The 121,077-nt window shown below is 41.4% G+C and overlaps 1 protein-coding gene and 1 non-coding gene across 2 annotated transcripts; both read left to right on the forward strand.

The window, feature by feature from the left end:
* The first annotated feature begins 49,106 nt into the window (after positions 1 to 49,106).
* Positions 49,107 to 87,242, forward strand: LOC149287182 (rho GTPase-activating protein 12-like). The gene is made up of 17 exons (XM_089493177.1): positions 49,107 to 49,748; positions 68,713 to 68,970; positions 71,912 to 72,052; positions 72,932 to 73,012; positions 73,938 to 74,063; positions 76,426 to 76,500; positions 77,289 to 77,354; positions 77,466 to 77,534; positions 81,106 to 81,210; positions 81,585 to 81,683; positions 82,534 to 82,651; positions 83,206 to 83,325; positions 84,611 to 84,709; positions 84,969 to 85,046; positions 85,326 to 85,460; positions 86,167 to 86,269; positions 87,056 to 87,242. The coding sequence occupies exons 1-17, from the start codon at positions 49,107 to 49,109 to the stop codon at positions 87,240 to 87,242; spliced, it is 2,502 nt and encodes an 833-aa protein (XP_089349303.1).
* LOC149287183 (small nucleolar RNA U109) lies at positions 64,203 to 64,344 on the forward strand. The gene has a single exon (XR_016277513.1). It is a non-coding gene; the product is annotated as a small nucleolar RNA U109 (small nucleolar RNA).
* Positions 87,243 to 121,077: the final 33,835 nt, after the last annotated feature.

Below are 121,077 nucleotides of genomic sequence, written 5' to 3' on the forward strand. Positions count from 1 at the left end.
TTGTCCTCTTTCAGCAGGATAATGTGCCCTGCCAAAAAATGATTCAGGAATGGTTTGATGAACAGCGAGTTCAAGGTGTTGACTTGGCCTCCAAATTCCCCACATCTCAACCTAATCGAGCATCTGTGAGGTGTGTTGGACAAACAAGTCCGATCTGCGGAGCCTCCACCTCGCAACTTAAAGGATCTGCTGCTAACGTCTCGGTGCAGATACCACAGCACCCAGGTCTAATCCATACCTTGACAGGTCAGGGCTGTTTTGGTGGCAAAAGGAGGGGCCTACATGATATTAGGCAGGTGGTCATAATGTTGTGGCTGATCATTGTAATGGTTTAGCCAAATCGACTGGTGTCTTGGGTTATTTGAGTTGTGTGCATGTGTAGAAATTAGACTTCAAGAAAAGAAGGAAGCAGACAATCCCAGGGTAATATCGAGTATCTACGAACCATGTATACTAGTGTCTGTGTCTCTTTGTACACACACCTACACTTTCACACAGTGCCAATGAGGTGTGGTTGCAATGGGCTATAATGTTGCTTGCCAGTTTGAATACAATCTGTGTTTCCATGCATATCATTCCAGGAACATGCTCGTTAACAGTAAAACAATGCACCTCAAGTAAGATCAATACAAAGGATCACCTAAATGGGGTGTAAATATTTGATGTCCGCAACATATATAATTATACGCACAAGGAAAACCTAAATAGTTGACATTGGGCTTTCCTTGCTCCAAGTCCTTTATGAGAAAGCAGGTAATGGAAGGCATCATCAACGATGACATTAAAGGCTGTGGTTTAAAGATGACACCAAACACCCAATCAAAAGATATTCATTATGCATAGATCTTCCACGTGATTTTTAGCCCTTCGTCGTTGGGCATGTAAGAAAACGCTCGCTGTGTTAATCTTCTCTATTGTGTACTGGAGAAGTGTAGCCCCGCTGTGTGACCCAACACCATGTAATCACCGTCTGCTTTCGGCTCAAAAACACCCCCCAAAAAATCAAAAACATTTTTTACATACTGTGTGCTGAATTCATGTTCTTAGAGGAAAAAGTATTACTTGAAGAAGAAAAAAAAAATGGGTTGCAACTGTGAACATTTAATGTTAAGCATAAGACCAGGAGGCCTCCTTTCACACTGACTTACCTGCTATTATGTTATATGCTACTTATGTCCAGTCTACCCATGGTACAGCGCTATGGAATATGATGGTGCTATATAAAACAATAAATAACTTTCCAGTTCTTTCATTCTAATTATATTCTGTCACTGCTCTAGAACACACACCGCGATGAGAATGATGCGTTTTGTTGGAGGGCTATCTGTGTTCACATTTAATCATATTGTTGAAACTTAGGTTATACCTTTTTTATTTTTCTTCTTCTGCTCTTCGAGTGATGTTCGCTGTGACATCCTAAAGATCTGCATCGATGGGAAATATGATTGCTGTATTCATGAAACACATTTTCTTTCTTCTCTCAAACGGTTCTTCCAAAAGACGAGGACGGTATTTTAGTCGCTTTCTGTAAGTGACGGTATTCTGTCCTACCTGTTTGAGCTCGGAGGGCAGTATTTGCCCACAGGAGCGGAGTTATTGCCCACTTGCCCCGAGAGGTCTCTGTGTGCTCTATGATGCTGGTAAATGGCTTTTGTGTGGCTTTAGAGCATTTAGGTTAAACTAGGCTTTTTAGGGTTATGGCAACTGATTCCCAGTGGTTTGAGAATGAAGGACTGCACTGAACCTGAGCGCCATATGAAAAGAGGTTCTGCTGGTGAAGAGAACCCATTCTCCATATTTACAAATCACGTAAGTGCCAAAGATTTTAGTTTGTATACAATGGGCCAGTATATAGTGAAGACTTTTGTGTGACATTACTCTTATAGGGTACAAGCCTTGTATGGTTTTCGTGTAAAGGTTATGAAGTCTATTATCTCTCTTGATAAGAACAAAGTAAAACTGTCAATATATTGATTTCTATTTCTCACATTATAACCTTTACACACAGCTAAAAACATTATCACTGGGGAAAAGGATTTTATTTATTGTAAAAAAATAAAGTGCCAGTTATATCACTTCCAGTCCCTGCCAAAAGGCTTTAAATGAATATAATTTCTTGAAGAATTTCACAAAATTAGTTATTTTCATGTACCCTTTTGGTTGATCTTTTATAAAATACTCAAGTTCTTCACGTATTTAGCCAGCAGGCGGCAGCATTCTGCAGTGATTGAAATTGCCCTTAATGGATTGTTCCATAACTTCTAAAGGGCATAGACAAGGAAATGTTGGCTTATATGGCATTCTACAGCAAAAACACCTGTAGTTGCGTGCCTTAAAAAGTTGAATATTATAATTTTATATATATATTTATATATATAATATATATAAATATAAATAACCACACACACTTGCAAATGTATTGCTATGCAAATGTTTTAATAGAATAATCCACTACCGGCCAGTGTTACCATTATTACCACTAGGGGGCAATAAAGAACTATATGAATAGGGCAGAGCTTAGGGTCTGGGTTGTGGCAATTGCAATAAATAAGATACACATCCCTCTAGTTTTACTGTTAGCAATGTTTTTGCTCTAGTCCTCTGTCTCTTGCGCTTTCTTTCTTCGGGTTTATTTTGTTTTCTTCGACAATCGTTTTATCTTCTCTATCTGTCTGAAGAAGAGACCTCTGAGGTCCTTAAAGTTTATGTAACATTATGTATTTTTCTATGTTTGTCCAATAACTTAAGCACAAAGATAAGCTCACTTGTTCCTGGTGATTGTTTCTGCGAATGCATGTAACTTATGTAAGGGCAGAACGTGGACGCCATTTAAGAAAATGTGAGGGTTACAGTAACCAAAATACTGTTACATTTAAAGAAAATTTAAATTTCTGACTACGCTTTTCTAACTAAACGCAGCACTACAAATAATATTCTCAATACTACTGAATATCATACATTTCCAAAAATAATTCTTGCCTCATCTGTATTTTCTGCCAGGAGCACTTAATTGCCATGTGACACTAAAGCATGCACTGATAGGTTGTTGCCATAGAATATACCGTATTTGCTCAATTATAAGACAAGGATATTTTCAGAGTAAGTGCTCTGAAAAATAACCATTGTCTTATATTCGAGGTCATCTTCTAATCAGACCTCAAATAGATTGTAAGCTCCTTTGAGCAGGGCCCTCCTAACCAATTGTTTCTGTAAGTCAAATTGTTATGTTACAGCGCCACGGAATTTGATGGCGTTATATAAATCAATAAATAAATAACAGAGGTCTGACTACAAGACTAAGATCCAGATCCTCCGCAGCGCTGCAGGGGACCTGGATCCTCCTCTCCGGCAGCCGGTGGAGGTCTGTGAAATGCGCGCAGACAACCTCTCCTGCTGCCGGCACTTCCTCTGGGGCTTCTATGACTTAGCGCCGGCGTGACATCACCTTCCGGTGCTCCACCATAGGAGCTCCGGCGAAAGGTGCCCCCCTGGTCCCTATGCCTATGGGGTCATCTTATAAGCAGGGTCCTCTTATAATTGAGCAAATATGGTAATTGTTTTCATGCAGGAAAGAATAAAATGACAGATATACCAAGAATAGCCTGCTTACCATAGTAGAGAAGTACAATTACGGCTTTGCCAACCTTTAAAAATGGAATCTGTGGACAGACATCTCGGTGGACTCTGTCTCTTGAAAACGGCGACACCTAATCCCCCCCACTTTAGAATCCCAGTCCCGAGTAAGACACAGGGCATGACGCCAGTGCTTGTTTGCTCCATATAGGCTTCATGTATGATTCTGTTATCGCTTGTGAACACGAGTGCTCAGCGTGCCGTGAAGAGAGAAACAAGGTTAATGTGGCAAGTGGAAGAAGCGGCCTTAATTCTGCTTATAATTGGGTCACTAAGGATAATCATTTTAAATGAAACGGAAAGAAACAGGAGGCATTAGAACAGAAGTTACTCTCCCATGTGACATTATATATATATATATATATATATATAAATTGACTCCTTTTGGATAGAATGCAGTTTATTAACACCTCTTTATTAAATCAAGACCTGCCTAATAACTGTTGGCCTTAAAGATTTTGGAGGAAACATGACGATTAGGCCAGGATGTTTTGTAAGGAGTCTTAATGTGATGATAGCCACGTTGAACAATGTTGCCTTATACATTCGGGATCTGTGGTGTAGACAATAAAAGTTCTCATCGCCATTATCTGGGTTCTGCCTGTAACTGATGGTGTTTTTTAACGCATCTCTGAATGTTTAATGTGCTTTTTTTTCCGCGAGAAGCCAGCTGCACTGCGAAGGGAGCTCCGCGGAGAATTCGGACGTCTCCTGCTTGGCAAACGCGCAAAACGAAATCCTCCAGGAACGGCACAAATCTGTTAAACAGAAAAAGGATTCCACACAGATCACTTCTTCTCCTCCAAAATAATCGTTAAAGGGACCATCCATGCCGTGATTTTTTTTTAATAAAGAATCATTCTTCGTGTTTAACCCCTTAATGACAAAGCCTGTACATGTACGTGCTCAAAATGCATTGTTTTCAATGGGTTTAGGGACCGCCCATTGTCCTTAAGGGGTTAATTAGCAAAATGTAGAAATAATTGAAAAAAAATAAATAATTAAGCGCTGACGTTGGGATGCTGATGAAAAGAAATCAAGTTACTACGGCTATTTGTGTCGGGTGGGTTGACATTCGTGTCACATCGACCATTGGTGAGGACAAGACACAAGATGTTAAATGAAACTTTATGTATGCTGGAATATAAACGGGTAGAAGCAGGCAGTTTCCATCCATTTGATTCCCGCGGAAGTACAGTTTTACTATACTGAGAGAGTGGTAGATAAATTGAACAACTTCCCATCAGAGGTGGTAGAGACTAATACTGTGAGGGACACTAAACATGTATGAAGCTATCCTTGAGCCTGATTGCCTCTTTCTCCTAATGTAAAGACTCGCACTGCAGACTATCAAATTCTATGTTTCTATGAGTTTTTGATGAAGGGGACCTGTCTTCCCGCTGGTTCTAATGACGAACCGATCGTGCCAGGAGTCTGCATTTGACCCAACAATACTCTTTGTGGGGCAAATACGTGATCATGATATGGATGATTTCTGTTTGCTACGTGCCACTTTTGCCTGATGTTGGGTCCCACGCAGGTGTTTGTGACATTCATATGCCTCGCTTTGCTCTAGATGGGAAACATATGTGTTCTAGAACTCTTCCAGCACCGACCGGGGGGGTGGGGGGGGGGTGGTAGATGCATCAGATTTCGTTCTTACTCTTATCGCAAGTTGTTAAGTGACTCCTGTTTCCTGCAGCTGTCGAATAACCTCTCCATACTTTGAAAGTTATGTCATAGTCTGATTCTTACACAGGAAGCATTACTAATAAAGAGAATATTCAAATTTGTGCTTCAGTCTGCTTAATCTCACCGGATACTGTATGTACTGATCTGTATTCTCTATGGGTGTATAAATATATATCACTATACAATAAATATATCTATCTTACATCAATGAGTGTTAATGGTGGGAGGTGAAGAACTTCTGGGGGTAAAAAACACTATTTTTAGTAGATCTCTTAACCGTGTAACAGTTGAATGTTACTATCCTGTGCCCACAGTGCCCAGGGTGCCACTAGTAAGCAGGCAGTGGGCCAATCTGAGGGCTTCTTCCAACTGGGCAGACCAGATGGGCCGAAGGGTTCTTATCTGCCATCAAATTCTGTGTTTCTGCTTTTTTAGCAGCACAAACCTCCATGGTGGGACTGCTTTACGCTTCCCACTGACATCATACCTGTGACATCATACCTTCTGTTTTCAGTCTGCCTCCTGTTCATAAAGGTAAGCAGAAGGACCTCAAATGTACTTTTCATATATATATGATATGAGGAGGCTGCATGCATCTAGGTGCCACCTCTGCACTTCATTCTTCTAGTTCCTTCCAGAAAAATTCAAACAGCTCAACTACACTTGTAGTGCTGGGAGATGTTATAATGTTATGATGTTACTTGTCTTTTCAACTGGGACCGTTGTGTATTATAAATCCACGACCACTTTTGCATCTTTGGCTCACAGTGGCTCTTCATAAATGACCCACAAAGATTACATCTGAGCAGTAACAGGGCTTTGATAAGGTGATCTGCTCCTCCTGAACCATCGAAGTCCCGTAGGCTCTCTAATCCCAGGTAATCTCTTGATGTCGCTAAACTAACAAAATGATCCTGTAAGGCAGTTGTTATCCAGAAGGTTTATGCTCAGGTACCGCTGTCCTCTACATTTAAATAACAGATACGGGATTCCAGTGATGTCAATGCGGCCCTGTCCTACCTGAACTCGCGGTGAGCTTCCACGATACAATCTCTCTTGTTAAGCTATGTGGGGAGATGTGTTTCAGAGGCAGGTTTGGTTAACACCATTTGTGCCGGTCCGGTGATCTGTGAATAAAGTTTCTGGGACCTATCTCAGAACGTTTGCCTCTTTATGATAGATCTGCCTCAGCCTCGCTCTGCCGTTGGTAAAGCTGCTGTGAGTTCTGAGACCCTACTTGGTCTTCTGCCTTTTATCTTGTTCAGAATAGCCTCATGTCAATGCTGTGCGTATTTAAATCTCCTCACTGTATAAGCCCATGCTGCTTACGCTGGAAGGCTCTTCTACTCCTCTACCTCTCTCAGCGAAGGCATTGGGCTCCTTAGCGTGCATAAAGAAGAAAAATTCTCTCTAGTCGTAGGTGTTTATTGTAAACACCATGAGATTCCTCCAATTTTCGTGGTAAAGGTTATAGACCGTCATAGTAGAAGAGGTAGCTGAACTCGCTGGTGCTCAACCCAAGTCAACCCGGGACTAGCTTTGGACTCGAGCGTTATAGAGTCCTCACAAACACTTAGAGGAGACAACGAGTTTGAGTGGACCTGGTTTTATCTATTTTGAAACTTAATCAGTTTCAATGAAATGGGAAAGGCCCAAATTTGTCCATGAAAAGGAACAGAAGTTAGATAGTACGGTAATAATAATTATTTAATGCAACTTCACTCAAAATAAAATAAGAGTTTTTTCCCCCTCAAATTCTTATATTTTATTCAGAACTCTGGAGAATATTTAATATTAATTACGCACCCATGTGAGCATTAGAGTTATGTTGAATTCAAAGGAAATTGTTGCTCCGGGGCACAGGCATGATGTCATCTCACCGCAGCACAAGGAATAATTAAGGAGAATGAAACAAGACCTGGGGGCTATTGTTTTCTCTCAATGCAAATTATGGCCTAGTAAAAATCTCATTAGTTGTGCTTTGAAAAATGTATTCACCCCTCCCCCACCAAAAAAAAAAATGAAATTAAAGAACATGGTCTTCAAAGATAAATTATATTTTATGCTTGGCAGAAAACACACTTAGGACCGAGTTATTAATGAGCAAAATAATTCAAACGCTTTCATCTTTCAAGAAAAAAAAGAAAAGAAAAATGTTTTTCTTCACTAATGCAAAACACAATTTTTTACCATTTCACTTTTTTTCCTATATAGTGCTGAAGGTTATGAAACTTTCAGAACTATATAAAAATAATTGGGAATAATAGCAAATTAAGTAAAACAGGGGGAAAAAATTATATATATATATATATATATATATATATATATATATATATATATATAATGTATTGTATCTGTTTTGGGGTTAAACAATAAAATGGCTTAGTGTAAATAACCCAGCCTGACGCTTTGAGTAATGCCTTCATTAGCATTGCCATCAGTGGCGTAATTACATGGGTCGCAGCTCCAATGGAACCTGGGCGACCCCTGCGACCACTTGTTCCCTTCTTCTCATGCTGTTTCAAAATTGCTCAGAAAGAGCCCCTCTGACCTGGAAGGGAGTATGTATCTTTGTATGTACAGTCGTGCGAGAATCTGTTAAGGGCCCCCCCAACCCAATCTACCCTCCTCTCACACCATCTACCCCCTCTCCCCCCTTCTCAGGCTACATTTTTGGTTTTTGTTTTTATTTCCTTTTATTTGCCAACCTGCCCCCCCCCCCAGCTATGCACATCTGCCCCAGGCTTGCCACTCTGCCCCCTGATATGCCTTTTAACCCCCTATATGCCCCTCTGCCTCCAGAAAGGCCTTATACCCCTATACACCACTCTGGCATATAGGGGGTTAAAAGGCATTTCTGGAGACAGAGTGGCATAAAGGGGGTTAAAAGGCATATCATGGGGCACTCTGCCTCCTGAATGGGGACAGAGGTGACACTGGGGAGCTGAATGGGGACAGGGGTGACACTGGGGAGCTGAATGGGGACAAGGGTGACACTGGGAGGGGCTCATTGGGGACAGAGATTACATGGGGGGCTGAAAGGGGACAGAGGTGGCACTGGGGAGCTGAACTTGTGAACACATACAGACACAGAGAATTTTTTTTTGTTTAATCATTAAAAATAATAATTTAAAAAAGCATTGTGTTGTTTGTCCCCCACGAACACACTTACACACACATACTGATTGTTTTTGTTTTTAAAAAATACAAAAAATATTATACAGTTTGTTCAAACAATAAATTAGTTTACTGACCTTCTACTTCTTCCACTTTGGGGCTTTTTCATCTTGTCCTCCGTCCTCTGGTAGCTGCACACTGCTCTCTCTGCTGACAGGATGTCAGTGACCCAACATCCGGTGCTCCAGCAGTCTGAGTGCGAGGGGGCGGAGCTTTCACCCCTCACGCTGCTCTCAGTCTCATCATCACTAGGCGGCCATCAGATTGCTGGAAATGTAAATCTAAACGGCCGATGCGTGCTGATGCCGCCGGCCAGAACTACTTTAATTCTTTTTTTATTTATTTAATATGCCGGATAGGCTTGCCATATTAAAAATAAATAAAGTACTCCAGGGCCCGGTCGCAGTCGGGACCCCTGCGACCCCGGTAGGTCCGCCACTGCCCCTATTTGAATTGTATGGTTTTGCATATCAGGACATAATAACAATCATCTGTTCCTTAGCAGGTGTAAAAATTAGGCAAATACAACCTGAGATGAACAATAACATATTACCCCTTGTCATGATTTATTCAACAAAAATAAAGCCAAAATGGAAAAGCCATGTATGAAAACTAAGTACACCTTATGATTCAATAGCTTGTAGAACCACTTTTAGCAGCAATAACTCGAAGTAATAATATAATACATGATATAAGTAAATATCACATGGCTGACAACAATAGCAGCCTCCAGGTCCAAGGTTTTTTCAATGCTGGCCTATATTTTTGTATACTGTGGTTCATGCTCAAGGAGAAAATACAAAATACTTTTCCTGTTTTAATGAAAGTTTGTTTCAAAAGTGATACCGCAATTTATACCATACTTTTTTTCTTCACAAAGCATCCATTATCTCTGTTGGGCATTATCAGGAATTATCAGTTTTCAGGAACATATCAAGGTCACAAAATGAGAAGGAGTAACTTCCCCTTCACATAAAAGAACAAACGAATAAAAACACATTATATACCAATGAGAACTTTTTATGTGTAGACTACATGAGTTCAGGTGATTTAAATAACCTAAAGTATAGGTATTATTCCGTAGTAGTTTGGCATGAACATAGTTGGACTGGGGTACTATTGGGTAGATATAAAGCCCCCGGACATTTGTTGGCATTTCTTATACCAGTAGCAATATGGTGCATCAGGGACTATGCTATTCTCTCTACCCAGTTCAATGGAAAGTTAACACACCATAAAAAGTATTCTGCTTTTAACTTGGCTAATACCGTATTTGCTCGATTATAAGACGAGGTTTTTTTCAGAGCAAATGCTCTAAAAAATACCCCTCGTCTTATAATCGGGGTCGTCTTATAATCAGACCTCAAATAGGTCTGACTATGAGACGACTAAGCAGAGCTGCACGGGACCTGGATCCTCCTGCCCCCCCGCCCCACTTACCGGTGCTTCTGAGTCCCCGGTGTGTAGCAGGGGCAGCGTGTAGATCGCGTAGACAATTTACGCTGCAGCCGGAAGGAATCGCATAGACCCTGCCCCGGCTACATGACAGGGGACTCAGAACCGGTAAGTTTGGGGGGGGGGGCGGAGTGTTAAATGGGGGGCATAAGGCATTTCTGGAGGCAGAGTGCTCTATGAAATTCCTTTTAACCCCCTTAATGCCACTTTGCCTCCAGAAATGCCTTTTTAACTCTCTATACGCCACTCTGCCTCCTGAAATGCCTTAAACCTCCCTATATGCCACTCTGCCCATAATATGCCTTTTAACCCCCTTAATGCCAGAGTGGCATATAGGGGTATAAGGCATTTCTGGAGGCAGAGTGGCACATAGGGGGTCAAAAGGCATATCATGGAGCACAGTGGCATATAGGGTTAAAAGGCATATAGGGGGTATAAGGCATTTCTGGGGCAGATGTGCATAACTGGGGGGGCAGGTTGCAAAATAGAAGGAAATAAAACCAAAATATTTTTCTCAATCATAGCTTTTATTAAAAAAATAATTTACATGAATTAACATTTACTGGTAAAACTTTTTTCCTATAGGGTCGTCTTATATTCAGGCTTTTTCTTTTTTTCCTAAATTAATATTCAGATTTGGGGGGTCGTCTTATAATCAGGGTCATCTTATAATCGAGAAAATACGGTAGTTCATGTATTTTAATGTATTTATGTATGTATATACGGTATATATATATATATATATATATATATATATATATATATATGTATATGCAAAGCCCCGAGGTTCAGGTGCTCAGCTTTGAAGAAAAAGAGAAAAATGCCAAAAATAGGGCCACATTGGACAACAGAGCCTCTTCTTCTTTTATTCTGGGGCAGCACTCACCAAAGGGATATGCAACGCCTTCTTTCCGTTCGCAGCCAATAGGACTGCAGGAGGGCCGGATCTACCTACTTGGTCCTTCCCCACAGGGGCCACGCAAATCTCCCTCACCAGAACAAAACGGGAGTTTAGGGGACCCGGTACCACTGTGCCATATTGTGTGACACACAAAAGACAATACTCTGTTTCCCATGCTCTGTATTTCTGATAAAAGAAAAAACACGTACACTGCGCAAAAAACTGTGCAGTCGTGAAAACACTATATACAAAAAAGTGCTACATAATGAAGCCCCCGACATTAATGTTATCCTACAAAGACTTTTACTTTTACTTTTAGGCAGTTTTTAGCCCAACGAGAGCAGAAGGGGCTTTAATGCTGGCATCTGTGTTCTGCGTATCATCCGTGTCCTATCTTCAGCTACAAGTTTTACAGCAGAACCGACTTTAATAAACTGATGGTAGGAGTAGATGTGGGAGTTGAAATGCTTAGGGATCTCAGCCAGACAGCAAAATAAGTAGTTTATTCATCAAAATAATTGGTTTAACTCTTTGCAGCCTGCTTCTTGTACTGTTGCTTCACAGCATAAGGTGCGGTTACTTAGCAACCTTGTTTTATATAGAAATCTTAATGCAAAGCACTTTGTACTCCGGATCATATCAAGGAAAATATACTCAGTTCTTTGTGGTTGGCAACATTGTGAGGATATAACCTGCAGATATTAGTCATTTAATATCAGGGAGCCAGTATGTGGCCTACCTGTGCAGGACCCAGATAACCAAGTAACATACCTTGGGCTTATAAATTAGGGTAAACAGGTCACCCCCTTTGGGGCTTTTTCACCAACAGGAGCATTGTGGTTTAACACTGTACATAACTCCAACCCCGGTGAGCTTCTACTGCAGGACGAGCTTAGCTGGCCCTGTATAATGTGTAGATAAATCAGCAAGTTCTCCTCAGAGTCTCTTCAACCATGGAATTGTTATGTTACATACTACTTGTTGTGTCCTGTCCACCCATTGTACGGCGCTACGGAATTTGATGGTGCTATATAAAACAATAAATAATAATAATAATAATGTGTCCCCAGTTAAATGAGGCCAAAGAGTTGGCCTACTATATATGAAGTTGGGTGCAGGTCCCTTCTGAAGCCTTGTTGGTTCTTTGGCTCTGCTTTTACTAGTATGTGAATGAAATTTGTGCATTTGTGTCCTATCTTCATTCTGTCCGGTTCTATGGCTCCGTATCCTGGCCTGTTTCAGAAGCTATTTCCCATGAATAGTAAGGAAATTATTAGCCTTGCTGTATCTGCTGTTTCCGGTACCGAGTGCTGAAACAGAGTCCACAAGTCCATATTCTGCTACTGAACTTTATTTGGTTCAGACTATGGACCGCCTGCCTTGGCTCTTTGGCTTTTTCAACCTGCTGTCCCCAGCCTAACTTTGAGTTGTCCTTGCTGAAAAATAGGATATCTTCCCCAGTCCTGCTGCTCCACCTCCTTTTTGATACGTAGAGAATCATAGAGATACAATTCAGTTCTACCACCGAGAAACCACCATGAGAGCGTAGAGAGACTTCTTTACTCGGCTTCCTCTAAAAGCAAAGTTGAAGATTTACTTCCTCTGATCATTTCTTCAACAGATGATGTTACTAATTGATCTCTTTAGGAGATATTTCATATATATATATATATATATATATATATCCACTGGATTTATTTAGGAAAAAAACCCAGAATAACACACTTGGCCAACAGCGTGGTAGCCCTCAGGAGATCAGGGATCTTTGCAGCATTGTGACCTGCAGGTTGGTGACCGGTTCAAGGTGCACATGGTGAAAAAATGCAAATCTTCCTCAAAGTAAATCCATAGGAACGCTTCCAAATTCCAATAAGTACCATATATACCGCAGAATTTCATTCACAATCACGTCATTGACAAAAAGCATATACAGGTCAATACGCCGTGTAACTTTAATAGTGAATAACTTTTAATCTACACGTTTGCAGGCAAATTGGAGAACATACAGTGATTTTCTTGCTCTATAAGGTAATGTTTACTGTCATAATACATTTCTGGATGTCTGCGTTTCCCAGCATTTGTGCTTTAATACCCTTATTTCTGCACATATAGACAATACGTGTTTTCTTTCAATAACTAAGGCTTTCCCTCCTACCTACTTTCTTTTGCCAGCATTGCAGATTTTAAGCAGACCTCTCCTCCCTGTTGGGTACATGGACTTTAACAAGTTAAACACCAGCGTTTGTTTTCTTCCATGTACAATAAGTCACGTATATTTATCCTGCTGCCCAAGCCCTCATGGAACAAAACAGTTATAAGCAACTCTTTGTTAGCCCAAGAGATACAATCGCTTCTTTCTGCTGTACCGAGACAGAAAAAATCACATCCTGCATAGTGATATCTGTTTTATTAAAGAAAGGGATGATTCTGTAGACAAAAGAAAGAAAGAAAGAAACAAACAAACAAAAATCTCAATGTAATGACCCAGATTAGAAACAATATCAAAAACAATATATATATTAAAAACAGAATATCTGTAAAAAAAACCCAACATCTCCCGCTCTAATGTAATAGATTCCAGTGCTATATCCTTATGAACAAATATATGAAAGGTATTGTTACCATTTCTAACAAATATTCTTTCTATGTTTCTTTGATTTAGTAGCTTGAAACATTCTGAAACTGATTTAGATAATTCAAGAATGATTATTCTAAATAATAAACACAAAATATAAGTGAGACAGAGAGAAAATTAGATTAAGCTGGCCCTTAATGATTAATGGTTAAATAGGTGAGATACAAGGCAACATTAGACCTTCTCGCAGGAGAATTTTGAACCATCAACTCACAATTTAGCAGTAATTGCCCCTTACATCCTCACATCTTATACCTTACACCAATTGTATGTTTAGTATGTTTTAGGCATTAACTTCTGGTGCTGAGTACAGGCGAGTTTGAAGAACCTTGATGGTTACCCACTGATAAACCTCAATGCTATGTCTCTGCTCTAATGAACAAAATTATCATTACCAAATGTTGCCATTAAATCCGGGAACCTATGTTGCATAAAATAACATAAAATGCTAATCCGGTTGGGAATGTGATCTCCGGCTTCAAAATTGGTTTGCCAAGACGAGTGTTAGATAATTAATTCGGGAACGTTTCTGAAGGCAGAGACCAACCAAGGAATGTCATTCATCATGTAGACAGTACTGCTGTAGCGTTGAATTTCAAGCAGTCTAGTAGGAACCAAAGATTCACTTTTTGGAGAAATATATTGAATTACAGCGTTCCCAAGTAAAAAAAAAACAGCGTAGGAAGAGGTAAAACTAAACGTATGAGGCAAAGGAGTAGTCTGCAATCAGGACAGCAATATATTGAAAAAAGTAATGTTTTTTTGGTGAATTTAATAAGATTTAATTAAAAAAATTCTGTTATTTGCCATTCTTCCGATTTAAATATTTGAATGAAATTCATGTTTTAGAGACTTTAAAAAGGGGGAAATTCTTAGATGGGTTTGCCAAATTAATTAAACAGCTGTGTTTGGTCTGGTTGGCGCGTGGGAGATTTTTTTTCTGTCTTTTTTAACAGCATTACGAGGCGAATCTTATGAATAAAAACTTCTACATGAAAGTAATTTGTTGAATTAAAAGAAAGAAAGGAGGGGAACAATATCTTGTATATTGAATTTGTGTCTGATTTGTCTTATAACATCTGTGGTGGGATGATGGTGAATGGGCATTCTGTGGGCATCTTACCCCATGTATAGGGTGCCGGAGCAGGTGCCCCAGGGGACCTAAGATACTGGATCTAAGGGGTAGATGGCAATACTGGGGAACATGGAGAGGAGCTTACTCTTTAATGAGCAGGCATTGGTTGGGGTCAGTGTTGGTGAGGGTGCAGATGGGTTGGAGGAGGTATTTAGGGCACAGATATGGGCTCGCTCACCCCAATATGCTGGGGAGATCAGTTCAGAACTAGAACAGGCTGATTCACCCAGCAGCCAGGTGAGTAGGCCCTCCAGTACAGAGGAGGGGCCAAGAGGGTAATTCAGTGATGTATTTCGGCCTAGGCTGAGATCTCTGATCTCCCAAAAGGCCCATTTACGCCATGGCACAGCCTCCATATACAGTTTTAAAAGCCACGGAGTCAGGTCATATACCTGCCACGGAGGAAGGCGGCTGAGGGTGCCTAAATATCGACCGGTTTGTTGTCTCCCGGGTGCTACAAAACAGGTAGCCGGTTGACATATAGGATATCCAGATATATGTGAGTATTAGAAATGACAAGCTTAATGATTTAATTACAAAAGTGTTGAATTCATCTGAATAGGTGAAACATCACCTCAAATGTAAGATGTAAACTTTGATTTGGGCACCTACGGAAAAGAAATAATAAATCCATCTGTTTGGAAGCTTGCCCTGTGAATGCAGAGTACAGCGGAGGAGCGTGGGTGCTTCTGGGAGGCCTCCAACATTATAGAGCCGAACACAGAAGCACCGAAAACCGTATAATAATACACACAAGCACGTTTATTTTGTATGATGGGTCTCACACTTGGTTTACTGTTCCGAAAGGAGTAACAATGGTAATAACAGAGGGTACTGCTGCTGTCCGTCCCATGTCTAGAAGCCTGGATCCACCACATTCTATGTAATAACTATGGACAAAAGTTCAGCATGAGCCATGTCAATGTCCAAAGCTCCCTACGTCTCTATTCCAAACTGCAGACTGGTCTTCCCTATACATTCAGCTCCCTATAGTGGAAGGTGAGTGTTGTGAGGGGATAACTTGTGAAAGTTGTCAAGGCAAGTCATGTGCCCATCAATGTACTCCACTGACTTAAAGCCACGGGAACAAAACATGTGTATAAAATGTATATTGTATAAAATGTATATTGTATAAAATGTATAAAAAAGTGCATATATAACTTTGCAGTCTGAAAGCATGAAATTGGATGTTATAACTATGACTACACTTTGAGATTACCAATTACTTTGAGATTAATGGCTATGACTCCTCACTCTATTCAGCATGCAGCTGCACTTAGTATTAGGACAAAATATTATTTTGTCAACCAAAAAAAGCGCAATCTTCATCAACAGGATGCTGGCTGAGGGTGTTAGGAGGAAAGGTTGTATGTTTCTTGAAAATGGTGGGTTTTCAGAGAGCTTTTGAAATTTGCATGCAAGCGACAAAGTCTGATGGAACGAGGAAGGGAATTCCAGAGAAGGGGAGCAGCACTGAATCTTGAGTACGGGAGTGGGAAGAGGGATGCTGGTAGTGAGAGAAACGAATCGGGCAGTTAGGTGTGTATTTGGATAGGATGGTAGAGATTGTTCGGGGCTCTGTAGGTCAGGATGAGAAGTTTGAACTGGATTCTGCAGGGTATGAGGAGCCAATGGAGCGGCTGGCACAGTGGAGCAGCGGATGAGGAACGGTGACAGAGTCTAGTATTAAGGTATTATCCTTCAAAAAATGATTTGTGACTGCAGAATTAACAAGGTAATTTTTTAAAGTTCCATTGCTGACCTTATTGGGCTTTTGGACATATGGTTTAGGATAACTATATATAATCTCCTAGAGAAACTACTTAGAGGATCATCTCTGCCTTCTCCTTCAGCTCTAAAGTTCAGCTCACCGTTGAAAAACTGGACTTTCTAACTACCGTATATCCAATTTATGCAATAGATGGTATAATTTGTATCATCTCTTTTTTTGACATTACAGATTACAGAAAATGTTATCAGTTAATCCTTTGGGAGTTGCTGACAACTCCATTACCCAATGTGGTTTTATATAATTTCTATCTTGTAGTTTAAAATGTGGTGTTAGCTGTCTCCAAGATACAACATACAGTATATCATTGTAGGAAGAAAGGTACTAGGAAACCTTAACATTTTTATTTATTTATTTATTTATTTATTTTCGATCACTCTATTCTGCCTTTTGGGTCAGTAGCACCATGTTTAGATCATCTGGGTTTCTTTCCATGTGTAGTTACCATGTTTGCAGACTTTTCAACCCGGAATTCTCAGCCATGAAGGATCATTTTCTAAAAAAAGAAGATATAGGTCATATTTGTTGCTTAAATGTAATCCATCATTACTTAGACTCCTTCAATTATATAACACTTGGATGGTATCACGGCCAACACCCGAATCATTCCACAGCTGGGGTCAATAAGCAATGACATTACAATTCCTATTTGAAGTTTGCAAAACAAATATTTTTGTGTGTTAAACAACTAAAAAAGGCTAAAACTGCACAAATGGAATGCAACATGCATAGCTGTCCAAGTGAAGATCATAAACTATATTTGTGCCCTACTTGCAAAAACACAGCATTTGTTCTTTTTACAAAAGCATTTCACTGTGTTCTAAAACAACGCAATTTATCTTGTCCAAATCTAGAAGAAAAATGTGCAAAAACCAATGTGAATGAAAGTGCCAAGAGCAGGGAGTAGTGGAACGCAGTGTAATTCCAACTCACATCTGGAATGATGGGTTTAAATCAATCGCATCATGTTAGCAGAATACAGACAATCTTAAATGAAGAAGGATTTATAAATAGCTATCATTTCCACTCCGTAATCTTGTTTTCTGAGCCATTAATGTGATTCAGTTATCAGTGGTATTTTTTTTAAGCCCCAATGTGTAATATGGTAACACTTTATTTATTTCAGATTTCTATAAAAAGGCAATTCTATAGTATAATGTGCCATTGATTCATTTCCATTGATTATTTCTGTATTGTGCAGCAAAAACTCCTGGAAACACTTGAACTCGAAACATTATTAATACTCTACTGGTGATTTTGTAAATAAATAAATATATATATATATATATATATATATATATATATATATACTCCAGATTTGGTTTATTCTACCAGGTCCAGTCTTTCTCAGCTGCTGTAATACAAATAAATTGGACATTAAACCAACCAGCACACACTCAGCATATTCAGGTATGCACTAAAATTATGTTTTATTCTATTACCATTTGTATGATCAAAATGTTGGACGTCTTACTATATTTAATTGAGAAGCAGCAGCAGACTTTGCGATGGACACTCAACTGGATGTTCCATAAACGCCATGTTCCAGAAGCCTCGTCATGCACACTGGGGTTTTTATATTAACACTACCAGGTTAACGGCTTATAAGGAGACACTAGCTTACAGCAATAGAAAACACAGCGGTAAAGATCAAGTTTAAGGGCAATAACTTTTTCCTTACTCGTGCCTCAAAATAAGGAAAACTGGTTTATGCAGTGCTCACATTTGGCAAGTAACCTGTAAACCTCCTGATGTAAAGCAGGCATCTCGCTGGAAGCATGTAGACTGACTCTGTTCAAGCCACGCGCCATTTCTGGTAACAATGACATTTGAAATAAAAAAGTACATATTCATAATACCAAATAATGGCTTGTACGCCTTACTCTCGTAGTTAGTAGTGACACTAGTTTATACCCCAGGTTAAAACCAGTTTTTATTATGTCGATACTCTTTGGGTCATGGTAAGTAGTTTAGTGCATCTGTGAAGCTGAATATTAATGTCCGGGGAGCTGCTCAGAAACCCTGTGTGACACATTTTACTAATTAATTACCACCAATGTGCCACGGAATTAAACATGCCTTGCCAAGGACTCTTTTCTTTGTGTAAATAGAAGCTTTATTCTTCTTATAGTCGGCAAGGCTTTAGAATGTTGCAAAGTATCAAGATACCAAGAGGAAATGTGACATGAGCGTTCCAAATATTTTTCAAGTTGTTATTTTGTATTATTGTCCAGAAATTTACTGCTGTGAATTTCAGATTCTCACACATCTGTTTTTGCACATATTTGGCACATAAGTGATTTTCGATGGGTGCCAAATGCTCATTGGAAAATATCTAGTATTTAATCCAGTCTGGCGTGGTTATCTTTTCAGCCTAAAACCATAAAAAGCCTTCGCTGCTGGCCCTATCGCTGTGTTCAATAAATGCGATGTATCAGTTTGACAACATAATTGCATTCAGGTGCTTTATATCAAATATTCTATACAGGCAAATATTTTTATGGCCAAAATTTTACAAAAGCCTATATTTATCTGGGAAAGAGGGGGTGTTAATTCATAATTGGTTTTAGACTGATGAGTCAATCGTGGTATTAAAGACTTAAAGTCCTTTTGCTATGTTGCCCATAATTGACTTTTCAATGACTATTTGGGTTGAATTATTTAGTTACGCTTAAAGCTTTGACAGGCATAGCCCTTCTTTAAAAGATCAGTGTCCCCATAATGGCAAATTAAAAAATATTTGATTTGAATTTGTTTTTTTTATCTAGAGTTCCACTAAGAGAGATCATTGGTAGGGAAGAAAGAGAGTAGAGTAGAAATCCAGAGGAAAGTGAAAGAGATAGAGTATGGAAAAGGATTAACTGTTACCATATGAAAGAGATTGAGCACTAGCCGTGTGCAAATAGGCCAGAAATGATTAGGAAAATTTTTTGTCAGGGAACAAATTCCATTTCCTGCCCATTCATTTTGGACAAAAATAGTGGGCTTTTTAAATTCGGAAAATGAAATTCCAGTGATGTCCTCTACTGTAATCTACTGAGAAGTTTTTCCCGGAAGTGCTGCCATTTTACCCGAATATAACCTCCTGTGAACTTCTGCAAAGATGGCAGCGCTTCCCATGATGTCCTCTCCCAGATTGGAGGAGCGGGTGTCACTGGAAGCTCGGTCATTTTTGCAGACGTTCACAGGGAAGTCATGTTTGCAGAGATGAGGATGCAGAAAGGAGACAGAAGTGAGAAGAACAAAAAGATGAAGAACAAGTATATATGCTAGAGAAAAAGCAGAGCTGTGAGACACGGAAGTGGAAGCGGTCTGCGGAGAAGGTAGGAAGACATTCAGAGAGCATGAGAGTGAGTGAACATAGATGAGAGTGTGAGTGAGCCCACAAATGTCGGATGAAAATGTGTAGCTTTTTGCATCGTTGGTTTTGTGGGTTCTTGTTTTTGGAGATTCGTACAAATTGACAAAATATGCAAATTTCGTGAAATTTGCAATTTATATGACTCCAAATGCAAAAGTCTATTGAACACTACTGATTGGAGGCATAGTCTGCTCAAGGAAAACAAAGCCATGTCCTCATGGACACAGGAACAAGTCTAGTTGCCTATAAGGTGCTTTAAACCCCATTTTTAGATCATCTGTAAAGGTTGCTGTTAGCTCCCCCATTGTTAGGAACTCAAGAGGAGCTCCTAAAAACAAATACAGGTGGAGACCGGAAAGCAGGAAGCAGGCTGAGGAACAGGAGCCGGGTCTGGTATACGAGGGGATCTCATACGAAGCCGGGTCTGGTACACAAAGGGTCAATCTCATACGAAGCCGGGTCTGGTACACAAAGGGTCAATCTCCTACAAGCCAGGTCTGGTACACAAAGGGTCAATCTCATACAAGCCGGGTCTGGTACACAAAGAGTCAATCTCCTACAAGCCGAGTCTGGTGCACAAAGGGTCAATACAGGAACGAAGGGCGAGAACACACGAACTGCACAGCACAATAACTGAGCACTGAATGAGTCTCAGTGCTCAGTTTTTGAATTACCCGCTCGTGAACGCCACGCCTACGTGCGTGACGTCACTCAGGCGCGTTCCCCGCCGTCCGCGGCAGGGAACGCATAAAGTTTTGTTGTGACGCGCGCGCGTCTAGTAGCTGGCGTGGAGGAGGCGCCGCGAACGGCGCGAGACCTGCCGGATTGGACGGGCGGGCGTTCCGGTAGGTGCCGAACCCCGGGACCCTTACAGTTCCCCCCATAAAGGGAGGCCTCTGGACTCTTGAAGGACCTGGACGACCAGGGTGGTGTAAATGAAAGGCAGAAATTAAAGTGGAAGCATGAACCTTGGCAGCGGGTTCCCAGGAGTCTTCGTCAGAGTCATATCCCTTCCACCGTATGAGATATTGTAATCGTTTACGATAATATCGAGAGTCTAAAATATCCTCAACTTCATATTCGGGGTTATCATTAATAATGATGGGGGGAGGAGGAACAGGGTGACGGCCCGGGAACGGGTTGTTCCTCCATGGTTTCACCAGTGATACATGAAAAACCGGATGGACGGTTAAGGTGCTTGGTAATTTCAATTCTACCGCCAATGGGGAAACCACACGAGTAATAGAGAAAGGACCTATGAACCTAGGACCTAACTTCCTAGAGGGACAAGATAACCTCAGGTGTTTGGTAGAGAGCCATACTTTGTCGCCCATCTGATAGGAAGGCGCAGAACGTCGATGACGGTCTGCGAAGAACTTATAATGACGTTTCGCAGTACTCAGGGTATTATGTAGTAATTTGTATGTTTGAGTAAGGTTGGTGACATGTTCTGAAACTGAAGGTACTGTACTTAGAATTGGAGATCCAGGCAGTATGGATGGATGGTACCCGTAATTGGCGAAAAAAGGTGACATACGGATGGATCGGTGAACGTGGTTATTATAAGCAAATTCGGCCAACGGTAGATAGGAACTCCAGTCATCTTGAAGATATGTCGTAAAGCAACGGAGATACTGCTCCAAAGTTTGATTAGTTCGTTCGGTTTGGCCATTGCTTTGCGGGTGGAAAGCTGTAGATAAGGAGCGGTGGACGTGGATTTGGTCGCAAAAAGCATTCCAGAAGCGAGAGGTGAATTGAGATCCTCGGTCGGAGATGATATTGTCAGGTAGGCCATGGAGACGGAAGATGTGTGTGATGAACAGACATGCTGTCTCCACCGCGGATGGAAGATGCTCGAAAGGGATAAAATGGGCCATCTTAGTAAATCGATCCACTACCACCAGTAAGGTGGTCAGGTGTGAAGATGGAGGTAGGTCGGTAACGAAGTCCATGGATATGCTTGCCCATGGTCTAGATGGAGTTGAAAGGGGTTGGAGGAGACCAGCGGGTTTATGGTGGGAGTCTTTGGAACGAGCACAGACAGAGCAGGAGGACACAAATGTTTTTACTTCTTCTTTTAGTTTAGGCCACCAAAAGGAGCGTTGGATTAAATCTTGGGTTTGTTTCACGCCACCATGTCCTGCTAGAGGTGTGTCATGGAAGGTCTGTAACACTTGGAGACGGATCTCCTGAGGCACATAGATATGATCTTTATGGTAAAACAGTCCTTGACGAAATTGTAATCCTGGTATGTTTGGGGGGTTAGACTGGTGAGAGTGTCTTCGAATAGAGTCCCATAAGGAATGAGTAGCTGCCAAAAAATGACTGGGTGACAGAACTGTGTCCTGATTCGAAGATGTATCAGAAGGTAAGTCATACATACGCGATAGGGAATCCGCTTTGACGTTGCGGGAGCCTGGACGGTACGTTATGTGTAACTGGAATCGTGTAAAGAACAGAGACCATCTTGCCAGACGAGGTTGTAATCTTTTAGCGGTTCGTAGATACTCCAGATTTTTATGGTCAGTAAATACAACGATGGGATATAAAGCACCTTCGAGTAAATGTCGCCACTCTTCTAATGCTAGTTTAATCGCTAATAATTCACGCTCCCCGATGCAATAGTTCTTTTCTGCTGGGGCGAGGGTCCGAGAGAAATAGGCGACTGAGTGGAGTTGACCGTCAACCTCCTGCCTTTGGGAAAGGATAGCACCAACCGCTGTGTCGGAGGCATCTACCTCCAAGGTATATGGTTGATGGGAAATCGGAAGCTTGAGGATAGGTGCAGTGATGAATCTGTTCTTTAAAAAGTCAAATGCTCGTTGTGCCGCTTCATTCCAGAGAAATGGGCTCTTCTTCGAAGTAAGGGCCGTGAGAGGTTGTATATGTTTGGAAAAGTCACGGATAAACTTACGATAATAGTTCGCAAATCCCACGAATCTTTGCACACCTTTGCGGTCCGTGGGAGCAGGCCAATGGAGTATGGAGGTGACCTTCCTGGGGTCCATCTGGATGCTGTTGGGAGAGAGTATGTACCCCAGAAATTCGATAGTTTGGACTTCGAATACACATTTTTCGAATTTGGCATAGAGTCCGTTTTGCCTGAGTCGACTGAGAACTTGACACACGTGGTCACGGTGTGTATCCAAGGAAGGTGAAAAGATCAATATGTCATCAAGGTATACTATAACAAAGCGGTCTAAAACGTCATGAAAAACATCATTGATGAAGTGTTGGAAGGTAGCGGGGGCGTTAGAGAGACCGAAAGGCATCACTCGATATTCAAAATGTCCATAACGGCACCTAAACGCTGTTTTCCATTCGTCCCCCTTCCTTATTCTTACCAAATTGTAAGCTCCACGTAGGTCTATCTTTGTGAAGATCGTAGCTGACCGTACATGTTCCAGTAATTCTGAAATAAGCGGCAATGGGTACCGATTTTTGACGGTTATGTTATTCAGTTCCCGGTAGTCAATACAGGGGCGAAGACCTCCGTCTTTTTTATGGACAAAAAATATTCCTGCCCCTGCCGGGGATGTAGATGGTCGGATAAAGCCCTTTACGAGATTCTCATCAATATAATCTTTTAGTACAGTCAGCTCGGGCTCCGATAGGGGATAAATTCTGCCAAAAGGTATAGCAGCTCCAGGGAGAAGTTCGATGGGACAATCGTAGGGACGATGAGGGGGTAGTTTATCCGCGCTCTTCTTTTCGAAGACATCTTGAAACTGTTGGTAAGATATAGGAAGTTCCTGAGGTGAAGTGATATCTTGAGTCAGGCATACTGAGACAGTCTTTAAGCAGGTCTGTATGCAATGTGGAGATTTAAATTGAAAAACGCAGGTCTCCCAGTTAATGGAAGGGTTATGAGTTCTTAGCCAGGGAAGGCCAAGGATGACGGAAGAAATTGGTGAGGGAACCATGTCGAACTGGAGAGTCTCAATGTGGCTGGCTCCAATCTTAACCTTTAACGGGATAGTCTCAGTGATGATGGGCCCGGTCTTGAGCGGACTTCCATCCACCAGTTGGATGGAAAGAGGATGTTTCTTGGGACAAGTGGGAATAGAGAGTTTCCGGACCAGTTCTGTGTCAATAAAGTTGCCGCTGGCCCCGGAGTCCACCATAGCTGATAGGGATACAGATTCTTTATTCCACTGTAGAGACACAGAAAGTGACAAGTGAGACTTAGAACAAGGAGCTTTTTCAGTATAGTTGTACAGGTGACCGGCAGAGTTCTTACCCTTGGGGAAGCGGTTGCGAGATCGGCAGTCTTTAAACAGGTGACCTGACCTGCCACAATACAAACACAGTCCCATGGTTCTGCGTCGTTCCTTCTCTGAAGGTGATAGAGGACCTCTGGCGATGCCTATTTGCATAGGTTCCTCCGGTGGGAGTGATGTTGGGTTTACAGGTACGGTACGACTAGGAGTCCAAAAAGACGTAGCTGCTTGACGTTCTTGGCGTCGTTCTCTAAAACGGCGGTCAATTTGTGTAACCATTTTGATGAAGTCTTCAAGCACAGGAGGAATAGACGTACGTGCCAACTCATCTTTAATGGTATCAGAAAGTCCCCAGCGGAATTGATCATGAAGTGCGGGTTCATTCCATGAGGTTTCTAGAGCTATACGCCGGAATTCTGCAATATAATCCTCTATGGGTCTTCTCCCTTGTCTGAGAGAACGTAGAGAGGCAGTAGCAGAAGAAACTCGGTACGGGTCGTCATAGAGAGTGTCCATAGCTTGACGAAAAGTTGACCAGGACTCAAGGAGAGGGCTTTGACTGTGAAGTAAGTGGTGAGCCCATAACTGCGGTTCATCTGACAGAAGAGAGATGACAGTATGGACCTTGACATAATCAGAGGAGTAGGTACGAGGCTTGAGATTGAATAGGATCTGACACGAGGTGATGAAGGTACGATATTTCTTGCGGTCCCCCGAATATCTCTCTGGTAAGGGAACCTGTGGTTCCTGAGCAGTAGCTCCCTCGAGGATAAGAACTCTGCCGGTCACCTGTACAACTATACTGAAAAAGCTCCTTGTTCTAAGTCTCACTTGTCACTTTCTGTGTCTCTACAGTGGAATAAAGAATCTGTATCCCTATCAGCTATGGTGGACTCCGGGGCCAGCGGCAACTTTATTGACACAGAACTGGTCCGGAAACTCTCTATTCCCACTTGTCCCAAGAAACATCCTCTTTCCATCCAACTGGTGGATGGAAGTCCGCTCAAGACCGGGCCCATCATCACTGAGACTATCCCGTTAAAGGTTAAGATTGGAGCCAGCCACATTGAGACTCTCCAGTTATTATGTTAGGAACTCAAGAGGAGCTCCTAAAAACAAATACAGGTGGAGACCGGAAAGCAGGAAGCAGGCTGAGGAACAGGAGCCGGGTCTGGTATACGAGGGGATCTCATACGAAGCCGGGTCTGGTACACAAAGGGTCAATCTCATACAAAGCCGGGTCTGGTACACAAAGGGTCAATCTCCTACAAGCCAGGTCTGGTACACAAAGGGTCAATCTCATACAAGCCGGGTCTGGTACACAAAGAGTCAATCTCCTACAAGCCGAGTCTGGTGCACAAAGGGTCAATACAGGAACGAAGGGCGAGAACACACGAACTGCACAGCACAATAACTGAGCACTGAATGAGTCTCAATGCTCAGCTTTTGAATTACCCGCTCGTGAACGCCACGCCTACGTGCGTGACGTCACTCAGGCGCGTTCCCCGCCGTCCGCGGCAGGGAACGCATAAAGTTTTGTTGTGACGCGCGCGCGTCTAGTAGCTGGCGTGGAGGAGGCGCCGCGAACGGCGCGAGACCTGCCGGATTGGACGGGCGGGCGTCCCGGTAGGTGCCGAACCCCGGGACCCTTACACCCATATCCACACCTAGATTCATATACTCTGCCCCAGGACTGGTTCAAAAGAAGCAATCAAAGATGCCGTGTTTTGCGTGCACAGGCCTCCTTTGACTTTTATTAGTTTCTAATATACAAGCAGCTTTAATTTTAGCTTTGTCTTCACGGACAGCAAGTGATGTTCGCTGACATCTCCTAATTTGTCATGTACGTGGATGTGGTTCCCGGACGGTGGAATGATTTGTAACGCGTATGTATCAACGTTACAGTTTGCTGATCTCGTAAACATTAACATCTGCGCCGAAGGGTACAATGAATGGTGCTCCTAAAACGTATTGTGAAATGAGATTTAGAATGTCTTATATTTAATGCAACAAATTGACTACAAATAACTTTCAGATACTTTTTATAGTTCCTAAGCTGTAACTAAAAGTTATTGTTGGCTTATTTAAATCCCTGGGCTTATGTTTTATTTATCTGCATTATAACCACAGACAGGTTTTTGTGCTCCCACACCCTCCGGGTCCCTTGTTGGCCTAACACAAGGATGTCTAACACGATGCTGGAAGTGTAACGTAAGCCACACATGCTTTTCCGTGTCCCAGACCTACTCAAGAGCTCCAAATGATTTCATTGTTAAATAAATATGCTCAGGCCTACCAAAAAACGTACGTACATGCAAATCCATATTACTTCATCGTCAAGTGCTTCCGTACTGAATGGTTTCTTTACAACTGTAGAATAGCGTTTTTGTTAGAAATTCTTATCAAAATTAACTTTGGAGATTGACCAGCAAAGATAAAGATACTTATATGTAAAACATCTGGTCCTACAGGGAGAAATCACTTCTACTCTCCCAATCCAGCATCTCACTTACATTTATGAGATGCTGGATTGGGAGAGTAGAAGTGATTTCTCCCTGTAGGACCAGATGTTTTACATATGAGTATCTTTATCTTTGCTGGTTGAGTGGGTTACATTAAAAAGCATAAGATATCCATCAATAGGAACAGGAAGCATCTGTGGACATGACCCAAAATGCCCAAATCCCATCATCAAAGAGGTTCCTGCCAAAGGACAGAGGGAGTGCTACCCACCTATAATCTATGGTGAGATTTTAAGCACAAGTGCCTTCATATAAGAGGTATCCTGAAGTCTTGCCTTTGAGTTACTAGCGTCTTATTACAGTTACCATTCACCTCAAGTGGAAATAAAACTTGGCCTGGTGTTCAATACCAAGCACCAGCTCTCTCAGTGGACACTCCATCTGAGGGCAAATTTTATGGCCATTTCCCATCCAGCTCGCTGGACATAAAGACACCAAATTGGTCCCAATTTTGTGATTTATGAAGATGATAAATTGTAGTTTAAGAGGGCCAATTTAGCTTTTGAGGAACAGACCTCTGGTGATTGTCAAAGAACAGGCAATTTGTTTTTATAAACCGGTTATTCAGAACATTTGTTTATTCATTTGGAATGCCATTATTTTCTTTCAAAACTAAAAAAAATATGCAATTCTGCTCAGCAAAGCAAACCTTCCGTGTATAAATAATTGTACTGTTAATGTATTGTCTGGAATATAAGACTCACTTTTTGGTGGGGAAACAGTGGCGCGATGGCATTCTAGCCTGTTAGAAGGTCTAAGGTCCTTCATGTTAAAGGTCCTTCAAGATCTGTGATAAAGGATGAGTCTGTGGAAAAAAGATCTGTCTGTTCCTTTAACACCCACTTCCCATCCAGCTATAAAAGGGACTGCTCACGGGAAAAGCAGGCCAGTTTCCAGGTACTGGGTCCAACTCCATTCTACAAGACAGCTGTTCTTTTATATTACCCTTCCCTGCTTTCTGGATCAGTAATACTGAAATATCATTAACTCTGTCAACACTAAGACGCTTAAAACATTAAACACATTTCAGCAAGCAGTTGGGTTCTTTATTTTCTGCATCTGTTTCATTCTATGTTTTGTAACACAGAAGCCTGTTCTATGCTTTAGTGCACCTTTGTTTAGTCAAAGCTCACAGAACAATAAAAATGCCCGATCATTGATCAACCAAAGTATAACAAAGCAGGGAAGGTACCGAAAGTTATGGTTTCAGCCCGTGTGATTTCCAGAATGAAAACAAAAGGCTACAGAACAAAATACAGATACTGCAGATACAGTGCGTGGCTGAATAGATTTACGGATAAAAGCCATTTTCTGGATTGCATGAATGCAGTAAATGGAAACAGAAAACACCCTGACTCCTAAATCAAATCAACTTTAAAATAAACCTGCTATCCAGAATTAAACATGGACTGAAGAGTAGAATATCCTGTCCCATACAGTTAAGGGATAAGCAGTGATGTCACCTATTTGCCCTGACATCATGAACCATGCAAAGCCTGCACACACCTGTGTGGGCAAAGGGTTAAAGTTTTTCAGGATGCAAGGATGACATGTCGCACTTTGGAGGAATTCATGCATTTGGCTTATTGAAAAAATCAAAGTACATGCATAAATATGATATAGTAAATGGTGCGTATGTCTCTCTCTATCTGCACTGGGAGTGCCTGAGAGCTGTTTTCTTCCACTTTACAGATTAAGAGGGCAAGGCGGGGCTGGCACCTTTTGGCCTGGGGGCAGGTAAAGCTAAGTGGCCTTTTACCCTTCCCCAGTAACTCACACATGCACTAGCACACATAATTATCAACACATACTCTCACACTTACACAGTTACTCTTACACACACTTACACCAAAACACATTCGTGCTAACACTTTCATGCATACTTACACGTGCATATTTATGCTGACATACAAACACTTACACATACACATTCATGCACACATACTCTCTTATACACACATACATATACACACATGCTTTCATGCTAACACACATACACTCTCACTATAACATACATACAAACATACATACTACCTCCTTCCTCCTCCCTCCATCAACCCTCGCCCACAGCTTTCTTTCTGGCTGCTTGCACACTTAGTGTGCAGTCTCACTTTTACCACAGTGTCACGTAACATCACGTTAGGTTACACTCTTGTGTTCCCGCATCCACAAGTGGCCCAGTCCAGGTCAGACTGGCCCTTTGTTAAGAACTTTGGGCCACCCCACTGCCTACTGGGCCAGCCTTCCCCTGCAAGATGTGCTGCAGAGCTGACGGCCACGCTACCAAAGCTAAGACATGGCTAAGATGTGTTGATTGTTAAAAAAAAATAGCTACTTTTTATATCTTTAGTGATACATTAAGGTCTATATAAAATGTGTAATTGTACCCTTTTAAGAACCACTCGACTCACGTATTTTAGTAAAATACATATTGGACTCCATTTGCTTCTTGTATGTTCACTGCACTCTTTATTACTCCAAAGGGTAACTCGTTTAATGTTCAAAGAATATATTAAGACATGCAAATAAGAAAAGTTAATTCAAAAAGAAAACTTACTTGACTCAAAAATGGATATATAACCTTGGGTAATATGCAGGCAGCAGAATTCCTCTTTTGAAGTTGTGAGCTGGGGTTTTCAAAATCATGTTAATAAACATTTTTAAAGAATATCATTATATGAGGGTAAAAACATCTCTGGGGATCTCATTTTACTTTGAAGAACTAATTCCAACCCATATTAAAGTACATTAATAACACTCACCAGTAGGACACTAACCTATATTAATTTAGTTAACATATAAATACAACTCTCTAATTTAGTAACAAGGGGTTCAGGTTTGACGGATGTTTTAGGAATAAGGAACAGAGGCACCTACGTGTCAGAGGGCTCATCTGCCATTCTAAGATCCTCTATCCAGCTGTTCAATGTAGAGCTTCTGCTGGTCTAGATCCCTCTTTTCATTTCCAGGAACATGGGATGAATCAGGTTATATCCTTAACCCATCATTCTTTAAATCTCTATAAGCAATGGAGGCATAGATTTAGTCCTCTAGGATGGACCACCAGGGGCTAAGTAAATACCCTCAGACAACCCTCCACCATAGTGCTAGTACAGCAAGGCTGTACCTAAAAAATGTCACTATGGTATACCCTTGAGTTGGATAGAACATCGCTGAGGCTCCAAGCCGGTGTCTTCTCCAAACATGGGTACAGTCTGTGTATATCTTAGATTCCCCAATGTGGCTTTAGTTTTTGACTATGCTCAATAGAAAGAGTTTGTGTGATTTCCTCACAAATTGAAAAACTCTTTAGTGAAGTTAAATTTGTTGAGATCTGAGGTTACTGAGTCGTTTTATGACATGACTGCTTCATGCACTTAAACCTAACAGTCTCGAAAGACCCTCTTGTAGAATCTCTGTGCGAAACATTCAGGAGAGCCAATTAGCCTCAGAGTTCTGCAAGACAGCGATCTTAGTGCATGTCAAGTGCACACACTCACACCTTCACAGTCACACAACAGAACACCGCCTAGACATCATGTGTAACAACATTTGTTACATTGTTTACCCATATAAACCCTTTGCTCAGTCATTGTGTTGTGTTTATGGTGAAGACTTGGATTATCGCCGTTTCTATCTTGTGACCTTACCAGGTCCTCTGGATGTTCTTATCCTATGACACTGATCATCAGCTTGTTTATGTCTCTCCCACTGGTATTACACAGCAGAATGGATCCACTATTGTGTGTAGTAGCGCCTACACAATATTTGGGTGTCGGGAGGTTAGTAGGCGTACATGGCACATAGTAACAAACTAGAGCCAGAACACAATGTTTCCTATTACTTTATATTGGCCATTTCAGTTAAACCTCAAATAAGTAATTCCCCTCAAATTACCAAGTATACTTTTATACATAACTATGGACCTTATTAAGCGGAGCTACATCCACAATATGCTGCTATAGCAAAGGCGTCCATCTTTTGGGGTAACTATAAAGTAAGACAAATACTAAACATGGATAATAAATATACATAAGCCTCTCAATGTCAGGAGGGTGAGATCGCGGCCAGTTATTGTGCATTAATACCTCCTTAACTTTGGCTTTGAATAGATTTTCTTGTAATAAGAGATTATGGAAGCCATGTGTAGGTGGATTGGAAATGGGTTGTTGACGCTGTAAGGTTCCACAGCATAATAATTACTGTCTAAAGTACCGTGCCATGCAACAGTATGAAATTATTCATATCCAGTTCCAGAATATTGTGACAAAACTGAAAATAACGCTTTCATGTCCTGTGCAAAGTTGGGAAACCCCGAGTACTACTATTATGACAGTATTGTTGCTGTTAATGTGTGTAATTTATACACATAGCTACACATATAACTAGACAGAGGTGTTAAAAGTACGTATTTGCACATATTACATGCATGAGATCTATTTCCAGGAATCTTGTCTTTAAATGGAAGTCTTATAGAGCTGAGAAATTCTTGACCCCATCAAACCCAGAGATGGCCCACTGGACACACTCTCTCTATGTACGTATTTATATATATATATATATAAATATATATATCTATATATACTCACTTATATGCTACAATATATATGTATATACATCTGTTGTTGTGTTGGAAAAAGCAGTTTTATGAATTTGAGGCTATACCAAACCAAACTCTCAGCATTCTTACATCTACTAACAACTTAATTATATTCATCATATCATCTTAACTCTGTTATGCCATATAAAATAATAATAATAATAAAAGATAAATATATTTATGCAATAAACTTTCTTGGAAAAGTAAATCAGTTTGATTAGAAACTATACCTGTCATGTTCCAGATAAAATTATTTGCAGGCAAATTATTGATGAAAGCAGAACTTATTTTTTTAGGTGTAATTAATTAATATGGCTAAAATCAATAAAGCTATTTTCAGCTAGATCAAAATATGAAAATAAGCCCAGTGATTAATTCTTTGTTAATATGCAAAATTTGGTTTCCAAAGACCGGTTTTGAAGTTCTATTCAAGTGGGATTTCTCTTTGAGAATTTTAATGAGTACAGAAAACATAAGTTGTTTTCTGAATTGAATATCTTCCCACTCACGTTTTCATGGTGCCTGGCTTTGTTTCATGGCTTTGTGAGCTCATTTACAAATTATTCTTGGTTCTTTACAAATAGAATACTTTGAATGTGATGGATATAAGCATGTAGTTCACGATGAAGAATCAAGCAGAAATAGGTTGAATTGTAAATGAATTATGTTTGTCGCGCAGCCAACTATTGGAAATGTACTAAGATGAGACCTGCGCCATCAGGATTAAATGTGCAAGTGACATCATTGCTGGGCAGGAAGATGATGTCATGCTCATACAGTGTCCACATTAAGTGAATATTGTATGACATCACGTCCCTCAGTGGCACTGGCAAGAGAAAACCAATCTAAGCACAAAGCAACCTGGGCACCTATATATTTGAAAGGTTGCTTGGGAGTCTCCATTGCTATGGTATGTGTCCTTTACATTGAAAGCGCCGGCCACGGACTCTACGCAGCCCGGGAAAAATGACCCGTATGTAAAGTGCTTAGTAAAACAATCTTAATTTGTTATCTCTCTTAGGGCCGCATGGAATGTTAATCTGTCTTGGATTTTGCAGAAATCCTAGCCTTATATTTACACTGTATTTTATTTCCATGAAGGTATTTAGCCCTGAAAATAATCTTCACGGAACAATTTTTTAATTCTTTCTGTTGAATTTTGATGAAAGTTGTGCCTTTTGTGTTGATAACATCATCTGCACAACCATTGTATTTTTAATTTCCTTTGTTAGGATATTTTTCTAAATTAATTGTGATAAATACATTTTCCCTGTAACTAAAGTATTAGGTTTTGGAAATCTAAATAACAGAGGATGAAATATTCCAGTTCTTAGTTCTTCCTTAATTAAATCACCATCATGTGAGTAACTACTAATGATTCTCACAACCGCAGAAAACAAACAAACACATAAACTAAATGATTGCCATGGAGCTTACAGAATGTTTCATGGCACTATAGCCCAAGCGCCGCAATGTCACCCCGGAACGGGCAGATCAAAAAGCGTGTGAATGAGAATATTACGATAAAGTGTGATCATATTTAAAGATTGTTTTCCTGTTGAAATATAGTTTTTTTTGTAACCAAGGTCCTTGTCACTTCTACATAAAAGTAACTGCGCATGCGCGCACCCAGTTTCGGGGTTTGGTATGTCAGGCATTGCATGTATGGAGGTGGAGGATTCTTTTAAAATGCTATCAATTATGTTAATTCATCCCTATGGACTAAGATGTTCATAAAACAGATAAAGCAAATATATACTATTTATTTTTTTGTATGTATCTAAAATGTTGATTAATTACTTATATGTTGGAGGCTGACTATGTTTTCTGTTTCTTGTTATGATCACGGCCACAAATTCATTATGGTAGAAATATGTATTTTTTTCCTATAAGATGAGACTATATTGTAAGACTGATCTAGTGAGGCATGCGCAAGCTCACTGATGCGTGATTAACCCCACCGATCACTTTCAGCCAAACCCAAAAGAAACTAACCATTCTAAACCACATCGAAGATACTTGGTGCGTTCAACACAAACTCATAATGATCTCTCTCATCCAGACTGATGCGAACTCAGCCTGACTAGACTTTGTACTGATCACGCTCAACCACGCTGATGTATAGTCAAACACACATACCATTCTCAGCCGAACAAATGCACAGAATATTATCAGCCAAGTGACACTCACCTACACAAATCTCAGCCAAACACAAATTGTATTTCTATACAAACAGCCAATGTGCAAATAGCTTGACACATTTAGCATGTAGAGAATATGCAAAACATCATTGTGATGTCTGGGAAACGGTGGGCCTTCTTGACTCCGGGCCCTTTGCCTTGGGTTGAGTGTGAGGGGAGTCAATGTTTCTACAAATGTAAGTGGAATCTGCAGTCAGCATGGAGTGCATTAATGGAAATAAATGAAAAAATATGAATGGCAAATATAGCTGCACAATCTTGAAAGGAGAAGTTGCCCAAAAGCAGTCGGAGGCTGCAGTTACTCAGACTTGGGTTAAGGTCAGGGGCTCACTTATTGCCCAGCAAAGTATGTTGGCCCATAACGCAGACGGGGCAACGAGTTGATCCACATTGTGGTCAGGGTAGAGATAAATGTGCCTCTGCAGAAACGTCCACGCTACCCGCTGCTCTAATGGTGCTAGCAGATGTTTTCCAAACACAGTGGTCCATGCCAGCAGGTCCCTGCCCAGGATCAGCTCCATCTCCTCCGAGAGGCACATATCCTACTATAGAGGGCAGTAGTGAGAAGCATAGACACGCGTGGCAGAAGAATAAACCCTTCCACCAGCCCTGGGAGCAGCACTTCTCTGGAAGACATATTTTAATTTACTTACATAAAAACAGTATAGGGAGCAACTAGAAAAAGAGCTTTCACTTATCACGTATTTCTGCAGTAGCGGATTAGTGTAGATAAGATTCTTTATCCCGTCAGCGAGATAAATATTTGATACAAATGTTCACACCTTATATTTTTATATTTGTTTTTTTGTGTGTTTTAATAATGTTAAAGACAGATTTATGACATGTACATTAATATGAACTCATACAAAGTACACACATAATAATGAAGAAAACAATCAAACCTTTAATCCTTTTTCCCTTGTTGCAGTAATGTTGCTTATGTACCGAAATACTGTTCACTCGTCTCTGGTTTATCTACACAAAATATGTTAAAAGCTGTAGACAGACTTCGAGAGAACACAAAACAATAGCCCTAAGCCATCAGAACGTGTCCTTCAACAGCGTTCCACGCCTTCATTTGTAATTTTACAAAAATGAAATGGAAAATATTTCACCGCTGCTTAAAGCCAAAGAGATATTGAGTTGTTTCGAATACATATATTGAAGCAGAGTAATTATTTTTCAATGTTCAATCGTTGTAAATGCAAAAATAGCACAATAAAAAACACTCATGAACACCAGATGTTCAGTCCTCATTACACCAGGAAAGGTTGGCCCGGAGTCTCTGGGTGACGCTCTGCTTCCCTGGGTCTCTAAGTCAGTTTCCTCTTTCTCCGGGGCAGAAGAGAAGTGTTTGGCGATGCCCACTCCCAGGACAATGGGCCAGTCCACACCTTCACACGCAGGGCCGGCCCAAGACATAATGCCGCCAGGGGGGAATTTTTGAAATGCCGCCCTCCCCCGCTCATTGTCTACCCTTCCTCTCCCTACCTTCTCATTATCTACCCCCCCTCCCTATTATCTAGGCGCTTGGGGGCGGCAAAGTGCTGCCTCTTCAATTGCCCCACTCTGCTCCATGGTAGGGCCGTTCACACGCAAGTAGCCCTGCTCCTCATAAACCCATCCTCACAAAAGGGAGCGTTCCAGGTAGCCTACCATGGGACGTTCCTAGGTACGGTCACCATACTTCTGACACGTGCTGTTACTGGTAATCTTGAAGAGGGCTTCATTTAACTACAGTAGCAACAAACTGACAAAGCCACTTCTATAAGGAGAGACAAAACAGACTTTATTTCCAGAAGCTTTCCATCAACAAATGACTGTTGTGCAAGTGCATGGCCTTGGTTAATATCCTCCTATTACCAATTATTCTTTTATCTGGGATTTTTTCCTCCACTGCCTACTCATGGCACAGGACATTGATAGAATTCAGAACAGATTTCTATGCATTCACACAATATACGATGTACCCTGCACGGCTTCAACAACTAAATCAATTTATCGAACCTAATCGCAGTGTGCATTTATTGTTTTTTCATCAAATTGTTTTGCAGATGTTTGGGTTGAAACTGGGTTGGATCAAGGTAAACTGAGATTAATGGCAAAACGTGGTAAACATGCGATGGCCAATCAATTCCCTGTCCTTGAGTTATCTCGCTTCCATTCTGCCAGGATCGGCTCTTTAAAGAAATGATCAACATAATAATAGGGGGGTAGTAATTTGACGGGGGTAGATCCTGAGAACATTAAGTCCTATGGTAAACACATGTGGCGGGTTTCATATACATTGACATTACGTATTTTATTGCGTAAATATCAAGTCTAAGTATTATCCAGAATTGTAAAAAAGTAGGATTTCTTCTTTAAGGAAATGGTGCTGGTCAGATAAGTGTTAAGTGTTAAGAAGAGACTGAGGGGAAGATAATGTCATTAGGTTCCAGAGACAAGAGATAATTCTTTCTCCAAGGCTTAAGAAAAGCTATTTAAGAATAAGTTGCTGTCACTCTGCCCATGGGTTACTACAAGAAATGTTTGATTAATATATTGAAAGGCAAAAACCAGAGGGATGCGTTAACCAGAATACAAGTGGGTAACAGAACCCCTAGCAGCTCTTCACACATACCCATTACACATCCATCCTCACACACACACACACACACGGAATTACACATCCATGCTCAAACACACACACACGCAATTACACATCCATCCTCACACACACACACACATGGAATTACACATCCATGCTCATACACACACAATTACACATCCATCCTCACACACACACACACGGAATTACACATCCATGCTCAAACACACACACACGCAATTACACATCCATACTCACACACACACAATTGGACATCCATGCTCACACACACCCATTACACATCCATGCTAACAATCATACATACATACATACAAACAACCTCCCGCCCCCCGCTTACCTCTCACCGCTCTTGCGGCTTGCTGTCTGGCTGCCCCCTCGGTTTCTTGGCTGGGCCACGTGACGTAACGTGACCTGAATACGATTCTTTCTCCCCGTGCTGGCTCAAAATAGTTTAGAAAGGGTCCTTCTGACCTGGAATGGTGCAGTCCAGGTCAGAAGGGCCCTTTCTAAACTATTTTGAATCTATACGAGGAGACAGGAACAGGGGGCCGCAGGGATCTGTAGTTACACCAGTGATTATAGCTCACTATTCCCATATTTTAGGCTCATTTAAGACTTATTAAATGTTTTGAGCCCGCATTACTTAAAGGGGAAGTCCTATGGAAAACAAAATTTCAGTGCTGTATTTACAAAAATCATGGTTTTATTTCATTTTGTTTTAATAAATTTCCTTTATCTGCAGACCAGGTGGTTGCCATTGTTGTCAGTCATGTGATATGGACGGCACTCCCTATTTAAATACCACACTTACCCCATTCTTTATGGCAATCATGTTTGCGCAATAAGATAATTTCCTCCCCAGACATTCACTAATCAGGGTGGGTAATTAAGATGAAGTCTTTTACTTGCTTACCACAGGGCAGTGTGATAAGGAATCAGTGTGTTCAGTAAATTATGCCAAGATAGCAGAGCTAGAACGCATAGAAATGGCTAATATGCAGCTGTCCTAAAATTATACAAATATACAGTTATAACAGAACTATACTTTTGAAAATGTATTTTAAATCTAATACTCGTATTACAAATGGTGGGAGTCCCTTTCAACTGTGCTGAAAAATCCTAGATTTCTAATGCATTAAATTTCTTGTTATTTTAATTTATTTACATTGACATTTTTAGGTTTTTGTTTTGGGGCGATTTCATGCATTTGGAGAGGAAAAAAAAGGACAGCATTTTTCTCCACTTTCACCCAAGCTGTGACATGTTTGTGCGCAGCTGTACAGTAGTAATGCTGTCACGGTGGATTTGGTGGATTGCCAATGAACACTCTGAACATGTATGTGCAGAAGAAAGGAAGTAAAGATGTTTGAGTTAAAGTCACATACAATAATAATAAAAAAAATAAAAAATACGGTAATACAATAGGCAAAAAAATGACTAAAGGCTAATGGTTAGAGCTAGAAGAGATATTCAAAATTGCTTTTGCACAAGTTGCCAGGTAAAGCAAGCGTGTTGTGACATCATAAGCAGCAAGCAGCCATATGATGTATGTGTTGCAATACGTGTGACGTATACATTGGCGGAAGCTCCGACTAGAAACAAGCTTTTAAGCAAATTTCCCCCGGGAAATGTAAATTTCCTCTGGGAAACTGCATAAATTGTTTAATAACCATATGTAACAGCATGAAGGATATGCAGTGCTCTGAGCAGTACAGTTACATCAATAATGACACTCTGGGGTGAGGTTAAGTACAAGGCAACATATAACAATATGCCTCAAAAGGAGAACTAAGCAGTCTCAAAGGCTTACAATCTAATGCTATTCAGTTAGCCAATAATTTTACCAAATTTGCTAATTTTCTTTCCATGGTTCACATGGTACCATTCCATGTCTCCATCTACAGAAGGTATACTTATTTTGTGGTAACAGTTCCAGAACAGATGTCTAGAGGCTGGTCAGCTCTTGACATCTGTTCTGTGAGAAATATTGGGTCAGGAAGACTTTATGAGACCTGGCAGGAATGAGTGACTGTCCCCTGTGTCTTAAAGTATTGTTTGGAGTTGTAAAGTACGGTAACCAGATGGCTTCTTCACCCAGGAATACTTATGAAAAATGTATCATGAAGGGCAACAAGGATTTCAATGTATCCTGGGAGCATGCATTTTCTTTAAAGTTCTCCATTTATGGTGCCATTGGGTCACCATATCTTGAAGGGATAGTAATTCCTGATCGTTCTTAGGATCACTCAAGATCATTGGCATTGCCTGGCACCATACACACACAAACTTATAGAAAACCTCTGAAGAAACGTGGAAGCTACAGGGTCTTCAGTCAAAGTCTTATGGAGAACTTTTATGGCCAACATTGGCCTCCGAACTGTCAGATCTTGTAGATTTTTTTAACCGTTGCCTTTCAAATTATCAGCAAACCTAGATAAAAGCGAACATTCCATTATTGCTGATGATCTAATGTACCCTGGAAACTTGCAGTAAGTCTTATGGTAATTCTCTAAAATAGTCGATATTGTGACTTTAGAATGACCAGCAAAGTCCGACCAACAGCAGCTTATTAAGTCCCATTTCACAAAGCGGAAAACTCGAGGGCATAATTCTCAATTAAAATGTTACTAAACAGGATTAGTTGTGGAACATTAGATACAATATGGTTGCAATCAAAACATTTACTGTCATGAAAAAATATAAGTTTTCCACATCGGTTGCTACACCCAGTCATTACAGGAAGGAAATCATGGAAATGGCGTATTACAGATTAATACCAAGGAAAATAAATAGAATAGGAAAGGGTAAATATCGTGGTTTTATTACTGATACGTCTAACCGCAGTGATTTATACAGTAATGTAGGTTACATTGACATTTGCCCCAATAAACTCCCTTTATCTGCAGACCTGGCGGCCGCCATTGTTGTCAGTCATGTGATATTTTGGGTGACTTTACTGATCAAAAACCACATTGAGCTGATTATTTATGGTAATGCTAATGGAGTCCATTACTCTTTAGGCTTTCATTAGTCTGAGAGTCGGACTGGGTGATAAAGACTGAGTAATTCTATTGTTCAGCACAAGTCAAGGTGTTTGTCTAGTAGATTGGGGTCAGCTGCCTGAAAACATTATATTCTACAAGAACTAGAAATATTTTAAGAGATACTTTTGAAAACGTATTTTTATCTGATAAGGATAATAAAAAGGGGGGGGAGATCCCCTTTAAAGATGACCAATGTGTAATGGATTATAAATGTCAGTATGAGATGATCTGGTATGAAGTAAGTCCTAATATTATTTTTCCATTGGCATAGATCATGGTGACATCAGCATGCGCTGACATTAGTTCTGTCTGGAGGAAAGTTCCTTGATCTAAAATCAAGAACATCAATTTCCAGAACGCGCTAGAAGTTCTCTTAAAGTGGACTCATCCCTTCACCACCTTCATCACTTGTTTCTGTAAGTCCAACTTGTTATGTGATGCATTACTTGGTATTCCAGCGCTAAGGAATGGGATGGTGCTATATAAATTAATAACCTATAAATGCAGCGCTCTTTTTTCACAGCTTATCTGGTCTGAATTCTTATCTTGCATATTTAATACATTGGAGATCTGGGCACTCTGGGCACATCTGAGTAACCATACACTCCCTCTAACACACGCACACTTACACTCCCTCTAACACACGCACACTTACACTCCATCCCTCCCCCTCCTCCGCTTGTACAGTTGCTTTTACTGTTGCGTCACGTAAAGTCTATTACCTTTCCCACATGCTCCCCCTCTTCTTATATTACCAATATATTCTGCAGCATTGTACTTAGTGGGCTACATATACTGACATATTGTGGCCTAGGCTAACTAGTACTAGGGTGACCGGTCCCGGGGGGCGATTGCCCCTCTGCTGTGCTGCTTCTCAATGAGTTACAAGGGAGATCTCGAATCTCTTCAAACAGCCAATTTACAATAAGGAGAGCCGTGTTGAGTCGGCACACCCTCCATAGGAGGACGAGGAGCAACCAATAGACTGCTGCACATATACATTGCATACTGCTATCTCGCATATAGAAAGTCCTTTCCCGCAGCTCATGGGAGGAAGAAACTTTTTACTTCACATCCCAAATACTGCAGGGTAACACGTGCCGGTCAGCTGTATGTAAAACGTATATGTGCTCTGGACTGATGGGATCTTCAAAGCTCCACACGAGTACATAAAATAAATGAATAAGGTACATTAACTAAAGCCATCCGAATAGGTGACTTTATATGCTGAAGCCTGTATATAACTATAACTATATAACTATATATATATATATTAAGCATGACACGTGCCACTTACTCATCAGTAATTTCAAGGAAAGAACATTTTTGGTATTTAGTTCCTGCCTTTTGAACCGATGCCGTTACAGAAGCAATTGGCCCGACCTTGCAGGCTATTTACTAGATTGTACGTATACCTTTACAGCACAGAGATTACTCTACGAGTCATAAATATACAAGAATCCAGTGTGTGTGTCGTGTACACGGTTTCAACGTGAAAACGAGCGTTGCCTGGGAGATTTTTTTAGTAATTCTTGCATGGCCTAAATGACTCACCGACGTATATCCAAGGTAACCAACCTCAGCAACGCTCTTCATGTAGTTTACTAAATGTATACCCGTGGGGCTTATTCACTAAGCAAAACACTAGCCAGCACATTAGGGGGCCTAAATTAGTAGCTGTACCGTGAAGCAACTCATCCGCCTGTATATATTTTTATTTTTAGACGTCCGTAGTGCTTTACAAGTAACAAAAGGGAAGGTACAATAACAGCAGTCATATAGCAGGTACCATGGTTTACAGATATTTTGATCAGGGTGCGATAGGAAAGTCCCTGCCCCTCAGAGCTTACAGTCTACGCAGATAAACCAGGCGTAAAACTGATAAATCTGTTATCGCGTTTCAAGCAGGACTCGGCAAACTCAGTGGCTACTCTTTATAACGTTCTGCCAAAATAAACGTAAATGTAAGACGTCTTCTCTTTATATAGCTTACGTTTGCTCCATGCATTGTGCTAGACAGCGTATGGATCAAACAGTATTTAGAGTTTTGTAATTAGATTCGATTTGTGTTTGTATGTGTTATTCAGAATTACCATTAGTTCTGTTCCACAAAACCCCTTTATCATGTGTTTGTTATCCAGACTTGTGTGTCATCCCGTGACTGGCGTGTCATGCCGTGACTGGCGTGTCATGTCGTGACTGGCAGTAAGGTTCCTTGGAAGACTTTCTGTGGAAGGCATACTTTACTCAGAGGAGGGACTATGCTCATGTAGCCCCTACAGGAAGTGGGAAGTGGGCAACGTTGGTCAAGGACCTCCCGTTAGATCAGGTTCCCATTCTGAGCTTCACACATTGAGGTTTATTCATTAAAGTCGGAGTTCAGTTTCTAATGTTCATCACACATTACGGTTGGGCCAACCAAGCCAAATTTCTCCAGCACTAATGGTTTGGCTGGCCCTGTATAATGCATATCTTAATGCCGTGTTCCCTATAACCCCACCTGCTAACGTCTCCTTTACCGAATAATGCCCTGTATGGGGCTGATTATAACTCTGAGGCCGGAATACCAATGATGCTCATGCAGTAATACACCCCTTCCTATAAAGGTGAATCCGGGACAGGATTTACACCCAGTCGAGCCCCGAGTCCCGGCTCCACCATCACAAAAAGTCCATCAGCACGGGCAGAAATCGAACTACTGGAACTTTCATTCTTGCCAGTAGTGATGTCACCAATCCGTGACGCAGGAGATGCTGATAGGACGGAAGCTGCCAGGGACACACGCGTCACAGGCCGCGGTCTCCGCCCACTCCCGGAGTGGCAGGGAGGCGGGCTCTCCGGAGCTGTACACAGGCGGCTCCGTTTCCACTTCCTCATAGTGGTCGCTGTGGCTGACGGCCGCTCTGACCGCGCTGTCTGCTCGCCCGCTGCCCGGTGGAGGAAGTGGGAGAACTCGGTGAGTGACAGACCAGGAGTCTCTTTGTACGGGTGGGGTGGGGTTAATTAACTCCCTGGTGGCCGTGGCCGCACTTGTCTAAAAGTTCCGGGTGACGAGGGTTAACCCTGTGGGTGCCTGCAAGGTGTGTGATACCAGGTTTTATCAGCCCTTTTAATGTAAGGGTTTTTTTTGTTGTTGTTTTTTTTTTAACCCTTTCGGGGAGGAGGGTTAGTTCTGTGTCTGCGTGGTGTGGGGCATTTTACAGTCTGAAGGGGGGTGTCCTGCTTTCATACACACGTTTATTGTGCATCTCTGCAGTCTGAAGCTGTTTCATCCCCTCCTTTGGCCCCTAGTTGCTACCTCTGTCACATTCCAAGGGGTAAATAGTTTTTTCCCTAACAAACTGGGAAGTACACCCCCCCCACACACACACACAAAAATGCAAGCACTAATGCTCTGCCCACCCCTTCTGACACACAAAGGGTTAACATGGTGAGAGTGGGGGGTATGTTGTCAATAGTCAAGCTGTCACCCTCTTCCTGTGTGTCCCACATTGTGGGCAGAGTCACTGTGCTCCTACCCCCTCCCCTCTGCCCCCACCCTCCATCTGCCTCCTCCTTCACACTGCAGTTGTGGGAAGGATTGGGCTGCTGCTTCCTCTCTCCTGTAAGGTCCAGGATCTTGGTTCCTGTCTGCATGTCCCTGGGTGACCCCTCTGCACCTTCAGACTGTCCCCTGAAGCGAGGAGACCTGGCAGGTAGTGCTCGCCGTGGGTATGAGGGTCTCTCTTTGGGACTGGGGGTTAGATATTCCCAGGGTCAGGGTCCCACCAAACCCGCATTCTTTGTCTCGCTATCTAATGGATAAGCAGATGTGAAACCCCCGGGGCACGCGACAATAAAGCACGTCCCTGCTTCTTTAGCTCTCCCCAGAAAGACTTCTTTCTCTGTCAATCATTAATACAGAGAGAATACCTCTTATGTTGGTCTTTTCTTTTTTCTGTCCCAAAGCAGTTGATAAAGTTATAGGTCCGTCTTTTAACTTGCCTAATTAATTACGATCGTGGGGATCTGATGCTGAACTCTGCTTCTGCAATGAGGGCTTGTTTTTGAGGGCAGTTGATAAATGGAACGGCCTCCCAGCCGACGTGGTAGAGGCTAACACAGTAAAGGAGTTTAAAACAAGCATGGCATAGGCGTACGGCTCCACATCAGGAAGAAGTAGCAGACTAGATGGGCTAAATGGTTCTGCTGGTGCCAAATCCTATAATTGGGCAACCTGAGGCCTGCTAGGTGATGATGGAAGTTACAAACCCACAACTGCTGGAGGCGGACAGGTTTCCAAACCCCCTATAAAGACAGCAACAATAGATCTCTATTTAATAGGTGCGGAGATACTTATATATTAGGTGATACTCTAAGAGTATAGGGCCACAAGTGACAAAGCAATATTTTCTAGAGATGGTGGTGGGTATATGGAATAGTCAGTTTGATCAGGGCCCGTCTCACCTTCTGTTTCTGTAAGTTCAAATTGGGGTTCTGTCCGGTTTGCCTGTTGTACGGTGCTGTGGAATATGATGGCGCTATATCAATTAATAATAATTTTGTGTACACAGCTACCTGGAACATAAAAAAAAGCCAATCGTAGAAAAAGACGTTAGAAACGGATGAGCCAAAATACGTATCTGCTGTTAAATCCTCGCTCTCTGGTTAATATATCTCTGTGTCTAAGCATCTTTGTTGTTTAGCTATAGATTGTAAGCTTGTGAGCCGAGTCCTTTTTACCTAATGTATCGGTTTGTCTTGGCCTGTCAATTCTTATCTTATCAGACCCCTGGAGTATATGTATGTTAAAAAGCGCTGCGGAAATTGGTGGCGCTATATAAATAAAAGGCAATAATTAAAAAAAATAAAAATAAAAAATAACTTGCTTTAATAGCCGTAGAATTGGTTAGTTACATTTTGTAACTTTTTTGAGGGCCTTGATTGAAACATTGTAGTTCTTCACTTCTATATAAAACGCCGTTCTTTTGTGTAAAACTGTCCGGTGTTAGTATGTAAGCGTGTATTCAGCTGCCCGTCCCTTCAATGGCTATTAATTAGTCGATAATCTTCGTGGGTCGAAGGAGCCGTATCTGCGATACACGGTAAGTAGGATAAAGGGATTTTCTTTGCTCTGTTCTTCGGTAAGGAGGAGATATTTGTTGCCATGTGATGTAGGGGTTAAGGTAGATTTAAAAATCAATTCTCCTGTAAGAAGAGTTTAAACGGAACTGTCGGGGTCTCTGATATTTCTTGACATGTATGTGTTCTATAGGATGGGGGGGGGAGGGGATTCTAACGCAAGGTGCTTATAATCTATAATGGAAGCCAATGCGCCGTGCGGAGAGCTGATCAGCAGCATGTGGTGAGAAGGAGGTGCAGTCATTCCTGTTTGCTTCAGTTGGTTTCCAGTATGTTAACCTTTTGAATGCCAGGGGCATATGCATTACATTTGAAACGTTGATCTCGGTGGCAAGCGCCGGGGGACAAAAATTCCCTTACATTCTAGGGACTTAAAAGTTACATAAGGGATGCGGCTCGTCTGAACCACATCTGCAACGAATTTGTGCTTTTGCCGTAATGAAAACATCTGTCCGGAGCTCTGGACTATATTGAAATTTCAGCGGTGAGGTTTATTGCAGGAAGCGCATGCTTCGCCGCGTCATATATGATGCCACCAAACGACATGGGCACACGTCTTAGCCATACCTTATCATCTGTACATACTGGATACTTAATTTCTTCTTTATTTTTTGTTGTTGAAACATTTAGGGTTTTTTATGTATTTTTTGCGGAGTAAATTTGGGGCATTTCATATAATTAAATCGATTTAATTAATCTGTCTTTTAAGGCGCTTTACCAATTCTCTTTTATTGATGAATTCCAAATGGTACTCTGCAATTATGATCTGTATGGCATTTAATTTTAAAACAGGTTTTTTGATTAATTCTCGTGAAATTTTATTAAGTAATATAAAAAAAAAAAATTTGGTAGAGTCGTCCTTTACTGCAGTAAAAGCCCCCCTGTCTCTTGGGTTGTTGTCATTCTTCTTGGCAGATTTGCTCCAGGTTTTTAAGGTTAGATGGATATCTCTTGTGAACAGCAATTTTCAAATAACTCCACGGATTGTTAATGGGATTGAGATCAAACTATTGGCTCGGCCCTTTTTGTTCTTGAGCCGCTTGATGTATTCTTGACCTTGTGCTTGGGATCGTTGGCCGGTTGAAAGGTGACTTTCCTCCTGAGCTTGGGAAGTGACGTAGGTTCTCTTGCAGTGTTTCCCTGTATATCTTCAGACTATTCTTTCATTTTAAGAAGATGCTCAGGCCTTGCTGATGGAAAGCATCCTGCGCTCCATGCTGTCGCCACTCCCATACATAGCGCTTTGAGTTATGGCCAAAGCGCTCTATATTGGTCTTGTGTGACCTTTTCCCACGTTGTAGAAGGGGAGCGCTCTAGTTCTCTGGCGTGCTCCGTTGGTACACTTTCAGTAACTGCTTTTTTTTTTGCCACCCTTGCATAAAGGCCTGTGATTATATATATATATATATATATAAAACACTTTCAAAAAGAAGGTCAGCACTCCAGGTCTTTAAATAGACAATTTCATTTTATTCAAAGTCAAGTCGACGTTTCAGTCATTACTGACTTTCATCAGGACATGGTTGTCCTGATGAAAGTCAGTAATGACTGAAACGTCGACTTGACTTTGAATAAAATGAAATTGTCTATTTAAAGACCTGGAGTGCTGACCTTCTTTTTGAAAGTGTTTTACATGGAAACTGCTGGTTACTAGCACCAGGCTTGGAATATTTGGAATGGTGTGCAATGGACTCTGTGAGTAAATATATCTATATCTATATCTATATATATATATATATATATATATATATATATATATATATATATATATATATATATAATTTCGCTCTATCTAACAAAGGGATGACCAGCCATTATTCTACTCCCAGCCACTGAACTTGGCAGGTCCTTCAGAGTGCTTGCTGACCTCTTGGCTTCTGTTTGAGGGCCGGTCCTTTCTTGGCAGGGCCTGGATGAGCTACCTGTTTATTGACCCAACTGAGCTCACCAGGATATCCAAATATTTAGCTATTATTTTGTGCCCCTTTCCTAATTTATGCATCACTTTGTTACTTCTGTAGAATACTCTTTTGGTCTTCGTTTATCTAGATTGTAAGCTCATTTCAGCCGGGCCCTCCACACCTGTTGCTTCTGTACGTCTGTATCTTATGTTATACTAGTTATGTCCTGTCTACCTGTTGTACAGCGCTGCAGAATCTGATGGCGCTATATAAAACTATAAATAATAATTTACCTTCACATCCACAGCCTGTGTAATGGTCTTGTGGGGGTTTTTATGCTGAAATTTGTAGCAACTTTAATGGTCACACAATAAGGTCCAACAGTAAAGTGCCCTCATTCCTCCATCTGTAATGGAGTAATATGAGAGAATCTGGAAGCGCTCTAAATGCTTTGTAAGATGCTGTTTGGTTGGAAAAAAATATGATTTCCTCTTTAAATGTAGTGGATTATTTACATAATTATCTTTGCTTTATAAACCCATAATCTGGGTAGTTTAATTTCCTTGTCCAAAAAAGCCAATAATTAGGTTTTTAGACTCATCATTTGTATGAGGTTACTGGGTTCTGAATGATTCTCCCTTTAAAATCCATATCGTGGCCAACTTGTGGAAGTGTTCTCCAACCGGCGTTTTCGGGACAATTGAACTCATTGATTGAAGGTTCTACCCCAGCGAGCTGAGTAATGCAAAGCCAACTCGGCGAGATGACGTTCACGGATTCTTCACATTCTACATGTGTCCTTTCTTGTGCAGAAAAGCTTAAAATGTATTATTTATGATTATTATTACTACTGTATCTTAGAGATTGTGAGCAGATTCCATATTACAGTGAGGGAGAATACAGAATGAATAATAACCTGAAGACTTGTGAGAAAAAGGCTGCAATCTTCCAGGGGAACGACACAAAGTGTATGTGAGACCAGGTAGTTAGAATGTTCAGATAACTTGCGAACTCCTATTGTGTGAATACAGCTCTTGATGGCGGCGCAAATAAATTCTGTGAAGCATTTCCTTGGTCATAATGCCGGGACGTACAGCGCTATATTGTGACGTTATTGTGTAAACGCACTAAAACGCTTAAATACATCAACACAGACGATGTCCAAAGAGCTTGCTGGCCGTGTTAAAGTTCAAAATGTCGCCATGAGGCTCGCTGGCCTTTGGTTACAGAGAGATCGCTGCATTTAGTTGATCAGCGCATGTCACTGTATAGCCCCATCTGTGTTTGACGGGCAGCCTCCCTGTCTACAGAGTCACAAAAATAAAGGTTTATAGTCTGTTCCAGCACCAAGCTGGGTGGCCCTCCGGCTTCTGGTGCTTCTTTTGTAAATGAGCCGTTGCTGCTGTGCAGTTCTTTAACATCAGGCCATTGCCTCCTGGCAATGAGAGATAAAAATAATGAAAAGGGGCCAGACAATGCAGATCGCTAAACGTTTTCTATCTTCGCTTGAATCTCGCTAAATCAAATAATTATTTCACAGGTTCCTTTTTTAACCACCAAAATACTTCCTTTTCCTGATAATTTATTCTGACTGCTGTTGTGAGGGTGTCTAGTGCCAGTGTACCCATTGGCATACATAATGAGTTTTTTTTGGGTTGCATTAAATCCATAAAGACAGCATGGACTTGTCATGTCAGTAGGTCACCCGGATGCTTTTAGGAATCAGGTTTGCAGATGTAGAATGACATAACTTCCTTTCAATGAAAGCTATACCTGATTGTCAATGACATCACACACCCCTGGCTGCACAGGGCACCGCATAGATGCCCCACAGCACGAAGTGGTAGCCCAGATGGAGGTGACTTGGTGCTTCATGGACAGCACATTATCCCCATAAACCCCATAGCCCTTTGGTGGAACACAAATGTGATCCTTTAAGCTGATTAGATTATTACGGCTGGGAGTTGCTGCATGTTTTGTCCAGTTTGGTTTTGTCTCGTTATCCTTCTCTAATACCTTTTGCTGTGATGTAATAAATTTAGCTAATGATGTGGCAGTGGCTTTTTTTTAATCTTATTTTTCTACAGCTATTAGCCCTGGGGTTTACTGGATAAACAAATATTTCCAATAGAAACTGTGAAGATTTCCCAGTGTTGGTGTTGAATATACATTGTATCCTGGTTTTTAAAAATCATCTGTGCCTATGTCACCTATATACATTATATTGTGATATATTATATATACACATGACTGAGCAATCGTTTGGGGTCACTTAGCTGTTCATAAAAAAAGGACATTTCTTGCTGTAACAAAAAGGGTTTTCTGACGATCAATTAGCCTTTTAAACTTAGCGAACGCAACATCCATTGGAACACAGGAGTGATGGGAGTGATAAAGGGCCTCCGTCCACCTATAAAGATATTCCGTTAAAATTTCCCAAGCTACAATATTCATTTAAAACATTAACGCAGTCTATACTGATGTTATTTTAATTGACAGCATTTGCTTTTCTATCAAAGCCAAGGAGATGTCTAGGTGACCCCAAACTTTTGAACTGAATCGATGGAGCCAATTTTTTTTCTTTCTGCCGATTTGTGCAAAACACCCCACTTCAGTCCACATTTTATTCTGCAGCGATACACATAATCCGTTGCGTGTTCTGCATGTAATGTTTATTTACATTCATTCCAGGTCTAGAATGTAGATCTGGACCTTTAGTGAAAAGCTCTCGATGAACGTTGCGGTCGCTTCTCCCGATTAAGCAGATCTCTAGCGACTGACTGTTGGCCGGCTGCGTCGTTGCTTGTACGTTGCTGGGGTGTAGGCTGTATGATGCAGCGTTTTTTGGCTCTTCGTGCTCGAGATATTTTAGAATTCCGAATGCGCGAACATTCTGCTCCGTGTTAATCTCTGCATTCAGATTCGCTGTTCTTCCTTCCACGTTTGAGGACAAATACACAATGTCCTGAATTTCAGACAGATTGACTTGTTTAATATTAAGAGATGTTTTTTTTTTTTTCTTCTCCCTAGGATTTGCACGCTTTCCAACACTAGCGATCATAATGATTCTTCCTGTTTGTCTAAAGAGGTGAATCGTTTTAAGTGAATATGGCTGACAAAAGTGGCAAGCCGTTACCTGGACCTGCATTTATCGAAGTAGAATATGATTATGAGTACGAGTACAAAGGCAAAAAGATAGTTATAAAACAAGGCGAAAAATACATATTGATGAAAAAGTCAAATGAAGATTGGTGGCAAGTTAAAAAGGAGGAGAATGCCCGACCCCTCTATGTTCCGGCTCAATATGTGAAAGAAGTTGGTCGAAAAGCTTTGATGCCTCCGGTCAAGCAGGCAGTGCTGCCAAACAGCCCTCTGAAGGTCATGCAAGGGCTGCAGAGGTCCACGGAGAATATCAACAAATCGCCGGAGCTTTCGAGTTTTGGGAAATCCTCTTCATTTAGAGATGCCAACCAAAACATTGGACCTAGCAGTAGCCCCGGCCAGGCGAGAGGACTGACGTTGGACCTCGTGCACAATAACGGCAAGCTAAGCGGTGATTTGCATTCACCGAAGGCCTCGAGCAGGAGTCCCTCTGCGCTTCACTTCTCCGGCCCGGACATGATGGACGTAGAAAAGACTGGTTTCACAAATGACTGCTCTGGTGATTCAGCCGGAGAAAGTTCGGAAAGGATACCCCTGGATTCAGAGTCTGGAGATGAACTTAGTAGCAGCTCAACTGAACAACTGCAGGTAAGATCGTATTCCCAGAGGAGCCGCAAAAAAATTCAAAACATTATTTTATTATTGTTAAAGCGGCTGGAGTTTAAATGGCGATCTATGTTAAGAGCAATTGTAGAATATGCTTTTAATGGGTTTGTTTAATGGTTCGAAATGTTGCCTCGTGGTATAACATGTATAATGAATGGTCCTTGGAATATATAGAACTTATGCCAAGTGAAAATTATATGAACCAACTTTGACGTAAAGCTGTAGTTAACAATAGATATGGGTGACACAGCTGAATCCTGAGCTTAGTTTATGCTAAAGTCAAAACTTTAGTGAATTTCTGTTCATCGGGGTTGGAATTTGGTTTTTGAACACGTTAGACGATGAAGAATATATCCAGTAATACACCAACCATGCAAGGACTTTTAAAAGGGTTTGTCCTACTTGGTGTTGTATGATCCTCTTCACATGAAGCTACCGGTCAAATGTTTGGGGCCGCGGTGGTAGAGTGCGGTTAAGGGTACAGTCTTTGCTGAGATCGATTGTTTGGATTTTTTTTATTTATTAGTAAGCATGAGATATATAATATAATATATATATATATATATATTTATTTATTTATTTTTGTTTATTCGCTAAAGGGAATGCCTGCAGGAGAATTGTGGTTTCTATTCCTTCATAATACAAAGTCCCTGCATAGTTTAACGGATGAGGAAAACTTTCAGAAATCTCACTGATTTAACTATGCATTATACAGGGCCAGCCATGGTTTTCCTGCAGCAGGCGCTCACTGGGTGTGGATGTTCACATTGCATAGCGAAGTCACAGAGTTAAACCAAAACTCTCCTATCGACTCTGTCTTTAGTGAATAGACTTCTACGTGATGCTTACTACTTGTAGTGAGTGCAAGCGATGGAGGGTGACGGCTGTACGTTGATGACCCTTTGATCCTCCCTGCTGTGGGTAACGCTCCGATCTCAGTAATTCTGTTTTTTGTTTGTTTGTTTGAGGTGTGCGCTGTATGCTGCATCTGTCCTTATGAAACATAACTGATTCACATTTCTGACTCATCTTATCGCAATTCCAAAATACCGTTCGTTGCTACGAGCAACGGCATTTTAAAGGGAAATTATCACTTAGGTAACCTTTTCTCAGTAACATAACATGATGCCGGCATAGAAGTGCAGGTATCGTTTTAGGCTATTCCTATGTATTTGCCCCAACTTGCCAAACGATCTGTTTCACTTAGAAATGCCTCTTTACCCGCGACTGCTGCCCACTTGCCCAAATGAAAGGGGGGCAGATATATCATGGGGCAAGTGGCAAAAGAACAAGAGAGGTAGAGGCACGTGGCACAGAAAATGAATGAAGCTGGAAACAAAGGAGAGGTAAATGAATGAAAACGAGCGGAATCCGGGTAGCGTGTTTCTCCCGACATGGTAAATGGTCGATGAAAGGCGCTTCTGCTCAATGCTCTATTTGGTAGCTTTTTATTTGACTTTGTACGTAAAAACGTCTTTTATTCTTATTAATGTCTTACAAAGTTTAGTTTTCACGGAATGAAAAATAGATAATTTAGAGGATAAATAGAGGATTTGGGCCCCAAAGAGGGACCTAAAAGTGCATGGAAGTGACAAGAAAATGCAAATCGGGAAATCTCCTAGGTTCTTGTGATTTGTAGGAAAAATATGATTTAAACAATCTTAAGTTTTGTTAACCTTCAAAAATCTATCGGGTCGCCTGCCGCCAGCCCGCTGTTTGATTTCATTGACTGAGATCACGAATGCTTTATGTGTAAGCGCTGCAATATTCTAGGAATCCACTGCAGTCGTACCATAAATCTAGCAAACTCCAAATATTAGCAGGCACGAGCAGGTCTCGACAAGTGGTTTGTAGGACTGAACCGGACTGCGCTGTAGGACTAAATGCTCTGTTACCTGTAAACGGCTTAACCTATATCTGTGGCTACGAAGAATGAAGCAAATTCTGGTGGTGGGGGTTGGGGGTTTTGCTGTTTTATTTTTTAATTTATTATTTTATTATTATTATTATTATTATACAAAAGGAGATTGGTTTATTTTCAGTGAATGTGCTGTTTTTCTTTCACACACGCGCTATCGTTCAAAAGTTTGGAGTCACCAAGACATTTTCCTTGTTTTTTATAAGAAAAGCGCATTTTGTCCATTAAAATAACAAAAAATGGATCTGAAATCCAGCGCAGACGGCTATTGTAGCTGGAGGCGTACAGAGGCCCTTTATCACTCCCATCACTCCTGTGTTCCGATGGCCCTTTAGCACTCCCATCACTCCTGTGTTCCGATGGCCCTTTATCACTCCCATCACTCTGGTCTTCTGATGGCACGTTGTGTTCACTGATCCAAGCTTAAGTGTAAAAGGCTAATTGATCAGAAAACCCTTTTGCAGTTATGTTACCGCTAGAAATGTCTGTTTTCCATGAAACCACAAAGTGGCCCCAAACTTTTGAATGGTAATGTATACTGTTTACAAAAAAATGAAGGGGAAAAACACTTGTGTTTTGTACATAATACACTAAAAATGAAAAAATATTGAAACATTTTTTAACTACATGTTAGCCTTTTCCCATCCAGTTCCAGAGGTTTTTAAGACCAGGAATATTGCCAGTTAGTCGTGGTGATTTTTTTTTTTTAACCCCTTCCCGCTACTCCCTTTTAATATGGACAATATGCTTTAAATCCAATCGCAGTAATGTTCTGGTGGATTTTCCGACTGTCACGAGACAGATTGCTTTATAGAATACATTTAATCTGATTTCCGGGACGGTAACTAAGGCTTCTTTTTTGTTCTGCCAGAATACAGAAAAAAATAAGTGATTAAAAATGTTGCCTTCTGCACCAGTTTATGTAAGGTGTTTTCTCGTTATTTTATTATTGCTGTTAATATTTCCCCCTCCCCTGCTGTGATGGGGGTTACGGTATCTGCCCCCATTCGGTTATTGCTGTCACCGCTTGCTAAAGCCCTTTAACTGTGTTTATCAAAAGTATGTTCCTCGCAGGCTTCCTTAGAATCTGGACCAAGAACTCCTGTTCTGTTTCAGTCCTAGTGGGGCTGATAATTTGTTCAGCTGCTTCTGATGTGCTGAGTTTCATTTCGTTGGGCGCTGCTTTAGCCATATTGTACAGCGCTGTGGAATATGTTGGTGCTTTAATATAGAATAATAATGATTAGTGAGCAGACCCCGTAGTGTTAAAGAAACACTTATTGCTGCTTCAGTCTTATTTAAGGAAACGCCGCGGTCAGATGTGTGATAAGGACTTTCAGGCTATTGTTTGCAGTGAAACCAAACACAATGTTCTCGTTCCCGGCTGGGAGTGTTGTGTGTCCGGTTTCGTATCTGCGTAGAATACACCGTGGGAGATACCCGCTCAGCTGGAGCTTCTTGACCCGTGTAGGGGGGTAAAAGATGTTTAGATACTCAATCATTTCATAGGTCATTAATGCTTTAAAGGAGACCTCGCACTTTTTAGTTTGGCCATTTAACAGCTAGCTTCTCGAATGGCAAAGGATCATGGGTAGGCGAGTACTCGTATCAAACATAGAATTGCATTATAACGTCAGATATTACACGTGCAATAATGGAAGGATAGGTATGGTGTTCGTTCCCCTTTAAGTCACGGTTACTCTTTAAGCAGAGAGCTGTATGAGGTTGAAGGGATATTTGTGGTCTGGCTCAGTAGAGAAAATACCTGGGTACAGATAAAGAAAAAAAAAAAACCCATCAAAGTAATATGTTTCATTTCCGTCATATCTCTCATTGTGTGTTTTCTATTAACGAATGAAATGGCTTAGCTTTAGAATAATCGGCTACTAAGTATTCATTTCACGTTTGCTGATAAATCTGATCTCATGTTGATGAAACATATTTAGAAATGGAAGTCTAGTGGAGCTATTTAGTGTTCGACGCCTGCGAGCGGCGCATGTCTGGATACTCAGAGGGGTTTTAATGTTTTAATTTTCTCTGCCAAGTATGAAGACCTCTTTAATGAGACAGCGGTTTAGGACTTGAGCCGAGTAGCATCCCGCGTGTGTCCCATCAGATATTTATTTTATTAATAATTATGCTCTGACCTCATTGCCCGGTGTGGGGGGGGGGGGAGTCCGTGCGTAGATTCCTATGAATCTCTATACGCGTTACATTAATTTAAAGGTGACGCTTGGGTGTTATACGCATTAAAGTGCTGCGGTAAAAGCAGGCGGGGGAGACGTGAAGATAGATCCAGTAACCAAATAACGCAGATAGGACTGTAATACGCTCTTAATAAGAAAAAGGGCTGGAGTGTTTCTTTAACATAATAACCTTTTAATAATCTCACTGTATCTGCATGTTTATTCCTCCCCATTCAGACATGTATTCCTTGTTGTTAAGCATGTTGTCTGACTTTGCTGAAAGGTTATGTGTTCTGGCAGACTTTGTGAAGTGGAGATAACATTAGATAAAGTTAGAACAGGAAATTAAAGGTACAGATTAATATCCGTGACACCCCTGCAGTAGGAGAACGCACGTTTAAAATGCTCTGAAAAATGATTTTTTTCTGCCATGATATAATTTCTTGCCACTGATTGGCTGCAGACCTTGCACATGCGCCGTGCGGTCTAAACAGATCCCTGCTGACGCGGTGAATACATCACGTGCCAAATACGTCTCCTGGAGGGCATTTATCTGGGGAGAGGGGCAATTCTGCAAAGTTCCCCAATGCATTTGCAAAACAGGCTACGCAGAAATGTAAGTGGACGGTGCGCCCATCATATGGATTAAAGCGCACGCCGCGGCTGGAGTGTCCCGTTAACTGGTTGGTTTCTGCCAATTCTTGACACGGAGCTCAGATTTTATAATGAATAAAGTCCTTTACTTTTAAACCCAAAACCATGACGCCTTCAGTAAAAAAACGCCGGTTATTTAGTTCTAAAAGCTGTGGCATTGCCTCGTCTCCTGCAGCCGGGGTTCCTTGTGTCCCTTAACCAGCCAAGATGTATCCTAACTAGGGCTGAAACAACGAATCGATAACGGAAATCGTTGTCGACGATTTCCGTGATCGATTCGTTGTTGGAGCACTCGGCTCCTTTTACTTACCTCCGCGAGCGTTCCCCGCTTCCGCTACACGCTCTGCACTCTCCGCCTTCTTTTAGTTGCGTGACGGAAGTGACGCGTTCCGGAGGTAAGTATTCTTCATGTCTGTGCGAATCGCTCTGTGTGATTGGCTCCGTTCGCACAGAGCGGTTCGCGGTGGTGGGGGTGGGGTTCCAGGGGATGCAGGGCAGAGTGGGGGTGGGGGGGCAGGCCAGGGTAGGAGACTGAGTGCAGGGCAGAGTGGGGGTGGGGATGCAGGGCAGGGTGTGAGTGTGGGGGCAGGGCAGGAGACTGGGTGCAGGGCAGAGTGGGGGTGCAGGGCAGGGTGTGAGTGTGGGGGCAGGGCAGGAGACTGGGTGCAGGGCAGAGTGGGGATGCAGGGCAGGGTGTGAGTGTGGGTGCAGGGCAGAGTGGGTGCAGGGTGTGAGTGTGGGGGCAGGGTGTGAGTGTGGGGGCAGGGCTGGGTGCAGGGCAGAGTTGGAGACTGGGTGCAAAGTGCCAGGGCTGGGTGCAAAGTGCCAGGGCTGGGGCAAAGTGCTGGGTGCAAAGTGCCAGGGCTGGGGCAAAGGGCTGGGTGCAAAGTGCCAGGGCTGGGTGCAAAGTGCCAGGGCTGGGTGCAAAGTGCCGGGTGCAAAGTGCCGGGTGCAAAGTGCCAGGGCTGGGTGCAAAGTGCTGGGTGCAAAGTGCCAGGGCTGGGGCAAAGTTTCTTGAACAGTAATAGTCCACCTCTTTTCAGAATGTTTGGGGTTATTTTGTTTCATAAATATTGTGTTTGGGTTTTTGTACTTTGAAAATATTGTTTTTTTTATTACATCATAACAAAATAAGAATGTTAATGTAAATTTTAAGTTGTTTTTTAACATCCAGTTCATTAAATTATTTTAAATAAACAAAAAAATTGCATATTGGTTTTTTTTTATCCGATTAATCGAAAAAATAATCGGCCAACTAATCGATTTATTAAAATAATCGTTAGTTGCAGCCCTAATCCTAACAGCACACGGAGTGGGGTTATTATTATTGTTTTTAGACAAATCACAAAAGTAACTTTTTTTCTTTCTGAGCTTTATAGTTCGGTGATGCAAAGGCCGTGCCTAGCCCCGTGTTACACATACCTTCTATTTATTTAATGAGCGGCGACTGTAAATGTCAAGGTAAATGACATTAACCCGTGCCGCATCGGATGTCCTGCTACAACGGATCCTCACGTGATCTATTTTACAAGAACCTCAAAACCCACTTCTTTAGAGAAGCGTCCTACCTTTTCAGCTAGAATCTCATCACGATAGAAGCCCTGCAGCTATGTATGGCACCGTCTCTCCCCTTTCTACATACATTAATCGTACAGACACCTATAGACTGCCACCGGTAACATGGCATGAAGGAGGAATAACTTCTTTTTAATCTGTATAATAACGATGGTTACAATGTCAGTAACTTGTGCTGTATTGTCATGCGTTCCGCACGGCGCGGCTAGTACCAGCCTTCTTCTCTGTAGCAACCCCCATGCTTGTTATCCTTCAATAATGCTTATTGTTCACAGCGAGTCAGCTGTGAAAAATATGAACCGTTTAATAAGCTCCTTTTCTTCCTCGCTTTCATTTTGCCACCAGACTCATGCCGCAGAGAGCTGGCCCGATGCGTCCTTCCGATCCATTAAAAGAAATCAAACACGGGGTTCTGTAGCAGAATTTCTCGGGCTCCCCGCTTGGCATTTGTTCTGCCAGCCCACAAGCTCTTTTTACAGCGACGGATGTATGATTTGTGCAGAAAAAGCTATGATTGTCTAATTGAAATACGTACTGTTGGGGAGGCTTTCAGAGCAACAGATTGATGTGTCCTCCTGGGCTGCATATAATCCCTGACTGTTTGGGAACATGTTGTTTTTATCGTGAGTGTGTGTGTATATGTGTATATATGTGTGTGTGTGTGTATATATATATATATATATAATTAGCGCCATCGGTTCACACAGAGCTTCTTACGGTCCATACATTCAAAGTGTCTGACAGAACTAGAACTGGCAGAATAAGATATTGACAGATTAGGTGATGAGGGTCCTGCTCATAATTAGGGCTGCAACAACTAATCGATAAAATCGATAATAATCGATAATGAAATTCGTTGCCGACGAATTTCATTATCGATTAGTTGAATCGATTATTATCGATTATAAAATGAGGGTTTTTTCAGAGCAAACGCTCTGAAAAATACCCCTCATTATATAATCCGTTTAGTCTGACTCACAGCAGCAGCTCCTACTTACCAGCCCCTCCCTGTAATCACTGTGACAACTGGCCCCGCCCCCTTCCTTCTCCCAGAAGGCCAGAACCACATGGCTGTGACACTCATCTAACTGTAAGTATAAAATTAATATTTGGGCTGCTGAAAGTTAGGGTAAGTGGGAGTTAATTTAGGGGCAGTTATGGTTAATGGGGTGTTTAGGGTTAATTTAGGGGAAGTTATGGTTAATGGGGTGTTTAGGGGCAGCTATGGTTAATGGGGTGTTTAGGGTTAATTTAGGAGCAGCTGTGGTTAATAGGGAGTTTGGGGTTAATTTGAGGCAGTTGTGGTTAATGGTATGTTTAAGGTTAATTTAGGGGCTGTTGTGGTTGACAGGGTCTTTAGGGTTAATTTAGGGGATGCTGTGGTTAATGGGGTGTTTAGGGTTAATTTAGGGGCAGTTATGGTTAATGGGGTGTTTAGGGTTAATTTAGGGGCAGTTATGGTTAATGGGGTGTTTAGGGTTAATTTAGGGGTAGTTATGGTTAATGGGGTGTTTAGGGTTAATTTAATGATGAGGACTGAGGGTTAATTTGATTAATTTAATAAAGTTAACTTAAGGTGCAGTTAGAGATAAAGGGGGGCCAAACTAAGGGGAATCTAAATCCTGGGGCAGTGAAGATTAACCCAGTACTTATTTAAAAAAGTATGATGTCAGTGTGATGTGAACGGGTCTGTGACTCTATGAGGGCACCATGAGATATCTGGGGGGTGTAAGGCATATCAGGGGAGGACGGAGAGACATATCCGGGGGTATAAGGCATATACGGTATATAAGGCATATGTGGGGAGGGCAGTGTGGCATGTCTGGGGAGGACGGAGTGGTGTATCAGGGTGTATAAGGCATATCTGGGGCCACAGTGGCATATCTGGGGGTAGACTGGAGTGGCATATGTGGGGAGGGCAGCGTGACATGTCTGGGAGGTAGTGTGGCATGTCTGGGGAGGATGGAGTGGTGTATCAGGGTGTATAAGGCATATCTGGGGCCACAGTGGCATATCTGGGGGTAGACTGGAGTGGCATATGTGGGGAGGGCAGCGTGACATGTCTGGGAGGTAGTGTGGCATGTCTGGGGAGGATGGAGTGGTGTATCAGGGGGTATAAGGCGTACCAGGCACAGTGGCATATGTGGGGGTGGAGTGGCATATGTGGGAGGCAGCGTGCAGTGGCATATGTGGGATGCAGCGTGGAATGGCATATGTGGGAGGCAGTGTGGAGTGGCATATGTGGGAGGCAGCGTGGCATATGTGGGAGGCAGCGTGGTATATGTGGGAGGCAGCGTGGCATATGTGGGAGGCAGCGTGGCATATGTGGGAGGCAGCGTGGAGTGGCATATGTGGGAGGCAGCGTGGAGTGGCATATGTGGGAGGCAGCGTGGCATATGTGGGAGGCAGCGTGGCATATGTGGGAGGCAGCGTGGAGTGGTATATGTGGGGGGCAGCGTGGAGTGGTATATGTGGGGGGCAGCGTGGAGTGGAATATGTGGGAGGCAGCGTGGCGTGGCATATGTGGGAGGCAGCGTGGCAAGCCTGGGCTCAAACGTGCATAAATTGGGGGGGGCTGGTTGGGAAATAAAGACAAGAAATGTATTTTATCAAAGTTTTTTTTTATTCTGATGTTTGTATTTAACAATTTGTTATTTAAATTATTTTAAATAAATGAAAAATTTACATTCATTTTTTTATCCGATTAATCGAAAAAATAATCGGCCAACTAATCGATTATGAAAATAATCGTTAGTTGCAGCCCTACTCATAATATAATGAAGTTACTTTCAGCAGGACCCATCCCAGATAACATGGCTTCTGAGCAGTAAGTATCTCAAGATGTTACTCTTGGCTTTGCCAGCCCCAGCCTGACCCGAGCAAGGATTCGAGGGGCGCTAAAGACCCCCCCCCCCCCCCCCCCGTGCTCATACACAGAAAATGCTTCTATTTACTTCATGGGCTGTTCTTTTGTGTGCAGGTAAAGAATGAGAATTAAGTAATTATGAAGAACATGCGCGTTTTGTTGGGGTGGCTGTATGGGGCTTTAAGGCAGATTCTCAACTGCTTGGGTGCGTTTAGCAATCTGATCAAATTGTGCTCTTCCTGAAGAATGTAGGACGGGTTACAATGACTTCCTTGCTTCGTGTAACAAAATGTGTATTTGTTCCTTCCTAGTGGTAGAAACCGTATTTCTTCTACCGGAATGTGAGCTGCATCACTGTTGGTGCCCTGACCTTTCAGAAGATAATTCCTCTTTGACCGCAAGCAAATCAGTGTGGTTTAATACACAGGCCGAGGTCTCGTTGCACCGCGCTTAAACTAAGGCTGGTTTTAAAGATGACGTAACCCGTTTAGAAAGGCTGATTTCTCTAAAAATGGAACGACGACTCTTTGGCAATGAACACCGGAGGGAGGTAGCCATACAGGAAAGTACCTCGTGCCCGAGGCTAAATATGGTTGTGGCTCTTTAATGTTTTGGGACTGTTTTTCTTAGTCGTTGATGCCATGTATCTTATCAAATATCAACATTAAATGAACCTCTGACTGCCTCTGCCAGAAAGCTTAACATTGGGCCGTGGTTGGATCTTCCAGCAGGACAATAATCTAAACCATGCGTCAAAGTCGACCCAAAAATGGTTTACTGACCATAAAATTAAGGCCATCCCAATCCCCTGACTTGAACCCCCATAGATCTCCAACATCGTCGGGCATTATGGGAGAAGACTTAAAGCACAAAGTATTGACTAAAAGGGTGCCAGTAATTCTGGCGCATGCGGCGTTAACCTCTAATGTGAGAACAGGGTTTTTGTGTTTTTTTTTTTGTTTTTTTTTAAGAAAAGATCAAAGGATTAAACAATAGACTCATTTTCACACCGTTCTTTGCTCGTTTACCAATGGTGCCAGTTAAACGGGGCACTGTAAAAGAAGAGTTGGTGGTAGCTAAGAGGAGCAGCCACCCAGCAGGAGTGGTGGAGGTAAAGGTAGTAAGGGAACATTCATGGTACAGGCAAATGCTGAACATAAATCAAGACCATGGACTACGGGCTATGTCCTTTACCGCAGGGAAAACTGGCAGATTAGATGGACCGAATGGTTCTCATGTGATGTCATGTTCTTTTTCTATAAATTGAGTGCCTGTTTTTTTTTTTGTAAATATAATTTTTATTAGTTTTCAAGGAACAACAGAAGGACAGGGAAAAAGGGAGAGGGCAAAAAGGGAAATAGGGAGGAGGAGTACAGGTGGATAGTACGGACGGGAGGAGGGCACAAGGAGATAAAACTGGGCACAAATACCCGACGCAGCGGGCAAAGGTACTTTTATTTTTAATGCTGTTTAAATTGTGTGCACATCTTGGGATGTATGCCTCATGATTTAAATCCACCCCTCTGTGGTGGATTTAAAAATAAACTTTCCTTTTATGTAGTTTGTATATTGGGGGAAAAATCCCAATCCAGAGTGAAGTAGCTAAAATTTGGCACAATCCGGTTCAAGTGCAACCTGATCTCTATGTTGCTTTTGAGCGCTCAGCCGATGCGCGATTAGCCGGAGTGCCTGGGCAGGAGGGTGCACTTGGGGGATCCTTTATTTAGTTTCGCTATATTGGGTTTTTAACCGCGATACACAGAGAGCAGCAGAATTCAGCTCAATTCAGACAAAACTAGTATCCTCATGTCTCTGGTGTAGCTGCGAGAGCAATATGAATAAATAACTGAAAGGGAAAGTCCTATAGAAAAAAAAATATATTTTTACTTGAGTGTAAAACTATAGTATGGGTGACAAAATCCTGATTTTATCTCATTTTGTTACAATAAACATCCTTTTATCTGCAGGATGATGCTTGAACTTCTCTGCTAGCAGTGAAACAACATTTACAGTAAAAATGTTCTATTCCCTCCTTAGCGCTCTGACAGCTTTGCCTGCAGGCCGGCCCCAGGTACTGCGATCAGCAGTGAAAGGCAATGGAGCCCTGCTTACTGATCACTCTAATCAGCCGCAGTGAGTAATGTCACTATGACATCATAAGGGGTGCCATCCAGTTCCAAGAGAGATCCCTGGGGGCCTTAAAGACCTAAAAGCAATCTCTAGTCAAACAAACGTAAAAATTTATTAAAAAAAAATAAAAAATCCTGCTAGAAATATGCATTAAAACAAACCCCGGGTTATTAATTTATTTAAAAAAAACCCAAAAACCATAATGACAGACTATACAAGACAAAAATGTCATAACGAGAGCCCTACCTGTATAGAATTTGTGTGGATACATCACACGCAGAAAAGGGGGACTCATGGTTGACCAAAGATATGCAAAAAGATGGCATGAAAGCTCCTCGCTTAAGGGGGGATTCATCCGCTGTGCTAATATTTTGCAAATTATGACAATTCGTAACTCCATACGATGAGTGAAAGGGTTCTAATCGCCGTAGCAACTGGACTGTTCCATTCCATGTTATGGTACAAACTTTCTACCAAAAGGACTTCTTTACGTTTTGTGCTGTTTCACGTGCTGCGTGTCCAGTCTGTGGCAGCTCATACGGTGCAGTATTAGGGTTTAAAATCAATGTCTTCGTGAGAATAGCGAATTGACCCTAAAAGAGAGATTTGCTGAAACCGGCATTAAAAATTTATAGAAACATAGAACCTGACACAGATAAGACCCCTTTAGCCCGTCTCGTCTGCCCCTTTTCCCCCTGATGAGTTCTTGGTCTTGTCTGAGCCATATGCCTGTCCCATGCACACTTGCTATATTAACCCCTTCCGTCACGGTTTAATTTAAAGACATCCCTGTCTCCGAGGAGCTCAGAATCTATGTATAGGCGTGTGTAGGGCTCTGGCAGAGTTCTTACAAAGCTGAAAATGTTGATTGAAAGGATCAAGTTCCATTCCTATTGTTTGCTTTCTTTATATAACCCATTAGTCACTCTTTTTAGCTCCTGTTTAGTGAGGGCGTGATACTCGAATAATCGAAAAGCTTGGCCGCTGGATTGCTGTCTTCACGCGGACTCGTATTCTGTAAGGGGCGTAACGAGATGCCCCCTGTACTGGGCAAAGTACCCAATTCGTTCCTCTCTGGTGGTCTGTTGTGGGTAAATATTTTAGTTTGCTCTGTATAATTGGGAAGCACTCGAGGCGACGCTTTTAATCCCACATTTAAAATAAAGAACGTTAAATGCTTGACTACCGATTGCGTTTCTGTGAATCACGTGACTTCGTGGCCGAACAAAGCTTTCAGTGTTAAATATTTTTTTGTTTTCTGTTGCTTAGAGACTTTTTAATGAGATTTGGCGGCGTTTCCGATGCTTAAAGTTTTGGGTAAAAGAATTGGTGTGTTACTGCAGCGTGCGGTGCGGGGATGCCACGTTACCCTGCGGCTCCTCGGCTGCTTCTCGCCTGCAGACAGGTTTATTCTTGGTGGGCATCCAGCCATTTAGAAGTACTTTAAATAAATAAATAAATAAATAAGTCTTACCTTAGGCAGAAGCTGCAGTGCTGCATCTTCCTGCTCCTTGGTGGTCCGCATGTGTTTGCCGCGGCAGCACTGAAGTTGACCGGTGATAAGTATATCTCATGGTGGGAGATCTGGCAAAGAAGCCGATGCAAATGGGGCGATTCTGCAGAATCAAAGGGAACGCCACATAAATGTAATGGGATCGCTGTGCGTTAAAATGTATACGATGGCTAGAGTGTCATCCAAAATATGTTTACGGCCCAGGCGAGTTTAATTTTATTGGGTTATCATAAAACATGTTACGTGTTAATTAAAATGCATATAGGAATACATAGTACTGCAAATGCGTCACAGCGAGACTGGAAAACAAACGCTCGGCTATCCTATGAGTTAGAGCGGCTGGAGTGAACCTTTAATTAAAATGGAGAAAAGGTCGCCCTTTGAGACAGAGTGAAGATTTCATACACAACAAAGGAAGGGATTCTTTACAGTGAGGGCAATAAAGGTACGGAATTCACTGCCAAGACAGGTGGTGTTATCAAATACAATGGATGCCTTCAAAGAGGGTCAAAAGCAGAACTTACAGGGCTATAAATAATAGAATAAACATTAATATCCAAGGAGAAATCGGATTGCCTTTTGGAGTCAAGAAGGACTTTTTTTTTTTTTTCCCTCTAAGTGACAAAATCCGAAAAAAGCTTAATTGGTTGGTTTTTTTGGTGTTTTTTTTTTTTTGTTCATTTTTGCTTTTTGTATCAAAAGCACAGGTAGCAGGGTTGGACTTGGTGAATTTTAGGATTCATTTTCGAACCTTAATTACTATGTGCTGTGATGTCAAGGTTTTTTTTATCTTCGTGAATGTGATGTCATACGTTTCCTCCCAATGCTGTAGTTTTTTTGTCATCTGCTCCGCGGAAGGTCGGTAGTTTAATGGTTTGACGAAAAGTAACAATGTTGTCGGTTTACATAATAAAACATTAAAAACTGTTTTTGAATTAAACAGCCTGCTGACTCGGAGTACTTCCTGATTTATTAGTAAAGTCAGCACATTAGATGTCAGACAAAACATATTTTTGACCATTTCAGAATTTGTTGACAAAGGCCTTTTAAAAAAAATCATTTTCTGTGTTCGGGTTTTGTTCCTGCAGAAGGTCGGCCTGTACTTTTGTTTTTAGCTGGGTATCATCGAATGCGTCTCCCCCCCCCCCCCCCCCCTTAAACCATTCTCTCCTGGATACACTTTGAATGCTAAGGGAACGCTTCTGGTTTGGATATTAATCTAGGTAATCGATTATGAATAGATACAATTGTGTTGTATTGGAATCATATGCGCTTTAGTGTCCCCTTGACAGTGCTGTTGTGTCCCATTTGCGCATGTGTGGAGGGATTCCGCAGAACATATCTTCTGCTTCCATCTGGTGCACTCGGTGCCAGTCGGCTCCAGCGCGGGCTCAGCAAGCGGAGGAAGGTCTAATGTCACCCCTGTGTGTAAATGCCCAGAAAATGCCCCAATTTATCTCGGTGGGAGCGCGTTCCTGCTAATTAGCTGTCAGTGCCACCAAAACACTGCAGCTTCTTCTATGTCATATATTTAAAGAATATATATATATACTTTGGTGCGTCTGCATGGAACATGTTTTAAAACACTTGTGTGAAGCACGGTGGGCGATGATATTGTGCTCTGTTTTTGTGGGGCATCAGTGCAGCCGTACCGTGCAAGAGAAACATCTACAGGAGACATCAGGGCAACCCGTTGTGAAGTACAGACTGAGTTGTAGTATACGTCTCCTACAGTGTGTGTGTGTGTGTGTGTGTGTATGTATGTATGTGTATATATATATATGTATATATATATATACATGTGTATATGTGTATATATATATATTAGTGTGTGTGTTGCTTTAAGGTAGTTCTATTTTTGATTGAATGTGTCCCAAATAAGTCCATTTCTAGAGATGTTGTCTTTTCTGAACGGAGACGTTATTGACGTGCCCGCCATCTTTATTTCACAGCAGCCAGCATTGGAACACTAATGGAATATTAGTTGGCTTGGCCAAGATTTTAATGAGTTTCAAGCTTCTGAGTCCTTTATGTAGAGATTTATTCATAGAACACGTAACCACTTTTTTAAAAAATTTGTATTAAGAGTTTTTCATAAAAAATATATTCAAGCTTCTTAAACTTTTTAAAACTACTCCAGTAATATGAGTAAGGGTTTTATGATTATCTCAATTAATCTCATATTGCAGAGCATTTGTTCCACATAACACCAGTATAACTACTCTTTGGTTTATTATTTTTTTTTTATACTTTTTCTTTTTTTTTTTTTTTTTGGTCTTCATTTTTTTTGGTAAATTCCTTTTTATTTATTTTTTTACTTTTTTTTTTTTCTTGTGCACATATGTATCACGGTGATAAATCTCTAACACCAGTCCTGTAAATGCTGATTTGTAATTATATTTGGGCGCTGTGGGACGGGAGGTGTTTGTTATAATTAATGGCAAAGCTCCAGGTTACCAAATGCTGCTTTCTCAGCACAAAACTAAAATGTGCTTCCTGCTATCTCCGCTGAAACAGCCGGCGGCGGTTTATTTGTTAATCATTACGCAGCACGGCCCGGTTACTTCGCATTCCCAAACTATTCCCCGAGTGTTCCGGGTGGGAAGTGTCCTCTTTCTCTGCTTCTTTTGTGAAGGATTGATGCAAAAGTGTAATAAAAATGTCAATAGGCTGAAGCAAAACAAATTTTTTTTAATGGATGAGATGCAATTTTTTAGGAAAATGTGTAAAACAAGTTGGGATTCTGTTTTCTATATTTGTGGCCCATGATGTATCCGTTTTGAGTTTCTAGGGTCATATGTAAGGGGTGCGGAAAGTTGATTGTATCAGGCCTGGACTGGCCATTACATTTTATTTATATAGCGCCAGCAGATTCCATGGCGCTGTTACAATTATTGTAATAATTTAACACCACACACAATAACAAACTGGGACAAAAGCAGAAGAGGCCCCTGTTCTTGTGAGCTTACAATCTAGTCTGTGGATGAGGGGGAAGTGAAGAAGAGGGTGACTTGGATAGGGATGAGTTGATCGAGTCTGGATGATCTGTGAAGGTTGTTGGTCGTTCAGATTGATTAGGATGCTGGCTGAGGGTGTTAGGAGGAAAGGGGGGGTTTCAGAGAGCTTTTGACAGCCACGTACGAGGGAGAAGGTCTGAAGAGGTAATGATGGGAGAAGAGACGTAGGTCACAAGGAGAATGAAGAGGGCGGTTAGGAGTGGATGTGAGAGTAGAGCTATAGGGGGTGCGGAGTTGTTAGGGGCTCTGTAGGTCAGGATGAGAAGTTTGAGGATGGATTGGAGCCGTGATCTGGCACATCGGCAAAATGCTGGCCAACAGAACCGCAAGCTTACCCGATCTGGAGGGGTAGATTAGGGGCTGTAGTGTGGAATGGCTGGAAATGCCGTACAGACCTCAGCGCTGGCCTTAAAGTGCAAAGACTTAACAGCGTTTTCTCTACAGTTTGATACATATTGCCGATATTGGCCGTTTATCGTTCCCGTGATTGCGCATTTAATTGATCGCACATGATACAATATCTGTTACATATGGGGGTCTCTAAGACCACAGGGGCACGCGTCCTATTTGGCTGTATTGTCGTTGCCTAAATCTGTGTAACTTCATCCACCTTTTCTAAGACTATTAGCTATTTTTATAGGACGAGCATTTTCAAAGCAAACGTCAAACCAGCTGTTTCCATTTTAAGTGGTAAAGATTGGAAGCTTTCCAGGAAATTCACTTTACTTTTATCTACAGCAAATTTACTATTATTGTCCTAAAAACTGTTGGAAGGTAAACGTAAACCAAGCAAAAAAAACCAAAAAACCTCATCCTCCGTGCCTCCCTGCCACGTTTTTTTTTCCATTAAGAAAATAAATGTGTGCATTTACCCGATTCTTCATGTCTCCTTCATCAAACGAACAGCTTGCTCATCTAAATGCCCTCTTCTGCGTTTATTTGGTGGGGCTTCAGTTTAACAATATAGTGAAATGCAAACATTGCTTCTTTGTGGTTATAACTAAGAAATAAATTGTGTTTGTGTAGGAGCGCCTAACCCTCATCCCAACACCAGCCTCTGAACATAGACATCTACCGTGATCTAGTGAAGTGCCACCGATTATTCACCAAGACCGTGTAACGTTCTCGATGTTCCTTTGGGTCTCTGGCCAATCGTAAGATCATTTGTGATAAAAAAAAAAAAATACAAAAATTTAATAATTACATTGAGAAACAACTTGGTTAGTGGTGGTCTATGTTCTATCAGTGCCTAACCCTGGAGCACGTTGGGGCCGTAAGACAGCTTCTTATAAATGGCATTTCTGGGCTCTACTGTGTCTATACTTGAACCTTCAAAATGAAACCAAAAACTTAATCTTTTAAGAGTGTTTAAATTCTGTATGTTTCCCAGTACGGATGGTCTGTTGTCCAGAGAAAGGTACTAACTAGTGAAGACCCAAATGAAATATACACCGAACGCGACCGTTACCGACCGCTTGTTCTGCCTCGATGTAACGTTAAATACGTTTGTTGAAACCCGAAGTGAATGTTAGAACTGCGTTTAAAGCAAGAACTCGTCCCCTTCTGTACCAGCGCGCCTTAACATTTAATCTTATAGTCGGATTGTATATTTATATATTTTAATGTTATTGTTAATTTTCACCGTCCTGCTATTGTGATAGTGCTACGGAATCCGCTCTATAAATAAATGTAACGACTGGCTTCTGGAACTGCAATCCGATCTGCCTGAAACTCGATTCGGTATTTACACTCCTGCTTTATTGATTCAAGTAAAGTATTCATGTTCTGTTGAAACGTCGTCCACGTGGATTGTTGCATAGAAAGTGAGGCTCTTCCTAGTGCTTGGAATAAAATGTTCTGTGGTGACACCTGCTGGATTACGATGGCTGGAATTGTGTTTTTTAATATGTGTTCTGATTTAGAACGCCGTATCCAGAGTCAGGATCCACAAACCTTTGGCAACCCCGAGTACAAATATGAACTAGCCGTTTGTTGTAAGAAAATGGCTTAAACCTGGTAAATAGGATAATAAACATATGGTCAAATGAAGTTTATTAATATGATATACACTATTGTTCACTTGAAAATTTTGTCCATTAAAATAACATGAAATGGATCAGAAATCCAGCACAGACGGGGTTAATGTTGTAAATGACTATTGTAGCCGCAAACGGGTGATTTTTAATGGAATATCTTCATAGACGCACAGAGGCCCTTTATCACTCCTGTGTTCCGATGGCACTTTATCACTCCCATCACTCCTGTGTTCTGATGGCCCCTTATCACTCCCATCACTCCTGTGTTCTGATGGCCCTTATCACTCCCATCACTCCTGTGTTCTGATGGCCCTTATCACTCCCATCACTCCTGTGTTCTGATGGCCCTTATCACTCCCATCACTCCTGTGTTCTGATGGCCCTTTATCACTCCTGTGTTCCAATGGCCCTTAATCACTCCCATCACTCCTGTGTTCTGATGGCCCTTTATCACTCCTTTGTTCTGATGGTACACTGAGTTTGCTGATCCAAGTTTAAGTTTAAAAGGCTAATTGATCATCAGAAAAGCCTTTTGCAATTGTTACAGCTAGAAATGCCCCCCCCCATGAAAATGGTGACCCCAAACTTTTGGACAGTAATGTTAATGGGTGTAAGAATTTAAATCCGCCCTTGTCTGCGCATGGAGACACACCTCAAGGGGATAATGTATTAAGTTGAGTGGGTGATGGTCTCATCTTAATACTCCTGGTTTTCTTTCACCGTTTAAATCTTCTTCCTACTTGTGGCTGCCTGTTCTTTTTAAGTCATTTTACTACTTTGAACACTTTTGGGCTTCTGTTCCTAATGAACCCTCGTCTACCTTTATGTATCTATATGTTATAAATTTATACTTTAAAGTGGTTTTCTTCCTTCTTGATATAACAGATCTGGGTTATATTGTCTTCATAGTAAAATTAATTAATCATAATCAAGTTTCCATTATACTTTTTGGAAATTTTGGCCACGTATCCAGAATATGTGGCCTGAACGGCGTAATCCGAAACCGGCTGTGGTTTATAACCTTCTTTCTTCTTCTTTTCCGTTTCTTCAGTTTTCCGTTTCTCCTGCACCTGCGAGATCAGATTCTCCCGTGTACGCAAACTTACAAGAACTGAAAATCTCTCAATCTGCTCTCCCCCCTCACCCGAGCGCCCCGCCGGTCCAGGTGTCCGGGGACTGGGAGACCCATAGAGATAACACTGGCCGTTTTTACTACTTTAATAAAGCGACGCAAGAAAGAACGTGGAAGCCGCCTCGTGGCACAAAAGAACCAAATCGGGGGGAATCCTTTAATCAAGCGGATCACGAGGTATGGACCAAACCGTTCCCGCTGTCTGTGTTCCGTCATTCTCCAGCAGCGGTGTGTGTGCGTGTATACCTGCGCCACGGCTCTCTCCGTGTCCTTCGATTAAATATGTCCGTTAAAATGAAATTGTGCTTCGGTGGGGCAAAATACATCTTGGAAAGGTATATGCCGGGCAGGACTTGGCATGCGCCGGATCACCACAGCAGCCACTAGAACCCACACCTAGGCTTTTGCAGGGCAGCCTTCATGAATCCGGTGTAGGGGCATGTATCGGGGTGACGTGATGCACGCTACGAGACCTGCCAGGTACTTTGCATCACCCGTTTCACGATGGCAGATTGTAATCTTAGCAGGTGGAATATTTGGAGACATATAAGCTGGTAACGGTGTTATTAAATAGCTGCGCAGCACTGAACTAAAATTACGGTTTACAAATGTTGTCCATTTTCTTTTGGAAGTGCCGGCTGTGGGGCAATTGACTTTAGTTAAGTTGACCGAATGGGTCAGTTAAAGGGACAGTTTAAAGCACACGATAGCCAAGTGTCCCCTTGAAAGCAGGGCTTTCTTCACGTCCTTCTCACCAAAGCACACGTACGGTATACTCCGAGAGAGTCCTCAACCTCGCACATGGGCTTTAAGCTGCCAAAAGTGACATGAAAATAGGACCGCGGAGGGGGTGGTTTGCTGCAGCTTCTCCCAAAGGAAGTGTTTACTTCACATTTGGAAATCCTGCCACATACCGTATTTCCCCATGTATAAGACGCACCTTTTTTAGAAAAATTTGGGGTCTAAAAACTGGGTGCACCTCATAGAGTGATGGTAGATTTTTTTTTATTTTTTTTTTTTGAAAGGGGACCTGCTGCTTACCTCTGTGTTGTTCAGCAGCGTCTCTTGTTCCGTCAAGGCGACACAGGAACCCAGTGGATTCACGTGAATGCACATCGCATCACATGACTCCGCTCCGTTCCAGTTCAAGCAACGCAGAGGGAAACAGCGCCCCCCACGGAAGTCTGCGAGCGGCACCAGAAGATCTGCAGTTTAGGTGTGTGTGTGTGTGCGCGCGCGCGCATGGATCCGTGTGTAGGGGGCACAGGGAGGCTGAAAGTGATGTGCATGTACTGGCTGCCTGAGCATGATAGGAGTGTGATTGCTAGCAGCGAACATCAATCGCACTCATATCATGCCCAGGCAGCCAGTACAATAACTTTATGTAATATATTTTTTTTTTTTACATTTCGGGCCCTAAAATTAAGGTGTGTCTTATACTTGGGGAAATACGGTAATCCCTTTTTCTTAGCATGACTCGGAGAGGGGGAGGTACACATACCGTATTGGCTCGGATATAGACCGCCCCCGTATATAGGCCGCCCCCTAAAAGTTTGGTGCTTTTTTTAAAGAAAAAAAAGCGAGATATGCTGCCACTCTCTCTTCCCCCCCCCCCCCCCCGAGATATGCTGCCACTGTCGTCCCGTCTCCCCCCCCCCCCCCTCCGAGATATGCTACCACTGTCCTCCTCCCTGCCCGAGATATGCTACCACTGTCCTCCTCACTTACCGGAGCAGACTCCCGGGTGTCCCGTGGGGCCGGCGGGGGACATCTACGCAATACGCGTATACAACTTCCGGTGCCAGCACCCCCCCCCCCCCGTGGGAAGTGCTGGCAGGGGAGGCTGTCTGAGCGTATCGGAGAGTAGGATGTAGTATCCTAACCCCGCTGCCTGCCCGGCGCGGATGCAGTCGGGCGCTAGACCCCGAATATAGGCCGCACCCCCACTTTAAAAACTATATTCGAGCCAATACGGTACATATGTTTCTCCTCTATATAGAATGGCGTACATTGTCATTGCCGTGTTTGTTGTTACATTACGCAGTGTTATATGTGCTATTAGTTCACGGAGACAAACATTTCCATTCTGCTGATATTTATTAATAGAACCGTGACCGTCAGCAAAGTTATTGGCACATTAATATTTGCAGTGTGTGTGATCTGAATCTGAAGGGCAAAGTGAAATATCTCTATGAGTTAAAGTGTTTGCCCTCTGTAGACGGGTCTGTGAGAGCTCCGTCATGAATATTTTATTTGTATGTATAGATACTCCAGCAGGGTTGCCATCTGCCAGCCAAGCCGCCTGTGTCTTTGCCCCAAGGCACTTCTGATAGCCGCGTTCTTGCGGCCCGTCTTTCACGTAAAAACAGGGCAACTAAACCTCCTAAAACCTCTGCACGGAGAGACCCTCAGCTGATAAGAGGCGATATTAACCCGATTTATCATATCTGTTACAAGCAAAACCAGGGGCCGTGAGCGAGAGCAGCGAGAAGCCTGCCGCGGTGCGCTGCGGTTGATGGTCGCACGCTGCTTTTGCTCGGCAGGTTATGGCAATGTTTGCGTTCTGCTCTCCCTCTGCTGATCTCTCTCATCAAACACTGACAAACATCCCATGCGTATGTCAACAGCTTCAAACTTGGGTAGCTGTCACTTTTAAAACAGAGGAGGTCTCTTCCTGGCATCTGGAGATGGAGCTTCTGAGTTCTTGGATGTTTTATATGGTGTGTGTGTGTGTGTGTGTGTGTGTGTGTGTGTGTGTGTGTGTGTGTGTGTGTGTGTGTGTGTGTGTGTGTGTGTGTGTGTGTGTGTGTGTGTGTGTGTGTGTGTGTGTGTGTGTGTGTGTGTGTGTGTGTGTGTGTGTGTGTGTGTGTGTGTGTGTGTGTGTGTCGGGCATATCATTACATACACAAGGCTCGTCCCCGCAGGATTATGGAAACGTGGCTTCATTTTAAGCGTGATCACTTTGTGAATGTTCGGTCTCTAGACGCGCTCTCCGAGACCTGTTCTTATTCTCTTCTGTTCTATTCCTATATAATTATCTTTGTAACGACGATTCTTTGCTGGCTTCGATCAAACCCTTTCTTTGCATAATCGCTCTTTTCAAACTCTCTCTTTCTAGCAAATTCCGTCAGAAGAACATTCCCACAGCACTTTTGACAACCAGTCTGATAGTCAGTGTGGGTCTCCTCCGAGGGGCTGGTCAGAAGAACTGGATCAACATGGCCATACCTTCTTTATCAATGATCAAACTAATGAAAAGGTATACGGAGGCAAATGTGTATGTGTACGCTTTTCAACACCACAATAACATAGAGTGTGAAAGATATATATATATTTCTAGATTGTAAGCTCATTTGAGCAGGGTTTGAACATGTCAAAATTGTTGTGTGATGCTCTACTTTGTGTCCTGTTTTCCAATATAATATATATATATATATATATATATATATATATATATATATATATATATATATATATATATATATAATATATGCTTTTTTTTTTTTTTAAGCCCCACCTTTGTAGTAAATGTATGTAATGGATGTATTCGTTATCACCTGTGGCGGTACACATTGCAGGTTAGGCACACATAAGAGGGTTGTACGCCTTAACGTTACCAAAAGTAATCGACTTGGCCAGCCACGTATCCAACTGTAGCTCGGCGTGGCGGTGTTTTTTAAATTGTCAGAAGCACGATGTGAAGGCTATGAGTTGTAAGTTAAAGTCTGCAGTGATGTAACTTGAGATCGGGGCTAAAAGATTAGAAGGATTTAAGTGCAAATCTTTCTACGCCCGCGTAGTTACGTCTTCCTTTTAATCCTCCTGTGTGTGTTTATTGGTGCACTAATGAGTAGATTATCCTGGCGTTTCATTGTTTCTGGCAAATGTAGGGGGTTTTTTTCTTCGCCTTTTTTACATTTTATTTTTTTGTGCTTCATCGCGGTTATGTTTTTTCAAATTTAGAAAGTGGGTAATATAAGCCCTGTTATGTATACGATTGATAAGAAATGTTTAAATATTAATATATTATATTCGCAGGATCTGATGTAGTTCACGTGCGCAAAAAACGAAGCGATGCAATTTATCTGTACACTTGTGTGTCCGCACGGTTAATATATATGAGCGTTTCTTGTTGCAGTGGATAAAACACGTGGATGAACAAGGTAGACCGTATTATTACAGCGCGGATGGACTGCGCTCGGAGTGGGAGTTGCCAAAGGTAATAAAAGATGATTTATTCTCTTTGGAATGAATGCTTTGCTTTGTTACGAGCGTTTCCTGTTAATGTTTGTGGCACGTGTTACTGTACGAGCGACTCAAAGGAACAATGGCGCTATATAGTAATATAACGCTAATAAAGGAGATGCGGAACTTGTCGCTGAAACTCGTACATTCCGGTGTGAATCGTATAATGATTTATGGCTATTTCTGGGAACGCTGATGTCTTTACCCTAAAACACAGGGTTTTTTTTTTTACTCCCGTCTCAGGATGAAGGGGCTGATTTTTAGGGTCACACAGTCTGGAGCTGATCTTTCCATATGCAACTCTGATCGAATGATATCTGAGCACTGCTGATTTTCTTGCTAGTATATTGTAGTTTAAATCCCTACGTGAATACTAAATATAAAATCTTAGCAAAACGTATGCGTCTTTTTTCGTAAGGGGTGTCATTAGAACCACCCGGTTACCACCGTTGGCAAGTCGCTACAAAATAATCTTTGTGGTTGGCTATTAAGGGGTTAATATTTTGAGCGGCGGGGTCAGTTCCCGGCTTTTAGTCGTTCTTTCACTGTTTCTTTGAAGGAATCGTTTAAAAGCGGTCAATAAACAAACGTATTCTCAAGTGGCAAATTCTTTTAGCCCCATTCTGGGGAAATCGCAATAGCTTCTCCTACCTGAAAGCCGCATCGGAAGTTGATAAAGGTTGCATTGGGTACATAATCAAAAATGAGTTGTGTGTTAATATGACCGAGCGCAGGTAGTGTGGGTGTCGAGTAATGTGTATATGGGTTGGTGCTCTTCTATATGCTTTGCACTTCTAGACATGGAATGACTGCCTTCTTCTTATTATTAATTGCCTTCCAGCCGTATATAACAGGCTTTTCTAAATTTACCGTTTTTGTAACTTTACCCCCCTCTGCAGTATAACGCATCGCTACAGCCTCAGAGAGAGATCACAAAAAGCCGGAGTCTTGATAGAAAGCTTCAAGAACCCATCGTTTTGACGAAGTGGAGACACAGCACATATCTTCTAGATTCCAATGACAAGGTGCGTAGAGATTCACTCATCATGACGGCCCTAGGCTTTCCAGTGATTGTCCCTCCAAAACCTAAAGCCGCACCGAATGTCCTTCCCTATAGTCTGATCCCAAACTCCTAACTGGACCTTTTCGCTTACATAGAATTTAACAAAGAATATCATGGTAGATAAAACAAAATGGCGGACTAGATGGACCGAATAAGTCTTAAGTTTGGTTTTCACCGCCATTGTTTTCTCCAATGAATTTATTTTTAAGTACCAATAGATCCACCGGTAGTTGATTCCATAAAGCATATTAATGGTCTAATGTTTAGCCAACTCCAATTTAAAAGGCCGTAAAGCCTTGGGTAGAATATTTAAATCTATTACATCATCAACAATTCTTTTTTTTTTAACTTGTGGCGACTAAGTGAAGTCACTTAGTGGACAAGATTAAATTACACAGTTTCCCTGACCCTTAGTGCATTGAGTAGTTTATATGCCCCGCTGGCACTGAAAGGGTGAAATACCGCTTTCCTGTGTAATTTGTGCGCGTTTCATGTTAAAGCCGTTAACGGGTACGTATTGTATTTTTACAGTCACGTTTCAAGCAAAAGCGCAATTCCTCCTCGTACGCCGTACCTAATCCCGGTTATTTGATTCCACCTTATTCAGAAAAAGTTAGTATACGAGCCGCTCGCTCGCTCGCCGAGACAGACCGGCATTCCGCAAATCCTTATTTCAGCGAATCTGACAACGTCTGCCTGTCACCGACAAGAAAAGGATTCATAATAACAGATCGATGAGGTGTACTGGGAGGGGGACGTATCTCTGAATAGATATATCGTTCACGGCCTTCCGGCTTGGCGTGGAGCTTGAGTTCAGCGAGCCAAAAGGGGTTTATTCACTTAAGCAGGAGTTTGCAGGAGGAGTGTCGTTTCAGCGCACCAATTTCCCAATACATCATGTTGGGCCCTGCATAATGTATAGTGAAATCAGGGAGATGCTTTGAAAGTCTCTTCACCCTTTCATCTATTCATTACGCAGGGTTGGCGCAGCCCTTCTCGCCAAGGTTGGTCCTTTATCATTCTTACCCGGGTTGCAAGCTCCTTCTTTATTGACTGAACCCCAAACATTTTCTAGCATATATTATAGCGGATAACTTATTTCCCCTCATGCCTAAAAAGCATAACCTACAGTTTGAGGTGTGATAAGGAGAACGTCACATTCACCACTGTCTGTTATTATCAGAAAATCTCTTTTCTTGGATTAATTTGCCTGTTGCGGTTTTTTTTGAGTGGGGAGGGAGAGAGTTGGGGTCTTTAACAAATTAACTGCTGGGAATTGTTTCAATAACATATAAAACCATTTTGAAGTATATGTTATTAATTGACCCGCGCTATATTTGACAATTGATATTTTATCTATTTTCTGATGAAACCCCAAAAGAACAGAGAATTGTGGTCCTGCGTCATAGTCGGAAGTTTCATCAGAAAATATATAAAGATTTGTGTTCTTGCGTTTGAAGTGATCTGGTTTGATTGGAGTTACTTTTGAATTTTTTTTTTCTTTTTTTAACAAAAAGTAACATTTTTAATTTGCTTTTGAAATGTTAACAGTGCGATGATTTCCTTCCCACCGAATTTCCCGACATGAGATACTCTCTGAATTAGGAACGTGTTCTCTAGGGATCTTCAGAGCGTTCATGGATAGATTTTACAAGGATAAGGGATTACGTTTACTGTTATAGCACCGACACATTCCGTAGCGCTGTTTCAATAGGCAGCGGTGAAAATCTTTAACAGACGATTTCAATTGGCGACAGCGTTAACAGGCCCTGCTCTCGTGAGCTTACAATCTATGGCGAGTTGTAACTGTTTCTTGCACTGCTACACGGAAACTGTCATAATTTCATGAAATTCCTGCTTATTAAAGGTCCGGTTCCAGCAAACACAGCGGCGTTACTGCAAAGGAATACAGGCGATAGGCAGAGTATACGGGGCAGGTTCGATGGGCCGAATGCTTCCTTATCCGCTCTCAAATTAATTTGCCCCGTAGAGGTCCCGATACTTCTAAACCATAAAGGAGAGGGAGATGTGAACGCATTTTTTAACTTACCGAGGATCTGCTGACATCGAGAGGGAAGAGAGCCGTAACCACGTCCCCGTGTATCTATACAGGTTTCCTTTTTCAGGGCCGTATCTCATGGGGGGGATTCATCTTTTGTGTAATTTATCTGTTTTTTTTGCTTTGGCGCATATATCACAGCTTGAATTCCAATCCAGACTAATATTTTCATCCCATCATTCCCAATGATACACCTGGAAGCCGTCTTTGGGATCCCTGAAACCTGAATTTTATCTAAACGTGTAAATCTGTTCTCATTTCACAGGACTCCACGACTGCCTCTAAACCCATCTTCCCTGACATCGAGACGTCGCCTTCATCTCCAAAGCACCTTTCCACTGTTAGTAAACCGCAGCAGATGACTTGTGTTGGTTTTATTAACGCTGTTATGTGACCGATCCGCATGCCAACTTTATATCTCTTCTTATCTATAGCATCAGAATCCACAATGAGCAATATGTGAACCGATCCACTTATCCCTCCCCATTGTTCTGTGCTATTTTAGCCCTGTTAGGTATTAACATTCATCATATTTTAATATGCGACACACATTCCGCTTCACATTAATGCATCGGACGGGGCGTCCAGAAATGACTCTCTATTAGTTAAAGGAGCCGTGATACCCTTTCAGCTTTATTAGGATAAAAAAATATTTTGCTCAAACATTGCTTTTTTGGTTGTATGGGGTGTATTTCTCAAGTTCCCAGTGCTTTCTCCCCGGCGGCCCCATATGCACCCTGACACCTAAGGGGGCCGTAATAAAGGACCCTCGTATGGAAGAGGGAGAGCTTCATCCTTCTCATAAGATCAGACGTACTAAAGAGAGAAAAGGCAACCCTTGCCAGCTCCGAGACGTCCTTTTAAGAAGGACGGCTTGCGGTAGAACTTCTGTCTTTTTATTCTTGCCCGTTTTTAACTATTTTCCACTTAGTGGAAAGCGGATGTTAAAACCACGCGCTGTGTTTAGGGATCGAGTTCAGCAACGACCGGACCAGATTTCGTTAACTAATACAAAGTTTCCGTTTCATCGCAGAAGACCCTAAGAATATTAATACCCCCCCCCCCCCGTTCAAAGTGCTGCACTTTCTTTCAGCATCCGCAGCATGTAATCTGTCGCGTCTTTTGCAGGATCAAGAAAAGTACGGTGTATTAAACGTAACCAAAATCACAGAGAATGGGAAGAAACTTAGGCAAGTGCTGTCTCTTTAACGATCAATCTGTAATCCGTAATGTATACGCGTGTGAGACGCTCGTATTCTTCATTTCTCGGCCGGTTATTGAGATGTTTATTCTGTTTGCAGGAAGAACTGGACTTCATCTTGGGCTGTGCTGCAAAGCTCCTCGTTATTGTTACAGACCACCGGAGCCAGCTGGGTAAGGCAGCATTATATAGATAATATATATATATTTTTTTTTTTAATGGCGTTTCACTCTTTTCCCGCTGCGTTTTCGTAGAGGGGGGGGGGGTGGTTTGTAGTTCTTGTGGAGATAACTGCCGGGCTAGAAAGGTCTGTTCTTTAATACATGCCAGTTAAATATTTTATGGGCCAACTGTTCTCAAAAACTCGTTTGCTACAAAGGCAAAGTCGATGTAAGGATTTCATTGATTTAGAACATAATAGCATTTTATTTTAGAGTTCTGCATGTCCTGATATAACGTAACATCTTTAATGTGTATGTGTCGGGGTGTGTTATGAATGCACCACCTCCAATATATTATAAGAATAATCTCTTGTAGCCAGCGTGCTTTTCTAGCTCAATCAGGCTGGTTTATCCTATGTTTTTGCTATTCCATGACAGACTAGGGCAGGGGTCCCACATACTAAAGCCCCCCATAGGCAAGCTTCCCATTTGGCCAATTATTAATCCTCCATTCGATGTGCTGGTGTGTACACAATAAATACATTGTTCACAAGTTTTTTTTTCTTTCTCCCATGTCTTTGTGGTTTTTCTGACATTTACACATTTTATTATGCAAGAATATAATATAAATAGATGCATCATAATATATATAAAGCTAGACGCCGTTGCATCTCATTGTTCTTCATCTGAAGCACATGTGTGACTATTGGTGAGTTGATGGAACAGTAGGAGAGACAAGGGGAAAGTTCGAAGAAATAATAAAAAAAGGAAAGGGAGAATGAAAAAAAGGATGATCTTGACCGGCTCTGATCAATAAATGGAAAGCCCTGAATGTGTATGATTACATATATTGTTGCACTTTTCTTTATAGATCACAATCTTGCTAGGATGTCCCTCTAAGTAAATAATAATAATAATAATTTAAATGTATTATACCCCTTTTTTTGAACATCATTGTCCAACAGGCTGTGGATCCCCAGTCTAGATTGTTGGACAATGATGGAGTACAGGAAACCTTTTTAACCGATGATTGGGGGTACGCGGCCCACGGGCCTGCAGATGGACAAACACACTCATGCAGATCACATTTTGCTTTTATTTACTTTGGTCTGTAGAATTCTAACAATAAGTCTAGTATATCTTGCTCTCTGGATTTGAATTTACTGCTCACACCTGATGATGACCTAAAGATGAAAACCAAGACAATTTCAATTTCCAAAAACCATGCGCTCCGTCGCTCCCCCAAAGTCTCCCTGCACGGAGGGCGCGCTATATCATGTATATCGACCTGTCTGCTTTATATATCGCGTGTTTGTCGTCTTGTGTAAGCTTTGCATTGTTTTCTTCCATTTCCATATGAAGTCTCTCTGCTCACGTTGTTCGATCCCTGTGCTGCTCCTGTCGCTGCTGTCCGCCTGGAACAAACCTTCCCATTGCTGGCCCGCTGTGACCTCTGTAAACCCTGGTCCGGTGTCTCCCGTCAGCGTATGTGTTCTTTCCTGCACGCCTCGCACTCACTCCACTAAACATTTTGTGTGCCGTCCTAACTAGGCTTTACTAAAACTAGCTTTTAAAGCTGATCTCAAACCCTGCGTCGTAAAGCTTGGTACGAATAACCAACGTAGTGCCGCTTACTGATAAAAATAACCATCACCAGTGATATGAACCCTCCCTATGTGTACTTTATCGAAGCTGCTGTTCCGGTTCCTTTTCGGAATCCCCCCCCCCCCCCCCAAATTTATTTGTCCATTTTTTATTAAATGACATCCCTGTGAATGGTGACTTTTGTAAGTCTTTCACACTGTGAAAGAACAAATTCTTCAGTAACATTTAAAAAGTAATCCACACCCCCCCCCCCCCCCCCCGAACGTTCTGGCTTTATTGTTTTATTTGTATCAGAGGTGGGCCAAAGACTGATAACTACCCCCAGCTAACCAACATGCGCAAGCAGCCTGCCCTTCTGGGCTCAGAAAGAGAACCATGAATGTCAATGTAGCCATATTAAATAAACTTGTAAGAGATTATGGAATTAAAGATAATATCACAATTATATCTGCCGCCTTTCAAAAAATAAATATATATATATATATATATATATAATATAAATAAAAATATCTTTGCGCTCTGTATATATTTGAGGGCGTACTCCAAGTGTTCCTCATATATCGGCCTCTAAAATAGTTAACCGGGGTGGCAGTGGGAAGTTTTGGCCGGAAATATCGGTTGTGTTCCTGGAGAAACTTGAGCTCCCGACATATGCAGATGTATTCCTCCTCTTCCCGTTTCAGTGATTAGTTAAGCAGACTTTTGAGCAAAAGTTTTTTTTTTTAGGCATTCTGCTAAATCTATTTGTTGTACCGCTCTCTGATGGAGCCCTTTTTAAATTTTATTTCTCCTTTTCCAAAAACAAGGTAGAAAAAGGGAAATCGGTTAAATCCGAATTATGCTCTACTTTTATAATTGTACGTAGCATTCTAACGTTTTAAGACGCCCATCAGCTGTGTGTATTGATGCGACGTGATGCGGAATTCTTCACAAACACTGCGTTTGCCGGAGCGCTGCTGCCGTCAAATAATAAGTTACTGGATCGTAAGAGTTAAAAGATCCTGTGAGTTCAACAGCAGAATTTTTCCCCCATGATTTAAATCTTTAAAGCGGCGTATAATCGGGGTCTAGCATTTTTACCTTTTCTAGGGTGTCGGGAAGACCGGATCAGAAGACTGCGGAGCGTTTTCTGTAGTGCGGTCCAGTGAAAATGCGTTCCCCCGGCAACGCAAGCAAAAACTTTAGTTCCGCCCTGATTCTTGATTCTCATCAAGTGCAGGAGCCGCGGTTACTTGGGTCCTTGTTGATCTCCTATCCTTTTGTCTTTACCGTTTCTGGTTTAATGCTCGGGCGATCCCTGCTAAGACCAATTATTTTTATTGTTCGTTTCATGCAAACGATTAGTAAACATTAAATAGTTTTCATTATCAAATGCTTCCCCTGGATGGTTACGGGACTATTGGAAGGCACTCTTTGTTGGCCTGCTAGTTAAATGCTTTGTAAGATGTTGTGTGAGGAGTACGCCATCCAACTCCGCTTGCTTTCTATGTTCCAAATAGTCAGACCCGTGGGATTTTATCGAACTTATCTCCGTCTTCATTTTCATCGCTTCTCATTCTGTTGATGATCCCGGTTTGTTATCGCTGACTAATACAATCTAATAACAATTAATCAATCCATAAGCTCATGCATGTGGATTTGACGTGCCCCGAGTATCTGTTATAACAAATATGTCTTCTGAATTCTGCACATAGTCTGGCTGTTCTCTCGCTGCTCCAATTTTTTACTCTATAGCGTTTTTTTTAATAATTAGAAAAAAAAAGTGAAGAAATAACATCCGTAGTCACGTAGACACGCTAATACTCTGTGATGCCGATTGTTCATGTAATGTCTGCGGCACTTGCTTAGCCGATGATCGAGATATTGGTGCAGACGGCGCAGGTTTACTCTTCTATATTGGATTTTGGGTTTAGAAATGGAGTCGTAGGGCTTTTTTTTATTATATCGTTTTTAATGAACCTTTCCCCTTTATATCTAGAAGTTTGGTGGTAACCAGTCCAAACCGGAATTTACAGTTGACCTAAAAGGAGCATCTCTGGAGTGGGCTGGAAAGGATAAATCCAGTAAAAAGAATGTCCTAGAGGTAAGAATTAACCAGACCCAGGTATCGCATCAGTGCCGATGATTGTTATTACACACAAGGAACACCTAAAGTATATAATGAAAAAATGTATATCTTGACGGTAAGCATGAAAACTTTGATCCTGGAAATCCTTAATTTCATGGGGGAAAAAAGTGTTTAAATATATTGAAGTAAAAATTAAATTTGATCTAAAATATTTGACATTTTGTGGATATCCGATGTTGCTGGGGGGGGGGGGGGTTCTCAGTTGCCGCACACAATCTCCTGTATGCGGCGCCTGATACCGGTCTGCATGCGTCATATAAAGCTCCAGCCCTGTGCTGGGTCACATAAACACGATTATTGTAAATAAATCTAAGCATTTTTGTTAACAGTTGAAAACCCACACGGGGACGGATCTGCTGTTACAATCTGACAACGATGGCTTGATCAAAGAATGGTACACGGCGCTTTGCAACACAATCGGCATTCCGGTAAGTTACGTGTTCTGGTTTAAAGTAACTGGACAGATCCACAACGTCTATACGTTCTACGGTGTTTTGGGCATCAATGTAAATACATTTTCCACTAATCGGCCACTAAACTCAAAATATATTTGCGTGTTTTATGTGAAAGAAGATTATTTCGAGTGCCCTTCAGAAATTTGCGCTATTATAAGATAGAAGATTTGTTTCCCGTGACCGCTGGTCTATCGGCGTTTAAATGAGTGCTCGGCGCTGATTTTCTCAGACACTTATAATAAGTGCAGAATATCTTAACTCCTGTTTAAGCGATTCGGCGCTTCTCACAATGAGACTAAACCGTTGACTACATGGAAGCTTTCAGCTGATGGAGCAATAGAGGATAATTTATCTCATTTGAAAGCTGATTAAGTGGCCAGACCTTGACATGCTGGCTATGTTAACAATAATTGCATATAAAAACTGAGAGCATAGAAATTGCCTTTCTTTCCTTAATAAAGCAAAAATAAATGTAAAAGTGTAATGACTGTTTAATGCTTGGGATTCTGTATAGTTATATAGCGTGCGTATTCGTTCTGAATATTGATTTCTGGAATAGCACTGTAATTTGTCTGTCTATACATGTTCTTTTGCGATTGGTTCCTTTATAGAGCGTGGATCGCTGGGGCTGGTCTCTGCTTCTGTGGCACAGAAAGAGTTAAATGCATGAATTGTGCTTTTAGGTGGGATCCGGCATCCTTGCTTAGCGGCTCCTTTTTATAACCCCGTCAAAGCAAAACAGGCTTCTAGCAGAAATCCTCATCCGCCAACTGCGATAATTTACTATTTTGTTTGTTGATGTCCCCCCCCTTTTTTACTTCAGGTGGGAGAGCCGGATGAAGCGAGCGAGGAGAATGTGCCCGATTCCCCAGTAGAGAAACACGGCAAAGAAAAGCATGACAAGGAGAAGGAGCATGACCGAGATTCTAAGAAAAACCGATGTGAGTCCACATCATGCGCATCCTAGGATATTATCTCAATACACATCCCTTAATTACAACTTACTCTATTTCCCTTTAAGAGCAATGGAACAAAGCTTCCGCAGTGCTAGTTGCCCTCGGGCACTCGGTGTATGTAGTCGGGGATGTGTCGGGAAGGTATATTTCTAGTGTACATTTTTTTTGCATGGAAACATAAAAATCCTTTACAAAGTAAACCTGTTCATAGTGGAAATCCACTCAAGTCAATATTGCAGAATTTCGGGGGATGCTCCTCTCTGATTAAAGTCAGGCTGCATATTATGAACATGGTTTATACAATAAGGTGAATGTTTACAGCAAAGCTGAAGTTTCAAGCTCACCGTAGTTGGCCCTCCATTATACGCAGCCAGTTGTTTGAAATGACAACTCTCCTTCAAACTCATGATTTAGTGAATAAATCCCTTCATTCCTTCTAAATTCACTCCAAGTTGCTCTTGTGTCAGATATCTTTCCATTTAATGAATTTATCTACGCGGAATGTATATTCATTGTAGCTCATGTATTTTCTTCTTAAGCGATTAAACCTTCGGGCAGCATCGATAATTCAGAGCAGAAGAAGACCAAAACGAAACTAAAGAAGTTTCTGACTCGACGGCCGACTTTGCAAGCTGTGCGTGAGAAAGGTTACATTAAAGGTAATTTTCTTGAGACGCCTTGGCTTCGGAGCGGCTTAGTTTGAAAGCCACGCGTCTCAGAACGTCTTTCCACGTGCTGCACCTAGAATTTTATTTTACATAAAACACGTACAGGGTTTTTGGTTCAGCTCCAAAGCCATAAACTTTACTTGGTCCGTGGGCAAGGTAGGTTTCTTTGTAAAATATCAGATTTGGGAAAACCAACAGGCCCCAAGTTAATTCCCTCCGTTTAGTAGCAAAACTACTAAAAACTTTTACTTGTAGGCTGTTCTACTTCACCGTTTTTTTACATTGCGTTATTTATTTAAATGTGGTGAGAACCCCCCTTTTTATTCTGTAAGCCACATCATGGTTTTAATTAATTTATTGTGCAAATATACGTTGAGATATCCGTCCTGTATTTAGTCTTTAAATCGTGTTGACGATTACACTACGGTATTTCTTCATTTACGGTGTCTTTCAATGAAACCAAAACTCTCCATCCTGTCTGCGGAAGGCAAACTTTGAGCTTCGGTAACTCGATCCGTTACGTACGTGGCTTCTAAAGGGTCAAGGTTCTTCCTTGTTTTGCAGTCGCGTCATTCACACGCCTCACAATGCCGGCAATCTAGCAGACTAATTATCTCCAGTTACATAAATGTAACAATATTGGTCTAATGGCTGAAACTTTAAAATATATACATTTATACTTCTAATCCCTGCTTCAGAGGAGTGAATTAAAATGTGTTTTAAACATTAACTAAACTTTTTAAGTTATAGAACTGGTAGTTCTATTTTATTTCCCGTTCTTAGATCTTATGGCGTTCTTTATTTCCCGTTCTTAGAGCGACCAGACTGTGACAATCGCCTTAAAGTATTCTGAAACTTTTTTTTTTATGATGGCGGCATTCACTAGAAAGTTATTTCTAAAATATATGGACCCTTTAAAGCTAAACGGCAAATCTCTGCCGCACTTTTTGGTGTGTAAAAGGTAATCATTACACAAAGGTGTGTTGCTGTTAGAAGTTGCTTTCCACGTGGTATATATAATGTGCAAAAGGTACCAGCCTAGAGTCTTTATTTAGTGCTTTATGTATTAAGCGGCACCCGGCTTTTTGATGAACCGTACAAGAGCCATTATTTGTAGAAAAGAACTTCCATTATGATCTAATGGCCTGTGACGTGTACCCAGCACCGCTCTGAGGGGGTCTTGCTTCTCAGCAAGTGGGGTACACAACGCCCCTTATGATCCTTTTATATCTCGCAGCTTCTTATCGAATGTTAACTATTTATGTTGTGTTTGCAGACCCTGTGTTTGGCTCTAGTCTCGCGAGTCTTTGTCAGAGGGAGAACACTGCAGTGCCAAACTTTGTCAAGCTGTGCATTGATCACGTGGAAGAACACGGTATGTAATACTTTGTAATACTTTGGCTGCAGCTTAGTCCTCAATGACTATTAAAGTGAACTTGTTGCTGAAAGATGGCGGAACACAATATGCGGTTTAATACAATGTCGGCTGAATTGCCAACAAATGCCCGTCAGGTTTTCTTGCCGGTGGGATTTCAGCCCCTTGCGCAACAAAAAGGTGTAAACTCTATTTTTTAGGTGTTCATTCCCTAAAGAAATTTGTATCTATTTTAATACGTTGCTCTGTTTTGCGGTAGGACTGCAAGTTGACGGCTTATACAGAGTTAGCGGAAATCTTGCCGTGATACAGAAGCTGAGATTTGCCGTGACGCACGGTGAGTTCTTCCACAGATGAAGGTTGTTTGCGTTCATACATTGTACGGCTTTTATCTCATCTCTGGTTACATTGGCCCGGAGTGGGGTAAATGCAAAAAGACTGGATTTAAACAATATATTCTGAAGCAACGATTGACTTTGTTTGCTATTCAGACGTAGCAGTTGGTCCTCGATGACCCTATGGCCCTAATTACCTCCTAACCTTTAGTCCGTAATATTCAGAATCCTCATTTCAATATCTATTTGCAATATTTTTGTTCTTTACATTTATTTTACAGATGAAAAGTTAGACTTGAATGACAGCAAATGGGAAGATATTCATGTAATCACTGGAGCGTTAAAGATGTTCTTCAGAGAACTGCCAGAACCACTATTCACCTACAATTATTTTAATGACTTTGTTAATGCGATCAGTAAGTACAAGTTTACTTAACATGCTTTGTACTGAATGTGCGCTCGTATTTGGGTTCTTTTAGGTTACTTTAGAATGTTGTAATTTTTGTCCACAAACTTTTTTATTTTTTTTAAACTGGCGCCACAGTGTGTTACAATTACTATACCGGGGGCTGTTAGGAGACTGTGTAGAAGAGTTTAGTCTGCCTGGCTTCACTTTACATTATGAAATGTCAAGCCCGATTAAAGGGACAGTTTAGTATCCCCGACACTCCCTCTATAGAATGATGCATATTAAAGTTCTATTCGAGCTCTACATATTCAGAGCCTAGATGTTCGGTTGCACTCCTTTGAACTTTCTCCGAAATGTCAATGTCCTTCTGGACGAGGTATCTCCAGCTCCTGGTCTAGAGATACCACTTAGAGGAGGTCTGACCAGAGAAAGTCACCTGACTCTTAGAACTATACATTATGCAGGGTCGTCATAGCCTTTCTTGCAGAGAAATTTGCCTAGGCCCTAGGTTAACTCAGGGAGCTGAACTCTCGTGCCAACTCCATCCTGAATAAACCCCAAGGTGTTGACTAAACCTCCTGACACCAGCAGTTATAAATGTTGCCACACGAGGGCGCTATATACCCGGAATCAAACAAAGGTGGTCCGTCCTGTACTTATTCTGTACCGTGTGTTTACAGACATCATTCATGCCAAGTATCTTCTTTTTTTAGAGCAAGAGCCCAAACTCCGTGTCCAAGCAGTCAAAGATTTAATTAAGCAGTTGCCAAAGCCAAACCAAGACACAATGCAGGCACTTTTCAAGCATCTCAAGCAGTAAGTGTAATGGATTGAAAACACGCATGTCATTGAGTTCCCTGGAAGTTTTGTAGTTAGGCGGGCAGGTTTATTCTGTTCATCAAAAAAAGGTGTTTTTTGGAAGTAACCATGTATGATACTGAATTTGTACAGACAGATTTCAGCTAGAGTTAGGGTTCAATTCATTTATGGGGTGTTATAATCAATACTCATTCCTTGTGAAAACAGAAATCATTATTCTTTTTATGAAGTGTTATAACTTCTGCATCATATCTGAAACAGGGTGATCCTGGAGCAAGTATGTGCTGTCACCTCCACAACCAATGTAATACCATTGCTTTATTGCCCAACTTTTACCGTTTTTCATCAGAATAGATTTTTCTCTGTAACCCCAGATGCATACCTGGTGGCCAACATGGACATCACAGGGGGGGTGGTGAACCTATGGTTACCGGCTCCTGGGTGGAGGATTGTTGGGCACCCCCTACCCCCGCTATGCATCTATATGAATAAATGAGGATGGCAGGACAGCCATCTCCGGGCCCGTAACGAACAAACAAACTCACTGTAACACCGTTCACGAACACCCACTCCCTAACACCATATGCTAACACACACGCTTCAGGGTATACGGGACATACGGAAAGCCTAAGGATTAAATAAAGCTTTGAAGGTCTTACAGAATAAATAGACTAGTCGAATGTAATGGTTCTCATCTTCCTCTGATTCCCTTTTTATGTTGCTGTGGAGGTAAAGAAGTAAACTATGTATGTACTATTTTTTTATTCTTTTTGTCTTCCTTAGCGTCGTTGAAACTGGGGGAAAGAACAGAATGACTTATCAAAGTTTAGCAATTGTTTTTGGACCGACTTTATTGAAACCGGAAAAGGAAACGGGTAATATAGCCATTCACACTGTGTACCAGAACCAGATAGTGGAATTAATTCTACTGGAATACAACACAATCTTTGGACGCCGAGACCAGCCGTGAAACCTGGAAGAGCCGCCGCGCGACCATCTCACCCAATTTTCACTATATTTCATTTGTGGACCAAGAAGCCACTTGACTTTTTTTTTTTTTTTTTTTTTCTTTTGCACTTTCATTTGGACATTAACATTTTAACGTGTTTCCAACTTGATTTTTTTCCCTCCCTCGACGTTATCGTATACCGGGACGTGTGCGCAGATGCTTATCAACGGATACCGAAAGTCTAATGTAGGCACTGGAGTTACTGGAAAATAAAGCTACTAATTTCACGCCATAAATAATGAACTTTTAATCGATATTTGCTGTTTGAAATTGATGTTTTTGGTACTTTTTGTGGAAACAGTTGCCAATTTTAGTGAACGTGTGTATGTATCTTTACTGGAGCGTGAAGAATATGTGCTGACTTGCAGTAAAACTCCTTCAGCTATTACCAACAACGCTCCGTTTCTATGTATTTCTGATGATATGGAATGCTTTTTCCTTACTCTTTTCTTCCTTAACTATTTAAGTGGCTAAATAAACTTTCCCATGTCCTCCTGGCTGCGCAGGACTGCACATTAGTATTAAAACACTGAAATCACAGCCTGGATAATTTAATAATGTTTTCTGTTACTATTTGAGCAAATCAGTTCTTCTCATTATTTTACGTTTCTTTCTTAGCAGCGAGGCGAGGTTCCTAATCACACACGGATTCTGTATTTCTATCGATAGACTTCTGTGGTTATAAACGTTTGCTGTAAATAGACGCCCCGGGATGTGTGCCGCCTTTGGCCCGTTGTATATAACATAGTCGGTATGTCGGCTATAGTGATTTTTATTCCATATCTTTCAAAATATTACATTCGGGCAGCTTTTTAAGTTCTGAAATATTTTATTTGCTGGTAAACGTTTAAAAACAAAAAGAAAAGGTACTGGAAATATTTAATAGGCTTCAACCACTCAATCCAATGAGTTATTTAAAATGTATAGTATATTTTAGAGAAAAATACAGTTATCTTATATTTTGCTATACCTGTTGGTAAAGGGTACCCATCTATGAATTGGTAATTGCATTAAAGAACAAAATATGTCAATTTTTTTTTTTATATATTAACAGTGTAAACCAATTTGTAAAATAAAAGTGAATTTGAAGATTTTGTTACAGTAATGGGTGACTGAAGATTCTCTGTTATTGGAACTGTGTGTGTGTGTGTGTGTGTGTGTGTGTTGTAACTGTGTGTTCTTGCAGAGCAGTGCCGGTTGTGTTTTCTCCGGTGTCTATAAAACCACACGTGGTATAGCGATTTTAAGAGAAACATGCCGGCCTCTACTAGGTTCTGGTTATGTTGTTGAACATTGAGCGGTCATCGCCTCCAAAAAATAAATATATGCCTTTCTGGGAAGGTCCCATGGCTGGACCCCCGGAGCTCTCCCTCTCCTGCTCCCAAAAGGTGTGAGACCAAATATGTGCTCCCGGAGATTAACACGCGGATCAGAAACCTGGACCGGCAACTCTGATTTCCACACTCCAGACAACATCTGAGGTGTTGACCCAGATTTAACAGATAGTCTTAGACTTACTCTTCATAAAGGTGTGTGTGTGTATATATATATATATATATATATATATATATATATATATGTGTGTGTGTATATGTGTATATAATTTTTTTTTTTTTATATGCTAGAGTTGTGATAGCCTTTGCTGTTATTTTTTTCCGCAGATTATGTATAGATATTTCTCAGGTTAAACTGACAAAATGAATTGTTACATAAAAATATTTATATCGTTATATGTTTTTACTTGATTTTCCAGACGGTTTAGACTAGGGCTGCAACAACTAATCGATAATAATCGATAATGAAATTCGTTGCCAACGAATTTCATTATCGATTAGTTGAATCGATTATTATCGATTATAAAATGAGGGTTTTTCAGAGCAAACGCTCTGAAAAATACCCCTCATTATATAAACCGTTTCAGTGACTCACAGCAGCAGCTCCTACTTACCAGCCCCTCCCTGTAATCACTGTGACAACTGGCCCCGCCCCCTTCCTTCTCCCAGAAGGCCAGAACCACATGGCTGTGACACTCATCTAACTGTAAGTATAAAATTAATATTTGGGCTGCTGAAAGTTAGGGGAGGTGGGGGTTAATTTAGGGGCAGCTATGGTTAATGGGGTGTTTAGGGGCAGCTATGGTTAATGGGGTGTTTAGGGTTAATTTAGGAGCAGCTGTGGTTAATGGGGTGTTTGGGGTTAATTTGAGGCAGTTGTGGTTAATGGTGTTTTTAGGGTTAATTTAGGGTAGTTGTTTTGATGGGGTATTTAGAGTTAATTTAGGGGTAGTTATGGTTAATGGGGTGTTTAGGGTTAATTCAATGATGAGGACTGAGGGTTAATTTGATTAATTTAATAAAGTTAACTTAAGGCGCAGTTAGAGGTAAAGGGGGGCAGACTAAGGGGAATCTAAATCCTGGGGGCAGTGAAGATTAAGCCAGTACTTATTTATAAAAGTATGGTGTCAGTGTGCTGTGAACAGGTCTGTGACTCTATGAGGGGACTATGAGGTATCTGGGGGGTATAAGGCATATCAGGGGAGGATGGAGTGACATATCTGGGGGTATAAGGCATATGTGGGGAGGGCAGTGTGGCATGTCTGGGGAGGACGGAGTGGTGTATCAGGGGGTATAAGGCGTATCAGGCACAGTGACGTGTGTGGGAGGCAGCGTGGCATATGTGGGAGGCAGCGTGGCGTGGCATATGTGGGAGGCAGCGTGGAGTGGAATATGTGGGAGGCAGCGTGGCGTGGCATATGTGGGAGGCGGCGTGGCGTGGCATATGTGGGAGGCAGCGTGGCGTGGCATATGTGGGAGGCAGCGTGGCATATGTGGGAGGCAGCGTGGCGTGGCATATGTGGGAGGCAGCGTGGCGTGGCATATGTGGGAGGCGGCGTGGCATATGTGGGAGGCAGCGTGGCGTGGCATATGTGGGAGGCAGCGTGGCGTGGCATATGTGGGAGGCAGCGTGGCGTGGCATATGTGGGAGGCAGCGTGGAGTGGCATATGTGGGAGGCAGCGTGGAGTGGTATATGTGGGAGGCAGAGTGGAGTGGTATATGTGGGAGGCAGCGTGGAGTGGCATATGTGGGAGGCAGCGTGGAGTGGTATATGTGGGAGGCAGCGTGGCATGTCTGGGAGGCAGCATGGCAAGCCTGGGCTCAAATGTGCATCAATTGGGGGGGGGCTGGTTGGGAAATAAAGACAAGAAATGCATTTTATCAAAGTTTTTTTATTATGCTGTTTGTATTTAATATAATTTGTTTATTAAATTATTTTAAATAAATGAAAAATTTACATTCTTTTTTTTATCCGATTAATCGATTAATCGACAAAATAATCGGCCAACTAATCGATTTTGAAAATAATCGTTAGTTGCAGCCCTAGTTTAGACACATCCATGGCAAGACCTTTAAGAACCAGAATGTAATGTTTACCCCACTGGCACTTGAATGGTTAAGAGGTGAAGCGCAGCCGGTCCCGTCCTGCATTGCTAAAGGCCGGATTAAGGTTAAGGTGCTTAGCTGGGCTTGGAAACTGTAATCAAATGTAACTTGAAACATTAAATGCAAACAACCTATAGCTGCAGATTAATAGCGTATTGATTTCTTTCCTTTGGCATCCTCGGTTAAGAATTAGGTTATCTACTGATTTCCTTAGAAGCAAAATAAATACCCGAAGCCAAATCAGGCTTAGCCAGCAGAATTTAAATGCTAAGCAGGTACGGCCGTAGTACTCAGCGCTTGTCTGTTGATTATTCTCCATAGTAACCCCCTTTTGAGTCAATTAATATTCTTTCTTCATCCTCTAGTATCTCTCCATTTTATAGAAAAAGATAAAGTAATCCTGTGGTTTTTTTTTCCCCCCTCCTCCTCCTCCTCAGGTTAAAATTCATTTTAACCCCAATTAATCCCATCGGTGGAACCTTTACCGGCACTTATTCACTGTTTCACATCTATGCAAGAGAACAAAGCAGGGGATTGGCTAGAATACAGATTACTGTACAACCCTTGACCAATGAGAAGCCTCGCAGCGGAGGATAAAGCCGAATAGACTCCTGGAGGTGTTAGAACAGTGTAATTATTGTTCCAGACGGCTGAAAGCTGCAGGGTTTCTTATTCCAGTACTTAGTCATACTGCCATGATCGCTGGCATAGAAAAATGATGATTTGTCAGTAAACGATAATTATCCCTGACACCAAGCGGTTGACTTGCCTATGTTTTCCATTTCAAAAAAATGCTACAAATGACCTGGGTTTGTGCCGTAAATTTAAGAAATCCCTAAGGGCTCTGGAGAATCCAATTAAGGACACTGCTTATATTAGTAATTAAATAGACGCTTATTACTTGATACTGAGTACAATGGCAAGCTCTGGTATACTTGCGTAGTAGACTTCAACTCCCACCATGTGGATCCAACTCTTCATAGCGGGGATTCTAGACTTTTTATTCCAGTATGTCAAAACATACAAACAAACATTCTAGACTTTTTATTCCAAATGTCTGCACGTGGTTTCTGCTATATAGATATGTGCCTGTTGTACAGCGCTACGGAATTTGATGGCGCTATATATAAAACAATAAATATGTGCTTCCTCGGTTATATGTACCTCCGTCATATAAACATGGAACGTGACGGAAGATAACCATTCAGCCTGTCTAGTGTGCCCGTTTCTCCTGATGTAAAGTCAATCCTCGGTCTAGTTTTCCGCATGTTTAAGTTCCTTTACTGTATTACTCTGGTAATGTCTGTCTTCTTTTTCTGATGACACAAATATATATATATATATCTCTATCTATCTATACACTATATAGACAAGTATTGGGACATTCATTCTAATTATCGAGTTTAGGTGTTCCAGCTACACCCATTGCTAACACGTGTATGAAATCAACCACATTGGCAGCCAACTCCATAGACAAACAATTGGCAGTAGAACAGGTCATACTAAAGAGTTCAGAGACTTTAAACCTGGCGCTGTCATAGGATGCCGCCTTTACCACAAGTAATTTCATGTAGCTTCTGCCCTGCTAGATCTGCCCCGGCCCCTTTAAGTGCTATTGTGAAGTGAAAGCGTCTAGTAGTAGCAGCGACCGTTCAGCCAAGCGGTAGACCGCGTACACTCACAGAGCGGGGCTGCTGTAGCTGAAGTGCATAAGAATAGTCTGTTCTCTGTAACCTCACTCACTACAGAGATCCAAACTGCCTCTACAATCAACATCAGCACAGGCGCTGTGTGTCGGGAGCTTCATGAAATGAGTTTCCATGCAGCTGCACACAAGCCGAAGATCACTGTGCACAAAACCGAGCGTCACCTGGAGTCGTGTAAAGAGCATGGCCGCCGGACTCTGGAGCAGGGAATCGCGGGTTCGGCGGATGCCGGGAGATCGTTCTCCACCACAATGCATGGTGCCTGCTGTAAAGTTTAGTAGAGGAGATAATGGTCAGGGGCTGTTTTTCAGTAAAGGGTAAAGTTAACGCTTCAGCATACAAACAACTATTTTCGTCTTAGTATCATTCTGTTTATACTATTTTCATCTCAGACGAAGCAAAATGACACCTTAATTGTTTTGTTGTTATGGGGGATGTCTAAACACGGAGGGAGGTTCCGTCAGTTTTAGTTTTGCTAAACAGAGCAGATATGATGATAAATAGTAAGAGCTGAGTAGTCCTTTTGTATCGCAGGATTATTAGTGTCACTGCAGAGACATGATCCCTCTGTGTACATACGGTACGCTTAACGTGTTACATGCATGATACTGAGACGGATTCAGGATTTGGAGTCTGCAAACTGCATGGAAGTCATGCAAATCGAAATGGCTTTCTAACCGAAAATGATCCTGAATTCAATGGAGGAACAAAGTAGGAGAATCTTCAGACCTTCACCCTTCTACCACCACCACTGGTAGCCCCTGTCCTACGCCCATCACAAACTACCCTGCGGGGGTCAGTACAGGGAGGGGGGGCACTATAGTTGTATATGTTTAGGGGGCTCCAATCTTTGTGGCCATATCATGTTTGTTTTTTTAAGATACCAAGTTGCTCCATGTTCGCCATAGAAAGAGAGAAAGCGAATTTCTCTTTCTTTATTGTTTGAAGGTTTGTGTAATTTCCGGCACATTTGTTTATCTCTCAAGTTAAAAGTAGACAACAGATCGGGTCAGTATCAGTCACTATTCCATACATTCAATACGTTTAACAAGCTGGTAAAGATAAACTGTTTATTGACTGACGTATAATGGATTGCAAGCTTTCAAGACTATCTAGATGAGCCCGAATGTGTTAAAGATGGAAGGGATATTTATGCTGAGGGCTCGGAAAGTCTATGCAGAACCCGGGTTACAGGGATCAGTAACTTGGGCTGATGTAGGGATCAGGGGCCCTCAGCTTTACAGGAGCCACCAGTGAGGGAGCTGTTAATCCTTCCCAATGTCCTCTGAGAACAGAGTCTCCTCTGCACCCCTCCGAACCTTGTCACAGCGGCGCCTGTAGGTGTCAGTATAGACCAATCATAAGATCAGGACAACCGCATCGCGATATGAAAAGGAAAGCATTCCGGACAAGCGTTATAAAAAATACACATTTTGAAGATGGCAACAAACATAAAGTGCGGTATCCAGGTGTTTGGTTTTTTTATCAGGTATAAGTAAGGAAAAGAACATATACCTCCAAACAGAGCCTTCCATTCGTTTTTCCTCCCCGGGTGTCTGGGAAATTAAATCATAGTGTTCTGCAGCCATAAAACTGCTTCTAAAAAATTTTCTTAATTTTTATAAATATCTATAAATAGGCTCTGTGTGTCCAAAAGTCACATAAAAGGTTAAATAATATGAAAAATAATAATTTAAGCCACATCTCCAAATCAGTATCCCTCTTTGGCCTTTTGACATGCCGGAAGGTAACGATGTAACAGGGCAACAAATAAACCCACGTACCGGGCAGTTGATCAGAAGGGGTAGATTATGGTGTATGCTAGGAACAGGGATCCAGTAGCTAAAGGGAGGACAACCAATGAGAGGGGTGCCTGCTTTCCATGTGTTTTTCTATGGGGAAAGGGCAACCAATGAGAGGGACACCGACCTTCTCCATTTTACTGCATGTGCTTATCACAGGCAGCTGGCAATACTCCCACTCCCATCAATCCTTTCCCAATCCGTCACACTATAATACATGCGCCCCGGAGGCTGCATGCTCAGAATCGTGTTGGACTCTTTCATGTTCTTAGCAGAGTTTAAAAGCAAATATTACCATTCAATAAATCCATAAATATATCCCCATGTATATAATTCCCAAATATTTGTAATTATCCTTCTTCCTGTATCTGCTCGAGCTGTTACTGTATCTCTCATATTATTATTATTATTACTGTATCTCTCATATTATTATTATTATTATTATTATTCCTGCATCTCTCGTAATATTATTATTATTATTGTATCTTTCGTATTATTATTACTGTATCTCTCGTATTATTACTATTATTACTGTATCTCTCGTGTTATTATTACTGTATCTCTCATATTATCATTATTACTGTATCTCTCGTATTATTATTATTATTACTGTATCTCTTGTATTATTATTACTGTATCTCTCATATTATTATTATTACTGTATCTCTCATATTATTATTATTACTGTATCTCTCGTGTTATTATTACTGTATCTCTCATATTATCATTATTACTGTATCTCTCGTATTATTATTATTATTACTGTATCTCTTGTATTATTATTACTGTATCTCTCGTATTATTATTACTGTATCTGCTCGTATTATTACTATTATTACTGTATCTGCTCGTATTATTCCCCCCCGTTGTTTGGCGATGTTTACCGCCGTGTTTTCTCTTTTAGCGTGGGTTTTATATGCTCCGCACGGCTCTGTTTTAGGTTTGTTGGGATAATGCTATTTCCTCCAGACAATCAAATTCCATTAAAACCAGTCTGCGATTTATCCGAAATGTCATTCAAACGCATAACGCATGCAATCAGAGAATGTGTATTTCTGAAAGTGTTTTTTCCCCATTTTGATACTTTTTGCCTTTTTTCAGGATGATGTTTTTATTCTTGAATCTGGTAACCAAAATCACATATCGAGAAACTCAAACTGGCATAAAACCCATTCATTCACAGTATAGCTGCTACAATCTGCTTAAATGCCGCATACTTTTTATCAATTTAAGGCCTTCTGTTGATCGCTCCTTTGTTTTTAGGACAGTCCATAGTTGGTGATGCCACACAACGTAACGGAATCTCTGTGCGGACTTTGTTAAGGTGACCCCTTCCCCACACGTGGAACATTTCACAGGCATGTTTTTGACTCACACGCATGCATTATATTTGACACGCACATACGTGTTGGCAGGTCACTTTAAGACCTGCGGCCACCTGATCATATAAGTGTGGTGAATGAATGGACATGCGCAGCTGCATGCTATGTTATGTGCTGAGCCCGCAGCCACACACACACCAGCACCGGATCTGGAGCCAGTGGCCATACTACACAAACTTGTTGAAACATTAGCCATTATTTAGTATTATTCCGCATCATACGACTCGTAGCACAGAAGTGAAGGCGCTGCGGGTTCCTCTACCGGGGTGCCTGGAGAGAGTAGTCGTACCCATCGCCCTTGGTGCGCATGCTGACCGTGTGTGGGATGTGATCTGGAGGCTCCGGGTATCACTGTTCATTACCGGAGCTCGGGGTAATACTTCATAGATCACGGCACAGCTTGTCCTCCATCCTCCCAGCTCCTCTCCCAATGTACCAGGAGAGGGAACCACCAGACATGGGCGTCCGCAGGGGCGCTGCTCAATATCTTCCCCACCTTCCCCCTCCCCCACCCTAATACCTCCTTACATCCTCCCCGTTGCCTACCTTTGTTCAATGTGTGTTAATCTGTTCACTTTCTTAGCAACAGACAACTATGCAGAATAATACAATTGGGGCGTTCCACATAAATAATAATGGAAGATAATTTTTTTTAATGCACAGTTAGAGTATAATATAAAAGTAAATATATATATATATAGAGAGAGAGAGAGAGCGAGCAAGGAGAGAAGAGAGAGAGAACACGAGGAGAGAGACAAGAGAGAGGAGCGTGAGGAGGGGAGAGAGAGATAATGCTAAAACACAGGAAATTGTTTAATACATCCAGGGTGGGATGAAAATGCAGGTCAGGAAATGTTTCTGCAGATAAGGCAGTTTGTTGCGCATGTTACACGGGGAATAATAGCTAAACCTTCGTTCTCTATGACATTCACCTCTGCTAACAATGGCGATGGAGCTCAGGAAGGATGTTTGCTATTAATGCAAGCCGGTGATCATTTCCGTACGCATTCAGAAGTGATCAGAGAGCTGTCTGAACGCACTGAGTAACAGTCAGGTAACAGGATGCCAACGGCAAGCAAAGGCGCAAATGGCACCTTTATAAATAGAGACGGCCGGCGGGCTGTTAACCCCAGGAGCGCCGGACGGTCCGCAAGGGGTGTCCCAAGTTTTTTCTGCAGTGGGCCACTTCATCAGAATTGTATACGTGCGAGGGCCGCACTCATTTTTCACTGTGAGAAAATATGGCCTGTAATAAAATATGCAGATTAAAATAAAGTAAATGACACAAAACCTTTACTTTTCCTCTCACTGATTTCTGGGCCTAGAAAATGAAATAGTTCTATTTATTCTAGGGATGCACCAAAATGAAAATTCTGGACCAAAACATTCACGGTTCACTTAGCCAAAACCGAAAATGACCCCCCACCTTTAAAAATAATAATAAAAACTAGCATTTTTAATAAAAGTAGGTAACACACCACAATTGGACAAAAAAAAAGCAATATGACTTGGCATTATAGGAGTGTCATTGCTAACAGCAATCACACTCCTATTATACCCAGGCAACCAGTAAATGCTGGTACCTAGGCATGATGAGACTGTGCTTGCTGTGATTGCTGTTAGCAATCACACTCCTTTCATGCCAAGTCAGCCAGTACATGCTGGTACAGGGTGGCTGTAAGTGATGTGCAGACCCCATACTGCTGGCAGAATTAATACACAAGGGGGGCAGCTAGCCAGGTTTCAGCATGTACTGGCTGACTTGGCATGATAGGAGTGTGATTGCTAACAGCAATCACAGTCCCATCATGCCTAGGTTCCAGCACTTACACATCCATGCTATCACACACACACTCATTCATTCATATACTCATTCATTCAGATTAATTCCTTAAATCACGCATGCTCATTCAAACACCCTCCCCACCCACTTACCTGCACTGCAGCTCCTCGATGCCGCTCACAGACTTCAGCAGGGGGCGCGGCCTCCCTCTGCGTTCTCTGGTACTGCACAGAGGAAGCAGGACTGGAGCAGAGTCATGTGATGTTACGTGAACTCTGCTGGGTTCCGCTTCCTCTTTGCAGTACAAAAGACCCTCCCACAGGTATGTAGCAGGGCTCTTGTAGCAGGGCTCGAGGTGCGGCCCATGTAAGATCGGTTGCCCTGGCTGCCGATCTTACGCGGGCCGCATATTGGACGCCCCTGCCTTAGAATATACATTTCTTTGTCATGATTCCCTCGCCTCCTACAGCCATAACCCTGTGCATTTTTCTAACCTAAAACTATTCCCCCTTTTCATCTCTCTCTTTCCTGAAACCTCACAAGCCCCCTGCAGACCACCGAAACCCGGCACTAAACCGCCCTCCTCCCCCTCTGTTCATTTTATTTATACATCCTCTTCTGCATCCTGAAACTACTTATCCCTAATTACTGCTACAACAGAGCTGCTACTTCTACCTCTTTTCACCCACCTTTTGTTACAAATACCCCTATTATTCCTTTAGATAGGAAAGCCCCGTGCGTCAGCTTACAAAGTCCCCATTCCTCATCATCCAGCATCGCTTGGTAGACCCCCAGACCAGAAAAATGTATGTGCTGTAACATAACAGGTATGAGATTTGTATTTTTTGAGGGGATATCATTTCGTTCTTGGTCCCAGGCAGCATAATGTCTCAGGCCAGTCAATCTTGGTAGGGTTACACGTTGGCCTCCTACCACCTCCAACCCTAGAGCATCTTGAAAAACTTTTACTTTCCCTTCATTTAATTATTATACCTGGATACTCTTAGGATCTGCCCTGAAAGCTTTAATGTGGGTAGCTCACTGTCAGGCCTGAGGGCAATCTTTGATATTTGAGGTGGTCATGGGCTTCACCTCCAATCTACCTGTTCCCACCACGCTGGTGGCCGACCATGGCACAAGCCGAGCCGAGTGAGATGCTGACCCAAACCTGGGCTTAACACAATCAATTCAAGGGCCTGATTTGCAAACGTGTTGCAGGTGGCATAACAGGAATAAATGCCAAAAAACACAAGTGCAATAATAGTGTTTTGTGAAAACATTTTCCAGAATGAGGCAGCTTGAACAAAAAGTAGATCTGTGAATGAAAATATGTGCAATCATCTTATAAGAAGTGGTGCTTCCCATGAATAACAAAGTTAGCTTCACATCAGAAGTGATGATTTAGTACAGGTTACTAAAAATGCACTAATGAATAGAAAACCCCAAAAGAAGCTTTATTCTGGATAATTGATTAGTTCTGAATTAACATTAATGTCACACAATCAGGGAATGTTCTAAACCACTTACTCCATTTACATGCAATAATTAAACATAACAGGGGACTTTGTAAACTACAAACTATGTGAGATGAATTAAAATCTTCCCAGTATAAATAAACCTGCATCTCATTCTTCGCTGTACATCACTATTGTTTTAATGGCGTTGTCCTCCTCGGATAAGTGAACTCTCTAGTATGTCGAGCGAGGAAAGCTCAGCATTTTGTTCTTTCCAGAAGCAGATATCCAAATTTTGTTTCATTTCAGAAGTATTTTTAGTTTCCATGGCAACGACCAATCAGTGCCAGCTTTGACATCACATGACAATTAAATATTCCTGGTTAAAAAAAAACAAATGACAAAATAATGCTGTAAAGAAATAATTGTGGGAAGGGTTAAACACGTTCAACAGAACTGGAAATGGTGTTTCTGGAGCTGCATTTCAGCAATTAATTCTGTCGAACTTGCAAACTTTTTTTTTTCTATTTATTTTGGGGTTTTTTGTATTAAACTGTTAGACGAAAGGATCATGGGAATATATTTTATTTGAATAATTAATAAACGCAAATGAGCACACTAACGTATATGGCTAATATATCTATTGGTAAGATACATTAAGTAGCATTGTTCCATATGCTTGAAATCCAAAATTATTATGCTACTCAATGTATCTTACCAATAGATGACAGCATTCTGCCCGAAGATATATTAGCCATATTTGCTAGTGTGCTCATTTGCATTTATTCAAATAAAATATATTCCCATGATCCTTTCGTCTAACAGTTTAATACAAAAAAAAACCCCAAAATAAATAGAAAAAAAAAGGTTGCAAGTTCGACAGAGTTAATGTCCGCGAGAGTGGGGAGACCAGCGGTGTCCCCACTTTGTCAGTTAAATGTCCGTACCAGCGACTTTGTTGGTCGCTGGTACGGACATTTAACTGTTACAGCAGGGTCCCAGGTTGTTTTATTTATTTATTTCTGCAACCAGTGGTAAGGGGCCGTGCGAGTGAGCCTTTTGGTTGTTTGCACGGCCCTTTAACCTACAGATTTCTGCTCCCGTTATCTAACGCAGCATCGCAGGGGTTAACAGGAGCGGAAATCCATAGGTTCGCTGTCAGGAGTTAAAAAGCCTGCACGAGTGAGCCTATTGGTCACCTGCAGGGTCTTCCTCTGGCATCAACCAATTGGTTGATGCCAGCAGAGGTCCCTGCAGGTGACCAATAGGCTCACTCGCACTGCCCTGTAACCCCTGATGGCGAACCTGCGGATTTCCGCTTCCATCAACTCCTGCGATGCTGCGAAGATAAGGTAGGGTAGATGGGGAAGGGACCGGGGAGATTAGTAGACAAAGACGATCACAAAGATTCTTCGTGGTGTGAGTCTTCATCTTCGGCTACGTTTTACCGCCGCTCTCTTCTCTTCTTCGTGTCTTCGGAACGAACACGAAAACGCACTCTTCGTGTTCGTTTTCATGTTCGCCCGAAGACGAATGCACAAGTCTAGTCTATATAGACAGCGGTCTATCCAGTGGGTAGGTAGATAGATAGACGGATGGATAGATAGATGCAGTGGCGTCTCCAGGTTTCATATTTAGGGGGGGCACATGGGGGGCCAGGGACCAAAGTAGGGGGGCCAATTATAAAACGGTACATATACACTATATATATATATATATATATATATATATATATACACACACACACACACACACACACACGTTAGACGTGCATTTTTAACTACATAATATGCACTTATCTCTTTGAAGTAAAGACTGTGATTAAAATATGATTTCAAAATAACAGCTAAAGTGACAGTTATTTTTCATTATTTAATATTAGCCCCTGCTGACAATATATAGAAATATTAGACCCTGCTGCAGATATATAGAAATATTAGACCCTGCTGCAGATATATATTAATATTAACCCCTGCTGCGGATATATATTAATATTAGCCCCTGCTGCGGATACATACTTATATTATACCCTGCTGCCGATATACATAGAAATTATACCCTGCTGCCAACATATATTAATATTAGCCCCTACTGCCGATATATATTATTAGTCCCTGCAGCCAATATATATAAATATTAGCCCCTGCAGCCAATATTTATTGATAATAGGCCCTGCAGCCGATATATATAAACATTAGTCCCAGCTTCCGATATATATTAATATTAGCCCCTGCAGCCAATATATATTAATATTAGACCCTGCTGCCAATATATTTGCCACACTGACTGCAGATCAGGGGAAGACAGTGAGAGTCAGTGCAGTGTTCCCTCCTTCTGACTGCACCGTGACATTGAGAGGTCCTCTCCCCTGTAATCATCCCCAGAGTCCCTTTGTCCCCTCATTCACTAAACCATAGCGCTCTTTTACTTACACCCTGTAGTTCAGGTATAGATCAAATAAACAACACATGGAAACAGCACATGCAACTGAATGAGATTAAAAAAACCCTTGTATTTGCAGGTATACATAAATAATGTATGGAAACATAGCATTGCAGGTATAAACCAACAGAACACACAAACCCAGCATTGCAGGTATATATCAACTGGAAATCACATGTACACTCAGCACTGAAGGTTTAGATCAAATAATCAACACATGGAAACAGCACTCCAGGTATTGATCAACTGAATAAGACATACAAATCCTATATTTGCAGGTAAACATTAATAATGTATGGAAATATAGCCGATACAGATGAACAGAATGACACAAAACCCAGCTTTGCAGATATAAATCAATTGGAAATTACATATAAACTCTGCATTAAAGGTATAGATAAACCCCCCTAAATTACAGGCATAGATCACTGGTCACACACCCCAAAGCCAGCCCTGGTGTCCACACTGCCCACATAGAACCTGACCAGCACCTAAGTTACACATTATGTCAACTTTGTCCCCAAGCAGCTGAACGTACGCCGTTTTTGTCCCATAAAGACCTCTCCCTCCCAATCTATCCTATCTACCCCCTCTCCCTCCCAATCTATCCTATCTACCCCCTCTCCCTCCCAATCTATCCTATCTACCACATCTCCCTCCCTATCTACCACATCTGCCTCTCTATCTACCACATCTGCCTCCCAATCTATCCTATATACCCCCCTCTCCCTCCCAATCTATCCTATGTACCCCCCTCTCCCTCCCAATCTATCCTATCTACCCCCTCTCCCTCCCAATCAATCCTATCTACCCCCTCTCCCTCCCAATCAATCCTAACTATCCCCTCTCCCTCCCAATGTATCCCATCCACCCCCATCTCCCTCCCAATCTACCCCCTCTCCCTCCCAATCTATCCTTATCTACCCCTTCTCACTTCCTATCTACCTCTTCTCTCTAACCCCCTCCTAACTTTCTAACCCCCCCTTTGAAGTTCACTTACCTTGGGCTTGTCCAGCGGTGAGATCGCGAGGTCTCTGTATCCCTGGTTCTGCCGGCTTCACTGCTGGGCGCCGGATATGACGACATATACCGGCGCTCGGCTTGAAATGCCGGCACTGCGAACCAGGAAGAGGCCTCGCGGTCGCGGAGAAGAGTGAGAGGCGCCGAACGGTTGCTCAGAACTTATTCCTCAGCAACCGCTCGGCGCCTCTCACTCTCTCCTCCGGGTCTATTAAAAAAAAAAAAAAAGCCGGCGTTTCAATTGGGGGGGCACACCGGGGGGCACAGCATGATGTAGGGGGGGCCATGGCCCCCTCTGGCCCCCCCTGCCGACGCCACTGGATAGATGGATAGATGGATGGATAGATAGATAGATAGATAGATAGATAGATAGATAGAGCAATGCTGACCCTTGCTAGGATGAGCATGTTGAGAGTTGTAGTCTATAGTAATTGGCTGTCAGATTCCGTTACTAAATATCTGTTGCCACTACTGTCCTCCTGATTGGTCATTCCTCATGAGAATGCTTTGTAAATGTTTGCCCGTCACATCACCTTGTGATTGGGATCTCCACGGAATATGAACAGCAATCAGATACCGGAGCTGACTCTCTGATTACTGATCCTACCAAGTCCATCGAATGTGTATTGTTGGGCTTTGTCTTTTCATGATTCCAGATCTGTTTGTATGGAAATTGGAACTTTCTGTTATCCATATCAGCCCCGAAAAAGTGTAAAATTGTCATTTCTCTTCAATAACACAATATGGGTCAACCAGGTCCTGAACTATATTACCGTGAATGATAAATAACACTCATTCCTCTCGCCGCCCGGATGTTTGTTTGGTACCGGAACCCTCGGTTTAGACCAGACCTGGGCAAAGCACGGCCCGCGGGCCACATCCGGCCCGCTGAATAGCTCGGACCGGCCCGCAAAGAGTGTCCTGGTGACTCACCAATGAGTCCGGTGTCCCCCCCCGCCCCGGTCACTTACCTTAAACTCCTGTGTTGGAAGCGTGAGGCGTTTGTCTCGGGTGCCGGCGCTTTACGCTGGGCGCCGGCATATGACGTCAGACGCCGGCGATCAGCAGTGAAGCGCCGGCACCCGAGACAAACGCCTCACGCTTCCAACACAGGAGTTTAAGGTAAGTGACCGGGGCGGGGGGGGAGATCCTGAGAAGGGGGGGTTAGGGAGTTAGAGGGGAGATACTGAGAAGGGGGGGTTAGGGAGTTAGAGGGGAGATACTGAGAAGGGGGGGTTAGGGAGTTAGAGGGGAGATACTGAGAAGGGGGGTTAGGGAGGGAGGTCTTACTGTGTGTGTGTGTCTTACTGTGTTTGTGTGTGTGTGTCTTACTGTGTGTGTGTGTCTTACTGTGTCTGTGTGTGTCTCACTGTGTCTGTGTGTGTCTCACTGTGTCTGTGTGTGTCTTACTGTGTCTGTGTGTGTCTTACTGCGTGTGTCTTACTGTGTTCATAGCTTATTCAGTTATTGTAATAAATATTTTAGCCCATTTTTTAGCTCAAAATATTTTTTCCTTTTTTTTCTCCTCTAAAATCTAGGTGCGTCTTATCAGCAGGTGCGTCTTATAGAGCGAAAAATACGGTATGCACTCCGAAGCCTTGTTCATTTTGTTCACTTCTGTGCTGTGCTAATAGTTATTCAGGCCTTACTTATTCAAGCACCTCTACCAATGACGTAGGCTTGAATAACTTTATTAAACAGCACATAAGTTAACAAAATGGACAAGGCTTCGGAGTTTGTAGTTTGTAGAGGTCTGGCCCTCTAAAACCATTCCAATTTCTCATGTGGCCCCATGGGAAAATTAATTGCCCACCCCTGGTTTAGACACATAGTTTGGTATAATAGAGTTTGGCGCTGAATGCTCCTCTCTTCTAGTTTGTTTATTGGATCTGTGGCTACTTCGTCTCTCCTGAGAACCAAGATTTACCTAATCTAATATAATCTCACTGCATCTGTAAAGTTTTTACATACTCATCAGTGACATATACCATAGCGCTGCACGCCAATAAACCTTACATGCATCTTCTACCTGCTATCATTCACTGACGGGACAGTCGCATCCCTTGTGTTTTATTAACCCACTACATCATACCTCCCAAGTGTCACTGTTTACAGAAGGGCAGTCCCTCTTTTGGACCCAAATCCCTGTGTCCCTCTGTCCTCCGTCACGCTTTTTTAGGCGCTCAGAATGTTTGGTGGACATGTGGCTGTGACCGTAAGACTCATAATATTACAAATTTCTTTAAGTGAAATACATTATTTGTGTAAGAAGCACTTAATAGGACCTTAAACGCCTTGATAAATCCTTGGCCCCGGCCACTACTAGCCACACCTTTGGCCACTTGAAATGTTGAGAGCTGTGTTACACAATGATCGCCAGCGTATAATGGGTTAAATCATGACAACGTGCCAGCTGCTGGCTGCCTGCAGTGAATGAATTACGTTAATATTGTATCCATCGCCCATCATACATCTTATGATAAAAAAAAACATTTTAGTTTCATATTCATTATTTGTTTTCCCAGCGTCCTGGTGGTTTGTAATCGGATTCCCGCCCCCCCGGGGGTCAGGATAGAAATATGAAATAAGAAGACCTGGGGTTTAACTTTTTAAGTGACACCTTGGGGCAGAAATTAAGCATTTAACCCCTTTGATGCCAAAAAATTGTGTTTTTTGTTACTTTTCAGAAAATGAAGACTTTGACACGGCCATTGCGTTCCTTCCCAAATTTTTTCATGTATCCCTCTGCAGTTGGCAGCTCTGGCTGTTATAGATCATTAGAGACAGGTCAGGGACGCCCGGCGCAGCCTAACGCCAGGAGCACAATTGTCACTTTAAAACTTCATTCCATTCCGATAATTGTATTAAACCCTAATCCACTTTACAACGGAGACCGCCCTCCACCGTGTTCTACAAAATCTATCGCAAGGCTGCACTTCCCGTGGCTCTCTTTCAAACTGGAAATGGGGGTTTTGGCCCATTTATATATTTTTTATTTCTCTCTTACTATAGCGCCGCCCTATAATCCTTATATATATAAACCTATACCAGACATATATCTATATGATATAGCCTACGTGTAACACATACTATCATGCCATGAAATTAATTAATATTAGCACCCATTAGTGTTTTTACTGACCAAAAACATATGCAGGTATACCGCATACCTCCAAACAGTCCTAGGTTGTGCAGGGCAGTCCCGATTTTCAGCTTCATGAGAAGATCATCTGATATGGAGGTCTATGCTGTTAAAGTCATTCTCATGTGGCCACCTTGTGACACTTTAGATCTGAGCGCCGTGAGGTGGCTATTGGGGGGCCATGGTTTTCACTGATTTCTACTGGTTTTCACTGATTTCTACTGGTTTTCACTGATTTCCACTGGTGATCTGACGCCATACTCTAAACCAGGGGGGTTATATATAAAGAGTGATTGTGATAGAAAGTTTGGAACCAACTGAACGTTTGTGTGTTTTTGGACCAATCTTTTTATTCCTACGGTGATATACGTTTTTTTAACTTCGTACCAGAATCGCTTTTTGGGGAAACAAAATATATGGAATTGAATGCGATGCTAGTAGATTACTATTCAAAAGGTTGTTTTTTCCAGGTGCACCGGAGTATATGATCAGTAGTTACTTTGACTTGTTTAGCCTCCAGATAGGTCAAGTCAACCAAAAAATCAGTAATGCGTCCTGACACCTTCTTTTAGATGATAGATTATTGCCCCCAGCTTTAAAGCCACTCCAGAGTTCACAGTCCTACATATACTCGAAACGTGCACTAATGGATCGGGTCTATAATGCACAACTTTGGTGCAAAGAGCTATGGCCGTCCATGCAAACATAGAGCTTTAGAGAAAAATGCTGCTGTTAAATATGTATCAATTAATTATATTTATACATGAAGTCGGCACGCGCACAAATCAGTAAAACAAGCAATATATGCGCAATATATCTGCTCTTCTGCATTCAGTGTATCATCTTCACACACAATATAATGTCTACAGCTCCAGGTAACGTGGCTGAGAGACTGCTGTGGAAGCTGGGGAGACATACAGTTCCCCAATATTAACCCTTTCATACAGGGTGATACAACAGCAGATCTTTTTCCCCCAATGGGTCTTCCATTTACCATTCTAAACAGTCAATGAACCAAACCCACCCCAAAGCCATTCCCCGATCTCTGCTTTCTATTGGACAGATTTTCAATAAATTGAGTGGACGAGTAAACTTTGAGGTCATTTCATCTGAAACGTCCAGCATTCCAATGCCTCTAGAACATATTGCAGGGGCGTCCAACCTGCGGCCCTCCAGCTGCTGGAGGACTACATCTCCCATAATGCTCCTTCAGCTAAGGGCCTGGCTGATGAGTATGGGCGATGTAGTCCTGCGGTAGCTGGAGGGCCGCGGGTTGAACATCCCTGACATATTGGGTTGGCCCCAAGAAGGGCTAGAAGATCAAAAGGCCACCAGGCCACTGGCCGTTGGCAGCACCAGTATCTCTGGGATGGGGATCCAACTTCAACACAGACTGTTGAGGAGGCTGCAGTCCGGGGTAGATCCATGGACGCTGGTGTACATTCCAACAGCCTGCGTGTTTAGTGTATATGAAACTATGCAATATATACCCCTTTGGTTTGATAAAATGAGACAAAATTGGGTTTTTAGACATTGAGAACGTCGAGTTTTGACAAGTAACGTGACACCGCAAACCTCCTTCCAGGGCACGTTAACTTTTGGCACGCGCCTAAACTTCCCATGCACTGCAATAACACCGTGTTCTGCGGTCGCGATGTTCTCTGATCTTACTCTGCTAAAGCGATAGAAGCACGAAACCTCCACCGCCTCCTGCTTGGAAAACGTTCCGTGCCTTTCCAGTGGCTGGCCGCACATTGTGTGTAGATAGAAGGAGGTGTGCTAACGCGGGGCCGATGTGTGAGTTATGATCATTTCACAGCTTGCAGCCGCAGGTTTCCATGGTTTTCTTAATGAACTAAAATGTTATGATGAAATGTTATGGCAATTAAAATTTCCAGGTGCTTAAAAAAAAAACCTCTGAAAATGATCTTTCTTTGTATTCGTGGGATTATGTAATTACCAAAGCTGTTTATCGCTTGCGTTTCTTTAGTAATTTAAACGCCTATAATTAAATATATCACTCGTGTTTACGGCAAATTGGTCACTTTTTCCAAAATTACAATCACAGTGTCCTGCTCTACATAAACGAATGTAATGGGGTTTATAGATTTTGTTCAATAAACTTTACCTGTAGACCTGGGGGCTGCCATTGTTTGCTTGACTTTCTCTGCTTGCACACCACACTGAGCACATTCTTTATGGTCATGCTAATGAAGTCCATTCCTCCAGACTTTCATTAGGCAGAGAGTCTGGCTGGGTGTTTAAGACCGAGCCATTCTATCCTAGATGGTGAAACACGAAGTAAGATTACTACTAGGAGATTGGGCTAAAAATAATAAAGCTAGAACACATACAAATATGTTAAATATGGCAATAGTAATAAAAAAAACGGTGGGATTTTCCCTTTAAGTTACTGTCCATCTTGGTTCTGGGTGCAATTATACTTAGAGAAAGAGAGAGGTTAAGGTGATGGTTTCTCTTTAGAGACCCCAGTCCTTTCTGTACCTTCATTTTTCGGGTTTCACTTCTCCTTTACTTGTTTGTACCGAAAGAAAAGAAATCATAAACTTCTGAAGGGTTCCACAAATGATGATCTAAATCTCTGTGAACTTCTCTAAACACGTCTTTCACATAGTCCTTCCCGAAATATAATATCCACACATAAGACACAGAACCCAAAGCAGATCCATCTCACGGAAGAACTTAAGGCCCGACTATAATAATCACAGTCTACTTTCTAGAAGACAGTAACGTGCCACTTAGCAGTGAAGAAACGGCCCAGCTCCGCTGTACAATACATTTCATTTAATGGACAGTCAGGGACCAGTAATGGAAATTCTGGCAGATGGTGCTGTGAAGAAACGAGACACCAAGATTATCTTCACAACGCACCGGCTGCGTGCATGGATTTATCCAAAGACATTTTAGTAAATATTTAGTATTTCTGGCTCCAATCATTCTGCTTTATTATTTGCTACCTTTATGCTGAATGTACGGAATAAAGTCTTTGGGAACATTAAACAAACTATGACGAAAAGCTTGCTTTCTAGAAATGTACGCAATTCTGCGCATACGAAGTAGGAAAGTTGAGAAATGTGCATCCTAGTTAAAAAAAAAACCTTTTAGGGTTAAATACAAGTAAAATTGGCCAGTTCTTATTGTATTCTCCACAAGAGAACCACCGTCAGAAACTTTCAGGCTCAGAGTAAACTTAGGGTTCGGGCTGCCACCCCCATAATAACCCAGACGGGGTTAGATATTTTACAAGAAGCCATCAGAGCCATCGAAGCCCTGTACTTTATAGTTGGATTATATATAATATATAGATACATTATAGTGAATTTCACCTTCTTCTATCACGAAATCTTTTAATTGGAAGTTAAATCCAAATATATGGGTAAGCAAATGAACACATGGCAAGCAGCTTGTGCTGAACATATAAACGGCGTGGGCTCAAGGAAATGACGAAAAACATATTTTTTTTCTGTTTTTACCCTTAATCATTTTTACATGATTTCAATCAAAACAGAGTATGTGTGTCTGCAGAAATGTCCTGCGCGGCAAATCCGGCAAAACGGGCTAAAACAACAGAAGAAAAATCATTAAAAGCAGAGAGCAAAGCTACAGCCGCGGTTTCCTTGAGTTCTGCGCTCTCCGCATCGAGACAGAATAATAACAGTCTGTATAAAAAGAGAGGAATACTTAATGCCCTACAATGGCGCACACAGCTTTTGAACACAATACTCATCATTTCCCCGGTGACAGGACTTTTTAGGCTAATAATACGCTTTGGAATCGGCTCCTTTTAGCATCATGGTAAGGTAATATGCATGCAGATAATGCAGTATTGATATTATTAACCGTTACACTACCAGAAGCATTGCAATATGTTAAGCGTCTCTGGTTTTTTTTTATTGTTGCCAATTAAAATATTATTTGAAAGAGAGGAGAGTCAAAGCCCAAATGTATGCAACTTTTAACCCCTTAATGACAACATACATTGTTTTCAATGGGTTTAGGGACCGGCCATTGTCCTTAAGGGGTTAAAGATGAAACAATTAGAAATGAAAGTCTATTAGAAACCCACCTTGAGTGTATACCAATGTAGCAGACATACTACCTTCCTACAGGTATGATTCCCCTCGACAGCCTAATGTGAATCACTGTCTAGTTCAACGGGACAAAGTCACCTTTTTTACTGTAATGGATCTATATTAAAAAAAAATCACAGATTAAAATCACCAAAAAAGTGAAGTTGGAAAAACTTGCGCTTCGTAATATGTGGGGGCTTCTTCAGAGGTAAAGTTGAAAAAGAAATGCATATCTTGGATCAGAAGATTTGAGGGAGAGAATAAAGGGATAAAAGAAGAGACATAATGAGCTGCATTAAACTTTTATAGTAGGTGCAATTCTTATAGCCATCCTTATGAAATTTATCATGTTCATTGCCGCTCAATTTCAATTCCTGACGTGGGTTTTTCTTCATTTTACTTAGGGTTGCACATGTGTTGTTGTTAGATATTTTTTTAATCTATGATGTATTTTTATAAAACAGATAAAAAATAATTGTATTTAACGTGTACCTGTTCTTTTTTTTCCCTGTTCTATCCTGGTCTGCGCCCAGATCAGCTGATTTTGTCACATTTGCCTTCCTCTATTGGGGGTATTGGGAACCAGTGGTAGATAGCAGTCACAATTTTGCTATTTTTCCTTCTTTTTTGCCCTATTTTCTCACCCCGAGCAGTGTTTCTTACATTGCTGCACTATTTGGATTGGTGCAGTTTCATTCTAAGCTTTGTATTTCTGTTCTTATCAACGTCATCCTCTCTTTCACCTTGACCGGTATTCGGTGGTGATGACATTTTGTAGGATTTCGATTTCTTCTGAATTTAGACAGAAGCAATGTTTTTTTTCTGATATTTTCTTCGCTGTTGCTTTGCTAACCCATTTTCCCTCACAGTATAGTCTTTGAAGCCATTTTTATCTAATATGATCTTGGTTATTCTGAAAGACAAAACGGTTATGTGCACCTTTATGCAAGTAGCGGTTCCTACCCTCAAGAGGTTTCTCTTCTTGCATATAATAAGACGCTTTAATACGTAATGATCAATAATCACTTTAATACACATCAAGGGCAACCAGATTGTGTCCCATAAAGCCATCTTCTCTGACAGGTTCTTTCTATTGACACCTTGAGGTTCCTTTGCCATTATGTTTTCAGAAACCAAAACACCTTTATTAAATGAAGATGCTTTTCAGCTGTTTTTTTTCCCCAAAAAATGTATTCGTATTATAATTTCTAATTTTTTTGCCCACCAGGCAGGTAATGAATTAAAACACGTGTTACAGGATTTAGAACAGCACAGATCGTCTGTTTATGTTTTATATTTCAGTATAATGTGAATTTCCCATGAATTATTAATACGATCCTCTGTTTCCCACCTAGAAGAGGCTATTTAGGTGACAAAGTATGCTAAGAAGCTTTTTTTTATCTGTAATTGCGTGCCTTTCCAACAGATGAATCCCTGACAGGGCCAGACTGGGGATAACCAGGCTGCTCTGGCACTTTAAGGCCAGTGGCTGCCTAATGACATCAGCGCGGCCGACAGCTGAATACGGCAGGCTGCACATTATTATGATCGCTTACCAAGCAGCTGGGCATATCCAGCAAGTGCATAAGGAACAAAGTCAGACCTGATCCCTGAGACCCCTTACAGAGCAAACTCATGGCTGGAAACCCCATTACCAAGAAATATTTCTCCAGCTGCCCAACAAACATATAAATATAAAAAAAACAACAAAAGACATGACATAGAACATGATAAAACATGAATGTCTTCAGGGCGTCCTCTACGGTTCACTTAGAATGTTAGCGGCTTAATTATACACACGGTACATTAGGAGCCAAGGTCGATTGGCTTTTAATCTATACAAATTTCAAGGTGCTGACCGAGCGCGGCGTAACAGTCTTGGTTACGGAAGGTTTAGTGGAATGTATTATCTATTGACTGGAAGTTTTCAGGAAGCATGGGCTTGAAACGTACTTGTCGATAATCAGGGCTGTTTCTAAATAAAGACACGGGAGCAAAGATATGAGTAAAGAAAGGCCACATACTATATTCTATGAATTACCAGCTCCATGGAAATGGCGCGTGTCCTCAGCAGACACACGGAACATTCTGGCAGTAAATGCCACGCACCGGCACATAGAATTAAAGGAGTCAGTTACAGAATCCTAGTGGTTTCAATGAGATCTCAACTACAATTAATCAATACGGTTAACTGCGATTGTTTTTAGTAAAACATTTGTACGTTATTAGGGCTCTGCACATCTACTGCTTTCAATTGACTATAGACAATGGTTAAAGGTATAGATTCATGTCCTAACCACAAAAAAAAACTATATTTGGCTGCCTAGACCCAAAAATAAACTAAATAAAGGAGTGCTAAATACAATCAACTTGCCCCAGGAACCAACAACAATAGAATAATAACAATAAGTCTATGGGACACCTAATTCTTTAATGCTATGAGAGGGTGACAATTCAGCGAGGGACAGTTACGCCTCTTTCAGGGTTTGTCTGTGTATTGAGGATTCAGCAGCGATGTCCACCATTACTAGCTCTGTTGGTACAATGTTACTCTTGTCCAAGTAAACGATCAATATCAAAGTATTGATTTGCTTAATGTAAATTAGCCGAGGCGCAACGGGGACTTTTTACTCCTCTGGATTGCTAACAAAAAATGGTTTAAATAAATGTACAGAAATCAATATTTTCCTAGTCATTTAGACCATTAATGATTTAGTAGGCTACCAATCAATACACTGGGCACTATGGCCTCTTCAAAACTGCATATAATTGCAACGAGAGGTTGCATTGCTTTTACGTGACATGAAAGGTGCTTTGGTGCTTGTGTCTGCATAAGAAGTAGAAGTACACACAGTAAACAGATGGTTGTGTTACACACCATGGAGCTGAACCAGTGGTACTACGTTAAAACCCAACGAAACTCTTGTGCAAGTTATAGTGCTCTTTGGACACCATTGGGGGGTGGGAAGGGACATTGCAACTATTGGGGCGCTTTGATGTAATAGCTTTCTAAGTTATATTGTCATACCCGGGAACTTGCTAAGGTAGAGCCCCTGGAGCTCTCCATCTTCTGGTGGACTGGCTTCATGTGGGGTCGAGGCTACCTTATTAATGGCTTGGATTTATAGTAATGGAATGTATTTTGCAATAGATCTGGCAGGATTTCTGGCTTCGTAAAATGTAGCCATATTTTTCAAAGTGACACAATTTACAACTTGGAGAAATTTCTGTTACATCCACTGACCACAAAACGCTGTATGTTCCTGTATTTCAAAACACCTTTGGCGACATTGCGTAGAATATGCGGCACATGTGCAGAATCAATAGTTCATACCCTCTTGGGGCACAAGGGCACAGAGCTGGCCACATTTAATAAATTGATTCCTTAAAGGTAAACAGTAAAACACAGCGGGTTCACAATGTTAGTAGGCAGTAAAAAATTATTTACGTTTTTTTCAGTGCTCTTTTGTGGTCCTGTGTGATGAAATCAGGTGCTGGATATGACTTCATCGTGTACAGTGAGATGGTCATCATCTATTTATTCCGATGTCATATACCTAAAAAGCAGGTGAAATGAGAGGTCATGCTGTGGCGTTATGTGCGTGTACGGCTGAGTGTATTGTGTGTGGTGTAAATGCTTGCTTCCTTACATTAGGAACTTAAGCTCCTCAGCCATTGCACATCAAGACACTTCCATGGCGTCTGCAGTCCCCTCACCAGCAGGGTACGAGCTCCTGCGCGGCCTGTGATCGGCTCACAAATCCATGTGACATGGAGGGAAAGGAAAGGGAGGGCAGCGAAGCAAAAGGAGAGGACACTCTGTGGCCTAAAGCCCTCTCACTCTTCCTGTCTGGGTGCAGATGGACGATGGGAGAGAGGAGCCGGCTCTGTATTGGGTTCATCAGGTAATGTCATAGCTGGAAACTCTTTGGCTCCGGCTACTAGGAGCCCCGTTTGAGTGATGTGGGCCGTAGGCCTGGCTGACATCATGGGACACGCACTGACCCGGAGACCCTGAGAAGCGCCGTTTTACCCGGAGAGATCCCAGGTATGGGTAATATACATAATACACAGACCTGCTGTAGAGCGGCTCCTCGCTGCTGCTGTCGGACGACCCGTCACATGAATCCGGGGCTGACAGGCGGCGCAGGTTATGGCAGCAGCGGTGCGGCTCAGGCTTCTACAACTCAAGTCATTACAGGATGAGGACTAAGGGGCCTACCACTCTGGGGCCCAGGAACAATTGCTCCATATGTCCCTTAGTTGATCCAACCCTGTCATTAAGAGTATGCACTTTATTAGATGGTTGTTCATTAAAATGAATGTTTCAACTTTTTAACCTAGGAAATTTCACTGGGTTGTTAAAGCAGCAAAGGGGGGACCAACTAGATATTAATGTCTATGTATTTACAAAGCAATGTCATAGAATTCTCTGTTGGTGTAACGGTCAGATGTCCCAATACTTTTGTCCATACAGTGCATCTTTATATTTAATGATAAACAATCATTGTATCTCTAATGTCTCTCTTGTATTGGCCACACAGAGCGCTCACCTGTTACGTCCCTAAATCCTCTCTTCTTGAAGTGTTAATAAAAATTCAACCTGCGCAATAAATCTTTTTAGGCCGTGCGGAATGTTTTCCACTATCTGTAGATAAATCCTTTCACCCATAGTCATCCTTCCCAAACCTGATTAGTAAAAACTGGCATTTCTGCTTCGCAGTTCGTTCCCTTGACCCTGTTGTAAACTGCATGAGATCAATTTATCCTGAATTTATCTCTGCTACAGCCCTCTCCAAATCCCTCTGTATCCTATTAAATTCTACCTCACCTTCAATGTACACCCTGTTCCTACAAATCATTGTCTAAAATGTAGTGTGTCTATTCTATACTACTTTTAAATCTTTTTTGTGTCTATTCAGCAGGCTCTACATCACTCAAGAAGCCGTATATTTAGTCTACTGGACTGTTCCTCTCATTCCTGTGAAATTGGCTAATTAACTTTGCGTAGTCACCCTAATAACATAAAATCAGTTATGGTAAATATTAAATCTGCCACATTAGTTTTTTCGAAGACCGTTTTCCAGCTGGAGAAAAGTAAAATTGTATTAGAATAGTAGAATATCAATGGCAGCCCCACAACCCTCTCATATACCTCTTAATTAATAGTCTACTGGGTCCCTATCTAATACCATACAATACAAGGTTCCTTTTTACATAGTTTTGTTCTTTTTAATTTTTCCTATATCTGTTTACTTTTAATGGCATTTGGCCATGTTTTTGGGACCATTTCATTTGGGTCACTTCTGGACTTTTGTTGGAACGTATTTAACTCCATGGGTTGTTTTTTTTTTAAAGTAAAACAGGTTGGATTTAGAGAATTTCTAGATATTTGCAAAGCACCTGTTTGGTAATTTCTATATACATGTTTATAGAAATTACCAAACAGGTGCTTTGCAAATATTTCAGATACATCAAACATGAACCTGTCTGTTGCACCATTATGGACGAAGTCAGCACATTTTGACTGCAAACTCATTATCATGGAGAGAGATAGCAATCTTACTTAATACTACACTAACATTCTCTGTGCTGGCCTTTCTGAGTTTATATATTGATTTGCATTTTCCATCTTCAGCTAACGGAAATTGCGAAACTTATCAACCATGAATAGTTATGTGGAAGCTCCTCAAGTAAAAATTAACAGGGTCCGACCAAATACAGGCAGAGAAAATCATATTAAACTGTCAAACCTGGCAAAATATGCAGTATTACCCAGAATTTTAGCTCCATTGAGCAGGGAATACAAAACAGTGTAAAGCTAGCTGAACCAAGAATCGACAATGTTAAATAGAATGTCCATTGATGAGTCGCAGCTCAGAAGAGTCTCAGATATTAGCTCCCTTATACCAGTATTGAGAAAAATGTCAATTATTAGACTAAGGTTTTGCAGAAGGGCAGTCTAGAACTGAAATACAAGGCAAACCCAGAACCCAGAAGGCGTAATTTCATCCTTTTTGTCCCTTCCAGTAAGATTTGGGTGGTATCCAGGAGGACAATGTCTGGAGGGTGGGCATGGCCCTCGACACATTCATATAAACATGCCATTGTTTGTATAGCCTGTATAACTGGCTAGTAAAGTCATCTTCTTGCTTACTGGGACTTGGATTGGCCATACAAAAGGAAAAGGTTCCGGATATATAAAGATATAGGGATAAGAGGGATAAGAACAAAAATGTAGGTTCAGATAAAGATGTCTAGACCTTCCATTTCATGGTTAAATGTGTATTTAAAAGTGGCGACGGTGCTTTTAGTTTTCTTAATCTCTACAATAACTGAAGACAGATTCACCCACATAATTCTCATAACCATGTTCAGGGGTAGATTACATGCAGAGGCAAAATGCCCTATGAGTAGAGAAAGGTAGGTTACATGAGCACGCAAGTGTGTGTGTGTCTAATATGGAGCATTAGGCAGACAATGCAGTCATAGAAAGACACCGAATTACAACGAGGACGCTGCCATTGCACAACCCGAACCCTGGACCACAAGGCCAAACGCAGATGAATTCGGTAACCTGACAGCGTCACCAAAGTATTAACTATTTCATTGCCTGTACGCACTTGTCACTATACTTAATGAAACAATAATGCATTAAATACCTGAAAGCTGAGTCTTATTTTGAAACCCTACCTATGCCGTGATGAATTACGCAATGCAATTAGCGGTGGCTCTAAAAAAATATATAAATTAATCTAATATAAATGAGGACTAACAGAAGCAACATATTAAGAAATCAAGATAGAATCTGGCTCCCCTTCCTCAATGGCAGACAGACTGGCCCAGCTAAATCAATTGTTACAGGTAATTATATCTAAAAAAAAAATTTCATTCCTTGGTCCCCTTTACTTGCAGAGTAGTTTTTTTCATATTCTCATGAATTTCTATTAATTTGCTGAATTGTTGCTGACAAAAGCCATATGTGGCAGCATTGGCAGCCACCACCAAAAAACATGACCTTTCTCGTATTAGAGCGGGCTTGGTATTATTTTTTTACTTAATGCTCTATACTTTTGTGATTTAAAGTTATTTTATGAACATTCTTGGTGTGCGCCACCCAACTCTGCGATACCAAGACGCTTATTCACTAAACCATCAGGTTTCAGGTGAGTTCACCATGCCAACCTCCGTGGATTTTACATGAAGTGTTGAAGTAATCCTCTATAATTCATAAGTAAAGTGGAATGAGCTGTTAAAACCATCTCACAGATTTGTCTATGAATTACGTAAGGGCAGCTCAGTGAATCTGGAAAAGGTCACCGAGGCCGGCCGTTCATAACATAACAAAGCTAGTGAGTTGAAGAGTTCCGTAAGCTCTTCGTAAGTTTAGTAAACATACATCTAAAGGGGCCAGTGATAAATGCAGTCAGTGTATCTAAAAACCACAGACATTTGGAGCCAAAAAAGTTGGAGAGGAGCATGTGAATTGTGAAGTGCCAGGGCCAATATGACCCCAAGACACACCATCATCTCTTACCAGAGCGAGGAGTAGGCGTAAACGAAAGAGTTTAATGCTTCAAACCACCCGTAAAGTTGTGAAAATGTGCACACATTTTTATCCAGATTACTTGTGTTTATTGAAAATGAACCAAAACTACAGCTCCGGGAGGTGACAGCAATGAGATGACCTGAGAGATGACCGAATTGTCATTTATTGTAAACAGAAACATGTTTCCAGGTAGGCGCACCATCTTGTCAAATATCAAAACTTTTAATGAGTAATTAATCGAGAGCAGAATAACTAAACAGACCTCCAGACAAAGCTATTGTTTCTGTAGTGGCTTTCCTGTCTGGTCACAGGACTTCCCATGATTATTGAGTAAAAACAGTACATTTGACACCAAAGGGAAGTCTGTTCATTTGATTTGACTATTGGGTTATTTCATTATATAGAAGTAAAAAAAAAGCCTGGGGAAAGGCTTTTTACTGAAACAGCGAAGAACACCTTTTTTGTTACACATTTCACATTCTGTGGTTTTTTTCCTTTTAATATTGAGTTTTCATGTATCTTTGGCTTACAGTATGTGATTGTATTTTGTATCACTAATATTAATAAATTCATATTAATAAACATGTTTTAATAAGTGTCTTTCTATCACCACTGGGATTTCTTCTGTGGTTGGATCTGGGAGTTTTAGTCATTAGTGATCTAGTGCCACCTGATTTAGTGTTTTTTGGACGTGTTCTATCATTATATTGAGCCGCGTGAACAGACACGGGGCACGTTAGAGAACATACTATTACGATCCGGTGGAGAGCTGGCCTCCAGCTTCATACACCGTATGCGCTCATTAAGTTCATTAGCACCCGCAATGCTTTGGATCAAACGCAAAAGGTGTAAATTGCTGCTAATAATCATTAAAAATCATCAGAAACCATATGTTCCACCCTAAATCTTATTTACCTGCAAGTATTTTAATGTCAAGTTCTGGATAGCCTTTTATGCCATGTTAACCGGTATAAAAGAAATTATTAAAACCCATGTGTTATTTTGTTGATCAAACTTCTATATAAAAATTATTATAATATATATATGAGAGGATGTCATAGAATATTGTGCTGAACAAAGAATTCATGTGTATAGATTAAATTCTCTAGTGAGATCCATAATGGTGGGATCTAGATTTGAATGAGCGTCTCATTTTGATTGTCCAAGGGCTTGTCTACGACAGGTGAATAGGATAAAAGTTAGTGATGTAAAGTAGTCCGTGCTGAGTCTGGGAAGAGGTGGTTTAGCTTAGACCTCCATTAAAAGGGACAGATGGCAGTTACCAAGGATATTTCTATATCATAGAGAGGTTAGGGCTTAAGAGGTTGATTATAAACCCCAGAAAATGATCAAGGTCAGGGGCAGGTAGACTACAAGTGACATGAAAGCCATGGTTTAAAGTCCCATTTAAAAGAAAAAAATCATTTAAAAGAAAGCATAGTGAAAACCAGAATTCTTCTATTTTACAAGGGAACGAGCAATTGCCCAAAATGCAAGGCCATGGAAAATGTGTTATCGAGTATAAATCACTTAATATGCTCTAGGAGGCTGCCGGGTGACAGATCCACGTTAGACGTAAAAATCATCGTTTCATTGGCTAGTATACAGATGGAAGATTCATTCATTCGCTGAAACCATGAAATAAAAACGCAGACAGACAAAGTTGCTGATGTATTTTATTGTGAGAGAGGGAGCTTGGTAAAAAACTAGAAAATGGCTATGGTATAACAACGAACATAAAAAGGTATGTTTTGTTTTTTTTTCCCTGAAAAAAAAAAATAATTCAAAAACAAAATAAAATATTAAAAGAGAACAAAAAAAAGAAAAAAAAAAACACATGAAAAAAGGAACAAATTGGCACAAAAAATGTTAAACATTGTTCCCACTTCCCAATACTGTATTGTAAAGTTAAACTAATTTGGCTTTTCTAAGGACAATTACCATTACGGTGGTTACGTTTATTAAAAAATAAACTGCAGGGCATCATGCCATTAATCGCACAGTGAATTTCAAAACATAGTATTTTTTTTTTATATATATATATATCAAAAACCAGATAACGGTAAGATGACTTCAATCCAACTGTAAATCTAATACATTCCTTAAGTAACCAGTTCTACAGTCCAAGGCAAGTAAAAATGTTAACATAACACTGTTAAATCAAATCTCAAATGCAAGAGAACCATTTGTATCTCTACTTTAAATCTTATCAACTTTCCAAAATTTCATACTAAAATATATTATTGTATTAATACAAACTACAGTTTTATACACTAGACTGTGTAATAAATAAAGAAATATAAAAATAAGACACATAAATATAAAAGTTTTCTAAAACTAAAAAGGTACATGTCAGTAAGAAGGGTATTAATACTGCCGGGTTTTGAAGACATACAGTACAAAACGTTGCACAGGTCTAAACTAAAAGAACTTAAAAATAATACTGATAGGTAATCTTCGCTAACACCATTAATAAAACGAGGTCTGCAATAATTAGATTTTTTTTTTTTTTTGTTGTTGTTAAAGAAAATATTGGCAAAGTTAATTCTAACCAAAAATGTAAAAACATAAACTGGGTGTCCTATGAGAGGGTAGCAGGTTTTCTTAAGAAATATCATTTTTAACTATTTACAAATGGATATACTGAAACTCGAGGGTTTCTATTCTGATCCGCCACGTCCGTCGTACAAATACAGCTTCGCTTTAGGAGGCATTTAAAGGCCGCGATGACTTCCCCGTATTACGACGCTTACTTTTTTTTAAGATTTCCGCATACTTACTAAAATGTAAAATATTAGAAAATCATTAGAAATCAACGTTTTCAGTTTCTATTTAACAGCGCTTTCTGCTCAGAATAGAGTCTTCAGAAAAGGCCAAAGTTCGGTAACTTTTATGTTTATTAGAGGTCGAGGCGAACATCCGTTCACATTCTAGCCCCGATCTGGAAGTAGCTGTGCCACGCTGGGAGGCATCAAAGGATGGGGACTGTAACAGGACAGCCCAGATAGATATTTACCTGCTGATGCCCTTCCCTATACCCTGGCGGGTTCAAGTTGACTAAGAAAAGAATATGTTCAACATTGTTATTGAACTGCTTGCTATCAGAATGCTTGCTATTTAGAAGATTCATGAGCGATACAGTATTAAAATGCAAGTAAACATGACTTTTTTCTTAAATTGACACCAAAAAACCCCCCCCAAAACACGCAGTTTCAAATACCTTAAACCAAACACATGTAATTACAAGTTTTTTTAAAAATAACTAATAATGGATAACACTGTTTAAAAATGTGTTGGCTTAAACCGCACAGAATATAATCAGTGCTAAAAAAAAAAAATGCTACTTATTACAGACCTCGGTTACACGAAGGCAGGTTCATGCCTTTAAACACGCGAGATGGCACTTACAGCACGGATATCTTGCATAAGGCCAGCAGGAGATACATAGCTTCAAATCCTTCATATATTTACTACATATTCAAGCAAATACGAACACTGATTTTGCTGTTTTTTTCCCAGAATAAACGGTTAGTCCCTGCAATTAGAACTTCGAGAAAATCTTAATTACAATTTCAACCACATCAATAAGAACACACCCTTTAACCCACTATGCGTTGCTTTTTTAAGGCTAAAAATATGCTGTCGGTTATAGTTTGCCAACTATATGAACTACAAACCTCTATCTTGACTTGGACTTGGAAAGGTAGCAGTTAATGTTTAACTCTTTGAGTGGCAAAAGGTGGCCAATGCCTAAAACATGCCACAAATACTGCAAAAAGTTAAAACATGCAATCTTTTGTAAAGGAATTCTGTAGTGCAGATAAAACTCACATTTTCATCAAATATAATACTGAAGCGGACTTTAAATGTAACTGTAATAATAAAAAATAAAATAAAAAAGATAAAAATTTCTCCCAAATGTACAAACTAATCAACCAACACAATGAAACGTAATACTGATAAAATAAATGTCTCCAGATGTGT

The sequence above is a fragment of the Sceloporus occidentalis genome, unplaced genomic scaffold (genome assembly GCF_023333645.1).
Source record: "Sceloporus occidentalis isolate IW3139 unplaced genomic scaffold, rSceOcc1.0.p SCAF_63, whole genome shotgun sequence".
Classification (NCBI taxonomy): Eukaryota; Metazoa; Chordata; class Lepidosauria; order Squamata; family Phrynosomatidae; genus Sceloporus; species Sceloporus occidentalis.

Excerpts from the sequence above, each read along its gene's own strand:
- LOC149287182 (XM_089493177.1), top strand. The coding sequence starts at position 49,107 with ATGGCTGACAAAAGTGGCAAGCCGTTACCTGGACCTGCATTTATCGAA. Across the intron at positions 76,501-77,288 it reads CTCCAAAGCACCTTTCCACT|GATCAAGAAAAGTACGGTGT; the intron begins GTTAGTAAACCG and ends CGTCTTTTGCAG. Across the intron at positions 85,461-86,166 it reads TGACTTTGTTAATGCGATCA|AGCAAGAGCCCAAACTCCGT; the intron begins GTAAGTACAAGT and ends TTCTTTTTTTAG.